The sequence below is a fragment of the Hyperoodon ampullatus genome (assembly GCF_949752795.1).
Source record: "Hyperoodon ampullatus genome assembly, chromosome: X".
NCBI classification, from domain to species: Eukaryota; Metazoa; Chordata; class Mammalia; order Artiodactyla; family Ziphiidae; genus Hyperoodon; species Hyperoodon ampullatus.
This window is the reverse complement of record NC_136913.1, coordinates 89193142-89337320: the sequence shown is the minus strand read 5'-3', so window position 1 is coordinate 89337320 and position 144179 is coordinate 89193142. Positions and strand designations below refer to the sequence as shown.

Genomic DNA, 144179 nt, shown 5'->3' with positions numbered 1-144179 from the left:
CGCCACAATCCTTGATGGAGCATGTCTTCCTGTCTGAACCTTGTTCTTATGCCTGGGGTGGCAAAGGGGCTCAGCCAGGTGACTGTGTCATGTTCACTGTCCCTGGTGCCTTAGGGTTCCCAGCTCCCCAGGATCTACTGTGTTACAGTGGCTCTGTAGGGCCTGACACTCTGCCTCAGCACCCACTTATCACCCTTTCCTGAGCCTTTCCCACAGCCCTCATAGGGCTTTTTTCTAGGTCCCCAAGGGGGCTTTTTAAAAAATCTATCCAACCCCACCTATTTCTGTGATTCCGCTTCCAATGGTTCTGCTGGCTGCCCTTGGCAAATGTTCTCCAGAGTCCAGCTGGGTCCCCAGCAGTACCCAGGGATTCCTCAAGAGGGCACTGCCAGTCTTCTTGGTGTCAGCCTGCTGCCTGCACTGGGTGCCTGTGGGAACAATACAGGATTGTATGAAACTAGTAAACAGTTTGCTTAATGTAATTCTGATGGTACCTCAGAGAATCTGGGCCCCCTTGATCATAGCTTGCTTTGGTTGTGCAGCTTTCTTGCAAATAACTCCAAATCGTTTGGATATTACCCCCCTCTCTGCTGTGTGATCCCATATTACCAGATTCTTGAAGGCCACTGGGCAAGTGGGTTCTCTTTGCTCCATTATATAGACTGAACTCTGAAATTCAGGGAATTCCAGTGAATTTCTACCAGGAAAGTAAATAAGGGCTCAAGTGCCCAATCTGGCAGGCCACGTCTCCATGTCCTCAAAAAAGACTGTAAAGGGAAACAGAGAAGGCACAGTACCTGAGGTCACCTGCTAACACTGGGGCTGCGGAGCTGAGGCTTTGCTTCTCCTCCCCAAGATAATGTCCTCTCAGATCAAATTTAAGAAGGCAAGTGGCTTATTCTTACAGCTTTTCTAGCCCTGGCACAGAGGGCTGGCTGGCAGACAATATATTATTTCCTAGGCACTTGAGCTAGAACTTTCCACACCCAATTTCATGCCGATTGGTGGCTTTGCCTTTCTGGCCAAGAGAACTGAGGGCTGAGGGCCAGAGATGTCACATACTTTGAGCTGGCATGGGGTGGGAGGAAGATTCAGAGAGCAGTGCAAGGATGAATGGGGTGAGTTGGATGTGTATTTGTGATGAGGAGATGCCCATGGCTTAGGGATAGAGTGAAGGGTAGTCTGGAAGCCAGAATAATCAGATGAATAAGCTCAGGAAAGGCGTGTCTGGGGAGCACCAAATACCTACTAGCAACGTGGAGAAATAAGTTGTCCACATAATCCACCTTCACCAAAATGAAAACTCGGCCAGCCTTGGCACAGTGGTCCCTGCGGAGGGGCCGTATGCTTGATACAATCTCTGAGCACAGCAGAAATAATACTACTATCCTTGGCTGTCAAATACTCACCTAACTTCTGAGGACCAATGTTATTTGTTCTAGTTTGCTGATGGGGTACAGAGGCAGCTCTCCCAATGCCACCCAGCAGGCAGGGGACGGAGCCACCTCTAGAGAATGCACCTCTCCAGACTCTCATTGCTTAGAAATTGCTTGGAAGATTGTTCTGCTCTGAAAGAATGTTTGCACAGAGAGCCTCTGGCCTGAACAAGAACAGCCGGGGGAGCATGGACAGGTTTCAGGCTGCTGTGGCCCAAGTCTCCAGCCCTTTGTACTTCTCAGGCTAAGCAGGGTGTCCACGTTCAACTCCAGGCAGGGCAAGTTACGTGCAATTTGTAGATCAGTGGGACTCAAAATCAGTCACTGGAGATTAGATAATACTAAGGACTTTCTTATATTTGTTAGGTGTAATAATAGCATGGTAATTATGTTTTCAAAAAGGATCTTTTATCAGTTAGAGTTGCATAGAGAAATATTTAGAGGTGAAATGTCATGATGCCTGAGGGTTGACTGTGGGACTTGAGCATCCGCAGATTTTGGTATCTGCACCAGTCCTGGAACCAATCCTCTGCGGATACCAAGGGACAATTGTAATTATATGCAATGCCTTGGTTTTTCTATTGAAAATCTCATTCGAAAAATGCTTCAGGCAGATTGAGGGACAGCAGCCTGTGGGTCCCTTGAGTCCGCTCCACTGATGCTAGTGGATCACGAGAGAGAAGTCCTCACTGTGGCAGATAGGCCAGCCCCCATGCCACCCACACCCTTCTTTGCCTGCGTTTCCGAGACACTGACCTCCAGCCGCAGGAGAGTACTCCCAGGAACCCCTCCTGAGGCACAGCTGGATGGGGAAGAGGGGTTGCTCTTGTCCTGCTCCCCGTGGGAGGAGAAGACATGAGCCCTTGAATGCAAGAAAGGTCCTCAGCACAAGAGGCCGGTTCCTCCACCTTCCAGGGAAACAAGGCCCCTCCTCGCCCCTCTGCTGACCCCACGAACAGTGAGGGCTACGTCTGCCACTGAAGGGACCCGCTCAGGCAGCTGCTCAAGCCTCCCTTTCAAAGCTGCTGCCCAGGACTGCCTTTTTAGTGATATGATTCTGCTCCCTCCATCATCACCATCAAAGTTTGCTGTCCCTTCAGAGAAGCCAGGCCAAGCCCTTCAGCCCTGGCTGCTTGCCTGATTCAAAGGAGTCGCTCTGGGCTGTGGACAATACCTCAACGCAAAGCCACGCTCCTATGGAGTGGATTGTCTACCCTCGAGGCTGGGGTGCCTTCCTTGGGAAACTGTGCCGGCATCCAGGATGGAGAAGAAGGGGAGTCTCAGTTCTCCCTGCTGAGAGCTGCATACTCCACGTAAGCACAAATCATGGGGCCAGAGCTTAGCGCAAATGCCCCACAGGGCTGAGGATTGCTTTCCCCCCTCCTCCTCCCACACCCTGGGCTGAGCCCAGGAGGAATCCTGGGTGGTTGCTCTCCTCACCAGCATGGGCTCCTCTTGCCACTGAATAGGATGCGGCAGGCACTGGGCCTTGGGGGAGCTCCCACCCTCCAACCATTCCCCGCCTAGGAACTCAATTGCTGTGGAATTGTCTGTGACAGCCAAGGGGGCACAAGGGGCGCAGGGAAGGGTTGATGCACTCCTCCATCCTGGCCTGCCCCTTCCTAGGCTGTAGACACCCTGGCCCTTGGAGGGAACTGGGTTCTTTTTTTAAGCACAATTAGTCCCAAACCATAAAGTCTAAGAGGCAATTCCCCTGGAGGACCCTCCAAAGAGGGTTTTACATGCTTCTTGGGTTATCCTTGAAAATCCTTCAAATTTTCTAAAGCACTGCAATTATTTCCACAAGCTGAATCCAGCAGTTCTTGGAAGGGTTTCAAAGGATAGAGTGTCAGCAGCTTCCCTTAGCCTCTGCTCCCTCCCCGCAGCAGAAACCTTCAGGAAGGAAAGCAAATCCTCACTGGTATGTTCTCTCTACCCTGGCTGTACTGTTGCTGCCCAGCCACAGAAGCTCTATTCAATTCTCAGCCCATGAGACACCCTCCAAGGAGCTGGCCTTAGAGAGAGCCACTGAGCCTAAGCTACAAGCCTAAAAAGCCAGTAGGGTTCTTCATTCTGGGGCAAGAGCTCCCCAACTGTCCTCAGATTTCCTCAAAAAGGGGACATGGAGGTGGCTGGGGAATGCTGTGGTGGGGCTGGCTGTCCCAGTTAAAGCTGAGTTTAGAGAGAGTGGCTAGTCCTGGGTTTCCTGGAAGTAGCCATCCTCTCTCTGTTGATAAATCAAGAAGGAAGCTGATAGAATTGCAGCATGAAGGATTTTTAGCAAGATATCAAGTGGGACTTCCAGATGATCAGAGCTCTCTGTGAGCAGCGGAGCACAGTGACTAATAACATAGACTCTGAAGTCAGACACACCTGGGCTTGAATATCAGCTCTACCAAATACCAGCTCTGTGACTTGGGGCAATTCAACCTCTGTGGGTCTCCATTTTTTCATTCCAAATAATGAACAATAATAATAGTGACCACGTGGAGTTATTGAGAAGATTACACAAGATAATGAACATAGTAAGCACAGTGCCTATGCTATGGTATAATAATAATAACAATAATAATAATAATAATAACTAGGGGAGGTGACAGAGTATCTCTGAAAATGTTTAATGAGCATTTAACAGACAGAGGCTGAACTTGAATGATCTCTAGAACCAACGCCTTTCAGATCCAGGATTCCTAGACTTCCCCAGAACCCCTTCATCTTTTAAATGGACCTGAGGAACTATGCTGAGGAGTATTGAGACTATTTGAGACTCACCCAGCAGTTCAGCCACGTGCTCCTCTAGGTATGGTCCTCACTAGGATGACCAACTGTCTTGGTTTGCCAAGAACCAAGAAGTTTCCTGAGATGTGGGAATTTCCATGCTAAACCTAGGTAAATGCCAGGCAAACTGGGACAAGTTGGTCAGCCTACACCAGCACTCGCACCCAAGCAGGGCCATAAGCACAGTCCTTGAAGCAGTTCCCTCAAGGGCTGTGCAAAAGAGCCTGTGTCAGTTTCCCCATGCTGAAGGCACTGAAGAGTAAATTCTAAAAGCCCCCCATTCTTTTACTCTCTGAAATATCATGTCCAGGCAAGTAAGCTTGCCAGATAAAATACTCGACACCCAATTAAATTAGAATTTCAGATAAACCACAAAAAAATTGTTTAGGATAAGTATGTTCCCAATTACTGTCTGGGATATACTTATACTAAAAAATGTGTTTATTGTTTATCTGAAAGTCAGATTTAACTGGGTGCCCTGTATTTATATTTGCTAAATCTGGCAACCCTACAAGCCAGGGCAATCTTCCATGGCAAGCCAAGCTGGTTTCTGGGGAGGGAGCCGGGGGGTTGCTAGGGAAACCTCAAAAAAGAAATCACGGTTCCCTATGGACACACCTTCTACTCTGCATTTTGGCCCCCAGTTCCTTCATCTTGTGAGCCTTACCAGCCCCCCGAACCACGCCTGACTCTAGGGAAGATCGTTTGGGGCAAGGCAAGATGTGATGGGCCCTGAGGCGGGCCCCACAATGCAGTGGTTAGGGGTTCGGGCTTTGTAACAAGCCAGATTGGGTTTGCATCATACCTCAGCTTAGGACACAGCACAACAGTAATAATAGCAGTTCTTGTTAATAATTAGGGCCTGACCTTTCTCCTGTTGATCTTCTCTCTTCTCTTCTTATTCTGTATCCAGCACTTGGCCAGGTTTTGAGGAGAATACAGAGTAATGGGAGGATTTCTGGACACAGCCCTTGCCTGAGGGGATTTACAGGCTCATCTGGAAAACATATTAGAGATATTAGCCAAATGGAGACTCAGACACAACTAACATTGAGCATCTACCTATACTTGGCCTGCCCTATGTGCGCATGTAAACAGAGGGTTTAGCCTGTCCTTTCAAAGTCAGATAAAATTGGCTCTAGCCCCTATGCCACGCCTTGCCAGGGAGGTCCAGTGTCTTCCCCAAGATTTCTGAGAATTCTAAGGGAGCTCAGAATCCCATGACCAAATTTGGTTCTGAATTTGGGCTCCTAATGAACTTCTGATTCACATCCAGTTCATCTTCCATGGCCACTCCCTGCTTTCTATTTTTTGTCACACCAGATTGAGAATGCTGCTTTTCTTCCTGGATTTCTGTAAAAACCACTCACATAAAGGATTTGTGCAAGTAACAGAATTTAGCGACGTTTGGGTGGATGGAGGGGCATATGCTATAGCAACACAAACAATTAAAAGTTGATGACTAGACATTCCTGTATTTAAAAGTCCTTGGCTACATTGCTACTTGGAATTTCTCTGCAAACTCCATCCTCCTGCCATGCATCCACTCTTGCTCCTTTCTCCCTTCTCTCATTTCCTCTTTTTTCTTCTCTCCCACCCCAAGTTCATGTTTATTTCTTATGAAAAGCAATTTAGCTACTTATGTGTTATCTTCCAGTCCTTTCCATCAGAGCTCCTCCTTCCCCGAAACTGGCATATCTGAGTATTTTCCTTAAAAAGGACTGTACCCTTCTTAGGAGAAAACTTTATGTCAACTAATTTATCACCCTACCCCTCTTGCACAAACGTAATCCCTGTTAATCCCACAGCATATGAGGTAGGGTTGTTATACCCATTTTACACATGAGCAAACTGAGGCATCTGAAGCCCACAGCTGGCACTGGAAGAGCTAGGATTCAAATGCAGTTCTAAGTCTGGTGTTCTTCCCATTACCCAAGGATGTTGCTAAATTGTGTACTACAGACAATTAGAGAATATGTCAGGGATGGGGGTTAGAGAAATTACTCTCATGTGGAGGGTTCTCTGACTGAGGGGAAATGCCCACTGCAGCCTATAAGCCTTTCCCTCAGACCAGCTCCAGAGTCAGCAAAGCAGCACTCCTTGTCTACAGCAAAATCACAGGCATGCAGATTCACTAGGCCACTGGATCCCTGAGTTGTTTAGCCTAGGAATAGCTTCAGACATGACCTAGCTATCATACCTTTGTGGGGGGTTTTTGTTTTGGTTTGGTTTTCTGGCCGCAGCCATGCGGCCTGCAGGACCCCAGCTCCCCAACCAGGGATCGAACCCCTGGCCCCAGCAGTGGAAGCGTGGAGTCCCAAACACTGGACCGTCAGGGAATTCCCCACATTTTTGGTTTTTTTTCAAACAAATTTTACTACCAGGTCTTACAGCAGCCCAAAGAAGTGGATACTGTCACAATGTCCAATTTACAGACAAGAAAACTGAGTATCAGAGAACTCACATAACTTGCCCAAGGTCACACAGCTAGTAAATGGTGGAAGGCAAAGGTGGAGCCCTCTGGCTTCATGTGTTGTCAATGCCCTCCAGCAAAAGGTCACCAGGAATACACCTGGCTTTGTTCGAGTTGGGTTTATTGCCCGTTGCAGCAAAGGGAGACACCCCAACACCCCACTGTCCCCCAAGGTGTGCATTTTCCCTAGAGGCAAAGAGCAATAAGCCCAACTTGTTCAACCCCAGGTGTGCTCCTGGTGGTCTTTGGCTGGAGGACACTGACAGAAACAGGGGTTCACCAACACTCAGCTGAAGCCCTCACTGCCTTGGACCCAGATGCTCCACTTAGTAATAGTGCCTGCATCTGAGACTCCTGTCTGCCTGTTTGAGGTGCCAGCCTGCCCATATCTGGGAGATAAGTTCGCACTGAATTGCAGTCTGATAGTTTTGGGTTTATCTTGCTTTACTAAGAATGAGATCCCTTGGGGTATTTTTGGTTATCTGTTCGGATTTGTATTGTTCCCTGGTAAAATTGTTTTCTAGCCTTCTAACACATGCTCCTATAGTCTCTCTGCTTGTCTAAGTGTCTTTAATGTTGTTTGTTTATAAGAGGAACAATCTATAGGGAGAGGACAGTATAGATTCAATAAACTTGTCCTTGAGCTGGCCCCAGGGACTGAGGAGTTCAGGTCTTCTCAGACCATTGTCCTTCTGACAAACTTTATCTCAGTTTATCATTTCAAAGCCTTATAGAGATTCCTCAATCTTGTCTTTGTGTCCCTGAGACCTGCTTCCTTTAGTTTCATCTACCCAGAATCAGGGGCTTTCGTCTGACCCCTCATTGGTGGTGATTGGCCTTTGGCCAAATTCTGGATGCACAAAGTTCACCACCACCATCTTTACAGATGGTTGAGTTCTCATGGGGTTTTCTCAGTCTAAAAATGCACCGCTTGCAGGCTAAACACCTCTTCCTTCATGTTTTCCCCCCATAATGCTAATTTGTGCACTTAGCCCCCTAACTGGCACAATTTCACCAGGGACGATTTAAAATTGCAGTGGTCCCTTTGGGGAGCTTTGGACATAAACCGGAGAGGTACTTTAGAGCAAAAAGTAAAAGAAACCCTCTGGAGGAGATTGTCTTCTTTGTCTAAAAGAGAGATCAGTTTGTTTAACGTAGGAAATATCACCTCCTTGGTTTCCATATTTGGAAGATTAAAAAATGCTGGCTTTTTAATTATACAGCTTGATAAACTTATCAAGGGCCCATGTTATGTCAAAACCAGCTATACGTACTCTCTTTTTTGTGTGTATACCTCAAAATCTGTATTTCTACGTGTGAACTTTCATCCTTTTCCTTGCAGAGGAAACATAACTAGCCCTTTACAGTTGATCATTATACATTTGACCCTCTCATAATTTTTTCTGTTCCACTGTCTTTTTCCTGTCTTGTGAAACTTTAAATATTAATTTTATCACAAAACAATTTAGTTGTCTTGCATACACTCTAGGAATATTTAGTCCAAATAAACTCAAATTTGTCTAAAAGAAAATTTTAATTTATTAAACCGTCTTACTTTCTGTGTGCACTGAAAAGCATAATAGCCTTGTTGCTATAGCTATAAGAAAATAAGAAGAGGCTTTAGGGACTTCCCTGGTGGCACAGTGGTTAAGAATCTGCCTACCAATGCAGGGGAGACAGGTTCGAACCCTGATCCGGGAAGATCCCATATGCTGCGGAGCAACTAAGCCCATGCACCACAACTACTGAGCCCACGCGCCGCAACTACTGAAGTCTGGGTGCCTAAAGTCCATGCTCCGCAACAAGAGAATCCACCAAAATTAGAAGCCCGCACACTGCAACAAAGCCCCCGCTTGCTGCAGCTAAAGCCCGTGTGCAGCAAAGAAGGCCCAATGCAGCCAAAAAATAAATTAATTTAAAAAAAAAAGAAAAAAAAATTAATTGCTTTAAAAAAAGAAGAAGGTTTAAGGTGAGAGAGTGGCATGGACATATATATACACTACCAAGTGTAAAACTGATAGCTAGTGGGATGCATCCGCATAGCACATGGAGATCAGCTCGGTGCTTTGTGACTACCTAGAGGAGTGGGATAGGGAGGGTGGGAGGGAGGGAGAAGCAAGAGGGAAGAGATATGGGGACATGTGCGTATGTATAACTGATTCACTTTGTTATAAAGCAGAAACTGACACACCACTGTGTGTTAAGCAATTATACTCTAATAAAGATGTTAAAAAAAAAAAAGAAGAGGGTTTAGTTTCAAGATAAAAGAAGAATTTTGATATGATTTGATATCTTTAGCACACTATCTTGGTTTATGCAAAACCAGGTTTAAATGTCTCATAATTCAAACTTCTTAAATTTTCTACATTGGTTTTATAAGTTAAACAAGTTAGTATTGTTTCCATAACTTGTTTAAATTAAAATTATATGTATAAAATTGTATTCAACTAAACAGAATAAAAAAAATCTTCTCAAAACTTTGTTTGTGAAATTCTTAAAATGCTGTATATTGAAAGAATTCAGTGTGTTAGCTAAGTTGTAATTTCCAGATACTTAGCTAATTTTAAAACCTTAGACCCAAGTTCATTGTAAATAATCTTTGGCTGTCTGGACAGTTCCAAAAAGAAAAAAAAAAGATACAGATATAGTTATATTCTTATTTTTAATGGCAATCAACTAACAAAATATACAAAAGTTTTGGATGATATTTTGTACATTTTTTTGCCTTCTAAAACTGTTAAAATATGAAATAATTGTTCATGGAGCCAAACATAGCTAAACAACTTTTTATTTTATGTTCTGTAGTTTTCTCTCATGTTTCAGGAAAGAAAAGTTCACTACTTTGATTAAACATAAGAAAATATAAATGGTTAGTTATACTTGGTACAGTAATTACAGAGAAATAGATGTATAAAAGATAATGGATATTATTTTGCTTTTTAAAGAAGCTGTAATACATACAGATGGCCAACAAACACTTGAAAAGATGCTCAACATCACTAATTATTAGAGAAATGCAAATCAAAACTACAATGAGGTATCACCTCACACTGGTCAGAATGGCCATCACCAAAAAATCTACAAACAATAAATGCTGAAGAGGGTGTGCAGAAAAGGGAAACCTCTTGCACTGTTCGTGGGAATGTAAATTGATACAGCCACTATGGAGAACAGTATGGAAATTCCATTAAAAACTCAAAATAGAACTACCATATGACACAGTAATCTCACTACTGGGCATATACCCAGAGAAAACCATAACTCAAAAAGACACATGAGGGCCTTACCTGGTGGCGCAGTGGTTAAGAATCCACCTGCCAATGCAGGGGACACGGGTTCAAGCCCTGGTCCAGGAAGACCCCACATGCCGCAGAGCAACTAAGCCTGTGCACCACAACTACTGAGCCGCGCTCTAGATCCCCCATGCCACAACACGCCTACAGAGCCCGTGTGCTGCAACTACTGCCACACGCCTAGAGCCCGTGCTCTGCAACAAGAGAAGCCACAGCAATAAGAAGCCCACGCACCACAACAAAGAGTAGCCCCCGCTCGCTGCAACTAGAGAAAGCCTGCGGGTAGCCGTGAAGACCCAACGCACCAAAAATTAATTAATTAATTAATTAAATTTTTAAAAAAGACACATGCACCCCAGTGTTCATTGCAGCATTATTTACAATAGCCAGGACATGGAAGCAACCTAAATGTCCACCGACAGAGGAATCGATAAAGAAGATGTGGTACATATATACAATGGAATATTACTCAGCCATAAAAAGAAACAAAATTGGGTCATTTGTAGAGATGTGGATGGACCTAGAGACTGTCATACAGAGTGAAGTCAGAAAGAGAAAAACAAATATCGTATACTAAACCATACATGTGGAATCTGAAAAATTAGTATAGACCATCTTATCTACAAAGCAGAAATAGAGACAGAGACATAGAGAACAAAAGTATGGATACCAAGGTTGAAGGGAGTGGGGTGGGATGAATTAGGAGACTGGGATTGACATATATACACTATTGATACTATGTATAAAATAGATAGCTAATGAGAACCTACTGTATAGCACAGGAAACTCTACTCAGTGCTCTGTGATCACCTAAATGAGAAGGAAATCCAAAATAGAGAGGATATATGTGCACATATGGCTAATTCACTTTGCTGTACAGTATAAATTAACACAGTATTGTAAAGCAACTATACTTCAATAAAAATTTAAAAGATAAAGAAGCATTCATAGTTATTTTAAATGATATGTTTTATTTAACATACTAAGTTAATTATATTTAAAGCAATAGTTAAAAGCTTGAGATTATTACATATTTTCATATTTATATATCTGTATATGCATAAGTGCAAATATATAAAGGTGTATTAATAAATTCTTTATTACAAATTGTTGCATGAATAATGTACCAAAGGAGTAAAATTAGAATTTGGGTCTTTCTTTTTTTTGTAGAATGACTAAGTTTTTCTGTGCCCAAATTAGTAGAGGTTCCTTTTTGTCCCCAACTTATTGTTAACTCTCTGAGCTCTGTGACATAGTATTAAATCATTTGTTAAAGATTCCTTATTTTTTTAAAAAAGTTAATTGTCTAATAGATGTTGTTGTTTATCACTGGGTAATTTTACCATGCTAACTATAAATATTTTTGGCTTTAGATATTTATGACTTATACCTAGTCCCTTCTAACAACTGTTCTTAATTTTGCCTACCCAAATGCAGAATGATAAAACTATTAAAATGTCTTTTACGTCTAAACAACCTTTGGGTTTCCTAAAATGAGCATTAAGTAACAAAAAGATTTGCCCATTCATCCTATAAAAGAAAGGATAATAAGAATAATTAGGTTTGTCTAATTTTCTCCAACTTTTGTCAAACTATCATGAGAACTTTGTCTCCCAAACTTAGTATTATAAATAACCTGAAAAATTAAAAGTAGAGTTTATCTTCCAGATATGTAAAATATGCAAATGTAGATATCTTTCCATGTTGAACAACTTTCAAGTTAAAATAAACATACTAATATTTAAGCACAAAGACTGATACAATATCTGTCTGTCAAAAGATTTTTCTGGGATTCTAGATTGACAAACCCATTTTCCCTTTTTGTTCATAAAGTTTCTGGATAGGCACTAGGGGTATGTAATAGCTTAATTCCACGGGAATGGTCAGAGGTATATTGCTTAGTTTGGTCTTTCATTAGATCCAGTAGCTGAGGCATAGAACCTTGTCGAAGAGCTATAACAGCAATAGCAAAACATGTCAAAATTTCAATTAGCTTAGTTTAGCTCTTCACTAAACTCAGTGGTTCCCCATGCTGTGCAAACTCTCTCATTGAGAAAAAAGGCATAACCTCCTAGGAAATACTGCTTTCCCTGTCACACTCTCTGTGGCTGTGACACTTGAAACCCAGTCAGCCTCCTGCATTTACTTGAAGAAGGTAAAACCTACAATTGCTTCCTTCTGTCAGGAAATTCTCTATATCCTATAAACACCTTCAGAGACGCTTCAGCCTGCTTTGCAAGAACTGCTCAATCCGACTCAAAAAAAAAACTATATTAACTTAGAAGGATACAAAATGGGCTCACTGCTATTGTCACAAATGTTACTTTTGCTCCCAATACAGTCTGTGCCCCATTAGGGTACTACTTCATATGTGGACATCAGAAATCACACTAACTCATCTTGTATATTCAGGATAATTTTTAGAGATTTAAAATTACCACTCCCCCAGAGGATCATGTTTCTCTAGAAATAATTTTTAAATTACCCCCAGATTACCCAATCACCTCCAAAATGAGGCATATGCAAGCTACTTTGGAGAACTCCCAGAAGGGATAACTGATTGCCTCTTCATGTATACTATTAGAGCTGTTATTCCCACATTAGAAATAATAGAATTGGCAAAGATGATCCAAAACTTGTCTCTGACCCTAGAAAAAACCTTAAATAATATAAGCTTGACTCTGAAAGCCCAACAACCTAGTCAAAATTCAGTAGCCAGGGCTGTTATAAATAATCACATTACCCTTGATCTCTCTCTTGACTAGTCAAGGGGAATTTTACACTATAGCAAATACTTCTTGCTATGCCAATACACTACGAGATAAGTAAAAGAGCTGGGAGAATAAAAGCCACTTGTTTCCTAGACTAATCATCATTGTGTTTCTGATAATTGTTAGTATTACAGTTGGCTGATGTAGCCTGGAGAGAGTTAGAAATGCTACTGTACAACCATTGTCACATTGGAGGACTCAACAACTCATCCTGAAGCAGAGTAGACTAACACTAGTCCTGCTACAGACTACATTCTCCAGACAACCTCCTGATCAGCAAAATCTTGGCAAAAGTGAAAACCTGGCTGTTATTGATTAATGTTCAGCAACCCAACTTCGTCTGCCCTTGGCTATAAGGGAGGCACTAAGAAAAAAAACAAACAGCCCCTCACAGCTAAGACCCAGCCTGGTACTATCAGCTGGGCCCTGCTGTTCTGCTAAACAATCTCACAGAACGTCAAAATCAGACAAGGCCACTCTGTGACCATGATGAATCAAAATCAAGAAAGACCACTGTGGGGGCCGAAATAGCTCAGCAGGAGAGCATGAGATTGAAAAGGCCACTGTGTAATCAGATCTGAACAGAGACAAAATATGAACATTATGTAAATCATAGCAATGACCAAACTCTACCTCCCCCCCACCCAATTCTGGCTAATACGAGTGACTGCTGCTTCTTTAATTACATCTTTATCTTGCTCTAATCTTCCCTCTTTTTAGATAAGATTTATTGAGATATTCAATTATAGAATTACTCTTGATTCCTGACAGCATCCAATCCAGAGCAAATCCCCACTTCTTTAAACCCTCTCTAAAATCACTGAAGTCCAAATCCTGAAGCATCACATGATTCCTCATGGTGTGCATTCTCTTTTCGCTGCAATAACACATACATTATCACACTTTTATCCCACAGGAAGAAATTACTATCATCACCATTTTGCAGGTAATGAAACTAAGACTCTGAGAATTTAAATAACTTTCTCAGGACTACCCAGCTTGTAAGCAGAGAAACCCACACAAGAACCCACAACTTGTTTTTTGCAGTATGTCAAGCTGCTTTTAAAATATATATGTATATGTATAGCTGATTCACTTTGTTATAAAGCAGAAACTAACACACCACTGTAAAGCAATTATACTCCAATAAAGATGTTAAAAAATTAAAAAAAATAATAAATTCCTTGAACGGAGATTCTATTAGGTTCTTGGCAATTCCTCTAAAGAAAATTCCATTTTCCAACAAGCTACATCTTACTTTTAGTTGACATATTGGTATATCAACCCTCCCTGGCTATTCTCAGCCACTTTGAATGCTCTCATTAACTTGCACACAGTAGTTGCTCACTAAATTGTGTGTGTGTATGTGTGTGTGCATTGTGGTTAGATGGGTTGTGATGTATTTTAATGTGTCCTGTGATTTTTCCTGGGGCCTGCACCTGGTTACTTGAATCACCCATCCATTTCTACACAGAACAAAACCAGATAAACTTCTTTCTTCAGGTCCCTTCCAGGCTCGGGGTCTGAAGAGCTTGCAGGCTGACCCAGCCAGCCTGGTGAGGCTTCTAACTCAGCACGGGGTTGTGAGCGCATGTGAAGGGAGGAGCCAGAGCTGCCACTGTGGGGCTTCTGACAATTTCGTGCTGACAGTGGCAACGGCAAGGGCATCAGTCTCCCAGCAGGGATGAAGTGAATTCTTCCTGCTTTCAGCCTCCTGCCCACCTCGTGCCGGGTGCAGGGGGTGGAAGAGAGGTTTCAGAAGGGATGTAAGATATGGCTTCTGCTCTGGGGAGCTTACCTTAGCCTCCCCCAGCGAGAATACCTCCTGCTTCCTCTTCTCCCCCTCCCATCCAGTGCCATGTGTTGAGATGCTAAAGGAAGCACTCTTGCAGGGAGATGCAGAGGCGCTGGCTGTTGTGGGCATGAGGCACAGCCCTGAGAGCCCTCAGATGGAGAAGTGTGCATGTTCATTGACCTAAGCATGTCTGCTTTCTGATAATTACCAGTCAAGAAAATCCCAAGGGATGGTGAGGAGGGAGGAGAGGAAGGAGGCAAGGAACAAAGTTCTAGCCATTTTTATGCATCAGGGGTTTAGGGACAGTGATCTGAAATGTGTGTTACGGGAGCAGGGGAGTTTGCCTGGAGGCTGCATCTGCTTAAAGGTACTTTATTTGGATTATATTTTCATTGGGGGTGGCATGGTGGGCAGGTGGCAGCTTACCGCAGCATCAGTAGACCTGAAGCTGCTCCAAGTCATCCCTGCTTTCAGGTGTGATGAAAGGAGCTCCTTCCCTGGGCCAGCAGGCAAGAGAAGAGGCCAGAGAGATGGGATCAAGGAGGAGGGTCTGGAGTCTTGAGAAAAGGTGAGCAGGGGGCAAAGTGTTTCAGAGGCAGTGGCTCCTTCCTGAGAATCAGGACTGTGGCTGTTTATGAACTGCCCAAGGCCACTGTTCATGGCTGGTCTTTATTAGATAATCAGAGAATTTTTTCCCATATCCACTCACAGATTTAAGAGGGGGATAGAATCATTGGAGTGATCCATGGCATTCTTGAGATTGGATCCTCTGAACTTTGACCTGGAAGGTTAGAGTGGGGGCTGACTTGGTCCATCTGGACAACCATCGGCTTGTTTATCCTACAGCCACCAGAGCCACCAGCCCAGTTTCTGCTCCTCCTCTTAGAAAGCCCCAGCTCCCACAAAAACACAATGGCTCTTTCCCAGTCCCCAGCAGCCCAGCTGACACAGGCTGGCATTTTAAAAAAGAACCTCCCTTCACCCCTGCTCCAAATAGGAGATAATGAATAGGAAAGAAAGTATCAATAACACCAAATGGAAATATCCTCAAAGCACTGACACTGCTCATTGGAGTCGCTCACTGGAAGGAGAGTGGAGTTTCCCAAAGCACGTTTCAGAGAATGCCAGTTCCACTCAATGCTGAAAGGTGGCTCTGAGGAGGAATCTGCTTGTGAAAGGCTGGGTTACCCAAACTTAAAAATAAAAAATGTTTCTACTTTGAGACTTCTCAGAACGTCCAATATACTAATGTGCATTATGGCCTCTAAAAGATGGAGGAAATAGAGTTTGCCACTGGATGCCATTTATCAAATGCTTACTGTGTGCTAGGCTCTGAGCTAAGTGATTCACATGTATTAATCCTCCTGTAACCCTCATCACATAAGATAGATGCTACTGTTCTCGTCATTCTAGAGGTAAAGTAACTGAGCCACAGAGAGTTTAAGTAACTTCATCCAAGGTCACAAGCTATAATTAGCAGATTTGATACTTTGGGGAATTGCACTATAGCATATCAGATCTGTGTGGCAAAGACTGTACAGATGCTCGCCAAACCCATTTCCTCTTCTTAAAGGCCCCCCACCAAATTACATCACCCAGGCTCCCTTGCAATGGGGTGGTCAGTACTTACCTTTGGAATATGAGCAGAAGTGATGTGTGTCCCCTCCAGGCTGAGACAGGTAAGAATGGGTGTGACTCCTCCACCTTCTCGCTTTTCCCTCACCTCTCGGCAGAATGCAGAGGGCCCAGTAAAGGACTCCAGGGACATGAAGGTGGCCAAGCCACACTACGAAATGAGCATGGGTCACTGGATGTCTCTGTAGATCAGAGCCTCCCAGCCCAGCCCACACCCACTCCTTCCAAGCAGCATTGACTGTGACATGGATAAAAAATAATTGTTGATTGCATTAAACCACTGAGATTTGGGGGTTGTTTGCTACAATATTTATCCTATCCTATCTGGACTAATACAATCAAGAAATTCTTTTTCCCTAGAGTGTTTCCTGGGACAAAGATTCTGAGGAGTTGACACTGAGGAGCATCTGTGTAGTATAATGAGCACCAGCTTCAAAGCCAGACAGAACTAGATTCAAATCTCAGTTCTGTACAAGCTATGCCACTCTGGGCAAGTCACTTAACTCTTCTGAGCTTCTGTTGCCTAATTTAAAACTGGACATAATAATGCCAAACTCAAAGAGTCATTGTGCAGATTAAGTGAGATCATGAACAGAAAAGTGTCTGACACACAGTAGGTGCTTGTTGAAAGGTAGCTATTATCATTTCAGGAAAGCCCTGGCACTCTGTCTGACACATAATAATAAGGACCTAAGAGGGAGAGGACTGGGGTTGGCTGCATGAACACAGCCTGAAGGGGGCTAGTGTGCCACAGCTAGCCGGTAAGGAGTCCGGGAAAAGAGTCTGGAACTGCCAAAGAGGCAAGAGACCATTGTTTCAGGGTGTGCGAGGAGGGGGGATTCACAGCACCACCTAAACAAGCTCCAGAGACGGGCATGAGCAGTGACTATCAGCACGGACACCAGAGACAGGCATGAGACACTAAGGCTGCTGCTGCCACCACCAAGAAGCCTGTGTGCAAGCACAGGTCACTCTCCACACCTACCCTCCCGGAGCCTGTGCAGCCCTCCACTGCCAGGGTCCCGTGATCCAGGGACAACTTCCCCAGGAGAACACACATCGTGCCTCAGGCTGTTGCAACATCACGTCGGCCTCTGCTGCCACAGGCTCGCCCCGCACTCCATACCCCTCTCTCCCCCTGGCCAGAGTGAGCCAGAGCCCCCTAATCGGCTGCTACTTTAACCCCGTCCTGTCTGGACGGGGAACAGATGCCCTCAGGTGACCTAAAAGCAGAGGCGGGGCCAACTCCAAAGCTGAACCCCGGGAGCTGTGCAAACAAAGAAGAGAAAGGGAAATCTCTCCATGTAGGCACAGGAGCAGCGGATTAAATGTCCACAATTAAACTGATGTACCCTGCATCTGTGGAATACACGGACAGACAATGAATCATCCCAAAACTGAGGTAGTGGACTTTGGGAGCAATTGTAGACTTGGGGTTTGCTTTCTCTATCTAATTTATTTCTGGTTTTATGTTTATCTTAGTTTAGTACTTAGAGCTTATTATCACTGGTAGATTTGTTTATTGATTTGGTTGCTCTCTTCCTTTTTTAAAATATATATATATATATATATATATATATACTTTTCCCTTTTCTCCTTTTGTGAGTGTGTATGTGTATGCTTCTTTGTCTGATTTTGTCTGTATACCTTTGTTTTACCATTTGTCTTAGGGTTCTGTCTGTCCACTTATTTTTGTTTTTTTTGTTTTTAGTATAGTTTTTAGTGCTTGTTAACATTGGTGGATTTGTTTTTTGGTTTGGTTGCTCTCTTCTTTCCTTCTTTCTTTTATTTTATTACTCTTTTATTTTTAACAATATTTGTTTTATTTTTATTTTAATAACTTTATTTTTCTTTCTTTCTTTCTTAATTTTTCTCCCTTTTCTTCTCAGCCGTGTGGTTGACAGCATCTTGGTGCTCTGTCTGGGTGTCAGGCCTGAGCCTCTGAGGTGGGAGAGCTGAGTTCAGGATATCGGTCCACCAGAGACCATCCGGCCCCACATAATATCAAACAGCAAAATCTTTCTCAGAGATCTCCATCTCAATGCTAAGACCCAGCTCCACTCAACAACCAGCAAGCTACAGTGCTGGACAAACTATTCCAAACAACTAACAAGACAGGAACACAACCACACCCATTAGCAGAGAGGCTGCCTAAAATCATAACAAGTTCACAGACACCCCAACACACACCATCGGATATGGTCCTGCCCACCAGAAAGACAAGGTACAACCTCATCCACCAGAACACAGGCAGCAGTCCCCTCCACCAGGAAGCCTACAAAACCCACTGAACCAAACTTACCCACTGGGGGCAGAGACCAAAAACAAGGGGAACTACGAACCTGAAGGCTGCAAAAAGGAGACCACAAACACAGTAACTTAAGCAAAATGAAAAGACAGAGACATACACAGAAGATGAAGGAGCAAGGTAAAAACCCACCAAACCAAACAAATGAAGAGGAAATAGGCAGTTTACCTGATAAAGAAGTCAGAGTAATGATAGTAAAAAAGATCCAAAATCTTGGAAATAGAATGGAGAAAATGCAAGAAATGTTTCACAAGGACCTAGAAGAACTAAAGTGTAAACAAACAATGATGAACAACACAATAAATAAAATTAAAAATTCTCTAGAAGGAATCCACAACAGAATAACTGAGGCAGAAGAATGGATAAGTGACCTGGAAGATAAAATAGTGGAAATAACTACCACAGGGTAGAATAAAGAAAAAAGAATGAAAACAATTGAGAACAGTCTCAGAGACCTCTGGGACAATGTGAAACTCACCAACATTCAAATTATAGGGGTCCCAGAAGAAGAAGAGAAAAAAAAAGTGACTGAGAAAATATTTGAAGATTAGAGTTGAAAACTTCCCTAATATGGGAAATGAAATAGTCAATCAAGTCCAGGAAGCACAGAGTCCCATACAGGAAAAATTCAAGGAGAAACACACCAACACACATAATAATTAAACTATCAAAATAAAATACAAACAAAAAATATTAAAAAGCAGCAAGGGAAAAGCAACAAATAACATAAAAGGGAATCCTCATAAGGTTAACAGCTGATCTTTCAGCAGGAACTCTGCAAGCCACAAGGGAGTGGCAAGACATATTTAAAGTGATGAAGGAGAAAAACCTACAACCAAGATTACTCCACCCAGCAAGGATCTCATTCAGATTCAACTGAGAAATTAAAATCTTTACAGACAAGCAAAAGCTAAGAGAATTCACCACCACCAAACCAGCTTTACAACAAATGCTAAAGGAACTTCTCTAGGCAGGAAACACAAGAGAAGGAAAAGACCTACAATAACAAACCCCAAACAATTAAGAAAATGGTAATAGAAACACACATATCGATAACTACCTTAAATGTAACTGGATTAAATGCTCCAACCAAAAGACACAGACTGGATAAATGGATAAAAAAACAAGACCCGTATATATACTGTCTAGAAGAGACCCACTTCAGACCTAGGGACACATACAGACTGAAAGTGAGGGGATGGAAAGAGATATCCCATTCAAATGGAAGTCAAAAGAAAGCTGGAGTAGCAATTCTCATATCAGACAAAATAGACTTTAAAGCAAAGACTATTACAAGAGACAAAGAAGGACACTACATAATGATCAAGGGATCAAACCAAGAAGAAGATATAACAATTGTAAATATTTATGCACCCAAAATAGGAGGACCTCAATATATAAGGCAAATACTAACAGCCATAAAATGGGAAATCAACAGTAACACAGTCATAGTAGGGGACATTAACACCCCACTTTCACCAATGGACAGATCATCCAAAATGAAAATAAAGAAGGAAACACATGCTTTAAATGACACATTAAACAAGAAGGACTTCATTGATATTTATAGGACATTCCATCTAAAAACAACTGAATACACTTTCTGCTCAAGTGCTCATGGAACATTCTCCAAGATAGATCATATCTTGGGTCACAAATCAAGCCCTGGTAAATTTAAGAAAATTGAAATCATATAAAGTATCTTTTCCAACCACAACACTATGAGACTAGATATCATTAACAGGATAAAAACTGTACAAAATACAAACACATGGAGGTGAAACCGTACACTACTAAATAACCAAGAGATCACTGAAGAAATCAAAGAGGAAGTTAAAAAAATACCTAGAAACAAATGACAATGAAAACAAGATGACCCAAAACCTATAGGATGCAGCAAAAGCAGTTCTAAGAGGGAAGTTTATAGCAATACAATCAATCCTAAGTCAAGAAACAAGAAACATCTCGAATAAACAACCTAACCTTACACCTAAAGCAATTAGAGAAAGAAGAACCAAAAAAAAAAAAAAAAACAAAGTTAGCAGAAGAAAAGAAATCATGAAGATCCAATCAGAAATAAATGAAAGAGAAATGAAGGAAACAATAGCAAAGATCAATAAAACGAGAAGCTGGTTCTCTCAGAAGATAAGAAAAAAATGATAAAACATTAGCTCGACTCATCAAGAAATAAAGGGAGAAGACTCAAATCAATACAATTAGAAATGAAAAAGGAGAAGTAACAACATACACTGCAGAAATATAAAAGATCATGAGAGATTACTACAAGCAACTCTATGCCAATAAAATGGACAACCTGGAAGAAATGGACAAATTCTTAGAAAAGCATAATCTTCCAAGACTGAACAAGGAAGAAATAGAAAATATAAACAGACCAAACATAGGCACTGAAATTGAAATTGTGAGTAAAAATCTTCCAACAAACAAAAGCCCAGGACCAGATGGCTTCACAGGAGAATTCTATCAAACACTTAGAGAAGAGCAAACGCCTATCCTTCTCAAACTCTTCCAAAATATACCAGAGGGAGGAAGACCCCCAAACTCATTCTACGAGGCCACCATCACCCTGATACCAAAACCAGACAAAGATGTCACAAAAAAAGAAAACTACAGGCCAATATCACTGATGAACATAGAAGCAAAAATCCTCAACAAAATACTAGCAAGCAGAATCCAACAGCACATTAAAAGATCATACACCATAATCAATTGGGGCTTATCCCAGGAATGTAAGGATTCTTCAATATACACAAATCAATCAATGTGATAAACCATATTAATGAATTGAAGGGGAAAAACCATATGATCATCTCAATAGATGGAGAAAAAGCTTTCGACAAAATTCAACACCCATTTATGATAAAACCCTCCAGAAAGTAGGCATAGAGGGAATTTACCTCAACATAATAAAGGCCATATATGACAAACCCACAGCCAACATCATTCTCAATGGTGAAAAACTGAAAGCATTTCCACCAAGATCAGGAACAAGACAAGGCTGTCCACTCTCACCACTATTATTCAACATAGTTTTGGAAGTTTTACCCACAGCAATCAGAGAAGAAAAAAGAAATAAAAGGAATCCTAATCAGAAAAGAAGTAAAGCTGTCACTGTTTGCAGATGACATGATACTATACATAGAGAATCCTAAAGATGCTACCAGAAAACTACTAGAGCTAATCAATGAATTTGGTAAAGTAGCAAGATACAAAATTAATGCACAGAAATCTCTTGCATTCCTATACACTAATGATGAAAAATCTGAAAGAGAAATTAAGGAAACACTCCCATTTACCATTGCAACAAAAAGAGTAAAATACCTAGGAATACTCCTACCACAGGAGACAAAAGACCTGTATGCAGAAAACTATAAGACCCTGATGAAGGAAATTACAGATGTTACAAACAGATAGAGAGATATACCATGTTCTTGAATTGGAAGAATCAACATTGTAAAAATGACTCTACTACCCAAAGCAATCTACAGATTCAGTGCAATCCCTATCAAACTACCCATGACATTTTTCACAGAACTAGAACAAATAATTTCACAATTTGTATGGAAACACAAAAAAACCCCAAGTAGCCAAAGCAATCTTGAGAAAGAAAAACGGAGCTGGAGGAATCAGGCTCCCAGACTTCAGACTACACTACAAAGCTACAGTAATCAAGACAGTATGGTACTGGCACTAAAACAGAAATATAGATCAATGGAACAGGATAGAAAGCCCAGAGGTAAACCCATGCACATATGGTCACCTTATTTTTGATAAAGGAGGCAAGAATATACATTGGAGAAAAGGCAGCCTCTTCAGTAAGTGGTGCTGGGAAAACTGGAGAGCTACATGGAAAATTATGAAATTTGAACACTTCCTAACACCATACACAAAAATAAACTCAAAATGGATTAAAGACCTAAATGTAAGGCCAGACACTCTAAAACTCTTAGAGGAAAACATAGGCAGAATACTCTACGACATAAATCACAGCAAAATCCTTTTTAAACTACCTCCTAGAGAAAAGGGAATAAAAACAAAAACAAACAAATGGGACCTAATGAAACTTAAAAGCTTTTGCACAGCAAAGGAAAACATAAACAAGACCAAAAGACAACCCTCAGAATGGGAGAAAATATTTGCAAATGAAGCAACTGACAAAGGATTAATCTCCAAAATTTACAAGCAGCTCATGCAGCTCATTATCAAAAAAACAAACAACCCAATCCAAAAATGGGCAGAAGACCTAAATTGACATTTCTCCAAAGAAGATATAGATTGCCTACAAGGAGAGGAAAGGATGCTCAACCTCTCTAATCATTAGATAATTGCAAATCAAAACTACAATGAGGTATCACCTCACACCAGTCAGAATGGCCATCATCAAAACATCTACAAACAGTAAACGCTGGAGAAGGTGTGGAGAAAAGGGAACACTCTTGCACTGTTGGTGGGAATGTAAATTGATACACGCACTATGGAGAACAGTATGGAGGTTCCTTAAAAGACTAAAAATAGAACTACCTTATGACCCAGCAATCCCATTACTGGGCATATACCCTGAGAAAACCGTAATTCAAAAAGAGTCATGTACCACAATGTTCATTGCAGCTCTATTTACAATGGCCAGGACATGGAAGCAACCTAAGTATCCATCGACAGATGAATGGATAAAGAAGATGTGGCACATGTATACAATGGGATATTACTCAGCCATGAAAAGAAATGAAATTGAGTTATTTGTAGTGAGATGGATGGAGCTAGAGAGCGTCATACAGAGTGAAGTAAGTCAAAAAGAGAAAAACAAATACCGTATGCTAGCACATATATATGGAATCTAAAAAATAATAATAATAATAATGGTCCTGAAGAACCTAAGGGCAGAACAAGAATAAAGATGCAGACGTAGAGAATGGACTTGAGGACACGGAGAGGGGGAAGGGTAACCTGGGATGAAGAGAGAGAGTAGCATTGACATATATACACTACCAAACGTAAAATAGATAGCTAGTGGGAAGCAGCTGCATAGCACAGGGAGATCAGCTCAGTGCTTTGTGTCCACCTAGAAGGGTGGGATAGGGAGAGAGGGAGACGCAAGAAGGAGGAGATATGGGAACATATGTATATGTATAGCTGATTCACTTTGTTATAAAGCAGAAACTAACACACCATTGTAAAGCAATTATACTCCAATAAAGATGTTAAAGAAAAAAAGAAATACTCTATAATAAATATTCAGTTACTAAGAGAAAACAATAATAATAAGGACCTAATAAATAGTAGCTCCCTTCTCTTTAATTCCTTCCCACATCCCCATAGCCTAAGAGCTGGCTTGACTTGGCAAACACCTTGTTGGGATTTCTACCCTCCCAGTTCCCTCCTAACCCGTGTCTTCTTGGCAGCTCCTCCCTTTACCACACCTTCCGGAGCTGGTCCATGCCCCATTCTCATCCTATCCCGGACAAACCACCAAACGCCAAGTGAAATGACTCTCTACTGAAGGCCTGCGTCTTTACAAGTTTTTGTGGAGTGAATAGTGTCCCTCTTCCCAAATCAAGCCCTCAGCTCCAAGCTCCTCTGGCGTCCTCTGAGCTGACTCTGGTGGCTGGGATGTGCCAGGGCTATGCTGCCACCCTCCACTTCCAATGTCCAACCTAATGCTACCTTCAGTGTACTGGGACCAAACATGAATTCTTCAAGTGTCAGCCAACGTGGTGCCACTGAATCCTGCAAATGGGCAAGCCCAGGGAAGACCTGAATTTGCAACAGCTGCAGAGAGAAGACTAGGGGTGGTGAGGAGGGAGTGTCCACTTCACAGAGAATTCTGGCAGTGAGGGGATCCTTGACCTGTGGTGATATGTGACCACTCCAGGCAGTGATCCAGAAAATTGAATTCACACCCGCTCACCTCTTACTGGAGCAGACAGAACAAATGGTTCTTGCTTCCTGTCCAGATTCCGTACCCTCCTAATTCCCCCCAAAAAAGAGGGGAAAAATCCAGCTATTTTTAATTCTCTGCTTCTTCAAAGTTGGCCTGGATCTCTCAACTGTTTTTCCTCTTCCCTCTGTGCTGGCGTTTTCTTTGATTTGAGACTCTCTTATTCCCTTAGGCTGATCAGCCTCCTGAGATAACCTCTTTGGAGGGTTGTGTTAGTGGGTGTCCATGGGGACCGTGCTCTTGCTGGGGACATGGAGAGCCTTCCCTCAGCCCCTGCAAGCCGTGACCTCCTCCTGGGCTCCCTCTAGTGTTTCTTGTTGTTCTTGACTACGAGCCTCACGGGCACCTATGCCCACCCTCAATCTAGACCATCTGTCCTCTGTGTGAAGTAGACCAGTGGGCCTTAAGTCCGCAAGGAATGACAGTGTTGGAACTAACAAAGGCAGCACTTGCAGAAGGCTTCAAGCTGATTACACTGGGCTGAGGCTGAGCCAGGGATCCCTGGAGAGAAACCTTTAGAAGATTCCATGGCACCTCATCAGGGGAGGCATCTAATAGGAATCCCTGACAGCTCGGGAGTTGGAACCAAATCCTCCTGCCTATTCCCTAGACTAAAACAACAACAATAGCAATTGGATGGGGTTGGGGGGAACAACACTTTCCCAAAGGGCAGACATGCTCCAGCCTTAGGAGGGCACGGCTGGCTGAGGGATGGTCCGTGATCCACCTCATCCTGCCTTGACTGCAGGTGGAGAATAGGAAAGGGAAAATGATAATTACAACTAATAGAGTGAATGAAGCCAGTCCTAAAATACCCCGTTTGTATGATTCCATTTATATGACATGTCTAGAATAAGCAAATCTACAGAGACAAAATGTAGATTAGTGGATGCCGGGAGCTGGAGGGAAAGGAAATGGGGAGTTACTGCCAGTGGGTACAGGATTTCTTTTGGGGATGATGAAAATGTTCTGGAGTTAGTGGTGATGATTTTACAACTTGGTGAATATACTAAAAACCACTGAACTGTATACTTTAAAAGAGTAAATGTTATGATATGTGAATTATATCTCAATAAAGCCGTTAAATTTTAAAAAATAATTACAGCTAATAGTTACTGAGTGCTTTAGTATATATCCAGCCCTGTTCTAACCGCTTTACAGGCAATAATGTGTTGAATCTGTAAAGAAAAAGACCCTATAAGGAAGGTCTTATTATTGTCCTCATTTTAGGCGGAAGGCAACTGAGGCATAGAGAAGTTACACAGCTGGTAGGGTAAGAACTGAGGTTTGAACCTAGACAATCTGCCTTCCAATCCCATGCTCCTAACCAGTATGCATACTGCCTGGCTAGTGTGCTGCTGTGTGGATGAGCCCTCTCCCCTGCCCTTAGCCTCCTAAGTTACTCCCTCTCCTCTCAGACGGATTATCTATGCTTGAGGGCTTCATCTACTTCAGAGAAAATCCTAATGATTTTCCCTAGTAAGGCCCGGGGCCAGTGTGACCTTAGGGCACAGAGCAGGGAGCCCCTCGCAGTAATCTGAGAAGGGCCAGGAAAGGAAAAGAGGGAGAGTAGCTAAATTCCATGTCTGGAGAAGGAGGCAGCTAGTGAAGTAACTGGAAAGCTGGAAAGCCAGAGAGAATCCCCTCCCCTCCTCCTGTCCCCAAGCAATACAACTGCTCCCCCAGTCCCTCCCCCCACACACACACACACACTCACATACACAGACATCTGTGCTCAGTTATTCCAGCAGAAGGGCAGAGCAGGGCTGCCAGAGAAGAGATTGCTTGTTAGTGAGGGAGCTTGGCAAACATGCCCTCCAGCTCTGTTTTTGAAAGCAGCCTGAGTGTTGGGGGCTGGGTGACCTGCAGAACTCCTGAGGCTCAGAGAGCACCCCTAGTGAGGGCAGGTGCTGAGAAGACACTCAGCTGTTGTGTAGGACTGGTTTATTCAAGACTGTGGCTAGCCTCCTGGACTCCAAATCAAGTCCTAAGGTTCCATTCTGGAACCTTCCTAAGGCAGACTCAATAGGGTTATGCAGAGGAAGCCTCGTTCCCTGTTGACTCTGCTTATTCTGCAGGATCCCCTCCATCTTCCCAACCAGCGGGCTAGCTGAGGATGCTCTCAGGCCCCGTCAGCTCCTGAGACTTCGAGTCCTCTGTGTAAAAGTACAGTCCTGGCGCCTGGCCCTTCAGTTCCCCGACAATAAGCCTGAAGACATATAGCTAACCTTCCCACGATACTTCTCTCCCAACAGCAAACCACCCTGTGTCGTTAGAAGCCGTCCAGTTCACATCATCACACATCTCTGCAGTTGCCACCTACTCTTCTTACTTTTCTGCCTTCACAGGCACATGGTCTCAGATGTACTTACATGACTCAGTTTACTCATCTGTCAAATGAAGGCGATACTGCCCAGCAATTTCCTAGAAGTTTTGGGAATCTGGTGAGATACAGTTCCAAATGCTCTCGTAAAGTACACAAAAGGCTGCACGTGCTAGGAGATAACGTTCATCTCACCCACCAGCCTGTGAGCTTCTTATCTACCTGATTGTTCCTTTCCTAGTGCCCAGCAGAGTATTCTGCACATAGTAAATTACCCAATAAAAGGGTGCTTCACAAATTCAAGCTATGACTAGGAGTGTAGCATTTTAGGACTGCAAATGACAAGCCTCTGTTCCATGAGCTGTTTCCCAGACTAAGCCTGGGACCAAGACTTTCCCATATCCCCAACAGCAGCAACAGGTGACACCAAGTGAAGCCAATGTCACTCATTTTTCTTCAGAGAGGTCCAGTGGGAGTATGGTTGTGCTGGGCTATAAGGAGATTGGAGCAAGGCACAATCTTTCTGTCATTTCATGGCAAGGAGCAGGGGGAAGGCAACACCTGGGACCAGTGCTGTGGTGATAGACAGTGAAAAGGGGACATCAGCAGACATGGAGACTGGACTCTGGCTCTGTGTTCGTTTCAAACCATTTCAGACCCAGTCAATGTGAGCACAGTGAAGGAAGAAGACTGCATGGGACCATTTCACGTTAGCAGCAGGCAGATGGCTTAAGACTTGAGAGAGTAGAAATAATCACAGACCCACAGACCTGGAGGGGTGGGACCTTTGAAGCCACCTCCTTCATTTTACACTTGAAGCCCAGAAACCTGAAGTCATTCATCCAAGGTCACAGAACCAGAGAAGATCACAGCCATGACTGCAACCAGGCAGCTCGAATCACAGACCAGTGTTTGTTCTATTCCCCATCTTCCCACAAAGGGGAATAGTCCTTTATTCTTTCACATCCCTCAACCCATCTGATCTTCATGGCAATCCCAGGAGTCCGGAAGGACAAGGGCTGCCATTCCCATTTGGTACCAGAGGAAACTGAGGCCCAGAGAGGTTTTTGCATGAATAGCCACAAATATTGGTGACACGGCCTAGTACTCCTGACAAAGGCAGCTGAGTGATTAAGGACACTGCAGCTAGAGTCAGACCAACCTGGCTTTGAGTCTTAGCTCCACAGATTACTGTCCCTGAAACTCTGGGGTAGTTATCTATCCTTTTGGGGCTTCAGTTTTCTCAACTATAAACTGGGGAATGTTAATAGTACTAACCTCAGAGGCACAGGTAATTAATGCTCTATAACTCTTAGTAATTCTTCTTTTCTCTCTGTGCCATGCCCCCAGCCTCAGTGCCTCTCTCTTCAGAAGGAGTCTAGTGGGAGGAAGAGGAGGGGCAGTTGATAACAAAAGCCGAGAAAGTGAGCTTTGGAACACATGACGACAGTGCTTCCCTATCACCTGGCCCCAGCCCCTCCTTCCTCCCTCCTCCCACCAAGGACACTAGATAAAAGAATACTCTTTTATGAATGGATAAAGAAGATGTGGCACATATATACAATGGAATATTACTCAGCCATAAAAAGAAACGAAATTGAGTTATTTGTACTGAGGTGGATGGACCTAGAGTCTGTCATACAGAGTGAAGTAAGTCAGAAAGAGAAAAACAAATACCATATGCTAACAAATATATGTGGAATCTAAAAAAAAAAAAAAGGTCATGAAGAACCTAGGGGCAGGACAGGAATAAAGACTCAGACCTACTAGAGAATGGACTTGAGGACATGGGGAGGGGGAAGGGTAATCTGGGACAAAGTGAGAGAGTGGCATGGACATATATACACTACCAAACGTAAAATAGGTAGCTAATGGGAAGCAGCCGCATAGCACAGGGAGATCAGCTCAGTGCCTGGTGACCACCTAGAGGGGTGGGATAGGGAGGGTGGGAGGGAGGGAGACGCAAGAGGGAGGCGATATGGGTATATATGTATATGTATAGCTGATTCACTTTGTTATACAGCAGAATCTAACACACCATTGTAAAGCAATTATACTCCAATAAAGATGTTAAAAAAAAAAGAATACTCTGAGTGGACTGGCACTCCCCATGCCATTTGTGTTCCTGGGCAGGCAGCCTGCAAAATCTTTAAATGCAAATTAAAAAAAAATAAATCAGCAAATCCCAATTGCCTGACCTTGGAAGTAAGGAGACAGACAGGTAAACAACAGATGTAGAGGAATGAGCCAGGAGGACTGCGGGTCCCACAGCTTGGGGGTGGGGGAGGAGGTGAAGGTGAAGATAAAATGAAGGCAAGGAGATAAGTGGGTATAAATACAGATGCTCACCACATGTCTGAGCCTCTTTTCTCCTAGACAGACAGCCAAGCAGCTTTGTGGCCTTGTAGGACCAGGCCTCCATCTCCCTTAGCACCACCAAAACCAAGGTCATTGCCAAGTCCTGACACTGGCCCAGTGAGAATCCCAGGAAACAGGACCTTGGTTCAGAAGAGAAGAATGATAAACAATTGCTCTTTCCAGAAGCCCTTCCCCTTTATGCCCTCATGTATACTTGTGTGTTCCTTTCCCATCTATACCATTCGTCTGGTTCTTAGAACAATGGCCTGGTTCTGTCCTGGGCCCTCTACCAAGGAAGGTCATCCCTCAGCTACAAAATAGGTCAGAGCCAGACTGGAGACTTCAGGCTTTCCTGTCTGGTTGCTTCCACTGTCACGACTCGAGTCTCACAGATTGCTCTTCCTAAACCATACCCTTGGGAACGAGGATTTTCCCATTCCTTCTCTTACTTCTCTTCTTTGGCAGCAGGTCCCTGAAGGTTACTATAGCCATAACTGGCCCTGTTCAGGCTGAGCCAGGCTGGGCTAAACTGATAGGCCTCTAGCAGAAATTTAGCCTGAGACAAGTGAAAAGCAAGCTTTCCAAGTACCTCTCTGCTAGGGACCCTTCAGCTCAGCATGTGGGCTAAGTCTCTTCAACAATATCACTGCCTTTGGTTTTGTTTCCTGTGTCTCTATACAGGGAAGGCAGTATCCTCAAACCACCTGTCAGATTGTCTCAGCCCTCAGGTTCCTGAGCTATGGAGCCCATTTCTCAGAGCAGTCAGGGGGTCTCTGGACAGGTGTAGTGTTGGATCAGTCAGGAGAAGAGCTAAAGCTTCTCCCCACCCTTGAGCAAACAGGGAGGCTAGTCTCAGTGGATCCAAGACTGCCAAGCTGGCAATGCAGTTGATTGGGCTCCTTGGGTCAAGTTCTCAAAACAAAGATGGTGGGATTGTGGACATGAAGAGCAAAGGGAGCTCACATCCCAGTGAATAACATTCAGGATGTGGAGGCCTCTTGCTGGTTTCTAACCACATGTCCTCATTTCACTTTTGCTGTCCTCCAGCAGGGGCACCTCCTCCAGGTGGACCAACTGGCATCGATGGACAGATCCAAATGCCCAGGTGTTTGGCTTCTGGGTTCTTAGTACTCCCTACTCACAGCCACTTCTCTCTCAAAGAAGAAAAAAGAATCAGGAGAAAGGAAACTCACATTTACTGAGCAAGTATTGGTTGCCAGACACTGTCTTGGGTACTTTCCTATACCTTCTCCAATTTCTTTCTTTCTATTTTCTATTTTTTTTTTGGTGGGGAGGGTGGGGTTGTGCCTCAGATGCAAAGAATGGCATTGCTTGGAATTTTGTTAGAGCCACACTATCAGTTCATGCATGGCCCACTTTGTTTTATTTTATTTCTATTTTTTATTCATCGTACTTTTTATTGAAGTATAGTTGACTCACAATGTTGTGTTAGTTTCAGGTATACAGCAAAGTGATTCAGTATGTACATATATATATACATATATATATCAGTATATATGTATATATACATTTTTTTCAGATTCTTTTCCATTATAGGTTATTACAAGATATTGAATATAGTTCCCTGCGCTACATAATATATTGGTCCTTGTTTATTCATCTTACTTTATTTCTTTCCCTCTTTATCGCCTTTCCCAGTGCCATTTCTTTTCGTGATGGACACCCACTCTTTTTCTTTTGTTCTTATGTGTTTGATTCTTATGTGTATACCTTTTTTCTGCTTCTTTATTTCACACAGTATCACAATTATAGAGAACTAATTATGTTGATATCTATGGATCTAGTGTGATCATTTTGACTACTGAATAGTATTCCAAGATTTACATATTTGTTCCCCTGTTGATGAACATTTAGGTTGTTTCTAATTCTGCAATATTGCAATGGACATTTTCATACAAGCCACTTTGTGTACCTGTGAGAACAGGTCTTGTGGGATATACATCCAAAAGTAGAATTGCTCTGTCATAGGGTATGTACAATTTTTCTAAATATTTGCGAATTCCTCTACAAAATGGCTGTATCCTTTTACATAATTCCCTGTTTCCCTACATTGTTATTAACACTTGTTATTAGCTTACTCTTTTTAAATGTTTTGACAGTCTGATGGGTATAAAAGAATATCTTGTTGCTGTTTTAATTTGCCTTTTCCTAATGATAATGAGGTTGAACATTTCTTCAAATGATTATGATCCACTTATTGGAGCTTCCCCTTCTGTAAATTGCCTATTTGTACATTTGCTGTTTTCTCTATCAAATTTCCTGTCTCTTTCTTGCCCTACTTATTCTGGATATTAATCTGTTTTGCTCATATATATTACAAATATTTTCTCCAAATCTGTTACCTGTCTGTTCAATTTGCTCATTGTGTCCTCTGTAGAAAAGAAATCTTTACTCTTAATGGACTTTAATCAAATCCATCCACTTTTGCCTTTATGGTTTGTGCTCTCTACCCCTTAGGAAAACATTCCCACCACCTTGCTGCAAAGATATTCTCCTACATTTTCTACCAAGAGTTGTATAGTTGCCTTTTATGTTTAAGTCTTCAATATCTCTAAGAGTTTATTTTGTATATGGCATGAGAAAAGCATTTAATCTTATTTTTCTGTATAATAAGCCAATTTTCCCACTATTGCTACATTATGTCAGTTCTACATAGAATAGACCCTTCCTGTGGTCTTCAGTTTCGATCAGTAAGTCAAGATCCATTACCAAGGTCCTATTGTGTTCCAAAGCCCTGAAGAGGAAGTCTAGTGGAGCTTATGACACAGAACCTGCCTTTAGGAAATGTGCTATCTAGCTAGAAGAATAAAACATGGACACAAGGACCTGAGAATATGCACAAAGCAACACCTAGGTAAGGATAAAATAAGACCTTGGAAGCTGAGAATACAAGTTTAGAGGGTTAAAAAGGGAGCAGGTTCCCTATTCCCAGGCTAGGATGGATAAAAGTTTTGGACTAGGGGTACAGGGACAGCATTTGATGTCATCACTCTGAGGTACTCATCCAATCAGGCTAACTTTATGCAGTTGCCACAGGATGAAAGAGATAGGATCCACTAAGACTTCACCATTTGCCATGATCTGGACTTGCTGGTACACTCGGGGTTTCTTTCCCATGCCCTTTTCCCTTTGTATAGCTCCCAAGCCCCAGGGTACCAATTAAGAAGGAAGCAAAGTCATTTTTGACTGGAGTCCAAGCACCAGTCCACAAAATCCCCCTGAATCAGCTTTTCAGAGAAATGGACTGAATTGAAGGGAAACTACTTATAAAATAATAATAATAATAATACCCTCACAGCCTTTCTGGAGCCCACATTTTTTCCACAAATATGTTCTACCTTGGTCACCACTGGGAAGGGAGGCAGCCGACAGAGGGAGATTTTTATGGACTGAGTGCCTGGACTCCTGTCAAAGGACTTTGGGGTCAGGGAGACACCAGACAGGAGTTCCCAGACTGACAGGACTGAGCTGCCTCCATTTTTCCAGAGGCCTCCCTCTTTCCAGAGGACTCCCTCCACCCAAACTCCTGGCATCTAAATAGTTTGTCTATGCGTTTCTTATTCTGTGGCCAGAAAACTATGGAGGCTTCAGAGAGAGTCAGCGAACCCTCCTCCCCCAGCAGTCCCCCTCTGCCTCAGGACGCCACATCATGCCACAAAGGTGTAACCTCTTGCCTTCCAAACGTGGCCCTCCCAGGAGTCTGCACTGCAAAGCACACGCCAATTATGCTTAGCAGGGCAGCCTGTATTTAGTGTAGCCCGCATCAGGAGCTGATTTTGCTTCTAGTAATCTCCTTCTGCTTTAGTGCTTTGAGACTTTGGTGGGGTGGGCGTGAGAGGAACGGAGGGAAAGAGGGGTAGGGGAAGAAAAGCCAACAGAACTCATCAAAAGCAACAAACAATAAAGCGCAAGCTCCTAACTCCTTAATCCCCTCAGGGACTAGTCCTCACCATAGCAACCAGTAAGTCTCCAGGCCTCCTCAGTCCTCAGTCCAGTTGTTAGTGAAGAGTGGAGGCTGGCTGCTTCATTTGGGATGATTGCAATACTGGGCAAATTAAACTGGTCCTGAGGAGATGTGGAAGTTGAAGGAGCGGGGTGGGGGGGAGCGGCAGAGAGAGGAGAAGGAACACAGGTGAGGAATGGCAGGTTTCCATCAGGCAGCATCTCTCAGGAACTCTCTCGGGAAGGTGGAGAGGACCTCCAGTGCCAACTTGGATTAACCCTCAGAGGTCCTGGGTGAAGGCTGGCTCACCCCACTCTCTTCCCCCTTCCCCTCAGGCAAGCCTCTGCAGTCTGAGGGATCCTTCAGGGTGGGTGGATACCAGTCAGCTCTTTGTAGCCCAAAGTGATACGCTCCTTCTTTGGCCAAAAGCAGAAAGAGGAGCTAGGAAGTAAAAGTAGGGAGGGTTCCCACTTTTACCTCGCCCAGGAGGTAGCTGGTCATTTGTGAGAGTCTCTCCCCCAAGAGGAACAGGAGGCATGCTCCTCAGGAAAGATTCCCGGCAATTCAGCTCCTCTGACCAATAAATCTGCCTCCCCAGGCCTCCCAAAGGCACCATTGCTCTAGCCTTCTTTTGGTTCAGTCTGTCCACTAAAGGGCCCTGACCCCCATGGATAGACAGCCATCTGCCAAGAAGGGAGTCCTTCAAGTCTTATCAGCGTCTCTATACCTCACGCTGGCAACTGCCTTGGCAACTACCTTTCCTAAGAAACTGAGGCTGGAGCTGGGTATGGGGCTGGAATAGAGTCACTGACACACATGATGAGCTGGGCCTGGACTCGGAAATCAGACCCAAGGCTAGTCCCCAGGCAGCTCACTCTGGCCCTACCCCACAGCAATATGGATGAATTCTTAGTTCTTTTCCTAAATGCATGCTTTGACAAAGAAAGGGGAGGCAGTAAGTTGGGGAGGAAAGACTCAGGGAAGGCCCTTGGGTGTTTTGCTCATGTCCACAACTAATGAAGGGTTGCTTCCTCAATTTGTTCCTAGTGGGTTTGATTTCCCCTATCACAAATGGAACTGAATACTCTTTCCTCTTTAAAAATACTGCCTTGGGGCTTCCCTGGTAGCACAGTGGTTAAGAATCCACTTGCCAATGCCAAAGGGGACAGAGGTTCGAGCCCTGGTCCGGGAAGATCCCACATGCCGTGGAGCAACTAAGCCCGTGCGCCACAACTACTGAGCGTGCGTGCCACAACTACTGAAGCCCATGTGCCTAGAGCCTGTGCTCTGCAACGAGAAGCCACCGCAGTGAGAAGCCCGCACACCACAACAAAGAGTAGCCCCCGCTCGCCACAACTAGAGGAAAAAAAAAAAAAAAGCCCACACACAGCAACAAAGACCCAACGCAGCCAAAAATTAATTAATTAATTAATTAATTTTAAAAAACCCCACTACCTTCCTTCCTCTCTATGTGCCCCTGTGCCTGATACCATCTGCGCACTCTTTCCATTCCCTTAGTGAGGGGCAGAGTCCCAGACTGTGAAAATATAATCATCTTCCCTTTAGCCTCAACCTCCAAGACCTTAACACCTTAGACTTACTAATTTCTGAGTCAGGGTCGAGTCTTGCTTCCACTCACTTGCTCACTCACCATTTATTGAAAGTCACTAGACTAATGTCCATAAGGGCAGAGGTCATGTCTGATTTTGCTCATCAGTGTGTCTCCAGTGGCTGCTTGGCATGCAGTAGGTATTCAGTGAAGATTTTTTTGAATGAAACCTACTATGTGCATGATCTCAGAGTCTCTTGATCACTTAAGACAACAGCAGCATCTAAAGCTTCCCTTTATTGAACAACTACTATGAGCCAGATCCTGTGTTAAGTACTTCAGATGCACACTCTAATTTAAACCTTGTGACAACACTGAGGGGTAGAAACTATTATTTAATTCCACTCCATATATGAGAATAATGAGGCTCAAGGACATAATTAATTTTTTCTAACTCACATGGTTAGTAAGTGACAGAGCCTGGTACCAAACCCAGGCCCCTTGGACTCCAAAGCCTGCCTCCCTATACTGGGGTTAAGGAAGTGCCACTGAGATTAAAGTAACTATTTGGCTCCCCAAAATGCCAGTTAACTCTTCGTAGAGACAGTTACTCGGTCACACACTTTATTCCCAACACTGGCAAATCAGTTTGTTTGAAGGGGCCCAGGTGAGACAGTGTGGGTTGCTAAGTGTGCCTTTCTACTTGTCAATACCCCTTACCCAAGTACAAAGTTTTATAGTTTAAAAACTTATCCCTCTTATAGTCCTCACAGCAATCAGAAGAGTGAGTTCAATTAGTATTCCTCACTTTACAAATAAGGAACCTGAGGTTCAAAGGAGGTGATACAAATTGCCTAAGATCACAGAGCCAAGAAGTAGTCTAGCTGGGGCTAAAATCCACTGTTTTCTGACTCTAAAATCCCTGAGCATAAGCCACCGGGTCTCCTTGGCACGCAAAGCATTGGAAATCTTGCTTTCTGGCATGTGCCAATTCCCACTAAAAGACTGCTGCCTTCTCTTCAGACAAAGATGATCTAGGGCACCAGTGCTGTGTCCCAAATTGCCAACTGGGAAGAAGCTTGCCATCTCTCACACACTGTCAGAAGTAGAAATGCATCACCTGGCAGGAAAACCTTTGATGCCTTCTCCTCAAAGGTGCTGTCTAAGAATTAGCCTCCCTCCACCCCGCTTCCCCACAAACTAGGCAGGGACATGTGCTCATGTGCTTCCTGATGCAGTGCAAGCTGGCAAGGGCTTCTGCAAGGTTTGTTTGTTTTCCCCTGGCACCGAAATGAGGACCGGGAATGCATGTCTCTTCTTCGCTCCATCAGTCCTCTTTCCCCTCTGAGAACTCTTAATCACTTCTAAAGTCCAATGAATAAAGAAAACAGGCCACCACCCCTGTAGATTACAGCACTGCTCTCTGGAAGTAGGCATTGGTCATAAAGAGATCACTGCTGGATGGGGCAAAAGCCAACAGATTAGTGGGGATTTGCACCAGCCTAAGTAGGCTTAACTCCTAAGTGGCAAAGTGGCTTGGACAAGGATCCCCCAGAATTCAGTTAGTGACTTCTGTACAGCCTTCTTTCTCCTCCCCCTCCTCTCCTGTATGGCTGTCACCCCTCCCCCATCCCTCCCAGAATAAGATGCAGTCCTTTTCTGTCTCTCCCACTGTCAAGGGACTGAAAGAATAACATTTCCTGAGCTCCCTTCGCTGAATTATTCATCTTTGCTGCCTGAGCATGACAAAACTTCTCATTAAAAGCCCTGGGTGGGGGTGACCCAACGGGCCCCAGGCCACACAGCTAGCCAGAGAGAAAGCCAAGGGGAGGAAAAGAGGCAGTGGCCGGCGTGAGAGTTTCCCCCAAAGGGCCTGTGAGACAGAGTCCTTGAGACCCCGGGACTCGGGAGGGTGATGGGGCACAGGCAGGCTCTTCACTGTAGGGTGACCAGCGTGGTGGTCTGGGTGTCAGCCTTCTCAAAAGCTCTGGACAAACACAGAAGGCCTGACCCACCATGCTTCTCAGCCCTAGAATGTCCGAGTGCTGAGCAGTCAAAGAAATACTGTCACGGAATTGAAGAGAACTCAGTCTCTGCCGTTAGCACTCTGCTTGGCTGGGTAAAGTAGGACACGTTGTCCATCCCTATTGTACCTAGAGGGACAGAGCCATGTGGGGTAGAGCGCCGGAGTGGGGAGAGGAGACCTAATTTCTGGTTCCAGCTCTGCCATTAGCCAGCTGTGTGACCCTGGGCACACCGTTTGGCTTCTCTGTGCCTGAGTTTTCGCTTGTACAAGGGAGGCAATACAGACGGTGCGGCGATTCAGGGCGTGGGCTCTGGAACCAGGCTGCCCGGGTTCACATCTCATCTCTGTCTCTTCCGAGGTACATGACAGTAACAAACCTGCTTAGCCCGACAAAGCCTCAGTCTTCTCATCTGTAAAACAGGGACAACAATAGTGCCCACCTCAAAAGATTGCTGCAAACTGTACAGCAGTCAGCACACAGCCTTGAGAGACACTCAGTAGACGGTAGCTATGTGCATCTCATCAGAGGTCCCCGTTCTCCAGGGTTTGATCTGTTCAAGTCACTGGGGCCTGGCTTTTCATTCCAGAAGGAGCACGGCGTTCTGGTGATGAGAACATGTGGTTTGCAAGTTGCCTGGGCCAGCCCTTCAGAATATGCAGAATATGTCCCGATGGGTGCACACCCCGTGTGATGTCCTACAAATGCTCGTGTGGGCCTCCTCATTTTCGAGGCATCCTGGGGAACACTGCCATGGAGGCCAGTGCTCCCGGGCTTACAGGACATTTGCCCACAGCTCTGAATAGGCCAGAGCAAGGGCTGTGGGGGAGGAAACATAATTTCCCTCTATCCTTCTGGGTTCTTGGCTGAGACCACCCCCACCCTGTAATAAAAGACAGATTAACAGGAGAAAAACAGACACTTAGAAACCTATATACCTCCTGTATTTATGAGAGAGACCCAGGAAAATTGAGTCACACCCCGAAGTGGTCCAAACCACCAACTTAAATACCATCTCCAGCTAAAAGCAAAAGAAGATAATGCGGGGGTGGGGAAGAGCCACTTATGGGAGATTTTCGGGAAAAGCTCATTGAACAAGGTTAAGAGTGTTACGCATATTTAAGTTGTTGCCTTCTCCACTGATAAGAGTGTCTAGACATTTGGTCATCCTTCTCTCTGTTCCTGGTACAGAAAGAGAGACTCCCTTCCAAATGGTGATTTCCCTTACAAATGTAAATACCTCTGACAAAAGAGTAACCTCTACTAGGTTTTCAGAGCTTTTTCTGGTCTGCTCTTTTTCAGATATAATCAGCCTAAGATAATCCTTATGCCAAAGAGATGTATTTTGGGGTGGTAAATTCTGCCCCGCTCTGTGCCCACCCTGGGGGAGCCACAGCCAGGGAGGCCAGGGCCAGGGCAAGAGGGCAGCAAGTCCCAGGCCTCTCCTCCGCTGGCCTCCGGGTACCCAGCCAACCAGCCAGAAATGGGCTGCTTCCCTTGGCCTCTTACCCTGGACCTGGCTGCCTTGGCTTCTGTTTGCTTTCCATTTGGGGAGTGACCGAGGATTCTGCCAAGAGCCAGGAACCTTCAGAGAAGGACCCTGGGCCCTGTCCCGTTCAAGCCCATTAATGGTGTTGTAGGCAACCTCACCAACAGAGCAGCCAGGACTGACTCCAAAGAAGATTGCCACTCAGCACTGTTGTCCAAGCTGGGGCTGCCAGCAGTGCCTCCCCATCCACCCACCCACCCATCCACCCATCCACCCAACCATCCATCCATCCATCCATTGATGCATGCATTCATCTCCAAATATTTATCTGCCACGTATCCTGTGCCTGGCCCTGCACTAGGTGCTGTGGGAGCTCAGCAATGAGAACAACACAGGCCTGGACCTCAGGGAGCTTACAGTCTTGTGGGGGGTTACTTATGAGGAGCCACACACATGGATGTGAGATTACAAATCATGAGAAACACAAAGAAATAAATAGAGAGGTGTTGTGAACACGTGTTAGATGGAGTAGGAAGCCCGGAAAGAAGTCCAGGGGGGTGACGCTTAGGCCTGACCCCGAGGGAGAGAAGGCACCAGGCGGGCAATGAGTGAGGGGAGAGGGTGCAGGGGGGCCAGGTGTGTCCCTGCCCCGGGTCAAGGTGTTTCCTAGCATTCTGCCTTTGTGGGTCAGACTCTGTGGTCTGGACGCCTGTTGGCTTTCACTTGACAAACAAATTTTGACTGCTGCCGCCGAGGCTTTTCAACACCTAGCCCTCAGACCATGGGCATGAGAGTCCAAGAGAAAACTTGATAACAGATAGATCCCTGGGCTGCACAGCCCCCCAGAGACTTGGATTTAGCAGGTCAGGGCGGGCTCAAGAACTTGTATTTTTAACAAGGCCTTCAGGTGGTTCTAACACTGGAACTTGGAGAATCTCTTTACATACAATAGCATGGGGGAAATGGTTTGGTGGCAAAAACCGAACTATTAAGTTGTCTATGCTTATGAGCCTGGGTTAAATAGTGACTTTCTCTCAAGAGCCTTCTGTGGTCCCTGCATGTGATTGTTTACTGTCAGGCTCTGAAGAATGTGGGCTCCCTTCATCTTGGACTTCCTGAATGGGCTTTTTCTTAGGGTTACCACCTGTCCCGGTTTGTCTGGGACTCTCCTTGTTGTATAATTGAAAGTTCCATGTCCCAGGAAACCCCTCAGTGTCGGCAAACCAAGGCGATTGGCCACCTTATTTTCTTAGAGAAGAGCCCACCTAGATTTACCTTGGAAAGGAAGGAGTCACTAGGATAAGAGTTCCCTCCGCATCTTTCTGACCAAAGTGCTCCCTAACGTGCTAAACTTGCCTTCTCATCTATCTACAAAGAGCCACACAGAATGCTTCTCCCTCTATTCCCCAGCATACACCCTCTCTTCTTTTTCTTTCTGGACAAGTATCATTTCATAAAGAAGGCATGACAACAAGCCAGTAAGTCCCACAGCATATCCAGAGTGCTGGAGATGGAAACCAAAGATGCACAGAGGGCTAAGCCCTGTACTTAGAAACTAGAGCAGAAAGAAGCTATCAGCTGCCAGATTCACAGGGTAATAGAAAAAAAGACATATAGCATCACCATGGCAGCCAGCCTCCAAAGGCCCCCAGCACCTGCTCCTTTCTATACAAGATTTCCCCAAACAGGAATATTTCTTACTTCCTTGTTTTTCTTTTCAATAAAGATGTTAATTTTATGTCCCCTCATTTGTGCTTAATGTTCTAGTAGAAAGTTAGCTTCTCCTCAGCTCTCCAGCCCCTCCCTGTCTCTCCCAAACTTTTTCTTCCCCCTTCTCCCCAGCCTCCCTTTCCTTTCTGTCTATCTCCTCTGGTTTATTCTGTCTGTACTCACAACTTCCTGTCCCCCAAACCCCCAAGGAATATTTCTAACCATCTCTTCTCCCAGAGCTAAGCCCTCATCCAGGATATTTTCCAGCTGCAATTCTAACTGACCTAGCAAGCACTGGTCTTTGCTCTGGGTGAGGGATATATGGTACTCCCTCCAAAGCCCACATCCTCTGATCTGGCTCCCCCGGCTGAGGGGGTTCAGTGCAGCAAAACCACTTCAGCTCACAGAGCAGATGAAGGGAAAGAAGTACTCCAGGGCCGAGAAGAATAATAATAGCTTATCAAGTGCTGACTATGTGCCTGGCCCTAGGCTAGAGTCTATTATAACATTTAATCTTCATGGCAACCCTGAGGGCACAGGCCTAATTTATTATCTCATTTAGCACATGCAGAAACAGAAGCTTAGACTGGTTAAGTCACTTGTAGAGGGTCACACAGCTAGCAAGTGACAGAGCAAGGATTTAAACCTAGGCAGTCTAACGCCAAAACCTGTCCCTTCCACGATGACCTTCGGAAGAAGTTTGGGGGAGGAAGATTCTGTCCTGACTCACTCAGTGGGAATGGTCCCAGGTATACCCTTTAATCATCATTGTTTGGAGGGGGCTGGTCAATGAAAAAGTCCTGGATAACAAATATATGTCTTTCTGCTTAGATCCAAGGGACTAGTGTGGCAGAAAGGAAAGCAAGGGAGTTGAGGAGTCCTTTTTTCATTCATCCAACACACATTTAGCAAATATTTCCCGTGAGCTAGGCTCTATTCAGCCTATCCATAGGCATCTGTGTTGTTGTGGAAAGACTGTTGGGTGCTAGGAGCTCTGTTTATGAGGCTTGGCTCTCCACTTGTCATCTCTGAGCCTGTTTCTGGGAATAATGATACTTGTGAGTTAATGAAAATCATGGCTCTGGAAGTGCCTGACACGAGAGCGGTCAACTTTGTAGAGGCAGAATCACTTCTACATGGGAAAGTTCCAGTGAAACAAAGGAGGGTGGAGCTGAATCCTCCCACAGACAGGATGGGTCTGGGGGCGCTGGGACCCTCACCAACTCTCTTAGGAATGGGCGCTCTCAAAGCAAGGGTACCCAAGGCTGCCCACGGCATCACCTGCTTGCCCCTTGGAGCACACAGCTTCCTCTTTCCAGATCACTTACTTCTTGTGGTCAAAGAAGAGACCCAGGCCTCTGTGGAACACAGCATTTGGATCTGACACCAAACTTCTATGCTGACGAGGACTCTGGATGAAGACGCTGCTGAGCAACATTATTTTTATCATTATCGTTATTAGAGTGGGACCTTGTGTGCCCAGGCTTGCAAGGGAAGTTGGCCCTGCAGAACGAGGGTTAAGGAAATGCTTTAGGTAAGGGAGGGGAGCGGGATGCTAAGAAATTCTAAGGAAATTCACTCATTTCATTTCTCTCTCTTGCACTCTTTCCTTCTCTCATTTCTCATCTCAGCTTTGTTTTTGTTTTGTTTTGTTTTCTTTTTTTGGAGGAGAATGAGTTACTGAGTAAACGGTGGAGGAAGCAGCTTATGTGTGCATAACTTAGCGGACTTGTGGCTTAATTAAAAGGACTCCCTTGGCCCTGCTGCTGACCCTTTACAGCAAAGTAGCAACTCGGGAAGACATTTGCCTGGGCCTGTGCTCGGCCGGGAAGAGCTCACGGCTACCAGGTGCAGGGCAAAGTGTAGGTGTGCACATGTGTGCCTTGTGGAGAGGGCCAGGGGAAAAGTCACAGAGCACAAAGCAGAGGACTGGTTTCGGCTTCCGGTGGAAGGCAGGAATGTGATGGGGAGCAGGTCGTTCGGGAGCCAGAGTTTCTGAGATCTACTCCAAGCTCCACACCAAACAGCTGAATCACCTTCAGCCCATCATTTCACCCTTTCAGTACTTTTCTTGGGCCTTCAAAAAAGGAGATTGGACTTGATCTATAATATCCTATCCATTTCTAACATTCTATGACTTGGTGGCTTTGCATGAGATTTTGAGGGGAATTCTAGCGCTTCTTCATTTGCCCCATGCAAGACTCTGCTGTTGAATTTTAGTCTTTCCCCTCATTCCTCACCAAATAATATGTTTCAGGGTCCAAATGGAAGCCACAAGGCACTTCGAAACCACCTCTGAGGGCAAGTCAAGGCTGCCACCATCTCTGCTCATGACAGACTGAGCCAAGCTTCTGCACAAAGACATCAGAGGGAACCTGAGAGTCAACTGCACTTTCCTTCTTCAAGTACAGAGAAGGGTTGAAGAGGATTGATGACAGGGGGCAGGAAGCGGTGCAGCAGAGCAGAGAAGAATCAAGCCCTTTAGGAAGAAAAAAATATCTGCTGCGTTAATTTCAGCCATGATTCATCTGGTAGCTGAAAATATCCCCTTACTAGGGTGGAGACAACTTCACCACTAACCACAGCAAAGTCTGATTTGGAAGGAAGTATTGATTATGGACTATCTACTGTCCCTTAATGTTCTAAGGATCTAGTTTGTTCTGACTTGACTAGAGCAGCCAGTTGGGGAATAAGCCTGCCTGGCTTTGACTCCTGACTTCATGGCCAACTTTTTTGACCTCTGGGGGGAGAAAAAGCCTATTCCATGGCCAGGTTCTGTGGAATGTAGGCTGGAGAAAATGCAGTTTCTTCCTACAAAAACCTCCAGAGTGGCCTTTGATTCGTAGGAAAGCAGGATGCTGTCCTTTCTCCAATCTGCACTCACCTCCTGAGACCAGAGAGATCTGCATGGCAGAACCAAGACCCATGATGAATCAATCATTCTTTACTTCTTATTCTCCTTTTCTTCAAATGAAGAGGCCTACCCTGATCCTCCTTGGGCATCGGTAGACTTCAGTTCATCTCTGAAAAATGACACTCTGAACTCACAGGTAAGTAGAGGTCTGAGTAGATGCAGAGCAGTGGAGAGGCCAGAGTCTGAGTATAGAATTGGACATGAGACAGCAAAACATTTCCTGGACACTAACTGCAAAAAGAAGTCTAGTTTCATCTCTGCTTTAGCCTATCTTATTGGTTGGCTTGTGTTTCACCAACTTGTAAACATAATATCTTTATGCTTGGGAAATTGGAGGTTGAATGAGAATAGAGGTACAGAGAAGACAGAGATGTGAGACAGAGAAGACAGAAATAAACTGTGTTGTGGGTTTCATTTTCCCATCTGTAACATGGATCTAGGAAGAACCAATCATAGCAGATCAGATTGAAACAAGGAGTCAAAATACAGTGAAATGTATCTAATAATAATTATGAATCCCACCAACTTGGAACAAAGAATCTTCTCTGCCTCTGACAAGTTGGAAGCACTTGAATGCCAGAAATTTCTCTACCACAGTAACTAGAACTCCTTTCTAGTCTCCATGGAGATCAGAGAATCCTCTCAGAGTAAGGGGATGAGGCTGGCCCTTTGGTATCATTAGAGTCTATGGTGGACTCAGTTCTACCCCAGGATTCAATCAATGCAATTAACATGAGCTAAGGCTCCCTAGGCACTGGCCTTCTTAGCACTGATTAACAGCTTCTCCAGGACTTGGTCTGTGGTATGAGGAGTATCTCTTTAGTTTCACTTTATGTGTTAATCTTCTGACTTCTGCTGGTGGCTGCTTGATCTGGAATGGAATATGAGTCATCAAAAAAGAGCCACTTCAAATTCTCTCCCTCCAGTAGCTCAGGATGAGCTGAGCTCCCCTGCCCATGCTTCCAGTTTTCTCCTGGATGCTTCTCTGAAGAGTGAAAATATTTGTCCTTACTCAGTGAACCTTCTAAATGGTCCTCTTCTACTCCATTCTACAGTTTCATAGACCTGGTTCTGTACATGGAAAATAAGTTAGTCTCCTAAGTGTTTTTGCTTAAGGTGATGCAACTGAGTAGACTTCCCTGGCTCCATGCCACTGCTTGCCTGAAAATATCAAGACCTCAGCATCCTATTTGTCTATGCTGAAACTGCACCGTAATTGAGGCTGGTTGTACTGGGCTTGCAGTTGTGAAACAGCACCTGCCTTTGACTCAGCAGTGGGCACACCGCTGTGGAAAGTGAGGGGTTTATAGAACACGTGGGATGTAATACACGGTAAAAGGCAATGTGAAGGTTACAGAAAGAAACTGACAATGGGCAGGAAAGAGAAGTCAGAGTTCTCAAAGCAGCACTCTCTCTCGGTGTTGGACGATGATGTTGCTGACCGTGCAGGAGCGGGTGGCAGCAAAAGCTATTGTGTGTGACCTGCTGAGGTTTGTTGTCTGATTAGCAGCTCAGGAGTGCCTGTCACTGATTAGAATATGTTGCTTTGGGCCATATGCCCCATAACTTTCACAAAATGAGTTAACCCACCCTATACACAGAGAAGTGGTTCAACTTGGCACATTACCAAGGGATTCCAATTTTTCCTGTGTAAGTGACTGTGTCGAAAAGGGCTTCATTAGTGCAGTATATGTAGAAACCACAGCCACAAATCAAAGAACAAGATCCACCTGCGCTCAGGAAGAAAAGGACTACTCATCACACCCCAACTTCATCGCACCCCACAGTCACACTCTGAGATGATAATTGCTAGTGGCAGGGGCATCATCTTCACACTATCAAGAGGTGCTCTGTGTGTGTGTCTGCATGCACACACGTGTGTATATTCAGATGATGAACACTACAGGAGTGCAAGATTAAACTATCACATCTTTTCTAATGTTAAATTCTAGTCCCTCCCATATAAAAATTGCTGATCTAACTATAACTATATGATTGGTATCATTAATGCAAATTCAGCTTTCTGCATATTTCTATGTACAGTCACCAACTAAATTCTTCCTTACTTCGGGGTCCAATATGCTATTGCAACAGACATTGAATTTATTCATGGGGAAAAAAAAAGACTTGAGGACAGACAGAAAGACAGACTGAAAGAAAGACAGAAAGGAAAAACAAAGACAAAAGAGAGAGAGGAAGAGAGGCAGAGAGAGAGAGAGAGAGAGAATGAATCCTAAATAATTGGAGACCACTTAGAGAAGTACCACAGCAAGAGTGCTAAGAGTGCTGTTAATCCCCCTAACTATCCTACTGAGGAAGGAGCTTATAATCAGTCACAGACAAATCTGTATGCACCACCAGAGATACTCAAGGGACTCGGACATGTATATTCTGTTTAGGGTTGGATTATTGGAGGATAAGCTTCTTGGGGTTGTGTCTAGCAAGTGGTGACCTCTTGTGATGTGACTAGCAAACAGATTCTGGGATACATGGAAATGAAGTTCATTCCTGTCTGCTGAAAAGTCATCTCTCTTTTTTTTTTAATTGAAGTATAGCTGATTTACAATATTGTGTTAGTTTCAGGTATACAGCACAGTGATTCAGATATATGTATAGATATATACAGATATATATTCTTTTTCAGATTCTTTTCCCTTATAGGTTATTACAAAATATTGAGTATAGTTCCCTGTGCTATACAGTAGGTCCTTGTTGATTATCTATTTTATATATTGTAGTGTGTATATGTTAATTCCAACCTCCTAATTTATCTGTCCCCCAACCCCATTTCCCCTGCGGTAACCATAAATTTGTTTTCTATGTCTGTTTCTGTTTTGTAAATAAGTTCATTTGTATCTTTTTCATCTCTATTTTTTCTAGGCCATGTAATAAATGTCCAAATCAAATGCTTCAAGAGGTACTCAGGCCCTGGGGCACTGCTGATGACCCATGCAGAACCTTCTTTGGGAGACAATTACATCATTACTCCACTAGAATGTAAGCTACATAAGGGCGTGGACTTCGTCTGCTTTGTTCACTGTTGTATCTACAGCACCTAAAACATCTGGCATATGATGTGCAATCAATAAATATTTGTTAAGTGCATGCATGAATCAGTGGGAACACAGTGCATTCCACACGGTAAACATTTATTCATCTTTCCAAGTCCTGTTTCTTTTATGTTATGTAAGGGCTTCACAACTCACACATCATGGATGATCACAGTCCCCAAGTGAGCGAAATAAGATATTCATGAGCATGATCACCAGCAAAAACCAATTTACTTTTGAGGAGAAGCGTGACATGGTCCTATCATCCCCGAAAAAGAATGTTTCAGAGTTATGAAAACCAAGAGACAAGGAGAGTCAATGCAAACTCTGTGGAAACCTTAATGAAACTCTCCTGCATGCCTAGTGAATCACTCTCAAGTGGCTGGTGGGATAAGTAGTGATGCTGAGGGTCCAGCAGGAGAGAAATGGTGCCTATCTGGGTGCTAGTCAATATACCATCCCTGCCTGGAGCCCCATTTCTCTGTTGGCCCCTAGACACTGAACAGAGAGCCAGCAACAGAGGCAGGACCATTGTTCACTGTGCTATCCTCGTGCTGATAACTGGTTCATCTTTGAGGTCTGAGAGAAGCTCAGTCAACCTCTCCACAGGCGGCCCCAAATTCAGATACCCAAGGCTTGGTCTGCAAAACCCATGCCGGAAATATTCCGTAAAAGAAGGAAAGGTAATCTTGGAAACATGGGACTTAAATCAATTACTCTCCAAAAGTCTTAGGAGAGCACTGAACTTATCCAACGCATCTGCCATTTTGTTCTTTCTTCTTCCTTCCTCTAGCTGAATCGAGGACTGTGAAACTCCCACCACCACTATTACATCACACACACTGTGCATATCTCCTTGAGTCTGAAGGGCGTGAGGGCTTCCTGCCTCTGCCGGCAGCACTCCCTCAGCACCAGAAGTTGAGCCCCCACTTTCAAGTAAACTGTCACATCCTTGGAGGTTGAAAATGACCCTGAAAAGGAAAACTCACACACAGCAACAAGATGCAGCCTTGCTCCTTGGAGATCCAACCGAAACGCCCCTGTCCTTGTCAGCAGACATTTTAAAAGACGTCTGTATTTTATTTCACACATGCCCCCAACTTCTTACCCCAATGCTTCTGAAAAGTAGCTAATGCTTTGAGAGTTTCCTCAGCTTGGGAACACAGTCGACTTTTGAGGTAACCCCACAGACCACTTTATACTCAAATAAGTGGGATAAGTAGTATGGGGGAGTTGGGTCCAGGATGGGATGCCAAATGGCTCTCCAACTCTGCCCCCAAAATTAAGCCCTAGAAGTCACTGGATTCACCAGATAATACCTGATCCCGCACAGACATGCTTCTCCTCAGACTGAGGTTGCAGAAACCTGCTTGTCAGGAGGGCACAATTGTAATTTTCCTTGTATTGGGCTGAAATGTGACAGACTCTTTCCTGGAATGAAACATTTATGAAAATGATGTGCTTAATCCATTTCTAGCAGCTCAGTAGTTTTTTCATGATGAAATAATCTTTCATCCAGTAAAGCATTTTACTTATTGTAGCTTCTACGCAACCTCCTGCTGCAATCCAGCCACTTCTCGTGGCCAATGGGAAAGCCAATTTCAAAAGACGAAAAGGGGGGCTTCCCTGGTGGCGCAGTGGTTGAGAGTCCGCCTGTCGATGCAGGGGACACGGGTTCGTGCCCCGGTCTGGGAAGATCCCACATGCGGTGGAGCGGCTGGGCCGGGAGCCATGGCTGCTGAGCCTGCATGTCCGGAGCCTGCGCTCCGCAACGGGAGAGGCCACGACAGTGAGAGGCCCGCGTACCGCAAAAAAAAAAAAAAAAAAAAAAAAAAAAAGAGGAAAAGGGTGCAATACATTTTGGAGCATAGAGATTCCCATACACCATAGTTTGATAATAAGAAGAGAAAAAATTTGTGGGGCGAGTCTGGACACAAATTTGTGCCCCTCCCACACCAGAAAATGCTGAAGTCATCTTCAGAAAGTGTGGCTTCCTATTAGTAGAGGGAACTCTTGGATGGGCATCTTCCCTGCTTCTTGTCACCTCCTAGGAGCAGCTTATCCAGTTCTTTGCCTCCCTGGCCTCCCTCCTTCTCCCAAAGCCTTTCAGCACCCTTGGGAAGCCGTATCCCTTCAACATACCAGCCAGACCCTTGGTCATGGCTGCAGCCTTTCATAAGAAGGTATCTTTCCTCCCAGAAAACTGATCCCACTGTGTTCTCAGCACTCAGGGACCCCACGGGACACACAGGGGGCGAGACCTGAGACAATGGACCAGTCCCCAGGGGCCTGTGCCTTCCATTAGCCAAGAATCCCAGATGACTGAAGGTGACGCCTCAGGACCAAGGGGCAAGAGAATGAAAACTGCTTTCTCATTTCCCTTTATTACCATTACTTCATGCCGGCTCTCTCTCTCTGTGTCAGACTCATCATTCTCATTTGACAGAGAAAGATGCGGAGGCACTGGCTTGGGGAAGTATCTCTGGGTGCCCGGAATGCATCTTAACGTATGTTCACTAGTTGCCTGGAATGTGCCAAGCTCTGGGCTGGGCCCTCGGGATTGGGTGGCTCATGTGTCTCTACCCTCAGGAAGCTTGAGAGATCTGTAGTGGGGAGAGAGTCAAGTAAGCGGGTGGCTTTAACAGAGTGTGATGGTGCTGTGAAGGGGAAGGCGAAGGTCCTGTAGGAACACATTGGAGGGTCTCCTAACCCAGACCTGAGGGGTGACAGGGGCAGTTCAAGAAGTCTTCCTTGAGAGGGGGACAACAAAACTTAGTCCAGAAGGATAAGAGTGGAGGGAAGAGTACTCTGGCAGAGGGAACAACTCGTGAAACAACGTGGAAGCTGGAGAGACAGGGGTCTCGAGATGCATCAGCGGAGGAGCAGAGTGACCAGGTCATGCAGCGCCTTGAACTTCAGCTTGAAAGCAATAGGGAAGAGTTGAGGAAGGGGAAGTGACAAAATCAAGCTTGTCAGAGGGAGTGAATTAAATAGGATCAAGTGCTTCTGCTACCCGCGCCCCTTAGTGCCCTAGCCTGCAGCTCTGCCCTGAGAGGTGCTGTAAGGCTCGGTTCCTGCCCACGGAGTGGGGATTGTGATGCTTACAGAAAACACGGAGGGAGGGTAAGCAGGTGAAGGAGCTGCTAAAGATATTTTCAGGAAAATTAGTACTTTGTATTTTGTACTTACTGGCCATATAAGCATGATTTCAGGCTTGTAATGGTTCCAGTCCCAATTCCAAAAGCCCAGCTCCGCCATCAACATTTCAGTGCGTAATCTTTAAAATTACCTTCTTTCCCTTTCATTGGTGGTTTAAAAATTCCTCTTCTTTAATAATAACACAACCACAAGGGAGATGCAGCACAAGTTCTACCCATCATTGCCTCTAAGTGGGTCCCTTTGAAGAGCTTGCAATCCCCGCACACTCTTCCCTGGTGGGGCTGAGGGGCCGCAGTCAGCGCTGGAATTGACCCCTATAAAGTGGCACCGACCCCTCCCCTGAGTACACACTCAAGAACTCAGATGAGCTGTTGTGAGAGGTTCCACTGCAGAATAAATGAAAACATTTTGCTTCTCACAGTCGTAATTTAAAAAGAGAGTGTGAGAAAATGGAGATAATGGGAAGTTGAGAGAGAAAACGGGAATGGAGAGAAAGCGAGGGTGAAAGAAGAGGGGGAGACAGACACAGAAGATGAGACCCAGAAAAGAAACAGGAAGGGAGATTAGAGATGGAGAGAGTAAAGATGAAGGAAAGCTTCAGGGAGAGAGGGAAGAAGAAAGTAAGGAAAAAGAGGGAGGGAGGGAGGGAGGCTGAGGCACTCGCGGAAGTCCCAGAGCGGTTCAGGTGGTGCTTGAGCAAGTTTGGGGAAGGGTCGTCAGGAAAAGAGCTGCTCAAGCGCCTGGATGCTGTAAGCAAATGGGCAGAAGCAAGGGGATGGGGAGCAGCCCACCCTCCCTGCCTCTCTACTCCATCCTGGGCTTCGGGGCTGCCGGGTCATTGCTCTTGGCCCCCTTGACTTCTCTGAAGCTTGCAAAGCCTGCTGTGCGCCAGGCCTGCCCTGCCCCTGCCAGGGACACCTATTCCTCCTCACAGCCTAACCAGGCTGGGGAAAGGGGGTTTCAGAGAGCTAAAGAGAGCCCCCCATGCTCAGCAGAGATGAGCTAAGGGAGGTAAGCAGGCAGGAAAGAGGATGCACGACTACAAGGATGAAGATGGGTCATGCAGACAGACAGATGGACAGACTGATAGGCAGGCAGACATAGGAGAACTCCGAAGTTCCTCTGCCTTATCCATCCCTTGTGTCTCCACCCAGAGGGTTGAGGAAAAGCCACCCCTGCCCTCGGCCTCCTCCTCACCTCCTCTCAGCCCTGAAGCTGTCAGCTGGAGGAAACCCACTGGCTCCCCTAAATCCTCTCAGGTCTTTTTCTCCCTTACAAAAATCATTAAGCCTTTAGAGTTTGGCCACAGCTTGGCTCCAGGATAAAAGGGGAACTGCTGGGGAGGTTGGGGAATCAGGGCAGCCTGCACGCACTCCTCCAGCTGGACAGTTAGAAGCTAGACAGGACACCTCCGGCCCTCTCCAGGCTGCAGCGGCAGCCCAGGCTCCTCCCCAGCACACAGCACACAGGCTCGCCCGGAACCCCACTCCAGCTGCTGGCGACTGTGCCTTTAAATTGCTGCTTTCAGAGGGTGCATCTCAGGGGGAGGTGGGAGGGAGGGAAACATCTTCCTACAGTCTCCCTCTTCCCTCCCCTCCAAGACTCTCCAGGGTTTAGAGAGTGATTGCTGCCCAAAAAGAATCTCCTTCAGCACCCCAGCAGGCAGGCTGAGGCCCTCCGGAGCCCCAGGCGAGCCAGAGCAGGAGCAGGTTATCTGTGTCAGGATCACTTCCAGGGGAATAGTTCTGGCCCCTGACTGGTAAGGACTAAGGACGGGGCAGAGAAAAGAGAAGAGGAAAGAGCGCGCAACTCCTAGCCCAGCCCTCCTTGGGTTCCTTGCAAGTGGCCCAAGTAGGAAGAAGGCTCTGTACTTTCGGCGTTCCCGCCCGGATACCCACTCTCACCTCGGCAGCCAGGCTGAGAAAGGACTCCAGGGTCCCCTCAGAATGACAACTCTTGTTCCAGCAACCCTCTCCTTCCTTCTCTTCTGGACCCTGCAGGTTCTCCTCAGGTGAGCTGAGTGGGGGTGAGGAGGAGATGCATGCAAATACCGGCCGGGGGTAGCAGGGGCTCTGGCATAGTTTCCTTGAAGTTTACAGAAAGCCCACAGTCTGGAAGGCTCCAGGGGAGGACACACCCTCCCCCACTCAGATCCCAGGAGACTTTCATAAAGGAGGTCAAAGCCCCAGAGCAGGTGGGAAGGCTTCGGCATGGGTGAGACTTTCCTGGGCCAGGGTGGGGGCTGGGGAGTGAGCCCCGGAACAGAAGCCATCTGTCCTGCCATGCAACCCTGTCTCCCTACCAGCTTGGCCACACGTTCCTCAGATCCTTAAAAATGACACCAACATCTGCCAGCTGCTCACCCAAGAGATTTCAAGGAGCAAGGATTTTCCCAAAAGCACATCAGAATGATGTTGGCTGACCAAACCTTGGCCCTCTTCAGTCACCTTACCCTGCCCGGGGGGGGAACCTGTCTGCTCGCTGTCCCTGGAGGGGCACTAAGTGTCCATCATTTCCTGGGCTTGGGGGCAAGACATGCTTTGGGCTCCTTGTAAATGGCCTCCCACCCATTCTCACTTTCTCATTAGACCAGGAGCCATTCTAGGTGGATAGGGTGAGCTGAGGAGGAAAGATGGCTGTGCCTTGGGCTGAACTGGTCAGAAGAATGCCTCCCAAGGTGGAGGCAGGTGAGTGCCACTGCAATATCGTCCTCCTCCTCTTCGTTCAAAGAGCACGCCAAGATCTGCTTGCCTCTGAGGAGCCTCCTGCCTCACTGCTGGCAGACACATTAGGGGGCAATCAGGCAGGGATACAGTGGGGGGGGGGCAGTGACAAACTTCTTCAGAGTGAAAAGCAGCCCGAAGTGCAATGGCAGCTCAGCTGGAGTTGATAGGAGGATACAGGCAGAAGGGGGCACCCAGATGACGCTTGCAGGCCCTGCTGGAGGGGAAGTTGCCCCAAGGACCAAGCTTTGCTGGCAGCATTCCCACTTGAGTGATTGGAGCAAGGCAGGCCCTTAGGAAATCTTTTTTTTTTTTTTTTTTTTTTTTTCTTGCGGTACGCGGGCCTCTCACTGTTGTGGCCTCTCCCGTTGCGGAGCACAGGCCCCGGACGCGCAGGCTCAGCGGCCATGGCTCACGGGCCCAGCCGCTCCCCGGCATGTGGGATCTTGCCGGACCGGAGCATGAACCCGTGTCCCCTGCATCGGCAGGCGGACTTCAACCACTGTGCCACCAGGGAAGCTCGAGGCCCTTAGGAAATCTTGAGACCAAATCCTTCATTGTATTTATGGAAACTGAGGCCTAGAGAGGGCAAGTGACCTGGCCAAGGTCACTTAAGTACCCAGCAGCAGAATCAGCGTTCTCCCCTTACCCCACCCCAAGGCCTTCCATGAGAAAGATTTTCAGCTCTGGAACCTCCCTACTCCTGCCAGTGTTTGGAATGTTCCAGGAATGAAAGGGAGCAAGGAGAGACCGCACACGGTGACTCTGCTTTCAGGTCCGCAGACAAGGTAACCCTGGAAAAGCGGGGCTGCCACGGCGGTTGGGGCCCAAGACAGCTGAGCCCACAGCCAGTCCCAGGGTCCTGGGGCTGGAGCTAGCGGGAGAGGTGACATGAGAGTGAGGTTGAGGACAGTGCCAAGGGTCTGGCTGCTCCACCTGCAGGGCCATGTGGCCTCCCGGCAGGCAGGTGACAAGCAGCCAGCAGCAGCACCTGGCCAGTGTGGATGCCCCATGGTGAAGCCATGCACTTCTGCTTGCACCAGCACCACCACCCGCCTCCTTGGGTTTTCAGAGCCTGCTTAGGCCACCTGCTCTGGCCACGCCCACTCGGGGCCAAGGTGGCCTCTGTTCCCAGGGTAAGAGCTCTCTCCTGCTCATGGGATTCAAGGAAGCAAGACTCTAAGGGTCAGGGTGCGGCTGTCACCTTCCCCCTCTGGTTCCTTGGCAGCCCGCCCTGGGCTGCTTGTATCATGGTATTGCGGTAGATGGACTTAGTTTTGAAGTCAATAGCTCTGGGTTGGAATCTCGGCTTTACCATTTGGGAACTGTATGATCATGAACAAGTCACTCCATCTTGCACTCCTCAACTATAGCTGGAGGATAATAAGAGTGAGTATTGAGAGGATTGATGTGAGAACTATACTAGATAAAGTGTTTAGCATGGTGCCTCAGCTATTTGTACTATTCTATCAGTCACTGGCAGGTGCATAGATTTACTGGGAAAGAGGAGCTCGCTGGTTCAGAGGAGACTCAGACCCAGAAGGACAGCAGTCGCCCCACCTCCCAGCCCCAGCAGTGCAGCAGCAGTAGTGGCAGCAGGGGAGCTGGCTCTGGTGATGATGGCAGGATGGAGCAGAAGGCACAGGACCCAGCCAGGAGTCCAGCCTGAGCTCAGTGTGAGCCCCACCCCTGCCCTCAAGCCCTTGTTGAGCTCCTGGTCCCTGGTCTAGCTATTGGCTGCTAAGCAGACAAGCAGGCATATGGAAGGAACTTTGCTGCTCTTTGAAGGAAACTTGTCAGGGGAGAAGGGGGCTGGCCTCTAGGCTAGGCCAAAGCACACTGGCCCCATCCTCAAAATGAAGCTCTTAGGAAGAAAAGATGGGAGTTGACCTTCACAGCATGGCCACTTTACTGGGAGGCTTTCCCATGCTTCTAGAGCCCTGCTTTCCTGCCTCTTTTATTGCCAAGGTGAGATGACCTTCCTGCAGCTGCCACAACCCTGAACTGAGGTTCAGCTCAGAATATAGCTTCCTGCTGGAGCAAACACCAGAAGCTAAGCTGCCCTCTCCAGAAGCTGGGTCCTAGCCCCTGAGGGATCAGCATGAAGGCCAAGCAACTAAAACCATCTCTCAGGGGTGTAAACTGCCCTTGAGCCCTTCCCATCCTTGGCTAGGCCAGGTGTACAAAGCGTTGCCACAGCCGCATTATTTCTGTCACTCTTGTTTGAGCATGTTCAAGGCACCTTCAGAAAGAGAATACTGGATGAGGCCTCAGCCTTGGGTTCAAGTCCTGATCTTGGGCCCTGTGTCACTCACCAGCTGTGAGACTTTGGTCAAGTCACTTTTCTTTTGGACGGTCGATCTACCTATCTATCTATCTATCCATTTATTAGATTCCACATATGAGATCATATGGTATTTGTCTTTCTCTGTCTGACTTATTTCATTTAGCATAATACCCTCCAAGTCCATCCATGTTGCTGCAAATGGCATTATTTCATTCTTTTCTATAGCTGAGTAGTATTCCATTGTATATATACACCACATCTTCTTTATCTATTCATCCGTTGATGGACACTTGGGTAATTTCCATGTCTTGGCCATTGCAAATAATGCTGCTATGAAAATGGGGGGCGGTGCTGGTATTTCTTCAACATAGTGATCTTGTTTCCTTTGGATAAATACCCAGAAGTAGAATTGCTGGATCATAAGGTAGTTCAACTTTTAATATTTTGAGGGAACTCCATATTGTTTTCCACAGAGGCTGCACCAATTTACAGTCTCACAGATGACTCCTTTGGAAGCCTCAGTTTTCTCACCTATAAGATGGAAATAACAGTTTTCACCCCCATCACGCTGAGAATTTTGAGGGCAAAAATATCTAATATATGTGAAAGTAATCTTCTAGGACTAACTATTGAGCTGCTGTGTTGTTTTAGGGGTTTCTGTACTTCTCATTTTGCAAGTGGACACCTAGAAACCCATCTCCTAATCCTCCTGCCTGATGGAGAGACCAGCCAAAGTGGGGAGGGAACAAGGAAGGAGAGGGTCTGTGATAAAGGCAGAATACAACAGATCTCAGTTATTAATTCTTTATCTCTCCTGTCCAGGGTGGCCTTGGCAAAAGAAGAAGTCAAATCTGGGACCAAGGTGTCCCAGCCAATGTCCCCCTCTGATTTCCTGGACAAGCTTATGGGGCGAACATCTGGATATGATGCCAGGATTCGGCCCAATTTTAAAGGTAAGAATCATTTATCCTACAAAAAACCCTTCCCTCCCCACTTCTTTTGGGGACATACTGCCAAGCTAGCCTCCATTGCCTACCTCAGGACCAGGAGGCTGGAGGTACAGGGCTGGCTCTCACAGCTCAGAAGGAGCGTCCCCTCTCCGTCACCCATGGGCCTGTGTGCCAGGCACTGCCTTCTCCCAGTAGTACCCTGGCCTCAAGCTCAGGGAGGGGGTCTTGGAAATTTCTCCCAGATTCCTGGAATGCCCTGCCAATATGGCTGTGCTTTGCTACCCTTAGGCCCACCTGTGAACGTGACCTGCAACATCTTCATCAACAGTTTCAGCTCCATCACCGAGACTACCATGGTAAAGCATTGCCCTGCTCCCGCTTCCACTCTAGTGTGAATGGGTGAAGCCCACCTGATAGGAAGACTTTCCTCCCTCTGCCATCGTCCCCCTGTTTCAGGGTCATGGCTAAAGCCATGGGATGTCCAAAGTCGGTCACTGGGAGTTTATCTTTCCCCAGCCCAGGGTTTTAGTGGCTAAAGGCAGACTAGCCTAAGCAGCAGATGGTCCAGTTTGGAAGGTAGCTTGATGCATAGCATCAAGGCTTGGAAATCAGATAAACCTGCGTTCAAACCCTGACTCTACCATCTCTTAGGCAGGTTACTCAAATCTCTCTTTGTCTCAGTTTCCTCATCTGTGAAATGGGGATCATAACAGCACCCTCCTCTCAGGGTTGACATGAGATTTAAATGAGATAATGCATATGAAGAAAGCACTTAGCAGAGAGCCTGGCACATAGTAAGTGTTTAATAAATGTCTTTTCCCTTCCCTTCTTTGCCATATCAGCCCAAAGCAGGCTCCTTCTCCAGTGGAAAATGCCCACTGCCCCTGAGATGTGCTCCCAGCATTTCCTCCTCATGGCCCTCCTGCCCAGGTAGGCTTGCTAGGCCCCTGCAATAGCACTGCCTCTGATGGGCCCATCTCTGTTCAGGACTACCGGGTGAACATCTTCTTGCGGCAGCAGTGGAACGACCCACGCCTGGCCTACCGAGAATACCCTGATGACTCGCTGGACCTCGATCCCTCCATGCTGGACTCAATTTGGAAGCCAGACCTGTTCTTTGCCAATGAGAAAGGGGCCAATTTTCACGAGGTGACCACAGACAACAAGTTGCTGCGCATCTTCAAGAATGGAAATGTGCTCTACAGCATCAGGTGCAGCTGGCGTGCAGCCAGGAGAGCTCGGGGCAAGGGGTAGAGGCTGAGGGGTGGGCAGAGGGTTCCCTGTGCTGTGCTGAGCCCCAGTAAGCCGGCCTAACTTCTTTCTTACCGTCCCTGCCAGGCTGACTCTCATTTTATCCTGCCCAATGGACCTGAAGAACTTCCCCATGGATATCCAGACCTGCACGATGCAGCTGGAGAGCTGTAAGTGTCCCTAGAGAGTCACAGAGTGAGGCCTGAGATACCAGCTAGTTAACCCCATGCCATGATATTCCAGACAGGAGAAGGGCAGCCCAGAGTGGGGATGGACTTCCCCAAGCACACACAGTGAGCTCTTGGCACAGGTGAGACTAGAAGCCAGGGCTTGCTAACACTCAGCCCAGTGTGCTTTTCCATCCCCTCGCTATTGGCAGGTCTGGCTGCCTCACAGGGCCGGGGAATGGGAAGGGTCCAGCCTTACATACAAATGTGCTTATGCTGTATGTGGAGGGTCATTTGAGGGGTACCTCCTCTGTCCAGATATAATTTCCCTCTCACAGTGCCTGAAGTAATTCTACCTTTACTTCCCCCGAGTTAAGACACTCAAGATGCCTATAAAAATCCAGAGTTGACAGGGAAGGGGGGAGTCTTTGAACCTTGATTCTTTGTGAACACATATTTTTTTAAACTGAAGTATAGTTACAGTGTTGTGTTAATTTCAGGTGTACAGCAAAATAATTCAGATATATATATATATATATATATATATATATATATATATATATATGTTCTTTTTCAGATTCTTTTCCATTATAGGTTATTACAAGATATTGAATATAGTTCCCTATGCTATACAGTAGGTCCTTGTTGTTTATCTATTTTACACATAGTAGTATGTACAGATAGCTTTTGTAGAGAGGGGAGAGAGGACAGTTCTAGGCATAGGACAGTGCCCAGGATAGCAAGGTCAGCCAAGGGCTACCAAGGGCAGGGGGTGCCAGCCTGCAGAGCCTGCCCCAAGTGCAGAGAAGCTAAAGGATAGCAAGGCTGGACCATCGCCCATGTCCATTCCTTTGCCATCTCCTGGACAATTGAGACTGTGGGATCAGGAGATATCCATTTGATCCTCAAAGAAGAAGTCTTGTCAGGCTGTTTCCAACATATAATAACAGTAATAGATAGAATATGTCCTATGTGGTCAGCTTTTTAGAGTTCATAAACCACCTTCACATCCAGGTCCTCATTACCCCCTCTGAAAAGTAGGTGGAGCATTTTACAGAAGGGGAAGTGACTTGCCCAAAGTCACAAAGCTACTCTGGGCCAAGGCCCTACACTGGACATCTGTGAGCCTTGGTGTTTCTGTTCCCATTTCTACCCGACGTGTGAGTATAGTCATCTATGTGGCAAGAGCCTTCACGAACTGCTAGCTATCTGTGAGCAACTTGGCATTTTCAATGTTAGCTCTCAATTTGCCCCAGGTCAGGACTCTGGCTGGGAGTCTGTGGTATGCACATTGTCCCATGCATGACTGGCAAGGTATAAATAGCTCTTTCCTCCCTGGAGTGAGGTGGCAGAAGCCCCAGCTCTGAGGCTGGCTCAGCTCAAGACATGTGGTCGGTACACATGCTTACTCCCCTGGGTTTGAGATGGGGCAGGAGGTTCCCAGCTGGTTTCCTTGACATCTTTCCAAGCCTTTTGATGTGCTTTCTAGGTCTGCCAGAATAATTTCTCTTTGGGCCTTTCTAAAGCTTCAGAACTAGATAGGAGAGGAATCTTTCTGATTTACCCACTTAGGCTGGGCCCATGAGGCAACTGACCCTCTTCCGAATGGTTTTCCTTTCCAAGATGAGCATGAAACTTCTAAAACCTAGGCCTTATTCCTCATTTGTTCTTTCCTGCCAGTTCTAACCCTCTCCCTACCCCCGTCCAACCACCACACTCTGCAATCCTCTGCCATCTCTGTCACTTTCAGTTGGCTACACCATGAATGACCTCGTGTTTGAGTGGCTGGAAGATTCTCCTGCTGTCCAAGTGGCTGAGGGGTTGACTCTGCCCCAGTTTATCTTGCGGGATGAGAAGGATCTAGGCTATTGTACCAAGCGCTACAACACAGGTAAAAACCCAAGATCTTTACTGACTGTGGGCCACAAGAGGGCCTCCAGATGGGAGGGAAAGGGGCAAGGCAGCTAGCCTCTACTGAAGGTCCAATCTGTACCAGACGTGGTGCTAAGTGCTTTATATGTCTTATCTCATTATGGTAGGGGTGATCAGCCCCATTTCTCAGAAAGAGAAAACTGAGGTTCTAAGAAGTTGAATCAGTTGGCCAAGTCACACAGCTAGTAAATGGCTGATTTAGAATTCAAATCCAGATCTGTCTAATGCCAAAGCCCTTGTTCTTGTCCCTATCACATGCTGCAGAACAAATGGTCCTGTGCCAGTGAGTGGCAGGAGTGTTCCACCTGTCCTGGGGCCAACTTCACGTGGAAAGTGGGGAATCTACATCTGGGAGTAGCCAATGAGTTTACTGAACCAGGAGAGAACAGAATTCAGGTCACCAGCTGGCTTACCGTCCACACGTCCTACCACTGTCCCCACTGCTCAACTCTCATGAATTGGCTTGGTTTCCCAGGTGTGAAAAGCGTACCAGGAAATGGAGAGGAGCTGGTTTTCCAGCCTGAGCGTCTGCCCCCTGCAGCTCCCCTAATCGCTGCTGGCTCCTCATTTCCCCTGGCAATTTGGTTGTGAAGAGCTATGACCCTGAGATAGAGGCCACAAGCTGAAGAGGGGAGATCACACTCCAACGGTGTGCTGATATGCTTTGGGTGCAGCCCTATGAATTCGTGTGTGAATGTGGAGGTGCAGGTAGCTGGGGAGACGAATGAGCCATTGAATTTAGAAAATGCTGGCGTGAGTGGAAATTGGTATAACTTTTTAGGGAAAAGAACTGGCATTTTGTATATAGACTGGTGGGTTTCAAATTTTGGTGTGCATTATATTTCCCTGGGGAGCCTGTTAAAATATTGATTCCTGGGTTCTGCCTCTCAGAGATTCTGATTACATGCCCTTGGAGTGAAGCCCAGAAATCTGTGTTTGAACAAGCATCCTGAGGATTCTGATGCAGGTGGTCCAGGGGGCACACTAAGAAACTTTAGTCTGGAAGCTGAATTTGTTTCCCTACCTGTTGATCCAGGAATTCCACTGCCTGGAATTTATTATAAGGAAATATTCCAAAATATCATATTGACTTTAGACCCCAAGAGGGTTCCTGGGTCACTGTTTATACTAGCAAAAACTTGGAACTGCTCTAAATATCCACCAATAGGGTGGAAGTTAAGTAAATTACATAGCGCATCTGATTGGTGGGATATTATCCAGACGTTTAAAAAGAATGCTTGCAAGGTGCTTATATCAACATGGGAAACTTCAAGTGGAAAAGGCTAAGATTCAAAGTTGTATACACAGAATGATTCTATTGTGATGAAAGAAACAAACCAAAAGCAAGTGTTTAAAAACCCTGGAAGGGGCTTCCCTGGTGGCGCAGTGGTTGAGAGTCCGCCTGCCGATGCAGGGGACACGGGTTCGTGCCCCGGTCCAGGAAGATCCCACATGCCACGGAGTGGCTGGGCCCATGAGCCATGGCCGCTGAGCCTGCGTGTCCGGAGCCTGTGCTCCGCAGTGGGAGAGGCCACAACAGTGAGAGGCCCGCGTACCGCAAAAAAAAAAAAAAAAAAAAAAAAACAAAAACCTGGAAGGAAATAGCACTAAGCGTTTCTAAAGCAGTATGATACAACAGGTAAGAGCAAGAACTCTGGAGTCAGATAGAGCTGAGTTTGAATTCTGGCTGCACCATTTACTAGTTGGGTGCCCTTGAGCAACATAACTTAATCTCTTTGAGCCTCAGTATCCCTGTCTATAAAATGGGAAATAATAATTTGACCTGCCCCAAAGAGTTGCTATGGGATTTAAATGAGATAAACTATATAAGGGCACTTAGTAGGGGCTTGACAAATGTCAGCTTATGAATATTATTATTCTTTCTCTACTTCTCACTTTTGTTCTGTGCTAAACAAGTGTTCATTTTGTCATTGAAAACAGAACTGCTATCACCAAAAAAAAAAAAAAAAGGAAGGAAGGAAGGAAAGAAAGGAAAGAAAATATGGATACCTAGCCAAAACATGTCATGGCAAGAAGCCCAGGGTGGGTGGACTCAGGGAAGAGTAGGCGATCACAGCATCACACGACATGTCAAAGCCATAATCAGTCATTGATGAAATCACTAACCTTGAGGAATCAGAGAGTCCTGTTAAGAGCAAGCCTAGGCCAGAATAAAATAATAGTATACACATCCTCTGCTTTTTGCTTTGGTTATCCTAAGCGTCTGCTGCCAGAAGCTCTGAGCTAGTGTTTTCTTAGCCTTGGGGAGTGGAAACCAGGGTAAAATGAAGATGGCTGGCAGAGGAGGCGAGCATTGGTGCATGTGCCAGGGGCCAATGCACTTTTTGTGGGTGGAATAGAATGCTGCTGCCAGATGCTCTTTGGGAACCCGCTGCCTGCTGTCTAGAGCTGGTCTCTGTTAGACATTGTTTCCAGATGTTTGCTACCCTGCTCTTCTTACTTGCTTAAGACACAGGCAGTGTTTATCTCAGTGAATCGTTGCTGGAGAGCTTCAAGGGTCCCAGCATGCACAAGCTAGGCTTCTGAGATTTGAGTGGAGTCTAAGCTCATTTTGTTAGTCATGATAATAATACCAGCTAACTACTGTGCTCAACACCTCAAATACATTATCTCATTTAATTCCTCCAACTGCCCAATGATGGAGTTGATATTGTTGTTACTCTATTTTACAGGCAAGGAAACTGAAGCTTTAAAAGCTTAGGTGTTTTGCCTGAGGTCACACAGCTAGTGAGTGGAAGGTTCAGGATTCAAACCCATACGGTCTGGCTCTGGAGCCCTCCCACCCTTAATCCTCTTGCAGTGCTGTCACGGGGAAGGCCTTCTGCTGGCAACTAAAGTGCTGGGAGCAAGAGTTCAAGTCCCCAGTGGCTTCTCTGAGAGTTTCTTCAAAACATGCATCTGGTGCTCCCTGGGGCCATTTTGAAAGGCTCATTTATTGGCGCAGGTTAGGTGCCCACAGAAATAGAGCCGCCCTAGTCCTGCCTCTCAGGCTCAGCTATAGGCTGGGGACCTGGGGCCTGATACCTCACCTCTTTCCTTGCAGGGAAATTCACCTGCATCGAGGTAAAGTTTCACCTGGAACGACAGATGGGCTACTATCTGATTCAGATGTATATCCCCAGCCTACTCATCGTTATCCTGTCCTGGGTCTCCTTCTGGATCAACATGGATGCTGCCCCTGCCCGGGTGGGCCTAGGCATCACCACTGTGCTCACCATGACAACTCAGAGCTCTGGCTCCCGGGCCTCTTTGCCTAAGGTGAAGAGACATGCAAGGGAACTTGCTTGCCATAGAGCTCCCCATTTCCCATTCATCCCCTGTTCCCTCCTGCTGACTATTTTCCTTGGATTTAAGGTAGAGAAGAGCCATCGAGCAAGAGCAGGTGGCCTGCATTCTCTTCCCCCAGAACATACCGCTAATAACATCGCAAACAGTGTGGAGGCTGGGGTTGCAGATGCTTTCTGGCTGGGGAACGAGTAGAGACAGTGCTGACTTACTTTGACTTTCATCAGGAAATACTAGCATGTCCAAGATTAAAAGACCCTTAGCAAGTAGAAAGTCCCACTCCCTCATGGTACAGATGAGGGCATTACAGCCCAGAGAGATAGAATGACTTTCTCAAGGTCATGCTTCACAAGAAACAATCAAACAATCCGACATCTGTTTCTTGCTATGTCGGAAATCGGGTACTATTACAAAGAACTCTAGAGACAATGTCCCTTCTTTTGGAGTGAGAAAACTTTGAGGTAGCAAATAGCAATGAAAGTCAGTAGACTCTGATCACCTAGGGCCTGGTGATATTTTGATTACGCAGAGAGATTTGTGCTGATGGAACTGGGCCTAGGTTCTCCCTGCCTCATGTCTTCATGTGCGGAATTTAGAGGTCGTCACCTCAATGTCCTTACAGTCAGCAAGGCTCTGAGAAAATCAGGGAGCAAACTCATTCATTCATTCAATAAATATTTACTGAGCACGTACTATGTACCAGGCACTGTACTAGGCCATGGAGAAATAATGGGAAACCAAAACAACACAGCTTTTGCAGATCTTCCAGTGAATATATTCCCTCTTGCTCTGTATTGATGGAAACCAGGCCCTGTGATGGCCCATCTTCCAGTGTTTATTTTTAAGAAGATTTTTACTGGGGACTTAAACAGGGGCTAATCCAGACACCCAGAGTGAATTTACAAATTTGCTATATAGTGGGGAGGTGGGGCTGGGGGTAATAGTGGTTAAGAGTAAGAGAATAGAGTCAAGTAGATTTTGATTTAAGTCCCCACCTTGTCATTTACTAATGGTGATCTTAGGTAAATTCCTTAACGTCTCAGTCTCCTCACCTGTAACATGGAAATATTACCTCTTCCATAGGGTTATTGCAAGTAATAAATAAGATAATGTATTAACACAGAGAACAGTGTTTGGCACATAATAACCACTCAATAAATGTTAACTATTGTTATAATTATTAGGGGTCTAGGTGGAAAGAACTGGGTGGTAGACCTAGGCCTAAAGCAGCTGGTGGTGTTTCCAATTATTTTTGAGTCACCAGGAAACCTTTGAGGTGGTCCTAAGCCCTCTAGGGATAAATAGTGACAAAACTCAGATTAAGATCTAATGTCCTAGGGGAAGTTGTCAGAGATCACTTCCTATACAAGCATACTTCCTTTTATTGCACTTCGCTTTATTGCACTTCGCTTTACTGCACTTAGCAGATACTGTGTTTTTTAACGACTTGAAGGTTTGTGGCAGCCCTGCGTTGTCAGATGATGCTTAGCATTTTTTTAGCAAAAAGTATTTTTTAATTAAGGTATACACATTGTTTTTTAGACATAATGCTATTACACACTTACTAGAGACTACAGTGTAGTGTAAACATAATTTTTATATGCACTGGGAAACCAAAAGATTTGTGTGATTCGCTTTATTGCAATATCTGCTTTATTGCAGTGATCTGGAACCGAACCCACAATATCTCTGAGGTAGGCCTGTAAATGTATTTCCTAAATGGACAAGGATATTGAAGAGGCTCTGAGAGGCAGACTGGGATTAGGCAAGGGCTACAGGGCCAGGTGGGGCTGTGGTAGTGGCCTGTATGAAGGCCAGAGGCAAAAAAGTAGTTCAGACCTAAGAACCCTGCCCTTGTTTATTGCCACTGCCACACAAGAAGGATATTTTCCTCTAACTCAGGGAAATGCTACAATTTATGCTTTATTCTTGCTGAGAGAACTTCTTCCTCCAGTCCCCTCCTGTGAGCAAGCACAATCCATCTGCTCCCAGGAATCACTTTGTTTTCTCTTACGGAAAAAATGGACTTTGTTGGAGGATTATTTGATTTGGTTTGATTTGGGGTGCGGGTTGCAGTATTTGATGCCTTATCAGATTTTGACGACCTTTTCTTTTTATGTATATATATTTTTATTGAAGTATAGTTGATTTACAATGTTGTGTCAATCTCTGCTGTACAGCAAAGTGACTCAGTTATACACATAGAGACATTCTTTTTTCATATTCTTTTCCATTATGGTTTATCACAGGATATTGACTGTAGTTCCCTGTGCTATACAGTACGACCTTGTTTTTTATCCATTCTATATATACCAGTTTGCATCTGCTAATCCCAAACTCCCAGTCCTTCCCTTCCCCACCCCACCTCCCCTTTGGCAACCACAAGTCTGTTCTCTATGTTGGGGACCGTTTCTTGGCCTCATTGGCCAATAAGCAAAATATGTAGGCATGCACCCTGAACTAAACAGCTTCATTAGCCAGGCCCACAGAGCAAGGGACTAAGTCAGGGAACTTCCACTCACTCTTGAGTTTCTGCAACATTAGAATTTATGGGAGCCCCAAGGAAAAAGGTGGTGCCAGGTCAGGGGCTTCTGAAAGCCACAGCAATTCCACCTCCAGTACAACTCTAGTGTCCAGGATGAGAGTGGCAGAGGCTCGCATTGTAAGGGAACTCAGCTGGGATGGCCATTCTCCATGCTCCCGGAAGCCACTCCTTCTTTGCCTTTATGAGGGCTAGGGCTCTCAAAGGCACCCATGGCTGTCTCTTTGCCAGGTTCTTGATGTACACAACTGCAGGTGGCTCAGTGCGTAATGGAAGGGTTAAATGGAAGTTTCTACCAGACATTGACAGATTAGACCTAAAGTTGCAGTGGGCAGGAGGGACCCAATTCTTTCCAAATCTTGTAATCTAAATGGCTCACAGCTCTTGGGCAAGTAGTAACAAGGAGGGCCAAGAGAGCAAACAGAAGCCAGCAGAGACAAATACAAACTATCCATCTGTTCATTAATTCAAAAGATACTTACTATGTGCCAGGCACTCAGCTAGGCACAGTGAACACGATGGAAAGAGTCCCTGCCACTGAAGAGCTCACAGTCTAGTGAAGGAAATAGCCAGATATATTTGATGGATGCTAAGAAGGTGTAGGTAACCTGAGCACATACAGTAGCGGCAACCAACCTAAACTAGGATGATTAAGGAAGACTTCTCAGAGGATACGGTATCTGAAGTGAACGTTTAAGTAAAAATTATCAAGGTAAAGGAGAGATACAGAGAGAGATTATCTCCTTGGGAGACAACTGAAATTGATCATCATGGCAGGGTCATAGATTGCAAGGGGCGAGATGAGGCTGAAGTGGTAGGTAGTGGCTAGATGCCATGCTAAGGGGAGCATTGACTGTATCGGAAGGATAATGGAGAACCACTGAAGGGTTGTAAGCAGAGGAGTGATATGATCAGACTTACATTTTCAAAACAAAATCCTGGCTGCTGTTTGGAGAACAGATTGGAGGTGGCAAGCGTAGATGCAGGGAGACCATTTAGGAGACTGTTGCACTCCTTCAGATGAGCCAGGATAGCAAGTGGATGGATTCCACAGATATTTAAGGTGTATTGTTGACACATGTATTGTTAACAAGACTTTCTTCCTGCTGCTTAAGGTGTCCTTTTCTTTTGATGGTCCAAAGTCCTTCGTGGACCTCCCTTGTCATTACCTCATTATGGATTTTTGTATCACTTAACATCCCTGGGGGCACAGTGGGACTGGGAGATGGTGAATGAAACAGGATGACGTCTTAGTAGGTGGCAAAGTGGAAACACCAAGGGATGCTTAATCAGGGTTACCTAGCAACCCACCACTACCATCTCAGTGGAACTGCCTTAAAAGAAAAAGAGCAGGGTTTCTCAATCTTTTTTTTTTACACACACTCACTGTATTTTATTTTTACAAGAGATAAATAAACTGACACCAAGCATTGTAAATGGATGACCACAACAAAAGCAACAATGATTGCAATTACCAAACACGAAACACACTCATACTATGTCATAATATTGACATTCAGTCCAGGAATCCTCCACTGTAACAGCTCCTTTACTTTGCAGTGAAAATTGATTTGTATATTTTTTGCCTCTGAGTCCTTGTGGGATTTTCTTTTTATTCAAACAGAAAGTCACAAAAATTATAATCATCCTCATCAGTTCACTCAGTCCCATGTAATTAATTTTTTTTCATCTTCATCTTTTGTTAGCACTTTTATGAATTCATCAGTTTTCCATTAGAGTTCTGAAAATGCTTATTCATTCAGTTCAGCAGTATAGTCAGTTACCAAAAACCTGTACTTGTCAGAGTCTTTTCCATGAATTCCTTGAAGGTGAAACCCTTTTATAGGAACATTTTTGCAAAAGCATCAGAGTACACCCAGAACTGTCTGTAAATGACAAAAGACTTAAAAATGACCATGGTTAGAGATTTGATGAAAGTTCATAACAATGCAATTGACAAGGAAATTTAGTTATTTCTCAGATATACATTTTAAAGTAATAACTAGAATTATGACTTATAACATTATACCAGAACGTATAAAATTTTTAGAAATTTCATGTAATGTCTGAAATATTTATATTAACATATTTCCATACAAATAACCCAAAGAAAGTTTAGTATTAGTTGTTCTGTTTGTTTGTTTTTTATACTGCAGGTTCTTATTAGTCATCAATTTTATACACATCAGTGTATACATGTCAATTCCAATCGCCCAATTCAGCACGCCACCATCCCCACCCCACCGCGGTTTTCCCCCCTTGGTGTCCATACGTTTGTTCTCTACATCTGTGTCTCAACTTCTGCCCTGCAAACCAGTTCATCTGTACCATTTTTCTAGGTTCCACATACACGAGTTAATATACGATATTTGTTTTTCTCTTTCTGACTTAGTTCACTCTGTATGACAGTCTCTAGGTCCATCCATGTCTCAACAAATGACTCAATTTCATTCCTTTTTATGGCTGAGTAATATTCCATTGTATATATGTACGACAACCTCTTTATCCATTCATCTGTCGATGGGCATTTAGGCTGCTTCCATGACCTGGCTATTGTAAATAGTGCTGCAATGAACATTGGGGTGCATGTGTCTTTTTTGAATTATGGTATTCTCTGGGTATATGCCCAGTAGTGTGATTGCTGGATCATATGGTAATTCTATTTTTAGTTTTTTAAGGAACCTCCATACTGTTCTCCATAGCGGCTGTATCAATTTACATTCCCAGCAACAGGGCAAGAGGGCTCCCTTTTCTCCACACCCTCTCCAGCATTTGTTGTTTGTAGATTTTCTGATGATGCCCATTCTAACTGGTGTGAGGTGATACCTCATTGTAGTTTTGATTTGCATTTCTCTAATAATTAGTGATGGTCAGCAGCTTTTCATGTGCTTCCTGGCCATCTGTATGTCTTCTTTGGAGAAATGTTTATTTAGGTCTTCTGCCCATTTTTGGATTGGGTTATTTGTTTTTTTAATATAGAGCTGCATGAGTTGTTTATATATTTTGGAGATTAATCTTTTGTCCATTGATTCGTTTGCAAATATTTTCTCCCATTCTGAGGGTTGTCTTTTGGTCTTGTTTATGGTTTCCTTTGCTGTGCAAAAGCTTTGAAGTTTCATTAGGTCCCATTTGTTTATTCTTGTTTTTATTTCCATTACTCTAGGAGGTGGATCAAAAAAGATCTTGCTGTGATTTATGTCAAAGAATGTTCTTCCTATGTTTTCCTCTAAGAGTTTTACAGTGTCTGGTCTTACATTTAGGTCTTGAATCCATTTTGAGTTTATTTTTGTGTATGGTGTTAGGGAGTGTTCTAATTTCATTCATTACATGTAGCTGTCCAATTTTCCCAGCACCACTTATTGAAGAGACTGTCTTTTCTCCATTGTATATCTTTGCCTCTTTTGTCATAGATTAGTTGACCATATGTGCGTGGGTTTATCTCTGGGCTTTCTATCCTGTTCCATTGATCTATGTTTCTGTTTTTGTGCCTGTACCATATTGTCTTGATTACTGTAGCTTTGTAGTATAGTCTGAAGTCAGGGAGTATGATTCCTCCAGCTCCGTTTTTTTACCTCAAGACTGCTTTGGCTATTCGGGGTCTTTTGTGTCTCCATAAAAATTTTAAGATGATTTGTTCTTGTTCCATCAAAACTGCCATTGGTAATTTCATAAGGATTGCATTGAATCTGTAGATTGCTTTGGATAGTATAGTCATTTTCACAATATTGATTCTTCCAATTCAAGAACGTGGTATATCTCTCCATCTGTTGGTATCATCTTTAATTTCTTTCATCAGTGTCTTATAGTTTTCTGCATACAGCTCTTTTTTCTCCCTAGGTATGTTTATTCCTAGGTATTTTGTTCTTTTTGTTGCAGTGGTAAATGGGAGTTTTTCCATAATTTCTCTTTCAGATTTTTCATCATTAGTGTGTATGAATGCAGAGATTTCTGGGCATTAATTTTGTATCCTGCAACTTTACCAAATTCACTGATTAGCTCTAGTAGTTTTCTGGTGGCATCTTTAGGATTCTCTATGTATACTATCATGTCATCTGCAAACAGCGACAGTTTTACTCCTTCTTTTCCAATTTGTATTCCTTTTATTTCTTTTTCTTCTCTGATTGCTGTGGCTAGGACTACCAAAACTGTGTTGAATAAAAGTGGAGAGAGTGGACATCCTTGTCTCATTCCTAATCTTAGAGGAAATGCTTTCAGTTCTTCACCATTGAGAATGATGTTTGCTGTGGATTTGTCATATATGGCCTTTATTATGTTGAGGTAGGTTCCCTCTGTGCCCACTTTCTGGAGAGTTTTTATCATAAATGGGTGTTGAATTTTGTCAAAAGCTTTTTCTGCATCTATTGAGATGATCATATGGTTTTTATTCTTCAATTTGTTAATATGGTGTATCACATTGATTGATTTGCATATATTGAAGAATCCTTGCATCCCTGGGATAAATCCCACTTGATCATGGTGTATGATCCTTTTAATGTGTTGTTGGATTCTGTTTGCTAGTATTTTGTTGAGGATTTTTGCATCTATATTCATCAGTCATATTGGTTTGTAATTTTCTTTTTCTGTAGTATCTTTGTGTGGTTTTGGTATCAGGGTGATGGTGGCCTCATAGAATGAGTTTGGGAGTGTTCCTTCCTCTGCAATTTTTTGGAAGAGTTTGAGAAGGATGGGTGTTAGCTCTTCTCTAAATGTTTGATAGAATTCACCTGTGAAGCCATCTGGTCCTGGACTTTTGTTTGGTGGAAGATTTTTAATCACACTTTAAATTTCATTACTTGTGATTGGTCTGTTCATATTTTCTGTTTCTTACTGGTTCAGTCTTTGAGGGTTATACCTTTCTAAGAATTTGTCCATTTCTTCCAGGCTGTCCATTTTATTGGCATAGAGTTGCTTGTAGTAGTCTCTTAGGATGCTTTGTATTTCTGCGGTGTCTATTGTAACTTCTTTTTCATTCCTAATTTTATTGATTTGAGCCCTCTCCCTCTTTTTCTGGATGAGTCTGGCTAATGGTTTATCATTTTGTTTATCTTCTCAAAGAACCAGCTTTTAGTTTTATTGATCTTTGCTATTGTTTTCTTTGTTTCTATTTCATTTATTTCTGCTCTGATCTTTATGATTTCTTTCCTTCTGCTAAGTTTGGGTTTTGTTTGTTCTTCTTTCTCTAGTCCCTTTAGGTGTAAGGTTAGATTGTTTACTTGAGCTTTTTCTTGTTTCTTGAGGTAGGCTTGTATAGCTATAAACTTCCCTGTTAGAACTGCTTTTGCTGCATCCCATAGGTTTTGGATTGTTGTGTTTTCATTGTCATTTGTCTCTAGGTATTTTTTGATTTCCTCTTTGATTTCTTCAGTGATGTCTTGGTTGTTTAGTAACGTATTGTTTAGCCTCCATGTGTTTGTGTTTTTTACATTTTTTTCCCTGTAATTCATTTCTAATCTAATAGCGTTGTGGTCAGAAAAGATGCTTGATATGATTTCAATTTTCTTAAATTTACTGAGGCTTGATTTGTGACCCAAGATGTGATCTATCCTGGAGAATGTTCTGTGCACACCTGAGTACAAAGTGTAATCTGCTGTTTTTGGATGGAATGTCCTATAAATATCAATTAAATCTATCTGGTCTATTGTGTCATTTAAAGCCTGTGTTTCCTTATTAATTTTCATTTTGGATGATCTGTCCATTGGTGTAAGTGAGGTGTTAAAGTCCCCCACTATTATTGTGTTACTGTCAATTTCCTCTTTTATAGCTGTTAGCAGTTGCCTTATGTATTGAGGTGCTCCTATGTTGCGTGCATATATATTTGTAATTGTTGTATCTTCTTGGATTGATCCCTTGATCATTATGTAGTGTCCTTCCTTGTCTCTTGTAACATTCTTTATTTTAAAGTCTCTTTCATCTGATATGAGTATAGCTACTCCAGCTTTCTTTCGATTTCCATTTGCATGGAATATCTTTTTCCATCCCCTCACTTTTAGTCTGTATGTGTCCCTAGGTCTGAAGTGGGTCTCTTGTAGACAGCATATATATGGTTCTTGTTTTTGTATCCATTCAGCAAACCTGTGTCTTTTGGTTGGAGCATTTATTCCATTCACGTTTAAGGTAATTATCGATATGTATGTTCCTATGACCATTTTCTTAATTGTTTTGGGTTTGTTTTTGTAGATCATTTTCTTCTCTTGTGCTTCCCACTTAGAGAAGTTCCTTTAGCATTTGCTGTACAGCTGGTTTGGTGGTGCTGAATTCTCTTAGCTTTTGCTTGTCTGTAAAGCTTTTGATTTCTCCATCGAATCTGAATGAGATCCTTGCTGGGTAGAGTAATCTTGGTTGTAAGTTCTTCCCTTTCATCACTTTACGTATATCATGCCACTCCCTTCTGGCTTGTAGAATTTCTGCTGAGAAATCATCTGTTAACCTTATGGGAGTTCCCTTGTATGTTATTTTTCATTTTTCCCTTGCTGCTTTCAATAATTTTTCTTTGTCTTTAATTTTTGCCAATTTAATTACTGTGTGTTTTGGCATGTTTCTCCTTGGGTTTATCCTGTATGGGACTGGTCGCGTTTCCTGGCTATTTTCTTTCCCATGTTAGGGAAGTTTTCGACTGTAATCTCTTCAAATATTTTCTCTGGCCCTTTCTCTCTCTCTTCTCCTTCTGGGACCCTTATAATGCGAATGTTGTTGCGTTTAATGTTGTCCCAGAGGTCTCTTAGGCTGTCTTCATTTCTTTTCATTCTTTTTTCTTTATTCTGTTCTGCAGCAGTGAATTCCACCATTCTGTCTTCCAGGTCACTTATCCGATCTTCTGCCTCAGTTATTCTGCTATTGATTCCTTCTAGTGTGGTTTTCATTTCAGTTATTGTATTGTTCATCTCTGTTCTTTAATTCTTCTAAGTCTTTGTTAAACATTTCTTGCATCTTCTTGATCTTTGCCTCCATTCTTTTTCCGAGGTCCTGGATCTTCTTCACTATCATTATTCTGAATTCTTTTTCTGGAAAGTTGCCTATCTCCACTTCATTTAGTTGTTTTTCTGGAGTTTTATCTTGTTCCTTCATCTGGTACATAGCCCTCTGCCTTTTCATCTTGTCTATCTTTCTGTGAATGTGGTTTTTGTTCCACAGGCTGCAGGATTGTAGTTCTTGCTTCTGCTTTCTGCCCTCTGGTGGATGAGACTGTCTAAGAGGCTTGTGTAAGTTTCCTGATGGGAGGGACTGGTGGTGGGTAGAGCTGACTGTTGCTCTGGTGGGCAGAGCTCAATAAAACTTTAATCTGCTTGACTGTTGATGGGTGGGGCTGGGTTCCCTCCCTGTTGGTTGTTTTGCCCGAGGCCACCCAACACTGGAGCCTACCTGGGCTCTTTGGTGGGGCTAATTACAGACTCTGGGAGGGCTCACGCCAAGTAGTACTCCCCAGAACCTCTGCTGCCAGTGTCCTTGTCCCCACAGTGAGGCAAAGCCCCCTCCCACGCCTCTGCAGGAAACCCTCCAACACTAGCAGGTAGGTCTGGTTCAGTCTCCCCTGGGGTCACTGCTCCTTCCCCTGGGTCCCAATGCGCACATTACTTTGTCTGTGCCCTCCAAGAGTGGAGTCTCTGTTTCCCCCAGTCCCATAAAAGTCCTGCAATCAATTCCCACTAGGCTTCAAAGTCTGATTCTCTAGGAATTCCTCCTCCCGTTGCCGGACTCCCAGGTTGGGAAGCTGGATGTGGGGCTCAGAACCTTCACTCCAGTGGGTGGACTTCTGTGGTATAAGTGTTCTCCAGTCTATGAGTCACCCACCCACCAGTTATGGGATTTGATTTTACTGTGATTGTGCCCCTCCTACCCTCTCACTGTGGCTTCTCCTTTGTCTTTGGATGTGGGGTATCATTTTTGGTGAGTTCCAGTGTCTTCCTAGGGCTTCTCAATCTTAGCACTATCACCATTTTGGGTGAGATAATTTTTCTTTGATGTGTGGGTTGGGGGGGGGGTTTCTGTGCACTGTAGGATATTTAGCAGCTTCCCTGGCCTCTACCCACTAGATGCCAGTTGCCAGCACCACCCCAAAATTGTGCAACCAAAAATGTCTCCAAACATTTTGAAAGGCCCCTGGTGGGGTGGGGGTGGGGGGAGTCAGCCCTAGTTAAGAACCACTGAGGTGGAAGATTTCTCTAGTGAGACCTGCTCCTTACCTGGAGTCTGCAGCAAGCTCACTGTCCAACATAGCAGAGGCTGATGAAAAAAGTTGCCTGTCATTAATCCTACTCCTGCTGTCGAGCCCCATAAGGTGAGCTCAGCTGCTCAAAACAATGTAGGGAGGTGATCTGATTGAGGAAGTGAAAGGACTTCATAAACCTGAGCTCTGGCCTCTCTTCTGGTCCCACCCAGCCACAACCCTGCTTCAGGAGAAGTGAGCATTCTCTCTTCACAAGAGAAATGGGAGAGAAAAGTACAGTCATCCCTCAGTACCAGTAGGGGATTGCTTCCAGGACCCCCTGCAGATACCAAAATCAGCAGATGCTCAAGTCCCTTACATTTGGCCCTTCGTATCCTCAGACACAGAACCCATGAATACAGAGGGCTGACTGTACTTAAAGGCTACCAAGGCAGGTAGTAGAGGAGAGCACTAAGGAATGGATAGGCGGAAGGCAGCAGTGCCTTGAAATGAGAGAAGCATCCATAGCAGGGCGTGGATTGTACACTCCATTGGGATCCCTGCCCTGTTTTGCTCTTCATTGTAGGACATGAGGTCCTCACTCACCACTCAGTTCAAATCCCCACCAGGGTCTCTCACAAAGAACAGCAGGAAAAAATCACAAGGTCAAAGAAGAATAGGGTTGGAGGAAGGAAAGAAAGGACCTCCTAGTCTGATATTGAGACTACAGCCTAGGTAAAGGGCAGCACCACTGAATTGAAAGCCCAGGATCCCCAAGCCCTACTGCTATCTTCTCACTGGGTAATCTTGGCTAAGACTTTTCTCCTCTAGGCCTCCAATGTCCTCATGTGTCTCACATGGGAATAACACACCCCACCCAATTACCACCACAGCTGTGATGACCCTAGGAGAGAACAGAAGGCAAACAAAAACAGCATTCATGTTCATTGCTTTTTATTGAAAGAAAAGAATCAGAAGACAAGAATGAAAAGAATAATAAGTAGAAGCAGAAGTACGCAAAGAAGAAAGAAAGAAAGGAAAAGAAGTATAGGGAGGAAAGGCAGATGGAAGTGGAGGGTGGAGAAGGCAGAGAGGTGAAGGATGATGGGTAGCCCGATCTCTTTGACATGGGCCTTCAGACAATGGGATATATCATGGGAATCTTCTTTAAAAACCAGAAGAAATTCAGGATAAAACTGAAGAACAGCAGGCAGTTGATATGGGTTGGCAATTCACTGGACAGACCATGGAAGGACTCCTGGAAAGCTGACTGCTCCATTGGTGGATGTTGCAGGTGTCCTACGTGAAGGCAATCGACATATGGATGTCTGTGTGCCTCCTCTTCGTGTTCGCTGCCCTGCTGGAGTACGCTGCTGTCAATTTTGTCTCCCGTCAGCATAAGGAATTCATGCGACTTCGAAGAAGGCAGAGGCTCCAACGCATGGTGAGTATAACTAGGGAGGGGCCCACTTCCTTTCTCCTTTGGACTTCTTCCTCCCTACTACTCCTCCCACAAACCAAGACTCGACCTAGGCTGCAAGGACTAGACAGGCAATCAGGATCCTGGATTCTAGTCCCAAGCTGGTCACAAATAAGCTAAGTACTTTAACAAACTCTTTGATTCCATTTCTTTTTCTGTCCAATGGGACATTAATTCCTGTACGGCAGTCTAGCAGACTGATTAAGAGCATGGGCATAGTAAGCACTGAAAAAATGTGAGCCAATATTAGAACCTTGTCAGGTTAGTTAACATGAGATTGCTTTGAGAATAAGTAGTGGTTGCTCCTGATTCTCCTCCCACCCAGGAGGAAGGTACCCCAAGTTGTCATATACTGTTTGGTGGTTAAGAATTCAGATCAGGCATTGTTGCCTTTCTAGGGGAGCATTGTAAAAGGGTCCCCATAACTAAACTGGAATTGAAAAACCACCACTTGCCTCTTCTGGCTGTTGGATTTCTTCACCTTGATCTTCACTGGGCGCATCAGAGTTGTTGGGCATGAGCTGTTGTTCTCCCTCGCTCTTGTTTGTTAACCCCATTTCTTCTACAGTAGAGTGATCACCTGGGGAAATAGAGTAGGGATCTTGTCATCATGACAACAGAGACAGTTCTTCCTCCCCACCATTACCCAGGCCATAGGTGCTAGGTACGTTGCCATGACAACAGAGGTGCCTGGGCCACTCTCACAGAAGCCAGTGCCCAGTTATGAGCAAAGCTAAAAGCCTTTGCTGAGCTACATACTGGTCACTTAATCATCTCACTTAATCATCAGACACACAGAGCTCTGGCCTGTCTTGAGCTCTGACTCCTTGTTTTCTGCCTTATCTGGAGGCTCCTAAGCCAAGCGGCAGGCACATATGACCTCTTGCGGGAGAAGAAACAATGTTCTAGCTAAGCCCACTGGCTCTAGCCTGTCGGGGCCACTCTAGCCCTAAGGTTCTTCTCTCTTCTTAACATCCCACCTCCCACTTCAGCTGCTCCTGGAGTACCCTTACCATATGTCTGCAATAAAATTATCCTCCGGGATTTCATGTTCCTTGCTAAGGTCCCTTTCTGCTGAGGGCAGAGCTCCTGCCTCATCTAGTGGTTTGTCGGAATTTATCAATTCTTGTCTGGCTTCAGTCCTTGAGTTGTGTCCTGGGAAACCCGCCCTCTAGTGGATTGATCCATAACTACATCTCCTTGAGTAGGACTGATTCTTCAAGAGACCTAAAAAAAGCCTTCGTAGCCGATGCTGAGACTTAGAAAAAAGATATGGACTTGGCAGAAGGGCAAGAAAAGTAGATGCACCCTTTTCTAAGCTAACTGTCCCCACCTCCTTTTTAGCTGTGTCAAGCCTGCCTGCAGGTACCAAAATCTTATCTTTATAGGGGTTTTGATCTTGATGCCTTCTCAATGCCTACCTTGGGAAAGAAGAGCAGGCTGCCAACCAGTCCCAGAGTCCTTTTGCCAGATAGATTGCCTGTGTGTGTGTCCCAGCAACAGAAGACTGCTGCAGTTACTGTAGAGCTACTCCAGGTTGACACTAGTCCCGCCCCCTTCCCTGCATCTCTCCAACCTCCAACTGCCCACGGCCTATCCCCTCCTGGTCATGTACAGGGTGATCCTGATCTCATAATGAAGTCTGTCATAACCAGTGCTCAATAATTGCAAAGTTATAACATCAGCCTGGGCCCTGCTTAGGCACCTGGATCCTGCCTCAAAGTGGACTGGGCTTATGATTAATATAAATAAAACCTGAAAACCAAAACTTGTGCCATTAGTCCTGTCCCTTTTTGAGATTCCTAAAGCCACTGTCATCCCAGAAGAAATGTAGCAGAATCCTAGAGGTCACTGAGCAGGCTGAAAAAGTTGATGCAGGGTTAATCCATTTCTAGAACCTCTCTCTGGGCCCTGCTGTTCCAGCTAGAGGAGCAGTTTTTAGTCTTGAGAGGAGCCCTCTTAAGGGAAAGAGAGAATCCATATGATTTTCAGGGATCCCTTAGTCAAGAGCAAGTTAGGAGTATTCTAGAAGCCAGCCAGCTATTCACCCAGCTCCAGACTTCATTCTGTTCTTCTCAAATCTCTCCTCAACTACGCATCTCCACAGCATGGTGATCTCCTTCCATGTCACAGTCTAAAAATATTGGCTTGGCCAAAAAGTTCGTTCGGGCTTTTGGGCAACCCAATAGCTCAATTTTTTTCCCCAGACAATTCCATTTTGTCTTCCCAGCTAGTCTAGAAACCCCACAGGGAAGAGTCTGTCTCTCCTTTTTTATAATCTCAACAGGCCCTGGCACCAGGTTCTGGACACAGCAGCCACAGAATCTACTCCACCAACCTTTGCAGGCTGATTGGTAAGGGCTCTCTTTCAAGATGGAGAGAGAAAAAGCCTTACCATTATCAACAGAATAACTTGAGAAATGGAAGAAATTTCAAAATACTGCCAAATCCTCTCAGGCGCTTGATCCCAGAACCCTGCTTGCCTCTTTCCATCCCCCAGGACCCTCCCCCATTCTCCAATTTCCTCTCTCACTTCAATATATATCACTCAATATCTATCCCTCCTTCCCATCTCCACACCTCATCTCCCACACTGTGCATTCCCACCCCAGCTTGGTTTTGGAATATCTTTCCTCTCTAGCTCCCCAGTCCTCCTCCCCTATAGATATCTGCCACAGAAATGTTCTATTTCAACAGCCATGGAAGCCACAAAGTGGAGTTTAAGCCTCCATTGTCCCTCCCAAACACACACACACACACACACACACACACACCCCTCAGAGTTTGGCCTAAATAGGTAATACCCAAATCCAGGATCCCCACCCTTGAGTTTTAGGCCACTCATGTTTGCTCCCCCAACTACAAGTGGTGCAATGTGTAAAAATTAAAAAGAGCCAAGGGTGACATTCTATTAGCCATATTTTCTCTCCTGTGTGAAATAGCTTTTTCCAGCCTTGGAATATTTCCCAATAATTCCCTTTAGATTTACTGTGATTGGAGAAAAGGGGAAATAATTAGATCTATAGAAACAGAAAGAGCAGTTGGATTCAACTTTCTCTTTCAGAGATTTTTGCAAACAAATATATTCCATGATTGTATCTTCTGGCTGGAGAGCTGAGAGGATCAGGATGAGCAGCAGGGAACAGGGAGTCTGAGGGACTCTGAACTGGAAAGCAAAAGGAAAAATCATTTTATTTACCCCCTCATTTTTCACTTATGTGGGAGATATTTTGTTTGCCTCTGGTTCTTCATCTATAAAATGGGTCTAGCACAACCTCTCTGGTAGCAACAGTGTGAAAATGAATTACAGAACACAGATGAGGTGAGCCAAGGCCTGTGGTGACAGGTTATGTAAAGAACTTTGAGGAGAGAACTGAGGCTGCCTCACCACAACAACTCAGGGTCAAAGCACCATCACAGGAGTGAATTGCCTCTGGCCTACACGTGTACAACTCTCTCCACAGAGACTGGCAAAATCGGGGATTGAATAGCAAGGCTCTCTGGTGGGCAAACTTAGAGAGACCCTTCCCTATGCCAAAGTGCCACTCTTTCTAAAGGCCGAAGGGCATCACACCCTGTGCAGTGGTGGGGCAAGGAGTAATTGCTTTTTCTGCCAAGTACTCTGTAGCTAAGATTCTCTTCTGAGTAGACTCTTCAGTCTGAGATCCTGAGAGGAGGCTGGCTTCATGAGAACAAAGCCATTCCCTGTCCTGTACTCTGAGGCATGTGGTTCATCAGTCCATTCATTCATTCAACTAATGTCTACTGGGCGCCTATTGGATGCCAGCTCTGTGCTAGGCACTGGGGACACAGCGGTGAGCAAGACCGATGCCTTTTCCCACGTCTGTACTATGAGCCCACAGGAAGCAGAGAAAGAGGTGGGATCTGTTGATAAATCTCTGACCTAAGCTTGTCTGCCTCTGATGCCCAGTGACAGGCTAGGCCTTCTAGTGCTGTCATAATCAAGGCTCACTGGGACCCACCACACCAACATCTCATCGATTAAACCACTTTTCAGTGGGTTACTATAGCTACAGAGATCTCATTATAAACACCCTATGATGTCCTTCTAACTGCATAGCATGTGTAAAATCTACTTTTATCTACATTTTATGTATATCTGTCACATCCATTCAACATACATGTGCCTTATTCTGTTTTAGTACTGAAAGCCCCTAGTCTCAGGAAGCCCTCAGCCCTGGACACACTGAGAAGATAGTTGGCACCATCCCACAAGGGGACATTTCACTTCAGGTTATTTCTTACATAGCTGAAGCTTTTACTCCTGTAAACATCAGTACTTTACAAAATTATAGCCATCTTTGAATGAAGTATTTCTAGGATTTGGTATATACTTACCTGTCCTCTGTCTAATTTCCAGGCTGTGAACCACCACTTCTGATGGCGGTATGTCCTTTAGAAGTAGCCAACACTGGGCAGGTTTGGGTTATATAGAAACCAAGAGTAAATAGGCTCTGAGTGGGGCCCTGAAAGACTCTTATATGAGTAAAGTTCTCTCTGTTGATCACTCAGGGGCTTTGGTTCTTTCTCTCTCTCTCTCTCTCTCTCTCTCTCTCTCTCTCTCTCTCTTTCTCTCACTCTCTCTCTCTCTCCTTTTCCCTCCTTCTCCCTCTCCATCTCTCTCTAGATCTCTATCTATCTTTGTGGCCTTACCTTCTGGCTCTCAGCTGTGTTATAGCTACTTAAGATTGTCAGCTGTCATTTATTAGACAAACTTTGTGTAGTCTGCTACATTGCTTAATGCTTATATAAAAATTTACCTCTTCAGTGTTCATGTGTTCATCAGAATGCATATATTGTACATGAATGGAATGTGTATTGGGTAATAAATGTTACCCTAGAAGCACACGTATCTGCAAGAGCATGATCAGCTTTACAATAATTCAGATAGCCCACTAGGTTATCTGAAACTTTTGGAATTTTCAGCTTTAAGTCAAGATAAACATTTTTTTAAGATACTATGTACAAGCAGAATTAATTTTGCAGCTTTTGGAAGTCATTAAAGTCAAGTTCCCAAGTCTAAATATCTCAGCTGTGCTTTCTAAAGGTTTCATTGTTCTGTTTATTCTGTTTATTACCAGTCAGAGATAACTTGACATTGAGATGTCCCTCTCGCGGTGAGGTGGCACTTCACTGGGTTTTAGATGGCTCTAAATGATGTTATGCATTTTAAAAAGGCCGCTCGGGGCTTATCTGCAAATGGAATCATAACATATACCATCCATACCACGTATAGCTGCTTAACATACATCTATCTCATGAGTAGTTTTGTGGCCATAAAAAAACATGCAGTGGGCCTGTGTACCCAGCCACCCTGTCTGCATAGCACCACCTGAGATATTTGTGTGGCCTGGTCTCTATTCCTCTGCCTTAGAGCTGTAACCTCAAATTCTGCCTTTTCTTCCATGTAATTCCAGGAGGAAGATATCACCCGAGAAAGTCGCCTTTATTTCCGTGGCTATGGCCTGGGCCACTGCCTGCAGGCAAGGGATGGAGGTCCAACGGAAGGTTCTGGCATTTATAGCCCCCAACCTCCAGCCCCTCTTCTAAGGGAAGGAGAAAACATGCGGAAACTCTACGTGGACCAGGCCAAGAGGATTGACACCATCTCCCGGGCTGTCTTCCCTTTCACTTTCCTCATCTTCAACATCTTCTACTGGGTTGTCTATAAAGTGCTACGGTCAGAAGATATCCACCAGGCACTGTGAATAGGAGCTAAAGAGTCCAGCTGTTGGCTTCCTGCTTCCTCCTGGGTGGGCTTCCCCATGCATTAGATTCCATCAAGGGCTTGAACAGTTCCTTCCTGATCTCCCACTCAGAACTTCAACAGCCAATCCCAAAGCTATGTGGGTCTACAATGCAGGGTGCCAATGGTGGCTTTACTTAGAAAGATGGCTTACCTACCCTAATTCAGATTTTCTCCATACTATCCCATTTCTCATGAGAGTAAGGTTTGGCCATGTTCTTGGGGCCAGGATGACCTTCTTCCCTGACTGGAGCTTCTATGTTTTTCAGGTCTCTGGTGGAGACTATTCAGACCATTGCTACTAGATTCTGGCATTTGTCATCTTAATCTGCACCAATCTTTGCCCTGCCACCTCCCACCCAGAGCCTGACCTTTACTGTGCCCTCTGTACCTTCTACCACAGGCTCAAATAGGGAGTCTTTCCCATCCACAAGTGCTGCCCTGTGTGACCTAGTCAGGTTTTCTTGACTGTGGGAGGAAGGCAAGGGGATAGATTCCCCATCTCTCAGCAAGGTTAGAACAGTCATCAGCTGCACTGGGGTAGGGCATTGCTATATGACCCAACAGAGAGGTCTTCAAGTTTCCTTGGAAGCTCAACACTGTCAGAATGAGGTCAGAAATCTTGGATTCTCAGAGAGGTCACCCTTCCAGATCTACCTGAATTTCCTGGTCTCAGAAATATTTGTTTTATTCCCTAAGTAACTAACATGGCAGCAGGGTGTGTTTGACTGCTACAGAGTGTAAAAAGAGAAAAATGCTTAGTCTTCAAGAAAGTTACTCAGCGATGCTAGAAACCTTTTAAGAAAAGTGATATCCAAAGCAGTAGGACCTAGGAGGAGTACAATACAGAAACTATCCTCAGGGAGTCTTCTGTCAGCTGTGCTTTTATTTGTTTCTTCTTTTTCTCCAAAGTCTCTTTATTTCCCTGGACCCCTCATTTCCAATTTGCTCCTTTTAGTGAGCAAATAATAGTGCCATGTAACCTTGTCTGGGATAAAGTGGGCTTCAAGGTTCCTAAAGGAGGGAGGAACTAGGTGTATAGAGGACCCCTATCCTGGACAAATATTGACTTGGCCAATCTCAGGATGGAGTTGTAGAAGTTAGAAAAACATAAGTTGGAGTTATTTCTTAATCCTTCTCTTGCTTCCTTTCTCCTTTTACAGTGAGGAGGGGAAGCAGTCAGTTGAAGCTACCAGAAATGTCAGAATAGAGGGGGTGTGAAGGGCTCATATCAGACCTGACATACCACAGGGACATGGGGAAGCATGGGCCTGGTACTCTGAGTCCTTTGAAATGACCCACTGTGCAGAACTGAAAAAGGGAAGATTAAAGTGCTGAGCTAAACAACTGGAAGACAGACGTGATCAAATGATCTCTAACATCTTGACTTTTTCTCTGGACCTACAATAATTTACTATGTGAGTCTAATCTCTCTCTCTCGCTCTCTCTCTCTCTCTCCTTTTCTCTCTCTCATCTTCCTCCTTTCCCCTCCTTCCTTTACTCCCTTTCTCAAAACGGTGTTCAAAATGGAAAGTCAATAAATCCAATGACCAAAGCAAATCCTATAGTCAAACCAAGAGCTCAGCTTCTTTCCCCCTTTTTTCCTGTTGAGCTTGGCTGCTCTTTCCTATTCACTGAGATACTCTTCTTGTCTCTTGGCTTTGAGGAGAGCATTCTGGGCTGATCAGGGTAGCTGGACCAAAAATTAACCTTATTGAAAATATTAATTATGACTCTGGTGGCCAAGGAGATTCAAAACTAAAGGACTGGCTAAAGAAAGGAGATTAAATTGAGAGGCCAGAGAATCCCTGTTTTCCCATTTCTGCCCAGGTAGTGCCAATCAATGAAAGGCCACAAGCAATACCCCTTTGAAAGGAGCAAAGAGTATCTCTTTGATACTCTCTGTGGTGGGGCTGGGGTGTCAGGCTGCTGCAGCCCGAAGGCGGGGGTAGCGGGGGGGGTGGACTATGGAGATGAGCTTATTGCACAGAGCTCTACTTGTTATAGATCTTGTCCAGATGGGCCAACTGCACAAATCTGCCCTGTTGGAAGTCTCAAGAACAATGCTCTGGAGACAGCTACAGCACTGAGCAATAGAGCCTGCCCAACTGGGACTCAGCTCAGGGCATCAGCTGGTGCTGGGAGCCAAAGAAGCCAAAGTACCAGCCAACATAATAGCCCAAAGGAGTTCACAAAGCTACTCAGAAGCAATGCCAGGTGGAAGGTACTCTCCCTCCCCATCGGAGCTGGCAAGTGGAGAAGGGAGACACAGGGTGTCAGAATTTGGTGCAAATAGCTTCCATTTTCCTCACCCTTCCCACACAAGTTTGTTGGGGGGGGGGATGCGGGTCTCACTAGAAGTGTCTGACACCTAGCAATCCATTCCAATCATGGAATTCTTGAACTTGGACCCTTCTTACAGTGAGTTGGCAGAAGGCAATATAAGAGACTCATTTGGAGGTCATTTCCATCTACCATCATTCTGATAGTACTCACCGCTAGAGATTCACACTGCTTTCTCCCTGGATCATGTATGAAATGATTTTAAGTTTTAAAACAGCATATTTTCTAAAGGGGAAAAAATTCCTACATAAATAAAGTGTTTTGGTGTTTTCATTAATTCTTAATATTTAATGTCAATTAAATATTTTATACATATGTTTTTCCAGAGAAAGGGCTTTATTTCTTCAGTTGTTGTTGAGGCTATCAGTGCCTTCATCTTCTCTTCAGTTTGCTCTGCTCTTTGGAGAGCCAGTGGTCTGTCTTCTTTTTTCCTCTCAATCCACTAGCAGGGCCACTTGCTCTCCCAAATTTCACAGTCATACTTTTTTAATTTTCTATGTTGAAGAAAGGTAGTGAATAAAATGTATCCCTTTTACTTTCTCCCATAAGCCTCTTTCCCCACCTGTCACCAAAGAATCGACACTCTTCTAGCTGAAATGTTGACTGTTAACATTATTTTTCCTTTTCACTGAGCCATGCAAATATCCCAACTTAGTCCAGAACATATCACCTCCTAGGAACATTTGTATGTGTCCCCACTTGCCTCTCTCCATTCTCAGTTTACTATTATCAATGTTGTCATTATTATTAACATCTTGTCATTTTGGGCTGTCAAAATCTTAAATTCAAATTCACTATGTTGGGATTAAAGATCTTCCTAGGCTGCTTTGCTGGTGAAAAACAAATCAGCCAAACATGGGAACCACCAGGTTAGGAACCCAGCTAGTATTATCCCTTGCTCAATGGAAGAAATGTAGAACAAGCTCTTTGAGGGCAGGGAATGCATCTTACACAACTTTCTAACCCACACAGATCCTGGTACATAGCAATGCTCAGTATGTATATGTAGAATGAAAGCATGACTTTTCATATGACCTATTATATACCACATTTCTATTCATTTGCTTTCCATTAACCTGTTGACCACAGAAAAATAGACTTGGAAGAGAACTTATAAAATCAAATAAAATTTACACACACCTGTGCATGCACACACACATAACCAAGCTGGTCCTTGGGTATAACAGAACCGAAGTTCAGAAGACATCAAAACCTGGTAAATTGCATTACTGAATAAAGAATGATAACAATCTGAATAAACATTAATAATATTCTAAATAGGAAGACCAGTATCAAGCTATATTTCAAAGCCAATCACCAAATGAAAACTCTGGTAGTGACAAGAGAGAAGAGAGTCCAGGAGCAAGGATTCTGGCAGTACAACCATCTGCCTCTCTCTGCTCCATATGCTGTCCCACCAGAGAGCCAGTCATCCCTGAAGGGATAGCAATTAGGCTGTTCTTTCTCACCTCACATTCCTTGCTTCATTATACTTCACATCTAGGATAGCGTTTATTTACAGTCTACAAACTTGGACTGGTGGCATCAGAACAACTTGTTATCAAATCTTAGGCCAGGAGGAGGAAGGACATCTGAGCCAGGGGCTTTCTTGCTCACAGAGCATTCTCTTCATGGAAGAACAAAGTACTACTGCTGTCATAAAGCCACCTGAAAAAGTTACATGAGAACTCAGCTATTGCTGCCCCACCTGAGTAGCTCTGTTTTTCACAGTCTCTCCTTTCACCATGATGCTTTCTACAAATGCCCTGGCTGCATTATACCGTGTACATTACCAAGGAAGTACATGCTCTTGCTCTCAACTCCCTGGAATAAGGGCAAGTTTTACTATTACTTAAGTTCAGGGAACATTTTGCCTTACAGAGCTGGATCTAGAAAAATGTGCACGTATTGTCTATTTTAATAGCTACCATTCATGACAGTGTAGTGATTAAGAGCGTGGCTTTGGTACCAGACAGAGCCTGGGCTTACATTACAACTCACTAGATATGGGTTCTTGGACAAATGGCTTCATCTCCTTCAGCATCAGTTTCCTCCTCTAAGGGGTCATTTGAAGGCTCTGAAAGATCCAGCACACAACAACTATGTGGCCTTGAATAAATCATTGAACGTTTCTCTGATTCAATTTTCACATCTGTTCAATGAAGGCGATAACAGTACCTACCTCATAGGGTTGTTGTGGGAATTATATGTGTTAATGTAGATAAAGTGCTTAACTCAGTGCCTGGCATGTAGTAACTGCTCAACGAAAATTAGCTATTATATGACCAGACCAATCATTGTAGTCTGTCAGACTTTTAGCACATGGACCTGGTTGGAACTTCAGATTGCCATTTTGTGTGTCTCATCTTGCTGAGTCCACACTCACAAAAAAGGTCAAGTGAAAATCACCTCTCTTTTATATTTTCAGTCTCTCTGCTGTAACTGGGTTCTTCCTGCTGGCATATAACATGCTTATAAACTATGTAACCATGGCAAGTGGCTGAATCTCTCTGAACCTCAGCTTTTTCAGAGAGAGAGAAGGAGAAGAAGAAGAAGGAGGAGGAGGAGGAAGAGGAGAAGGAAGAGGAGAAGGAGGAGAGGGGGAGAGGGAGGAACAAAAGGGGAGGAGAGGGGAGAGAGGGAAAGTCTCTCCCATTCAAAATAAAAAATAAAAGTAAAAACTACCCTCTATTTGACCCTGAAGTTCTCTCTAGCTATTGATTTATTGCCCTCCTTCCATTCATCATCACGTTTCTTAAAGGGATGTCCTTATTAGACATTTACACACCTCACAGCTACCATTTATTCCTTAACACACTGCAGTCTATCCTCTGCCTTCTTCCCCCTCATTCCATCTCATGTTCCTCACACTGCCTTCCTATTTGCTGTGTATTAGGTCAATATTTTTCTGTCCTAACCTTTCATAACTTCCTGTAACATCTGTCAGAGCTGTCACACCTTCTTTGAAATTTTCTTCTCCCTTGGATTTAATTCTCCAGTTTCCTCTCTCAGCCCTCTGGTCATTGCTTCTTGCTGTTCTCATACTCCAGTATTTCATCTTTGGCTGTTTGCACGCCTACTGCTTGGCTGTTCTCAACTATTTCCATGGCTGTGATAACCTGTATGCTGATGATTCTCAAATTTCTGCCTTCAGTTCCGAATCTCCACAGCTCTAGTCCTATTTTCCAATTCTCTGTTGAACATTCCGACCTGGGTGCCCACAAGGACCTCAAACTCAACATGTCAAGAGCCAAGCAGCTCACAATCTCCTTCAAACTTCCTCCTCCATTCATCCCAATCTTCGTGAGTGGCACTTCCACCTACCCAGTCACCTAAGCCAGAAACCTGGGAGTCAGCCTTGACAACTCCTTCTTCTACGACCCTCAGATTAAATCAATCACCAAGTCCTGTTGAGTCTACCTTTCAAGTATTTCTGAAATCTGTCCCTCCTTTTCTATCCTCCCGGATCTCATTTTGGCTCAGCTTTTGATCACAGTATGATTTCCTATCCTCCACACTAGTGCCAATTTGACCTTTCTAAAACAGAAATCTTTGGGAAACTCTTCCTTGCTTTTCATCCTTCAATAGCTCCCTATTATCTTCAGGAAAGAGGCCACATTCCTTAAACTGACCTCCAAGAGATTTTCTGCTCTGGCCCCGGCCAGTGCCTCCACCCTCTTCTCTCGTCACTCCCTCACCCACCTAAATGCAAGCTGCATTTGACCAAGCTGATCCACCCACAGATCCCTGAACCCAATGACTCATCCTGTCTAATGCTCTGTGCCTTTGCACATGCTGTTCCCTAGTCTCTAAATGCCCTCCTCTGACCTCTTCCACCTGAGGTACCCCTACTCATCCATCAAGACTCTAACCAGATACCACATTTTCACTCCAACTCTGGTGACAACCCCAACATCCAGACAGATTTGGGTTATCCAATAATGCCTTGTACATAGCTCTATATTTGTACTTGAGAGATTATATAGAGTTTCTTTTTTTCTGTTTCCCTCACACACAAATATGAGTTTTAAGTAAAGAATTATAATGTATTTATCTTTCAGTTCCTCATACCAAGCTCACAGCATGAAATGAATTAGTTTTTGCTAGCTAATTTTTTAAGTAGTGAGCACTTAATTTTTTTTTTTTTTGCGATACGCGGGCCTCTCACTGTTGTGGCCTCTCCCGTTGCGGAGCACAGGCTCCGGCTGCGCAGGCTCAGCGGCCATGGCTCACTGGCCTAGCCGCTCCACGGCATGTGGGATCTTCCCGGACCGGGCACGAACCCGTGTCCCCTGCATCGGCGGGCAGACTCTCAACCACTGCGCCACCAGGGAAGCCCTTAAATTTTTTAAATTAAAAACATTAAAAAATTTTTTCAACCACTCAATTGCAGCATTAGTTCTCACCAACTATACTTACTTTGGAAGGGTTGTGTCATGAGGGACTATACTATCAAGGTAAAAAGCATCCTTGTAATCTTTTTCTTTTCAAAGCACGTAAGTGGCATGCCATCCTCAGAGCAAACCTTTTAGGTAAAATAACTGTATTCATGCAAGAGATGAGGAAACGATACCAAGTGACTTACCCAAGTCTCTCAATGAGATAGTGACAGAGCCAAAACTCTATTTCTCAGTTTTCCTATTTCTCAGTTTAATGTCTTATTTACTGGGCCAGAAATTTTTAAAGTCAGCTTCAAGGAGTCCTAGGTAACCACCTCCTCTCCTCCCCTCACATACACACTATTTGCACATTCAGTCAGAGTAACTCTACTTTCAGCTGATATACCTACTTCACCATAATACTTCATTTGGGGTAGGAGTGGCGGGGGAAGAGAGAGTTTACTGCTGCTTTTATAATTTGGGGGAAAAAAACTGCATTATCTAAATACAAATTTCAGAGGTAATCCATTTAACAGGTCAATGGGTGTTACAACTGTATTATTTGGATACTAGTATAGAAAGACCTTGTGTTTTAAAAATAAGCCAAAATGAAGGGCAGTCATGACAAAGGAATCTAACATTTGGGCATCTTTCTGACTCTAAGCTCCTCCTCAAATTATCAACTTACAGAAGTCCTGAATTCTTATCAGTCTCTCTCCCCTTAAACTTACTAACAATACCTTGTTGACTGATCCGTCTTATCAGTCCTCAATTTAACACTAATCGTTAACTACTTCAGGCAGTGAGAATCATTGTTATAAAGACAGCCTTGACTATCAGGAGGGCAAGAATGCTTGGGAACTTTGGTCACAGCAGCACATTTGCTATCTTGACTGCATTTACCACTATTCCCACACAGAGAAACAAACAATTGGCTCTTTTAGAAAACTAATCTCTCATGGGATTTCCCATAAGACAACTGGGTCAATGGATCACAATGTCTTAGAATTCTAGATGCTGGCACAATAGAGCTGGAAGGGCCTTCCCAGATCATTTTGTCTTGTCTGCTCATCAGACAACATGGGGACACTGAGGGCCTGATAGGATAAAGTCCAGGCCCTAAGTGTAACTCCTTTTTTTTTTTTTCAAATTAGTTGAAGCTGTTAAGGGAAAGGATGGAATAGAAAGTGAGGGACCAAAGTGTGTCATAATTAGCTCCAGAGACTCATTTCTGAGACTGCTGTGACAAGTTGACTACAGCAGATTCAAGGCCAAATGGAATCTGTAGCTGAGGAAACTGTCCCTGTGATACCATTCAGTACCCAACCTCTGCCATGTTAATCTATTTGCTGATACCCACATTAGATGTCCAAAGTCCCCATAGAAAGAGGATAGCACAAATCTTTCCAACACTTAGGATGGTACAGGTGTAAAATGGTGATGCCAAGCTCCAAATTCTACAAACTCAGGGTATCCTCGTCCAGGGCTCTTTTGTGAATTTATTTGTGAAGGCCTTAGTCTTACACTTCTTTTACCCTCTCCCTAATGGAAACATACCTATTATCGCCCATTTGATTAGCCTAAGCTTCAAGCTGTCCTTTAATGAAGGAAATAATGTGACTCTTCACTAATACATCATTATCCTTCTTTGAAAAGTACTCCATTGATTTTGGAGTTAACCTTTCCTGTCCCATCTCTTAGAATTTCAAATTTCAGGTGTATGAACCCTATTCACATAAGGCCACCTAACAGAGTAGAGTAATGAGTCATGGAAATTAATCTCATTCATGTCTATCTGCTACTTATATATTCCTCTCTCTCTGATATCCTGGTGGTGGATTCATTTTCAGGGTAAACGATTCAAGGGAGAGAGAAAGGGTAAAAACTAATGAATATATCTTCAAGACTTCACTGGCACTATGTTTGATGGTATCCCTCAACCAAGAGATAACCAGTTAGGACTGTATCTACAAAACAGTATCCACTGCTTCCCTTTACTCTCCCTTGGGGTGGGGTCAGGGGCAGGAGTGCACTGCCTCTCTGACATTCCCATTTGTTATGTTCCTAACCACCTGGGAACCAAATCTAAGATGAAAAGGAACCATTCCCTGGCACTAACCTCTACCCCAGGGTGAAGGTGGGTGCTTTATGATGATCTTTGGAAGGTTTCTTGGAGCCACAATTTTTTTTTGCTGTACGCGGGCCTCTCACTGTCGTGGCCTCTCCCGTTGCGGAGCACAGGATCCGGACTCGCAGGCCCAGCGTCCATGGCTCACGGGCCCAGCCGCCCCACGGCATGTGGGATCCTCCCGGACCGGGGCATGAACCCGTGTCCCCCGCATCGGCAGGCGAACTCTCAAGCACTGCACCACCAGGGAAGCCCGGAGCCACATTTTTGTTTCAGCTCACTTCAGGGGGCAGGCCAGCTCCTCAATTTTTATTGGGAAATCTAATTGCTTTTCCTGTGATTCCTTGAGCTCCTTCACTCTGTTTCACTCAAGGGGTGTACACTGGAGGTGCATTTGCCTTATTAGGTACAACCTCATAAGGTTAAAGAATGGCTACTGCCTGACTGCTCTTCCAGACATTCTTCACCCTGTTACTTAGCCTCCTCCTGGAAGGGTGAAAACCTAGTGTGGATTGGCATCCATTCTTTGTGTCTCACTGAGTCCCCAGTTTCGCAGAGGACGAACGCCTGAGATTCAGCTCCTCTGCAGGCTCTTAGTGCCCTAAAAAATCTCCCAAATTGAGCCCAGGTAAGGCAAAGTTCTTCACTCAGCAATTTGAAGGTATCAACTGAGTGATCAGTATGAGAGGTTCACTCAACTGTGAACCCCACTGAGGTAGGAATAAGGCCTTCTTCATCTGTAGCTAAGAGCACAGTGTTTGAAACAACCGAGATGGGCAATAAATCCCAGCCCAATGAACAATTGCACCTGTGAAAGTAAGTGCATTTGGCCCTACTGCTAAATTTCTCTGGTTGGAAGGACCAATGAGTAAGTTTTCTTGTGTTTTTGGAGGAGGGAGTGGTGTAGGGGAGCAGGTAAGGAGGGAATATGAGTCCACAAGATAATTGGGAGGATAGGGTTCAGGGTAAGCTGAGGTTGGAGTTCTCTGGGTATTGTTAGTTTGAACTGGCTTTTTATTTGTTTTGTTTTCTTCAAAAGTCAGTGTTGGACTTCCCTGGTGGTCCAGTGTTAAGACTCCATGCTCCCAACGCAGGGGGCACAGGTTCAATCCCTGGTTGGGGAACTAAGACCCTGCATGCTGCATGGCACGGCCTTAAAAAAAAAAGTCAGTGTTGTCTAATGATTTCTTCATCCCATAATCAAAAGCACTGAAAGTTTTTTTAAACTTTGCCCATAGATGTGAGAACAATCTCTTCAGCTGGCTTTCATCTATGAATATTGCCTCATCCCCCTTGGATTCATTCATAAATTTTTGTGGAGCACGCACCACAATATGCCAGGCACTGTACTAACTACAAGGGCAACACAGTGAAGAAGAAACATAGCCCCTGCCCTCAGAGGGCTTATATTCTGGTGGAGGAGACAAACTGTAGTAAGTTAGTGGAGAATAGTAAAAGGGAAAAAGTATTATGAAAATATATAAGAGGGAGAATTGACCTGATTATGGTAGAAGCTGGGGGAAGAGGTGTCATGGAATGCTTCCCTGAGACAGGGACATTTAAGATATGACCTGAGGGGAAAGTGAGAGGGACGGAAGCAGGAAGGACATAAAAGGAGGGAAAAGAGAACAAAGGGAGTTTTTAAAAGGAAAAAAAATGACACAGATTTGCATTTTGCCAAGAACATTCTGAGTCACAGTGTGGTAAACAAATTGTAAGGAGACAAAAGTAGGACATTAAGATGGTGATGGAAAAAGGGGACTGTAGTAGGTCCAAGGGGAACATAAAGCAAGGGCACTTCACCTGGTCCTGGAGGTCAAAGAAGGCCTCTGTGAAGAAGTGACATTTCACGTGAGACTTGAAGGCTGGGTTAGGCGTGGTGAGGAGCTGGAGGGGGTGAGGAGTTGAAGAGAATCTCCATCACAGTAATCTGCTTTAGCCAAAGCAGTCCTCCTTTCTGCTAATGCTTTGGTCTCAACCTGGAATGCCAAGTGCCTTTTCTTTCTAGTCAAATCATGTCTATCTTTCTAGGCCCTCTCAAATCCCACCTTTTCTGATCACACCCAAATATGGCTTCTCTTGCTTCTAAACTCCTATTCCATGTTTGTCACTTAGCGTTTAAAGATACACTATTTAGTGTTGTTATTTAACTTTACACATAACCACAAACTCTGTAAGCTCCTTAAACTTATGAACTGTCTTCGATTACTCTGGCATCACCCAGGGTACCTACCTCAGTGATGAGCACATAAGGTACTCACTGAATGAATGAATGAATGAATGAGGCACTAGAGCCCCTGCAGGCCTCCTTTAGTAATTCACTATTATCTGTGAAGCTGACAAGGAAAAGGTTTTCTTTCCCGACAAGATTTCTGCTACTTGCATCCAAAGACCTAAGATTCGAAATCAACAGCTCCTTCCCACTGGTCACTGCTTCTCACCCCACTTCCAATCCTGCCCCCTCTCCCACCACCATCTTCTATTGTTTCTTCTGTCTTCTGGTTGTCAGCCAGGATGAGAAAATGGTCTAGCTGTCCTCAGAGACTTACACCAGCCTGGACTGCTCTGCAGTGCCATGAAGGGCCAGGACTTTTGTTTACAGCTGGGACCATGGTGAGGCGGTGAGCACAGCTGACAGCCCCACGCTGGAGCAAACATCAATCTTCTTCTGTCCTCACAGCCAAGTTTCACAGACCAGCTCTATTGAAAACTGGCTGCACCCGCCTGGGTCTCACTGATATCCCACCCACAACTCTGGCCTGGGAGCTGCTGGGTGAATCTTGGCTTTGTACCTTTTAGGCACTGCCCTTGCTCTCTTCTCTGGCCCCAGCCTCTAATCATGCTACCTCAACTTTAGGGCTTTGAAAGAACTTGTCCTCCTAGGTCCCCACACTCCAAACAGTGCCCCATCTCTCCAACCACATCTTCTGACTCCCACCAGTGTACCAACACCCTCGTTTGCTCAGTCGAAGTAAAACCACAACAACCAACAAAGAACCAAACCACCCAGTTTTCAAAGTGTACTTTTATTGAGCCTGCCTTCCCATGCTGAGCAGACAAGGTTCCAGGCCCTTGGACGCTCGCGTGCGTATGTAATCTTTGCCTTCAGACGGCTTTCCCAGTTGTTTTAAAACCTGCAAATCAGATGGGGCCTGGAGCCTTCAAAGACTAGCCTTTGAGACCCAAGTGAGGACCTCTTTGCCACATACTCTGCTCCCTGGTCTCCTCCTTCCCTAGCATCTTTGCCCTCTCCAGCACTCACCTGGGGTGAGAACGAAGCCCCTTCTCTTGCCCCCAGGTTCTCTTTGCCTGTGTTTCTCTGCCTACTGGCTAACAGTTTTCACCAATTAGCTGAGGCCTGTTTCCTGGTTTTCACCCTCTCCCCACTCCCAAAGGCCCGAGGGAGATGATTCACTTCTCTCACTTCCAGTAGCTCATTATAGCAACACTTCCTCAGGGATCCGGTAGAGAGGGACTGCAGACTGGAGGAGTCTCCCCTTCTAGGAGACCTTCTCAGGATTTCCAGCACAGAGGCTTTTTCAATCTAAAATACCCCCCCCCCCATATTTTTACATGGTACCTTCCTACTAAATGTTATCACCCAAGCCCTTGGTTAATAGAAGAGAATCCCATGTGTGTTCTCCTTCCCAGGACTGATGAAGCACTTTTAATTTTACTTTTTTTTGTCTTTTTAAACTGTTTTATTATGGAAACCTTCAAAAAACACACAAAAGTAGGAAGACTAGTATAATGAACCCCCATGTGCCCATCATTAAACTTCGACAATTTAAAGACACAGCACTTTAAGTGCTACTGGTTTGTCCTCTTTAAAACGACAGCTGAAATTTTCAAAAGGCATAGCTTTTATCATTCCCAGTAAAATGGGGACTGTGAGTGCAGGTTATAAGCACGAACATAGTTATCTCTGAAAAAGGGCTCAAGGCATCCTCTCGGAGGCAATGCTCAGATTGTAGGAGTCAGTATACACTGGGGGAAATCAATTCTCATCTCTGTTGGTTGATGTGTACTACGGATGAGTTGACATGATGATTCCAAGTGAGGTGTGTGGTTCACAAAGCCACACATTTTGGTGAATTGCATGCTAAACTACTGACTCAGGAAGGGGAAACCAAGGGATTGTGTGCAAGTCTGGCATCCCAAGGCCACTCAAGGACTACATTGATTAGATTCAGGTTCTCAGTCATTTGAAGTAATCTCTTTCTGCCACATGGATGGGTCAGTTGGAGCAGGGCAGGGGTTGATTACAGAAGAGGAGAGGAGCTAGAAGAGAACAGATACCCCTAAAAGGATAAAACTTTCCCATGACTAGTTCCATTGTTGGCCCTGTCTGTCATGGGATAGCAAATTAGACTGATCCAGACTAATTTGCTGAACTGGTTTTATGAAATCCCTATAGAACAAGGCAGGTACAAATAGATAGAAAAAAACATCGTTATTAAAGAAATACCATTTTGCTTAGCCTTGAAATATTAGGTTTTTTAAAAACTTTTAAATTAACTGAGCATTCTTTTAAAAATCATCCAATAAACTAGTCAGAACCAAATGAAAAAATATCAAATTAACCTTAGAATGGAGCAATTTCATCTACTACCTAGAAGCCATGGGAAGACACTGGTGTCCCTCTCCACCCTCCAGAAGACACTGACCACTACCTTCCAGACCTAACCATGAGGTAAGACAAGCAAGGCCAGCAGATACTGTTGGGCAGGGCAGGCTGTACCCTGCACAAGGGTACCCAACTGAGAGGGAACAAGTGGAGGCTGAAATTCATTCTTCAACTGCCCTGGTGGAGCTCCAATATCCCTGAGAAAGAAAACATTTTTCTCATTGTTCCACTAGAGTGGACACTTCTCTGCAATTTGTCTGCCCCCAGGTGGCACATGTTTCTAATTAGCACAAAGGCATCATATGAGCAAATGGTGGCCTTGAAAATTAACTTAGAGATCTTAGAGCCATCAGGTGTTCTGTGAAGGCTGTGACCATAAATAGCCTGTTTGGCCTTGGGCCTTGAAACCAAACATTGACCAAAGCTATATTTCCCTTCCAGTTGACACAGATTGTGAAGACACTGATTCAGCTGTAAAATCAAAGGGAAGAAGAGTAACTCACATTTTCTGAGGATCTAATAAGAGTCAGGAATCTGCTGAAGCTTCATCCCACTAGTAAGTGGAAGGGGCAGGAGAGTATTCACCTTTGAGAGGGTTCCATCGCATAATGGGAAAAAACATGGGCTCTGAAGTCACAGAGAAGTCTGAATCTTTGGTCTGCTGTTTACTAGTTGGCAACTTGAGTAAATATTTAACTTCTCCGGGCTTCAGTGAGGAGTCACTAAGACAATTGATGTAAAGGGCTGAGCATAGTGTTGCCTGGCACATAGGAGGCATTCAGTTCCTATGTCTTTTTCTGCTACTACCCTGACTCCAAATTTAATTCACATTATTCACACCCGTGGCCTTAGAACCTCACTCAGTAGAGCATAAGGACAGGTCTACCAGACAGAATATTGGAGGGAGAGTCAGGAGACGTGAGTCCCAATGCCAGATATATCCCCTGTTATATAGTATATTGGGTAAGTTACTCCCCTCTCTGGACCCCATCAATAAAACAGGAGAATATACCTAGCTCTGATGCTGAAAGGCAAGAGCAGAGGAAATTACTTTTCTTGGGTACCTGCCATGAAATATACACTAAGCTAGGCCCTTTTACATACCTTATATACACTAAATCAGCGCTGTCCCATAAAACTTTCTGACGGTGGGAATGTTCTATATTTGTTGATATCTAATTTGGTACTAACACTAGCCATAAATAGCTACTGAGCCCTTGAAATGCGGTTAGCGCAACTGAGGAACTAAATTTTTAATTTTACTTAAATTTAACTAAATCAAATTTAAATACCTGTATGTCTAGTGGTTACTGTATTGGATACTGCAGCTCTAAGATTATGAAGCAGGAATATTTGTTCCCATTTACTATATGTTGAAACTGAGGCTCAGAAAAATTAAAGAACTTGCTGAAAGTCACATAAAATAATAAATAACTAAATCAGATTCAAAACAAGAAGTAGAAAGTTTAGCAGGGTAGTACTGTCAGATACACCAGGAATTACCTAGGCTCTACTACTTAAAAGTTACATAACCAAAGAGAAATAATTATAGTCTCTAGAACTCAGTTTCATCATCTATAAAATAAGGATAATTGTCACCTAATTTATAGGCTTATTGTTGAGATTAATGGGTTAGAGCTGTATAGAGTGTCGCTTTCAACAACTGTCTTTCCTCACCATCCTTTTTCCTCCCCCACACATAGAAGAGGTTTAGACATAAACTAAAAAAGATAACTGTAGGGTAGAGAGCACTTGGGATATATAAAAGCAAGAAAGGAAACACTTATGAGCTTTCATGTGATACTTTATTATAGAATGGATATGAGGGAATGTATGAAATCATCAAAATACTTCCATTTATTTGGTTTGCTTCCCTGCCCTCTTCTTGATGCTCTAGTCAACGTTAGCCAAGGCAGGGAACAAGGTGTCGGTGATGCATTTTGAGGCCCAGAAAGACAAGCTACTGTGGCTGAACAACATAGTACTGTCAAAGGCTTGGGCTCGAAGGACAGGTAAAGTTCAATTCTGGTTCCCAAACTTTTGTATGCACTGAGAAAATAATAGGCACCTCTTCACAATAGTTTTTAATCTATAAAACGGGACAGATAACACGCAGGGTGTCTCAATAAAACATATACAGCATTTATTATTTTGCTTTATATTCTGTAGTACCCTCTAGTGGAGTGTACAAAAATAAGCATTGTATTTCTGCCCTCCAAAGCAGTGCTTTTAACTTCAGTGTACATTGGGATCACCAGAACAGTTTGTTATAACAGATAGCCAAACCCTACCTACTCCTAGAATTTCTGATTAATTAGGTTGGAGGTGAGAATCTAAATTTCTGACAACTTCCCAAAAGGTGATAATGATGTTATTGGCGTGTCTGGGAAACACTTTGAGAACTTATGCTCTAAATCCTGCCCTTTCCGGGTGTGTGCTTGTGTGTGTGTGTTCATGAGCACACATGTGCATGCATGCACACATGTGTAAGATCTATAACTGAAAGAGGTATAACTTTTGTTGTTTGACATTCATTTATTAGTATGCATCTAATAAGGATTTTGTGAAGAATAAAAGAATATCCATGTGAATGATATGACACAGCATCTAAAATATAGAAAGCATGAAAAAAACTGAGGATCACAGAACATTAATCCCAGGTTCTCAGAACTAGTAAGTGTGGAATGGGGTTTAAAATTAGGCCTCTGACTCCAAAAACATAATAGTTTTACAGGACCACTACAGAAAACAGGGTGAAAACACACATATCTAATCGAAATTTCAAAAGTAAAAAGATCAGTTTTCAATACCAGGGTCCAAGTCCAATAAAGAGAAACGTCTTTACTGACAAAACAGCCATCTATATTTTCCTTTTGTGGGGGGCGGCATCTGAAGAGAAGATCTTAACGCCACAGAAAGGGTTAGAATTTCATCAGCATGAGTGCCTGGGGTCATTTATCATTTCTGACCCCCCCCACCCGCAAAAGGCAAGTAGGAAAGAAGAGAGAGATGGGGGGATGATTCTTTTAAGGAGGAAAGAAAGAAAGAAATGAGGTAAAACATTTGAATCAAGGGCCATAGTCCCCTGCCTTGTAGGGCTAGTAACAGAAGTTAATTTGATTTTTCCCTAGCAATGAAAGATATATATGATCTCTCTATAGATTGGAGAGTTCAACAAATCAGAAAAGGGGGGATCCCATAATTCCAGGGACCAAACAGCCAATCCTTTGCTGGAATTTGGCGGCATCTAGTGGCAAACTCAAAAGGTATAAACCTCACCCAGAGAACTTTCTGGAAAATTAAGAGTGCGTACTTGCCTGAAGAGCACTCTGCCTGGAGATCAGGACAAAAAGGTAGGAGAACCTCAGCCCCCACAGAAATGCGGAGTCCCTGGTGGAGGGGAAGTCTGTCGTATATAGATATTCTCAGCAGAAAATTGTTTGTGCCAGGAGAATTGGAAGCAACTTGGAGAGGGGAGGACGGAGGGAGCGGGGGGTTGGGGGGGGAAGGCTATTAGGGAACAGCAAAGAAGCTGCTTCTTGGAATTGCTAATATGAGAATGGGAGGGTTTCGCTCTTCACCGCTGGAGGGCTACGGTTTAGAACAGGATTTTGACGTGGAGAAAGACGTGGGAAGAAAGTGTATTTTTAGGGTCTAAAATTAAATCGATAGGGGACACCAAAATATTTCTAGCTAAGACCCTTTATCTCACTTACGGTCGCCTTGCCTTAATTACTTAATTTTCCTTTTCCTGAGAATAATTTTCAAACATACACAAAAGTAGAAAATGATCCGTAGAGCGCGCGCACCTACGCGCGCACACACGCACATGCACCCGCTTCGGGACACACACCGGCCCCAACGCTAGGGGCGCACGCCTGCGCACACCAGCTCCCTCCAGCGCCACGAGGCCTGGCGTTCACGCACACGCCAACACCAAGGCCACGTGGGCTCGCCTGCACGCAGACGCCCTGACACCGCGCGCCCGCAGCGCCTCCCCGCACCCCAACTCGCACACACATCAAAACCCCAACTCTACCTTATTTTTTTTTCCTCCAAGAGTTGTGCAACAGGTTCGGGGGCGTGGCCCCAGATTTGACCTAGCGCTTCCCCACTCGCGGGAACCTTAGCTCATTTCCGCCCATCCTGTTTCCGCAGGCCACGTATACACTTCCTTTCCCAGTGGAAAAAAAAAACCCATAATGCCTCCCTGCAGGGAAAAAAAAAAAACAAAAAAAAAAAACCTCTGGTCTGGGGAACTCTGGGTCGTGAAAGTAGGCCACGTGAACACCCTGCCCTATAGACTTATGACCCAACTCCTGTCGCGCTTTTGGAGGGCGGGCTAAGAACCTAAGAGGGCGAACATCATTGGCCAGAGCCCGCACTAAAGGAGGAAGGTTATTGGTTTGCTTCAAGCCTTAACCGTGAAGAAGCAGGCTGCTAGCACCCGCCTTTACTGCGGCGAAGTGTCACTGTTGACGTGGTAGGCTTCGTCCAATCATTTGGTTATAGAACATTCTAAAACTTAGAATGTTCTATTGTGACTGGCTGGAGGACATAAACCCGCCTCCAGGGTGACGTGTCTGCCTATGGATATCAGTTGCCAGAGAAACCTGGCTTTACTATGGCGGTTGGAGGGTCGGCAGTGATCACACGTCGGCTGCTGGAAAGAGCTGGATTCTCGTTTCAGGTTTCGGGGTGGGGGTGGGGAGAAAGGGTTGACGATTTCCTCTTATCGTCGCGTATATAGGCAAGATTAACTAATGGCTTTACAATCTGGCAGAGCTAGATTCAAATTCCTACTTGCCAACGCCCAGCTTGGGCTGGCTGCTGTTCTTTCTGCGTCTCGGTTTCCATGTTTGTAAAGTGGTGATAATAATAGTATCTACCTCAGAGACGTGTGCCTCCGAGGCGTGTGCTGTATATTAGTGCGTGTAATATACGAAAGCGAGGTAATGTAGTACGTATAATTACTTAATACGAAACCTGGCTCCGGAAGATATTAGCTATTATTGTGGAGAGAAAAACCCGGGTAATAGAATGAGAAAAAACATAAAATTATGTAAAGTCGTTCATTACAGTGCTTTTCCTGCTCATCACCCCCTTCCCTAGAAGAAATTCGAGATATAAGAGAGACGTATCAGTCTTTACCGATGAAATAATTTATTTGGGAATTACCTCAAAATAGTGGGGATTGGAATTTTCCATATTGAAAAGTTTAAAAAAAAAGCGGCGTGGGGGTGGGGAGAGATGGAGAATGAGAGCGAGCTGGAGGTGAACCGCATGCGAGGAGTAGGCCTTGTTTGGATCCTGATTCGGACACACCAACTATAAAAAAAAATGTTTAACACGCATCGGGAAATTTTGAAGACGGATTCGATATTCGATGTTTTTTAAGGAATTAATGACGATGCTTTAGACGTTGTAATGGTATTGTGGTTATGTTTTCAAATTGTCTTTAGCTTGTAGAGATAATATACGAAAATATGGATTAAATAATAAAATGTCTCGGATTGGCTTCAAAATACGTTGATATCTAGGATTTGCTTCAAAATAAGCTCAGCGGTAGGGGGAAGTGGGGAGGGGTATAGATGAAACAAAATTGGCCTTAAGTTAATCGTTTAAGCTGAGTGATGGCCATATGGGATTCCTTATATTATTCTGTCTACCTTGGTATATGTTTGAAATTTTCCATAATAAAATACAGAAAGTCAGCTCTTCAGTGAGCTTGAAAAAAACGGAGTGGGGGGGGGAGCAGTGGGTGGGGTTATAGATAAAACAAGATGGCCTTCAGTTGGTAATTGTTGAAGCTGGATTATACATTCGCATAGGTTTATAGTATTATTCCCCCTACGTTTTTATCCATTTGAAATTATCCTTGATAAAAAGTACTTTAAAAAAACAAAAACAAATTACTTTATCAAAAATCAAGGTAAACGTACAATAAGGTAAATTTGAAAATGTAACCACAAGAAAGGAAAAAAACACTTGTACATTATTTATCAGCTTTGGTGTCCTTTGTGTGTGATAAAACGCATTGATGGAAAAGAAAACGTTCGTCTCATATCTTTTTATTTTATGTCCTTTCCTGTCCCCTTGCTTGACCTTCTAGGCTACCATCAGAGAAACTAAGTTTGCTGAATAGTGAGGATCAGAAGATCTGATCCTGATTGCAGAACATCCCTGATTACAGAATCTTGGGTAAGTGACTCCCTTCTCCTGGCCTCAGTTTGCAAACAAGATAATTCCACATAACCTTCCTAACTGTCCAGGAATATTTTGAGGATTAATAAGCGCCTGTCTAGGAAAGCACTCTTCATTCTAAGAAAGGAAGGATGGAACTAAGTCTATTTGTGCTTCCAGTATAGAAAGTGCCTAAACAACAGAGGGCTGTATAGTTTTACATTCCTTGATAAAAGATACTGTAATTGATCCCCTATAGTTAGCTCCATACATCCTTTTTTTTTTTTTTTAATTTGTGGCATCCCATATGCAACATAATTTAGTGGTTAAGAGCAAATACTGACTTCCTGAATATAAATCCTGGCTCTGCCACTTACTGTGTGATCCTGGGCAAGATACTTACTAGCTTTGTCTCCAAATTTCCTCATATGTAAAATAAAGATAATAACAGTTCCTACTTCATCGGATTGTTGAGGGAATTACATGTAAAATTACAGGACATTGTTTGGCACATATAAGTGTTTGATTTAATAATATGACTCTTAGTCCTTCTGCTTCATCCTGTTTTACACACACATGCACATGTGCACACACATGTTAATAAAAGCAGTGGATACCTTTTTGGAGTTGTAAAACATAATACTAATAATACTGTTGGTTTCTCTCCTGATTTTCCAGAAGCAGCAGTTACTACTAGAACTGAATTCTGAAATTATAACTTCTGACTTACCCTAACAATCTAGAAAGATATTGAGTATGTTGATCATATTTATTTATAAGGGAATTTCCAGGAGCTATAATTTTAACTAGCAAATCATAACCATATTCAGTCTGCTAACAGCTTTTATATCATTCCTCTTTTGTCTCAGACTCAAAAAATATCTGTTAAACATAAAGGAAGTGTTCCAAGATCCAGAATTTATGTAAATGTAACTGACATGGTGTATATGCATTTAAAGGTTTATTCCAACTGTTGGAGATATTGTTCACACTCACTTGTGACACATTCATACACAAAAATGTCAGCATTTGGAATCTGTATTCCTGAATGGCCCATCACTTGCATGAGGAGATGAAGGAAGGTTTTTCAGTCTCTTGACAGCTTTATTTTCCCATGGAGTCACGATATTTTCCTTTTTACTTTTTTTTCTTCTGAAAGCTAGGTTGCAGAGAAGGGCACTTCCCTGGTGGGAAAGATGCAACAGATGGGTAGGCACAGAACCCCTTTACGGGAGGCCATTTGGACAATGATTAAAGGTGAAAGGGAGGGAGGTGTACTCTTAGGCCAGTAGCAGCTTAGAGAAGACAAGGGTCAAGGTAGCCTGAAATGGAGAAAGCCTCAAGGAGGAAAAGGACCTTGACCAGGGCCTCTGAGGATGGGCAGAACCTAGAAGGGGGGAAGGAAACCAGTTCAAATGGAATGCCTACAAAGTATACGACATACAATGATAATTAACTGAAAAGTCTAGCTGTGTGTTAGAACCATGGATAAGAATACATCAGAAAATCATTATGAATTTTAAATTTGTGTATTTTAATATAAATCTTTAGTCACATAATTGATCATGTGAATCAGTCTCCTTGTAATGTAAAAAGCTAAAATATTACAGAGTAGGCCCAGGTTTCCTTTTCTCATACCTCCAATTCTCTTACTCTCCCCAGAGTTAACCACTATTATCAGTTCTATTTCCTTTGAGATCTCTAATTATGTACCTGTTTAAAAAATGTATATGGATACATATAAAATATTGTTTTGTGTTTTCTTTTACATAAATATGGTGTCACATTATAGGTATTGTTTTGCAACTTGCTATTTTTATTCAACAAATTGTCTTGGATGTCTTCACGTCCATTCATAGAGTTCTGATTCCATTCACAGTGGCATTCCTTTAACTAGCATTATAGTCCATGTAATGGATAAACTACATTTTGTTTTGCCAAATCACTATTGATAGTCCTCTAGGTTGACTCCAGTATTTTGCTGTTTCAAATTATACTGCATCACACATCCTTGGAACCCATTTACAAGTGTTATCCCAGGGCAATATTTATATCTTTAAACTATGATGATAAAACCAGTGTTGATACTGGTGTGAGAACAGACATCACTGTGACAGGACAGATGACCTAGAAACAGTGATACCTTTAAAAATTGAATAATCAAAAATCATTGGGAAGAGAGTACCTTAAAAGACCCATAGAACTCTAGGAATTTAGAATGTTATAAATCAGCAATTCAAATCAGTGGGGAAAGGATAGGCTCTAATAATTAATACTAGGAAAAATTAGCTGCATATTTGGAAGAAACTATAAAAATACTGAGAAATAATATAGGAAGTCATCTAGAATATTGATTTGGGAGCATTTTCTCCCAGCATGACATGCCAAAGTTCACAAAGGAAAAGGTTGTTGACACATCTGTGTTTCATATACACAGAGAGACCCACTTAGAAGAAAAATGACAGTTCGGAAAAAATACTTCCAACATACCAAAAAACCTTAGTATTTAATTATTAGAAGTCAATAAAAGAGGCAAAACAACCTAGTAGAAAGGAGGACAAAATATTTACATAAGAAAAAGATACATATGAATGTCTGAAGATATGCTCAATATCACACAAACGCAAATAAAAACATCTTACTACATACTAGATTGGACCCCCAATTTTTTTTCCCAAAAAGATGTTTATCCAGTGTTGCTGAAGGTGTGGGTGAATGAACTTTAACGTTTTTGCTGGGAGTACAAATTAAAACAGCTCTTTACAAATTAATTTGCCTCTATGTCATCAAAGTTGTAAATAAGCAGATCCTTTGCGCAGTTCCACTGCTGAGAATGTCCTGAATACTTACCTAACATGCTAATATGTCTGTACACTGATGTCTGTTACAGCATTTCTATAGTAATGAAGTATTGGAAACAACCTAAATGTTCATTTATATGGGGCTAGTTAAATTACATTATGTGGAGATTATAGAATGATGGCCGATATTAAAAAGAATGAGCTAGGTATGTGTGGATATCGATGGCCATGATAAAGTGAGAAAAGGTGGGGAGCAATATGTATCTCATTTGTCAAGACAAATCAAGTAAATGCATGATACATATTCACAATATGAACAGACATTTAGTTTTAAAGGTAGGTTTTTGTGTGAATGTGTACATAAAAAGATTTGAAAGCATACACACTCATTCTGGGATTGAGGTGGAGAGGGGAGGTGGTAAGGGGAGAATGCCCACATCTTTATATATTCTGGTATTTATAATTACGTAAAGGAACTATTACTCAAATACTACCACAAAATTAATTACTCGGGCGGGAGGAATATAGATTTTCAGTTCACAATTTAAATAATTTCTGGGTGGATTAAGGAATTAAAATATAAACAAATCCATTAAAATGTCATCTTAATCTTTTAAGCTTAATGGAAGGAAAAACCACACATCTCATCATACAAATCTTAATCTTATCAGACACTAAACTAGGGGAAATATTTGCCCAATATGACAATTGATAAACAACTGTAAATGTTAAACTCATTAAGAACAAACTCAAAATGAATGGGCAGAGGACAAGTAAAATATAACTGGCCAGGAAACACAATTTTTAAATGTCAAAACCACTAGTAAAAAATACAAGCTGAGTAGATACACCCATTTTCCTTATAAGATTTACAGTGCTGGATAGCCGGTGCCGACCAGAGTTGTGAGGTTGAAAATTGGTACAACTTGTGGGGAAAGTAATTTGGCAACATATTACCTCTTAACCTACTAAATCTGCATCTGGGAATCTTAATAATGAGGGCAAAAGATATTTTACTTACAGGATAGATTGAGGGGGAGGGTCACTTTCCAGAAAGGGGGTGGTTAAGTAAATTAAAGTATGCCCATTTGGTGGATCTCCTACAGCTCTCAAGATGTATGCATATTATAACCTTACTAACATGGGGAAATGATCCGTTGTAACAGCAAGTTTTTTTAAGTGAAAATCTGATTTAATACCAGGATGAGGTTACCTCCGAGTATTTACACAGAAATTGAAGATAGAAAACTAAGGCAAACATACGGATGTGTTTTCTCAATATCTTGGCATACCCTAGAGCTGACCTGTAGGGAACAAGTGGAAAAATATTTGGTGACTGTCGTCCCTAATTTGTGCTTCCATTTTCCCCATGTGTTGAATCACCTTCTCACTGATTCACTAATGTATACCATACCCACCAGGGACCTAAGTGCTACTGCAAAAAGCACAAGATACATATTACACAAGGCCTATGGCAAATGGAGGTTAACGATGTGGTTCCATAAGCAAAACTAACATGTGAAACATTTAAATACTAAGCTGTGGAGTACTAGCGGCTTCATATGATACTGGCGATGGGAGTGAAAGGTGGGCTAGAGGAAATGGGACTTTCGTGATATTTAGATGAGGGAGATGAAGGGAGGAAGCATGATTGGAGTTAAGAGTGGGTATACAAAGCCAGTAAACGATGTTAATAAAGTCAAAAACTGGCAGATTTGAAGTTTAAAACAGCTCAAAGCAATATATAGTGCTAACGTTTTTAATGAATATGCACAGCACGTCTGCCAGCAAGCCATGGAGTAATGTAAGCTTCTAGGAAGGGAGGTACAAACTATAATGACCCTAATGAAACTCCATAAATTTGTATTACAAGTAGGAGCCAGACATCAAAAGGATGGGTCTTCCCTCCGTTTGATATTTGGCTTCCTACTCCAGGTAGTAATAGTTGCTTGATCTGTAGGATACTCAGATGAAAATAAAGGTACCGAGACAATTCTCAGGCTGCTTCCCTGGCTTTATTCAGTCTGGGCAAAAATCTTGACTCGTGTGGGTATTTTTCTGTACCATGTCAGGTATTTCATTCAACTTGGGACTTTATATGAAAAATAGAATTTGTAGAGAAAGATGAAACTCATCCACTTAATGAGAGCCAGGTAGAATTCCTTGTTGTAATTTTCTTGTGCATAAATATATGTAATCAATGCCAAGGACATACAGTAGGTTCAGGGATCATTCTCAAGTTCCTCACTAAGGAATTGCTGATGACCAGTGTGGCTTCCAAAAGAGTTCCTATGCAGCCTGGCTCTACTTCTGTGTGTTTTACAGTCTGGCTGGCACTGGGTCATCCTGCTTTCTTTAGTTGCTATTTTAACTATACCCCTGTTTTGTGGAAGGTCTGCCCATTATTAGCCCCCAGGTAGGTTTTCTGGATTTCACCTATATAAGTTAATTCTCTGATATCCTCACATACTGTGTCCCCTCTGTCCCAGTCACAATAAATTTTTTTTAGAAACACTTTGTAAGCTTGGTAGCTTACAATATAATGCCATGAAACACCGGCCACTCTCTGATCCTTCACAGGATGTGTCTATATATCCCTCTCAGCCAGAAAGTTTCTGATTCCCACATGGTCAGTGTCTATATTCACAGATCTTGATGCTCTCTGAGGAGCACCTTTGTTCTGATTTCTGCTGAGAGCTTTGTGTTCTGTCAGAGGATATCATTTGCTTAGTGATAGAACCCAGGCCTCTCTTGCCAATAACTGGCTTCCCTGATTCACAGCTCTAGTTTTCTGGCATTTCTCACCTCATTTCCTCTTCAGGGATTCCCTGACACCTGCCCACATAATCTTAGGGGCTAGCAATTGGCAAAAGGGCTTTTTTTCTGTGGGTTAAAATTGTTACCAGAGAAACCTGGTTTAAGGCTTGCCCACCATCATATCTCGTTCTTTTCCCGAGGTTACCCTGGCTTTAATGGTGTGGTGTTTATTCATCTAGTTACTTTCCTGTGTATTTTTTTTAATATTTATTTGTTTATTTGGCTGCACTGGGTCTTAGTCGCAGCGTGCGGCATCTTTTTAGTTGCGACATGCAGGCTCTTAGTTGTGGCATGTGGGATCTAGTTCACTGACCAGGGATCGAACCCAGGCCCCCTGCATTGGAAGCACGGAGTCTTAACCAGTGGACCACCAGGGAATTCCCAACTTTCCTATGTATTTTTATACACATCAGTTTAAAACATAGAAATTGGACCTCACTGTTCATAAAAACTGTCAAAAATATTGTTATTTCTCCACTTGTGCTATCTGTGGGATCCTCTTGTACACATTATTATGCAACTTGCTTATTTACCTAATAGTGTATAATTGAACATCTTTCCATGTCAGTACATGGATCTCTGTTTAATTCATTTGAATGTTCTTCCATGGTGTGCATACATAATAATTTCTATTACCATTTCCCTGTTGAAGAATATTTGTTTCCAGTTCTTCAGTATTACAAACACCACTGCAGTGAACATCCTTGTATCCATGTTCACATATGCAGATATTCCTGCAAGGTACCGTGCTAGCTTTTCAGCCACATCGTATTTATGAAATTCTTAACAAGAACCTGTGAAGGCTAGGGGTAATTTGCTACATTCCACAGATGAAAAAACAGGCTAAGAGAGCTTACGTATCTTGCCCAGAGCCTCACAACCCATAAATGGCAGAGCCTTATTGAAGTAGAAGTATGTCTAACAGCAGAACTCATGTATTTTCCTTGATATCACAATTGTAAACCACATGTTTTTAAATTAGATTTTTTCCCAGTATTTCAGAAAAGTTTATCTTCATTGCTGATGTCTGCTTTCCTTTCTAGGTTGTGTCTCCCACCTCATCTCTCCAGACATCCCAGAAGATCTGTAAGATTCCGTCTGGGAAAACACTAGGAGTTTTTGGAAGGGAAAGAAGGAAGAGGATTACGTAAGTCAAAGGACTTGTTTAATCTGTCATACCATAAGAATCACAACACTTTTTTCATCTTTATCTCACGAACCCTCGCTGCTGCATTTTACAGTGTAGATTATCTCTTTTCCTTCTTGAAACTCTCAACTACTTTGGCTTCCAAAATAACATTCTTCTAATTCTCATATGGCTTCTCTGACCTTTTTGTTTTATTTGTTCTCTCTCTCTCTCTCTCCTCACCCCTTAAATACCATTGTTTCTTAGGTTTTTGCAGAATTCTGTACTTGGTTCAGTTTTTCTTCTACTACCAGCTATATGATGATTACTCTCAAATCTCCATTCCTGGTTTTGACCTCTCACCTAAGCTTTAAAGTCATTTGTTTAACTTCATACCTCATACTTACTACATCTAGTACTGAACTTTCCTCTCTAATCCATTTCCTCCTCCTCTAGATGCAGTCTCATTTGGTGATAATACTATGACCTAATCACCCATTCTCAAAACCCTGGGAGTCATCACTGACTTTATCCCTCACCAATTTATTATCTCCTCCAACAAGCTATTGCTGAAAGTGGTGTTCAGTAGCATTTCTTGTTTGCTCCGAAAATATTCTGTGCCTATAATTATCACTTTACTAACCTTGTTGTTTTATAATTGTCACTTTAGATATTCGAATCCCTAGTGCCTAGCATAGTACATGTCCAGAAGCAGATAAGCAGTAATGTATGATGACTAACTGAATGGATGAATTACCCTATTTCCTATTATTTTATTGCTGATTCCAAACTAACCATTAAAAATTAGTGCTTTTATTAATTCATTAATTACTCAGGCTTAAAACTGTGGAGGCACCTTTGACTCGTCCCTCTCCTTCATTTACCAAGTTCTATATTCAGTTTCTCTTGACTCTGTCATCAGCTTAGTTCAGGCCTACTGGACTTACAGAAAAACCTTTGCTGTTACTCATTTTGCCTCTAGCCACCTAAGTTAATCTTTCTCATTTCTTTCATCTTGTCATTTTCCTGTTCAGAAGTCTTGAGTTTCAGTTCCACTGCCTTTTGTAGTTTAATTCATTCTTTCGCTAAAATTATATTCCTGTCTTTTGAGTGGCATTGAAAAGCTAATTTATGGGCAGGTCTGATGAGTGATTGGGTGGGCTGAGAGTAGTGGGTGGGTGGTAGTGAGGATCAAAGAGAGAGAAGAGGTAGTAAAGTCACTTACAGTTAATTGGTTGGCCCTGAAATAGAATTTGAAATCCAAATTCCAAGATAGTAGCGTGTGTTGTGCTTTGATAGGTTTTTAGGAAGCACGGTGTGTTAAAGGTCACCATAGAAAACAACCAAGTAAAATACTTTATATATTACAGTGGTTGGAATAAAAACAGGGTTGAATGAGTTCCAGAAAGCAGGGTTCTCAAACTCGTGGACAACAATCTGCAGACGAAGACAACTTCAAAAAACCAACTAGAAGCAACATGCAGAGAAGTAAGATGAGAGGGGCCTCCTCGGGAAAGAAGACAGCTGGTCCCCAGCAGAAGAATCTGGAAGCAGCACTCCCAGGCAGATGGGGGGGTCGCTCTGCAGAGAACCCCCCTTCAGGGTCCGTGAGGAAGACAAGAAAGAACAAACAGAAGACCCCTGGGAACGGAGATGGTGGCAGCACCAGCGAAGCACCTCAGCCACCTCGGAAGAAAAGGGCCCGGGCAGACCCCACCGTTGAAAGTGAGGAGGCATTTAAGAATAGAATGGAAGTTAAAGTGAAGATTCCAGAAGAATTAAAACCATGGCTTGTTGAGGACTGGGACTTAGTTACCAGGCAGAAGCAGCTGTTTCAACTCCCTGCTAAGAAAAATGTAGATGCCATTCTGGAAGAGTATGCTAATTGCAAGAAATCGCAGGGAAATGTTGATAATAAGGAGTATGCAGTTAATGAAGTTGTGGCAGGAATCAAAGAGTATTTCAATGTGATGTTGGGCACTCAGCTGCTCTACAAATTTGAGAGGCCCCAGTATGCCGAAATCCTCTTGGCTCACCCTGATGCGCCGATGTCCCAGGTTTATGGGGCGCCACACCTACTGAGATTATTTGTAAGAATTGGAGCGATGTTGGCATACACGCCTCTTGATGAGAAGAGCCTTGCATTATTGTTGGGCTATTTGCATGATTTCCTAAAATATCTGGCAAAGAATGCTGCGTCTCTCTTTACTGCCAGTGATTATAAAGTGGCTTCCGCTGAGTACCACCGCAAAGCCCTGTGAGGGTCTACTGACCACTCACTGTTATGTCTGGTATCTGTAAACACTCTTTTTGTTCTTAGTCTTTTTCTTGTATAATTGATGTTCTTTCAAATTGTTAATGTATAACAGGGCTTATGTTTCATTTTGTTTTCTGTTTTGTTCTAAACAGAAAATAAAAGGAGTGCAAGCTCCTTTTCTCATTTCAAAGTTGCTACCAGTGTACGCAGTAATTAGACAAAGAAGAAACATTCAGTAGAACATTTTATTGCCTAGTTGACAACATTGCTTGAATGCTGGTGGTTCTATCCCTTTGACACTACACAGTTTTCTAATATGTGTTAATGCTACGTGAAAAAAATGCCCTGATTCCTAGTGCCAAAGGTTCAACTTAATGTATATACCCGAAAACCCATGCATTTGTGCTCTTTTTTTTATGGTGCTTGAAGTAAAACAGCCCATCCTCTGCAAGTCCATCTATGTTGTTCCTTAGGCATTCTATCTTTGCTCAAATTGTTGAAGGATGGTGGTTTGTTTCATGGTTTTTGTATTTGAGTCTAATGCACGTTCTAACATGATAGAGGCAATGCATTATTGTGTAGCCACGGTTTTCTGGAGAAGTTGATATTTTAGGAATTGTATTTCAGATCTTAAATAAAATTTGTTTCTAAATTTCAAAGCAAGAAATTTGCAGTATGCCTTTAATGTTACTGAGGCTGAGAAGTCGGCAGGCTCAGGAAAGATCTAGGTGGTATTAAAGGAGAGAGTTCTGACCCCTAGTGAAAGAATTCCTTTTATTGGGTGGGGCAACAAGGTGTGTACCCTGCCCGGGGCCAGTCTCCCTTTTCTCCCCTCTGTGTGGCTTCTCAGGGTGGGATTGCTTCGTAATGCTGCTTGTAAGAGCCACTTTTGCTCCCATGCTCCTTGCCTCTGTGAGTTGGGCTGGTATAATAGGATATTTAATGGGTACTATAACAGCCCCTTATACTTATGCAGACCTTTGCTCTTTCCCACCGGGGGAAGCATGGGCAGCCACCTTCAGTATTGTATCAGAAATACTTGTAGATTTGGGGCCAAGGATGGCAGCTTTCCCAGCTCCAGCATTTATGCCATGTTCCCTATGCTTTTATAATCCCTTGGACATAAGATTGAGAATCCTAGAGTAGGGTATCTGTGGAGAAGAGGGATGGTGTTGGACGCCTATGATTATAAATCCATCTTACATGAAAATTCCCTAGTCAAACCAAGTTTTGCTTCATGACAGTGTTTTTTTACTTCTTTAGTGAAAAAATATTCCATGGTTACTGCAGAAATTTTGGAAAATACACTAAGAACAAATATGAGAATAAGTATCACATATAATGCCACTGGATCCGTCAGGGTCCCAGCAGGAAATAAATGAGACCCAAAATGGATGATTTGAGTTTAATAGAGATTTTTTTCCCCAAGTTGTCAGCAGAGGAGTCACCCACAGACTGGGTGACTTAAACAACAAAAAAGTATTTTCTCATAGTTTTGGAGGCCAGAAGTCTTAAGATCAGGGTGTTGGCAGGGTTGGTTTCTTCTGAGGCCTCTCTCCTTGACTTGTAGATGGCTGCCTTCTCCCTGTGACTTCACATGGTCTTTTCCTCTGTACCTACCTGTGTCCTCCTAATCTTTTCTTATAAGACCAGTCATATTGGATTAGGGCCCACCCTAATGATCTCATTTTAACTTAGCTACCTCTATAAAGACTCTATCTCCAGATACAGTCACATTCTGAGGTACTGGGGGGAAGGGGGTAGGACTTTAACATGAATTTGGAGGTGACTTAATTCAGCCTGTAACAGGGTGTTATTACATCTAGACAGGGAAGAGTAGGAGGGGAGAGAACAGGGTGAGGGAGGGAGCGGGAGGAGGGAGTGTGGGAGACTGTGGAGTAGGAGCTGGGGAGGAGTGGGAGCAGGGGTGAGAGAAGGAGCAGGGTGAGGGGAGAAAATAGGAGCAGTGGGAGGGGGGAGGGGAGGGGGAATTACTAGAATGGTAGACAGCTGTGTGGAAAGGGCCACCTGAAAGCAGCCGGAATCTTGAGGATGCAGTTAGCGCACAGAAACCTCAAAGAAGGCAGAATCCAGGAAGAGGGGCTGGGGTGGTGTACCTGACCTCACTCTTCCCTGCTTTTTATCTCCTGCTGGGTATTTCCCTTTGGCCATATTGGAAACCAAAGGGCAAAGAAGACCTATGATATATTTATATTGGCAAGCTTGGGGGACACAGCGGGGAGGAAAAGTAGATTGGTGGGGGTAGAGCAAATGAGATTTCTAGCACGCACATACCTGAAATAACCATTGTTCACACTTTGCCATATATTCTTAGAATTATTATGTCCTCTTTGGGACCTAGGGCCTTGGCCAACTAGCGGGATTCTTAACAAGGCCATTTATCCATTGAACTGGAGGCCTAGTAAACAAATGGATGTTAGCTCACATGCTTGAACATGTTAGAAATATCACATTTTAAAACATCACATTTCTAAAAATCACATTGCCTCTAAATGAACATAAATATGACCCTGAGATCCAACCATAGCATGTTGGTGGGACAGCCACTTCAGTTATTATTGAGGATCCCCCATCTTTATCACTTGTACAAACAATCTATGGTCGCATCAAAGCCTGAAGACGTCCCCACTGACATCAGATGTCTGTCCACACTGGTTAGGAATGAGGTGCTCCTTTACTGAATTGGCCCGGTATCTTCAGATCCCTTGTCCCTGCTGCTTCCGTCAACCCTCTGGGTAGGGGGATCTTTAGTAAGACTAGGTGCCCAGCTTCTCTGAGCCCACCACAGAGTCTTCCTTGGGGCCTAATATGGAAAAACATGTCTCTGCTACTGGAAGGACCCATAAACCCTGACCTCTTTTCTCTTGCTGCCTTCAAATGCCCTCCATTCCCATCTAGGGAAACCATGCTTGATTTTGTCAAGGCATATAGTCCTTTTCAAAATATAAAAGCCACTGGCTTCAAGCAGCTTTCACCTCGAGCTCTGCTATAAACCTCCCTGTCATGGATCTCTGGAAAATGGGAGGAGAGAAAAAATATAAGAACACAATACACATGTTAATATCTCAATGACTAATAATTCAGTATTTTCCAGGTAGGTTCGTAGGTAGTTTCTTTTTATTTTAGCTGATTTCTTCTTGTGTCATTTTTTAAAAGCAACACCTTAGGAGTATTCAGGAGAGGCCTAAAGTGCTTTATTAGGACCTAAACCAGGCTATCCTACTGATTAAAAAAAAGAAGGAAGGCAATTATAATAAGTATATCCAAATTATTACCCAAATCTCTGTTGATTTAGCAAGTTTCTCCATTCTTAAACTACACAGGTGATGTAGTTTCATCTAGCCATCTAAATGACTAAAGGCTTCCCTTCTGAAACTGAAGGGTGGTTTTGAGAATATATTTACCGCATCAGATTCAGCACCTAGCTCACATGGTGGTTCCATAATAAATGCTATTATAATTGTTATTTATTATTTTCAGCAATATCATTAACAAGAAAAATAAGTCATTTTCCATTCAGGAGAATGTTTGTGGATTTCACAACGGAAGCAAGTTGTGAAATAACTCTCATGACACCCATAAAACACCTAGAAAGTAAAGAAGGTAGCCATTATATATAAGCCTTATCTTGCCTAAGAAAATTTTCTGGTACAGAATAAACGTTCAAAAATGATAATTCTCTCTCCTCTTTCACTTCCCAAAAGAAAAGGGTGAATAATATATTTCTGAGATCCGTGGTTCTCAACCTGAGGTCCCCAGACTCTTAAGGGTTTTTAAAGATACCATTAAGAATTGAAGAGCTCTTTTCTCTTCGGGTCTTTCCTCTTCTTCTTTTTCGTAATTCATTATGAAGTAACACCTAGCTGAGCTTTTACTAGAATCAAAGGAGATAATATATTTTAAAATACATCATGAATTGTGAACTATAATAATAATAATCGTTAACAGTTTGCTTGCTTATAGAAATACCAGTTATCAGAAGCTGTATATATATATATATATATATATATATATATATATATATATATATATATATATATAGAAAGACCTTTCAAAATGTAGAAGTCTAAACAAGGAGGAGCATAGAAGTTGGAGATAGTTTAGATTTTGTTTAAAAGTATAAAGTTAGAATTCCCCGGCAGTCCAGTAGTTGGGACTCTGCACTTTCGCTGCCAAGGGCCTGGGTTCCATCCCTGGTCGGGGATAAAAGATCCTGCAAGTCGCGCAGCACAGCCAAAATAAATAAAAATTTTAAAAGTTAGATAATCAATTTAGAAAAATCTTAGGGAAGCACTAAAAGATTAAAAATACAGGGGCTTGGGCTTCCCTGGTGGCGCAGTGGTTGAGAGTCCGCCTGCTGATGCAGGGGACACGGGTTCGTGCCCCAGTCTGGGAGGATCCCACATGCCGCGGAGCGGCTGGGCCTGTGAGCCATGGCCGCTGGGCCTGCACGTCCGAAGCCTGTGCTCCGCAACGGGAGAGGCCACAGCGGTGAGAGGCCCGCGTACCAGAGGGGCTTTCCTAGTGATGCAGTGGTTAAGAATCTGCCTGCCAGTGCAGGGGACACGGGTTCAAGCCCTGGTCCGGGGAAGATCCCACATGCCACGGAGCAGCTAAGCCCGTGTGCCACAACTACTGAGCCTGCACTCTAGAGCCCATGAGCCACAACTACTGAAGCCCGTGCACCTACAGCCCGTGCTGTGCAACAGGAGAAGCCACCACAATGAGAAGCTCACGCACCGCAAGGAAGAGTAGCCCCAGCTCGCTGCAGCTAGAGAAAGCCCACACGCAGTGACAAAGACCCAACGCAGCCAAAAATAAATAAATTACATAAATAAATTAAAAAAAATAGAATGTGTAAATACCAAAATTCCAAAGAAAACTCCATTGGTCCAGCAGAAGGCAGGAAAGGAGAGGAGGGGAAGGATGCCAAGAACAAACATAAACAGTAAACACAAAGTAGGAAGGTAGAAATAAATGTAGCTACAGTATGCCAATAATCAAAAAAAGATACACGGATTAAACTCAACAGGAATAAAACCTTAGATTGGATTTATTTTCCAGGCACAGAATCCAGTTCCACGCTTTTTCTCAGAGATACTCTTAAACTTATCCAGAAAAATTCAAAATAAAAAGATGGAAAAATATATACCAGGCAAATACTAGTCAAAAGAAAGCTAGTGTAGCAAAAGTTTTTCCCAGGCCCCATGGCTTTGTAGCTCACTCCAAAGAGCTCTACAGTCACTTTAAATCACAAATTGAGCCTCATTTCAGTGATTAGAACCCCTAGTCCCAAATAATAAAGGAGACTTTGAACTCGATTCAGAGTTAAACCTCTCCTCCCTTAGCTAGCACCAACTTCTGGTGGGACTCCCACTTTGTGGGGAAGGGATGTGCTGGGTTTCTTCTCTTTCCCTATCCTCCCCATTCTCTAGCCCATCAGATTTCTTATGCTGGAGTCAGATCCCATTTCACTGTGCCTCCAAACTCCAGGAGCTACATATCAAGCTTCAAGGGGTCCAGTTAAAGCCTTGGGGTGAAGGGCAAAGCACCGGGACTCTTCGCCCTTGGAAGCCCACTCCAAAGAAATCCTCAAAAAAATTCTTTCTCCATATATTCTCTCTTAAACCTTTTAATCCTTTTAAGTTTTAGAGCTGCTTGTTTATTTCCTTTGAAAACCTGGCTTTAGAATTTCATATCTATTATATCTTGGTTGCTTATGAGAAAACTCAAATTTAACATGCTGTCATGCAAATTTAAACCAATAAATCCCCCAGTCCTGGAAGGTCACCATCTAAAGTTTAAAAATTGTAAAAGGTAGGGTATGGGCTTTGGAGTATAACAAAACCTAGGTTAGAATATAAACTCTATAATTTACTAGATTAAGGGCCTTGGAAAATACACCTAACCTCTCGGAGTTGTTTCTTCTTCATGTAAGGGAAATACTGCTACCTACCTCACAGGACTGTTTATGGGGATTAAAGAGAGAATCAACCCAAAACACCAAACACTGCATCTGGCCCTTAGTGAGCACTCATGAAAATGTTAGTTCCCTTCCCACCTGCCTCTTCCCTTCCTTGAAAAATATGCCTGTGACACACTCTACCATAAAGAGTATTTGGTAAATGTAACAACAAGAAGAGGAATCACAGGTATGGTCTTCAGTGCCATTTCTGTATTCCAGAATAAGTTGTCTGATGGATACAATATAGGAAAAGGGACAATATTATCATACCACTCTCACTCTGGGAGTTACCCACCCAATGGAGTTGAAGGTAGGAGTCACAATCATCATGCCATTTAACTGGTTCATGTGTTTTCCTAAACTTTAATTTTAGCTTCTAGGTTAAAAATCAATAAAGCATATGTACTTAGAGCTGTAGAACCTTAAGACTGAGAGTTCCAGACCCAAGCTCATCAATAGCTACAGGACCTGGTAAGATCCTTCCCCTCTTCTGCCTTCATCTATCAAAGATGGTAAAATAGCTGATATTATTTAATATGTGTGAGATACTAAGTGGTCTGTATAAAAATCATTCATATAAACCTCACAACAGTCCTAAGAGGAAGTAATGTGATTATCTCAGTTTTAGAAAAGGGGCACAGAGGCCAAGGACACACAGCTAAAAGTAATAGACCTGGGACTTAAACCCAGTTAGTCAGGCTCTTAACTACTATACTACCCTGCCTCTCTGAAAAACAGTATAGCTATCGAGAAATGTGAAACGTGAGCTTTCATCTGTGAAAGTACCCTGAGCCTATGTACCAGTTTAGGCCTTCCTAGAAGCAAATGCCAAGACAAGATTAGGCAACATTAGAGATTTATTGGGGGAGCACTTATGAAAAATAAAAGAGGAAGGACCTGGAAGACATGGGGAAAGCCTTCAGACTGTGATGCACATCTCACACCTGTGAAAGAAGAGAGGGAAGGAAGGCAGACTAGGCAGGAAGAGCCTCAGACTGTGGTGCAATAAGAAAGTCGGGGACTTCCCTGGTGGCGAAGTGGTTAAGAATCTGTCCGCCAATGCAGGGGACACGGGTTCGAGCCCTGATCCGGGAAGATCCCACATGCCGCAGAGCAACTAAGCCCATGTGCCACAACTACTGAGCCTGTGCTCTAGAGCCCATGAGCCACAACTGCTGAGCCCACATGCCACAACTACTGAAGCCCGTGAGCCTAGAGCCCGTGCTCTGCAACAAGAGAAGCCACCACAACAAGAGAAGCTACCACAATGAGAAGCCCACACGCCACAACAAATAGGCCCCGCTTGCTGCAACTAGAGAAAGACCCTGCGCAATAAATAAATAAATAAATTAATTAATTTTAAAAAAAAGAATGTCTGCACAAGGCCAGTGGGGAGGACAGGCAAAGATTAAGGGAATCCAAAGAGCAGAAACGGCCTGGCTCTGGCAGCCCAACTGTGCTCAGTTAGGGTATGCTAGCAATCTGGGTAAAATGTGGCCTTAGCGTGAATGTCAGGGGAGATCCAAAGGTTCTTTTGAGGAAATATCTGAGCTATGTGACTCCATGGCCACCACAGACCTGGTGACTTTTTCCTGGCAGTCATCCACATACCTTCTGGCACCTGAGTGTTTTGCAAGAACCCTGAACCTGATCCCTCTACCCTGCCTCACCAGAGGGGCTCCCACTCCCAGGCTCTGTCTCCCAAGGGCTTGGGCATCCTGATTAGCAGACAGCTCTCTCCAGGGTCCTGGACCCTCAACGCTTCCTGCTCTGGAGTTGGCCAGGCAAGTAGCTTCTTGGACACGGGATGGGGATATCAGCCTTCTGTGCGGGCAGGGAAGTGGTGAGGGGGCCGGAGAACCAGGCTCTGGATGCTGCTGACCCTCCACCATCAACGCCTCCAAAAGCATCTTCACACCAATCCACAGCCTGACTGCCTTGACCTCCAAGTCGTGGGCAAGGCCTGCAGTGCATAGGGGTGTTCACACAGGAGGTGCCACCCCTTTTCTCCTGAACTGTGAGACCACATGCCTTTGAAGCTCCCTTTACCTGGGGGCTCCCATGCCTCTGGGCCTGGGCTGACGCAGACATCAGAAGTGCCGCACCAGGCACACACAGACCTAAGGTCACCACAGAACCACCCAAACAGGCCAGGGCACATCTGAGGCCCTTCTGGGAATCTGAGCAACGTGAGTGGGAGAGGGATGGGTGAGGTCGTGTCTGAGGTCTGACCCCATTTCAGGGGCCTACTTCACTGGACTCTGACAGAAGGGCCAGCCCCTTCTGCTTCAGCCCCAAGTTACCTGGTCAGGCCCAGCCAGGTCAGACATCTGTTTGCTCAGAGATTGTCCCGACCAATGTTTCCACTTGGGAATCCTTGGGCTTTATCTCCTCCCCTATAAAAGGTTCCCCAAAAGAGACAGGGAAAAGGAAAGAGAGGCAAAGTGCTCTGACCTGCAATGGGACAGTCGTTGTCCTCCTGGTGTGTATGTCCAGGACAGCCTGGCCATCAACCTAGAAGAAGTCTGGTGCCTGCTGTAGACTGGAGAAGAGAAACCAAAGTCAGACCACCCTGGAGAGTGTGCCTTGGGGGAGCCTTTCCACATCCTGCCCCAGTATCATGCCTCAGAGCACCCAGGGGGCTAGATTTATCCTGTCCTATAGAACTGGCAAGTGAGTTGCTGGAACCGTCATCACTCCAGCCAGAATCCAACCCAATCAGCATCCATCAGGCTACCAGAACCTTAAAGAATGGTCTGAAGATTCCCCCAAAATAACACCACTGAGAAAACAAAAGCCAAGGGTACATTCATTCTTACTTTGCTCCATAGAAACTTAATTATACTTGTCACTTTTTCTTTACAATTTTCAATTTTTCGTTTTAGTGCTTTAGAAAGGCACTCCCCCTGGAATTTTTATGAATATTTTCTTTTAGTTTATTTTTCTCACTTTATAGTATATACTGCCTCTGCACACACAAAAAAACTATGCTTCCTAGTCCCATAGCACCCTCAGCCCCTTGCCATTAGGTGAGGCTACGTTACTAGTTTTGGCCAGTCAGCTGTGCAGAGAAGTGACTTATGTTACTTCTAGACTACAGTAACTTTAGAAGAATAAGAGATTTCTATGACACTCTCCCTTTGCCACAGTGACCAGCGATGTTCCAGGCTGTGGAGCCTCTGTCAGCTGGGGTCCCTGACAGATAGGAAGCAGAGCCCCCTCACCCCGACCTTCACCAACACTTGTTGGGCACTTATTGCGTGCTAAAACTAAACCTTTACTATGTTAAGCTGCTGAAGTTTGGGGGTTGTTACCCCAGCATAAGCTTAGCCTAACCTGACAAACAGCGATGGCTCTCAAAGTTTAGGATGCAATAGAATCACCTGTGAAACGTTAAAATACATATTTTGTGACAAAAATATATTGGGGGACAGACATGGATTAGTGATGATAGGAGAGAACTACTCAATTATCAGCTGATTTGACAAATCCTTTTGAATTTTATACTTTTTATTTTTTTTAACCTTATAATATTGTTACCCAGGTGCTTGGAAAAACAGAAGACACAAACAAAAAGGAAAAATTAAAAATCCAGAGCTCCAGATATTGCTAACCTTCTAGTGTGGCATGTTAGGAATTTTCTTTTGAAAAAAGTCCATGTTTTCCCTACAAGAGAGGAATGGAAAAAAGAATGCACAGCACTCTTTTCGCTCCGTCAACTCCCCTAATCACACACACACGCACACGCACACGCACACACGTGCGCGCTCGCGCGCGGCAGGGCAAGAGTATGGGGAATGCAGTCCTGTAAAGGATTCGCTTCCATGTCTGCCCGCCCCCGCCCCTGAGGGCTACAGGCACCAGCCACTCTCGCACCCATCTGCAGGGATCCGGGGTGCTTACCTCTCTCCATCTTTCCCTCGACCCGCCCACATCCTCCGCAATAGGATGCTTGCGCCCATGCAGGGTTCCCGCCCACCTCCCCAGCATTCCCCATTGCCCACCATTTACTGAATCAAAATGGATAGAAGGCGTGGATGTGGGGTGAAAACTGCAGTACGGGGTCCGCTTCCCACCCCACCCCCACACCCCTTTCCTTTCCAGCGGTTTGCAGCTCTTTCTCTGGGCCAGAGGCCAGCCTGCTTTCAATGCAATAGGGAGCTGGTACTCAAACATGACCGCCGCCCCCTTCCCAGATCCCTCCCCCAAGCCCACCATTTTTTTTTTTTTTTTTTTTTTGGCCCCAAAATGGACCGGAGCAGGGGCAGGAAAGGAGCATAGGCAATGCAGTCCTGGACCCGCAATGGTGTTCGCCCTCGCCTTCGGATAGCCTCTGCTCTTTCAAACCTGCTCAGATCCCCGGCAGGTGGTAGTCACTTCCTCTGGTCTAGTGTCCAGAAGAGCGCCCGCCTGCCTCCAAGGTAAGAGGGAGATGGTGCTCAGGCGGGGGAAAGAGGACTCAGACTACACAGTGACTGAAGTTCACGTCAGCCCTTTGTCCAGCGAGGCCCATGTTAACAGTGAGTTCAGGTCCCCAATTAACTCTCCCAACAGCACTGCAGCAGGAGCCGGGTTGTTCCTCCCCGCCCCACTTAACAATCTTTTCAGCCTTGGCCAGAAACTGGAAAAGTGTATCATCTCCTTGGAATTTCTATGCGCCTTTCTCAGATTATCAGAGAGGATCAGCCCCTGGCGGTTAGTCGACCCGTGTCTCCTTGCCCCCGCCCCGCCCTGCCCTGCTCCCTAGATTCTCCACCTCCCCTCCCCCAAGACCCGAAGGTCTACCATTTCCCTTGCAGTCCTGTCCAGGCACTGAAATGGGGTTCAGGAAATAAGGATCGGAGAGAGAGATTTTTACTAGTTCTTTTTAACATTTGTCAGTTCTGTGCCTTGTAGTTATTATTATCATTACCGTTATTACTATCAGCCTATGTCCTGTTTACCATTAGAAAATAGAAAAGAGCTATCTATTGTCATTTGGGAAGCAAGAGGTAGATTCAAGTGTGTGTGGGAATAAGCAAACAACCCAGCCACCTGTTTTCCCTGCTCAGTGTTAATACAAATATAGATCCTTTAGGCAGCTACGTTTTTGGAAGTTTGAAATGTACAGAGCAGCTGGAGGCTCCTCTTGGGAGGGGCTCCTGTGTGTGTGTTTGGGGGGCTGGTCCATGAAGTTAGCCTCTGAGGTCGCATAATTTCATAATACCAACTTGGAATTTCAGATTTTAAAAGCTGGTCACATGTCCTGGTCTTCAAGATTATTATTCATTTAACCTCCACAATTGCTCTGTTTCCTAGTTCTCTACCACATCCACATCCCTATTAACCCTTTCCAATTGCAACCAAAATTTCATACTACTTCTTACCATCTCAGGGACAGATCTAGGTTGTGAGGCCTGAAACTTAAGATTCAGGGGACCCTCTTTAAGAAAAAGGACATTAAAAATTTATGGGCAATGCAGGCAATTAGGTGCCAAAGTTAATATTTACTTATAATGAGAAATCACAAGAAATTATGAAATTTGAACAGCTGGCATATACAAAACATCCCAATTTCCATACAAACAATATTTTTATTAATTACTGCCTGGCACACCTCTATGATATTTTCCCTACAATTTTTTTTATTATAAACTCTTTGATCCTCTCTTCATGTCTGTGTAATATTTTTCCTAGAGAAAATGTAAAGATAATTCAATCTTTCCTTTGCATGGTTAATCAATTTATTATTATTATTGTTGTTGTTGATAAAAGTTTCAGCTTTACAACTCATTATTGGTGATGGGTGAATTTTTAGTATTATCAAATTTGAGTAAACTGCTGTCTAACTCTGTCAAGTTTCTTTCTTATATGGGCTTACGATTTAAGTTTTCTTGTGCAGATTCTTATCTTAAAGTCTTAATAATGACACTTACAAACCAGTTTGATGTCAGTGTCCTGAAGAGGAGCAGAATTTGCCACCCCGATATATGCCTCCTGGGCATAAAGATTATTTTAGGCTGATTATTTTTAAGAAACCCAGACCTAGTGAAACAGGAGGGAAGGGGGCAGGGCACAACCTTTAAAAGAATGACATAGACATGACATAAATGGTTAGAACTAAATAGGTCCAAGATGGCAGACGAGACTTCCACTAGACCTTGAGCCTCAGTATACGCTTATTTTAGCACATCAGCACGCTAAATGACACACCCACAGGCGCCATGACAATTCCAAGGCCAACCATAAATGTCAAAAAGTGGGCAGTGGCCCAACTCCTGGAAATCCCTACCCCTTCCCCAAAATAGCTGGAATACTCCTCCCACTCATTAGCCTATGAAATTACCAACCCCTATAAAAACTAACAACCCCATACTCTGGGGCCATTTTTGCCTCTGAGATGGCCCACACTCTGTCTGTGGAGTGTGTTTCTCTCTAAATAAATCCATTTCCTTTTTTTTTTTTTTTTTTTTGCAGTATGCGGGCCTCTCACTGTTGTAGCCTCTCCCGTTGACAGCGCACAGGCTCCGGACGCGTAGGCTCAGCGGCCATGCCTCACAGGCCCAGCCGCTCCGCGGCATGTGGGATCTTCCCGGACTGGGGCACGAACCCACGTCCCCTGCATTGGCAGGCAGACTCTCAACCACTGCGCCACCAGGGAGGCCCTAAATCCACTTCTTACTTATCACTTTGCCTCTCACTGAATTCTTTCTGTAATAAAACATCAAGAACCTGAGCTTCATTAAGTCCTGAGACCAGGTGTGTGATCTCAGTTAAAAGACCGTGGGTTCAAGTCCTAATCTGGGTTTTGGCTGGGTTCACGTTCCAATCTGGGGTTTAGCTGGGTTCAAGTCCCAGCACGTGGGTTCAAGTCCCAATCTGAGATGCATGGTTTCACTAGCAGAAGCTCAGAAAACTGGTAAATTACGCTTTTGTAAGAGAGATTTACATTTATAAGGGAAATCTCCATTTGTAGAGGTGTCTCCCTCTCAGTGCTCGGAAGAGAAGGATGACTAAATCTCTAGAAACTTATCAATGGAGAAGGCAACGACTCAAATTTGCATAACAACCTTACTCTTGTTTACTGTGCTTTTCCTGGTCACCTCCCATAACTGGCCACCCCCCCACCCCCCAGCAACATCTTTTGTCTTTAGAAGAAGATATTTAAAGTGGTGTCTTGGGCTATTTTGTGGAGTTACTCAGTTTTGCTGGGTCTCTCCTCTATACATTTTTAAAAAATATTTATTTATTTGGTTGCGCCCAGTCTTAGTTGCAGCACGCAGGATCTTCATTGCCCTGTGCAAGATCTTCGTTGCGGCATGTGGGATCTTTACTTGTGGCATGCGGGCTTTTAGTTGCAGCACGCGGGATCTAGATCCCTGACCAGGGATCAAACCCAGGCCCCTTGCATTGGGAGTGCAGAGTCTTAACCATTGCACCACAAGGGAAGTCCCTATACGTGTTATTAAATGTGTTTGTTTTTCTCTTATTAATCTGTTCTTTATTACAGGAGGGTCTCAGCCAAGAACCTAGAAGGGTAGAAGGAAAATTATTTGTCCTCCCCCACAGTCCTCATTGTAGTAGTGATTTTGAGTTTTAGGGTATCTTAGTCAATGTCAGTATTTCATGCCACATCACGAAGAAATTAATATGAACCTGTGTGGATGTGATTGGGCAAAACCATACATGTGGTCAGTGTAGCAAAAGACCAGGAGTGCATTTTTGATAAATCATATCATACGTACTTATAGGGCAGCAATGGGAGCCAAGACTAAAAAAAGTATCTTGGAATCAGGTAATGAAGTGGGAAATAGCATCAAATGCTGGCAAGTAGCTGGTGTTAAACCACCATGGTATTAATTTGAGCTGTAAAATTTGTTCATGGTTCCCTAAACATATGAAAGGCAACAGAGTGTAGCATTAGTTCATTAGCATTAGAATCAGACAACCCTAGTTTGAATCCTAGAGCTTCTACTCACTACACTGTGAAATCTTACTAGTAATTACTTAATCATACATGGAAGTGGCTGAGAAACACATGTATAAATTATCCAATTGAACCCAACTAAATGTAATTCCAAGTCAGCTTCCCCTTAGCTTGATCCCAGACATGCCCACCTCCATCTCACTGTTGCAGGAAGGAGGACGCCTTCCAGGGCCCAAGAGTGGGCTCTTATCTAACACTCGGAAAAGAATTGTCCGAGGAGACACACCTGCTGACACAGCAAGAGACTTTTATTGGGAAGGGGCACCCGGGTGGAGAGCAGGAGGGTAAGGAAACCCAGGAGGACTGCTCTGCCACATGGCTCGCAGTCTCGGGTTTTATGGTGATGGAATTAGTTTCCCGGTTGTCTCTGGCCAATCATTCTGACTCAGGATCCTTCCTGGTGGCGTTTGCTTCACTCAGCCAAGACGGATCCCAGTGAGAAGGATTCCGGGAGGAAATATGGACTGGCGTCTCCTGTCTCCTTTTGACCTTTCCCGAATTCTTCCAGTTGGTGGTGGCTTGTTAATTCCGTGTTCCTTGCCAGGACCTCCTGTTTAAGATAACTCATGCAAATGGTTACTGTGGTGCCTGGCCAGGGTGGGTGGTTTCAGTCAGTGGTTTCCCTAACAACTCCCCCCGAGAGACTTCATACCCAAGATACTTCTTGGGAATTGGGGCAGAGGTCTCTTTCTTCTGTAACTATTTCCTGCTGAGAATGGGCATAGTCCTGCCTAGTAGAGTAGAAGTCTCTCTCTACCTGATCTAAATCGAGGTATTCTGTGCCCAAAACCAGTATTCACCCTCATGGTAACAACAATTTAGCCTGAAACTGTTGAACCCTGTCGGAGATGAAACAGACAGGGGCCAAACAGGAGGTCTAAATGTATGGTCATCACTGGGCCCAGAAAAGGAAGGCAAAATCTGCAGGATGTGTGACTTTCTTCTGATTGGTTGGTGGCAAAGTAACAGGACATTGCTCCAGGAATCTTGCACTGAGATTGAAGTTACCATCCTCCACCTCGGTGGGGGCCTTAGTTCCTGCAGAAGAACTCAAAGGTATTGCTATGCATACTCCTTAGGAGGAGCCAGAAGCCTGCCCCAAGGCTGTACCACCACTTGACTCCCCTGTTTCTGTATCCCCTCCCTTCTCTGATTAGCAACTGTTTGAATCTGCCCTTTGGAATTCAGGGATGGTCAAGGAGGCTGAATGAAGTCTAAATACTACAAACAAGAAACAGGGGACACAGAAAGGATTTGTACTCCAGAGCCCCACAGAGTCCTGCTCAGTTTCAATTCAGGGAACTGGATGATGATGGCTCTGGCCACTTCCTGCTAAAATGGGGCATAGTCCTGCCTCAATTTGGAAAATAGGCACTGAATCAGAAATATTTCTGAGTTCTGAGTTCTGGATCTGAGTATTGTATGATTAAAATCTCACTCCCTTGGTCTGCCATTTTACTGTAACAGACCCAATTAGAAGTAGTTGGAGGGGGCTTCCCTGGTGGCCCAGTGGTTGAGAGTCTGCCTGCCGATGCAGGGGACACGGGTTCGTGCCCCGGTCCGGGAAGATCCCACATGCCACGGAGCGGCTGGGTCCGTGAGCCATGGCCGCTGAGCTTGCGCGTCCGGAGCCTGTGCTCCAGAATGGGAGAGGCCGCAACAGTGAGAGGCCCGTGTATCGCAAAAACAATAAAATAAAATAAAATAAAGAATAAGTAGTTGGAGGAGTGACAACTGGAATTTTTTTTTTTTTTTTTTTTTTTTTTTTTTTGCATTACGCGGGCCTCTCACTGTTGTGGCCTCTCCCGTTGCGGAGCACAGGCTCCGGACACGCAGGCTCAGCGGCCATGGCTCACGGAGCCAGCCGCTCCGCGGCATGTGGGATCTTCCCGGACCGGGGCACGAACCCGTGTCCCCTACATCGGCAGGCAGACTCTCAACCACTGGGCCACCAGGGAAGCCCAAAACCTCAAAGCCATTTAACAGGACTAGAATCTGAAATCCACACAGGTGCATTATAGTTTCCACTGAAAACAATTTTACTCTCTACAGACACCCCCATTTCTATCAGAGATAATCAACATAAGACTAATTTGTTTGCAAAATAAGTCTAGTAAGGGAAATCTTTGTAAGAGTGTCTCCCTCTTGGTACCAGGAAGAGGAGGATGACAAAATCTCTAGAAATTCATGGAGAAGGAGCAAACAAAGCTACATAACAACCACGCTCTTGTTTACTGTGCTTTGCCTGATAACAAAACCATGCCCTATAGGGTTAACAGAAGCTGGCGCCTTAACAGAAATCCTTGAGTGTGTCTTACAGAACAGCAGATAAGGGAACAGCTTGTTAAAAAAAACCCTCTGCTTGTAATCTGCCTGTACTGATTAAGGTTGCTTTAGATATTTTTTTCTCTCTTTTTTCCCTTCTTTAATTGCATACCCTCCAAGCTTAGGTAATATATCATAAGACTTCTTAACCACCCCTACAGATAAAGCCTCTGACGTATGGGTCACTATAGTAACGAGGCTTAAGTTGTTTTCCAGGAACTTGGAGTAGGTCCTGTCCAGTTCAAGCTGGCTAAAACTGGTTGGGACCACCAATCCTAAAACTAGGCCTGTGCCAGTATCTGACAAAGGACCTTTTAACATCAGAGGGCTGAAAACTCCACCCTTAGATCATGCTAAACACCTCCTTTTTTTTTTTTTTTTTGTCATGAGACATTCCACCAAGCTTTATTAAAGGAAAAGCATGGATGAACATCTCTCTCCAGGTACATTTTATTAGTGTTTGATACCCCTGATGCCGTGGTCAACTTTGCACTTTAACCCTTCCTTGACTCAGATTTTCTACTCAGTTCATCTATTTTCAGATTTTTGCATAAAAGAGAAACATTTCTACTACATACCATCCTCAGTAAGAAGGTAGAATTCGATATACACTGTTTTGCTTTACAAAATCTTTCAGAAACTCACTGACTTTCTAAGTTTTGGGATATTGCTTTAAAAGTACTTAGGCGTTTTGTTTTGGTCTTACTCATCACACTCATATAAAGCTATAGAATCATGCTTGTTAGTGTCATCTGATAATATGAAGATTGATGGAAGTCAGGAGGGAAGCTACCTGTCATTTTGTACAGGCTTAGATGGACCATGGCCTGTCCTATTCTGACATAAAACATTCCCAGAGGACTGTCTTTCAAGACCCAGAAGAAAAACGATTTAGTATTTATTATTACCCACGAAACTGGGAAAAGCCTTGAATTTTACTTCTTACTTACTTATTTATTTATTTATTTTTAACATCTTTATTGGAGTATAATTGCTTTACAATGGTGTGTTAGTTTCTGCTTTATAACAAAGTGAATCAGCTATACATATACATATATCCCCATAACTCCTCTGTCTTGCGTCTTCCTCCCACCCTCCCTATCCTGCTCCTCTAGGTGGTCACAAAGCACCAAGCTGATCTCCCTAGCACCTCCATTTTTTAACATACATCCCATGAAGAAGCACATAACTCAGATATGCCTGCACAGAACACAAATTACCTAACCTTTTCCCTACCTCCAATCACCTTTCCCCATGCCTAAGACCACCCTGCTTCTTTATCCCATAAATATCTCAAGCCCCTCAACATTGGGAAGGTAGATCTGAGACTTGTTCTCCTGTCTCCTCACATGGCTGCCTTGTGAATAATCTTGTCCTCTGCTATAAAACCTCAGCATCTCATCATTTGGCTTGCTGAACATCAGGCAAACGAACCCGGTTCAGTAACAGTAACCGCCCGAGACTGCCCCCACCCCCACCAACGTCTTTTGTCTTTAGCTGAAGATAGTATTTAAGGTGATGGCTTGGGCCATTTGGGGGAGCTACTAAGTTTTCCTGGGTATCTCCTATTTATACAGGAGGTATACATGGTATTAAACTTCTGCTTGTTTTTCTCCTGTTAATCTGTCTTTTATTAACAGCAGATCTCAGCCAAGGCCTTAGAAGTGTAGAGTGAATTATTTTTCTTCCCCTACACAGTTAATGCCTTGTTAATATAAACAATGTTTCTAACTGTGTCCTGTTACAAGAACGGATTCTTATTGAACCAATGCAAACAACTACATTGCCATGAAAACTACCCAGTAAAAAACAACAACAACAACAAAAAACTACCCAGTAAGTTTCCAAACTCTGGAGGGATCAGACAGGGAGAAAAAGTAACTGTTTCACCTTTGTTCATAAGGGTATACTTTACCAACTAGCTGTAAATCATAGACAGCTTAAGAGAAAATAAAAAGAGGTTTCCTTAACTTTGGCAAACAAAACATTAGAGAACCAAGATGTTTCAAAGTCATAAAAAATTATAATCATCCTCGTTAGTTGATTCAATCCCACGTAAATTAACTCTTGTTGATCTTGATCTTTTGTTAGCAGTCTTATGAATCCAGTTGTTTTTTTTTCACACACACACACACTGTATTTTATTTTTACAAGAGATAAATAAACTGACACCAAGCATTGTAAATGGATGACCACAACAAAAGCAACAATGATTGCAATTACCAAATACAAAACACACTCATACTAGGTCATAATAATGACAATGAATCCAGTTTTTCATTAGAGTTCTATAGATTCTTACCCAGTTCAGTGGTATGATGTGAAAGTTACCAGAAATCTGTACTTCTCGGAGTCCTTTTCATGAATCTCCTTGAAGTTGAAGCACTTTTGCAAAATCATCAGAATAAAACGGTAACTATCTATAAATGACAAGAGGCTTAAAAATGGCCATCGTTGGGCTTCCCTGGTGGCACAGTGGTTGAGAGTCCGCCTGCCGATGCAGAGGACACGGGTTCGTGCCCCGGTCCGGGAAGATCCCACATGCCGCGGAGCAGCTGGGCCCGTGAGCCATGGCCGCTGAGCCTGCGTGTCCGGAGCCTGTGCTCCGCGACGGGAGAGGCCACAACAGTGAGAGGCCCGCGTACCGGAAAAAAAAAAAAAAGTGGCCATCGTTAAAGATCTGATGAGAGTACATTATAATGCAATTGATAAGGAAATTCGGTTATTTCTCTCACACAATATTTTAAGATAATAACTAGCATTATGACTGATAACATTATACCCGGACATATCAGAAGTGTAGAATTTTCATGCAATTTCTGGAACACTTATATTAATAACGTATACAAATATAACCCAAAGACAGTTTAAAATATCAAATAAGCCTAATTAGTTTAATATCTCATTTTTTTTTAAAGGAGAGAGAACAAATCTTTTGAGATTTTCCAGGGCGCCTTTAGAAAATTCCAAAATTAGTTTGAGGTCAAAAAGACTTCATTTAGAATTTGATTTTGGGAAGTTAGTCAAAAATAAGAACGTGGACACTTGACTATAAAGGATCACAGATCATTATGAAGCTACTTAATTTCCATCTAACCAAAGTGAAAAAAGATTTTAAAGGAAATATTGAGAAGACTTGGTTTTAAGTAATCAAAGACCTGATGATAAATACAATATGAAGCATAGGTAACTACCTTGGTAAGACACAATATCTTCGCTTTCTAGGCAGATTATTTAAAAGGTAAAGAAAAATCTTTCACAATCTCTTATCATGAGCAGACTAATAGTCCATAAAACTTTTTCCTTGTACCAGAGAAAAAGAAAATTAAGTTTCAGTTTTACATAAGTACACTATTGATACTAAAGCTTATTTTTTTAAATGCTTATAATAAATTCATTCAATTTTAGCCAGCTTAACTACACAAGGTAAGATTATCTTCTTCACCAAGCAGTGTGGTTGATAGAATGAATACCCATATGAATGTCATTTCACGTGTACAAGGAAAAATAAAGGACTAAATAAAATATATGCTATATAAGATATAAATACAAATATACATATGAATACATAAAAGTATTTAAATGTATAATATATAAATATATAAAGTAATATACATATATACTATATAAAAAGTAAATTGATGAGTATGTAAAAGGAGATATATATACACACAATGTAAGTACATGCATGTTAATATTAATTATTTTCTCTGGGTAGAGAAATTATAAGTAATTCATATCTTCTTTTATACTTGTCTACATTTGCAGATATTTTCTAGTAGAAACATGTAACTTCCACAATCAGAGAAAAAGTGAAAATAGTATAAGATCACTCAGTTTAAACACACACACTTGCACAAACACACTTATCTTGACTTGGGACAGGGAAAAACCATCTAACTATAGGTTGCTTCTTGTGCCACCTCACCCCCAGGAAGAGGCTGATACTGTGTCAGTCCAGTGTGAGTCAGGATTGAGGTTTTCTCCCCTATCACCCAATAGTTTATCTCCTTCCCTCTCTCTTTAGCTGTTTTCTGCTCGCAGTCTGGCTAAGGCCACCAGATGGCGCGCTTACCTCTAGTTTCTAAATACTCTTCAAAACGTATTATCTTGGTAGAGGTCTAAAGAAAAAGTTCATTTTCTACACACAGACTATGATTTAGTGAATTCAGTAGAATCGCACTTCTGTTTGAAAAATATATATTTATAGGAAAGGACAGAAGGATATACAATTAGATTCTTGCTTACTATGCACCAGGTACCACCAACCAAAATCAGTATTTCCATGCCAATCTCTTTTCCGAATTCTAGACACATATCTAACTGACTACTGGACGGTTCCACCTGGAAAAAGATAATAGTGTGGAAGCTCACCCAAATGCACAAACCAACAAGGATACCATACTTAGCAAGTCTAAATCAATTATTCCCTAAGCCCCAGAAAGCTACAATCTAAATTGGAGGCAGTGTGGCACAGTGGGGAGAACATAGAACTTGATTCAGACAAATCTGGGTTAGAACACAGGGTCTACTTCTTATTTATCTGTATAATCTTCCTCATTTGTAAAAATAATTGAGTTTATATATCTGAATGGGAGAGGGAGGAGTCTCTGGGCATTTTGCAAGGACCCTGGACCCAATCCCTCTACCTTGCCTCACCAGAGGGTCTCCCACTCCCAGGCTCTGTCTCCCAAGGGCTTGGGCATCCTGCTTAGCAGACAGCTCTCTCCAGGGTCCTGGACCCTCAACGCTTCCTGCTCTGGAGTTGGCCAGGCAAGTAGCTTCTTGGACACGGGATGGGGATATCAGCCTTCTGTGCGGGCAGGGAAGTGGTGAGGGGGCCAGAGAACCAGGCTCTGGATGCTGCTGACCCTCCACCATCAACGCCTCCAAAAGCATCTTCACACCAATCCACAGCCTGACTGCCTTGACCTCCAAGTCGTGGGCTAGGCCTGCAGTGCATAGGGGTGTTCACACAGGAGGTGCCACCCCTTTTCTCCTGAACTGTGAGACCACATGCCTTTGAAGCTCCCTTTACCTGGGGGCTCCCATGCCTCTGGGCCTGGGCTGACGCAGACATCAGAAGCGCCGCACCAGGCACACACAGACCTAAAGTCACCACAGAACCACCCAAACAGGCCAGGGCACATCTGAGGCCCTTCTGGGAATCTGAGCAACGTGAGTGGGAGAGGGATGGGTGAGGTCGTGTCAGAGGTCTGACCCCATTTCAGGGGCCTACTTCACTGGACTCTGACAGAAGGGCCAGCCCCTTCTGCTTCAGCCCCAAGTTACCTGGTCAGGCCCAGCCAGGTCAGACGTCTGTTTGCTCAGAGATTGTCCCGACCAATGTTTCCACTTGGGAATCCTTGGGCTTTATCTCCTCCCCTATAAAAGGTTCCCCAAAAGAGACAGGGAAAAGGAAAGAGAGGCAAAGTGCTCTGACCTGCAATGGGACAGTCGTTGTCCTCCTGGTGTGTATGTCCAGGACAGCCTGGCCATCAACCTAGAAGAAGTCTGGTGCCTGCTGTAGACTGGAGAAGAGAAACCAAAGTCAGACCACCCTGGAGAGTGTGCCTTGGGGGAGCCTTTCCACATCCTGCCCCAGTGTCATGCCTCAGAGCACCCAAGGGGCTAGATTTATCCTGTCCTATAGAACTGGCAAGTGAGTTGCTGGAACCGTCATCACTCCAGCCAGAATCCAACCCAATCAGCATCCATCAGGCTACCAGAACCTTGAGGAATGGTCTGGAGACATGAAGATCCCCCCTAATGGCATCACACAGTGAAAAAATTAAAACAAAAGCAAAATTAAGGGCACAGGACTGGCTTACCATTTTGAGATCTGATTACCAAAGGAGAACGTTGAATTTATTTCTGATGTACCTTACTCATATTGTAAGGAAGTAATGCAAGGCACTACATAATGTCAACCATAGGAAATACATCTTGCTGTTTTGTCATCTCTCTTAGGTTTTTATTCTGTGTATGGTCTTGCTTTGTTGCAAAAAAAAATCTAAATTTTATGTAGTAAAGTTGATGAGGTTGTTTTTAATTCCTTATTTAAATATATGGCTGGACAAGCCTTTCACCTCTTTAATTCTGATATAATCATCTGTACTTTCTTCTATTTATGTCATAGTTTACGCTTACTAAAACCAGGAGTATATTTTATATAGATAGCAGTGTCTCTCCACCTTGTGTGCTCATATACAGAAAAGCAGATTTAGTGGGTCTGGGGTAGAGCCCAGGTCTCTGCTTACTTTATAGGAGAAACACTGATACCTGAAATATTTGAATAATTTTAACATTGAATTTGGGGAAAGAATCCCTCCCCCTAACGTGATCCCTTTGGAATTGCAATTCATGTTTTCTAGAGATGTGAACACACTGAAGCTAACATAGTCCATCAGACAGACTGGGTTCAGGACTGGGTCATAATTCAAAAATTATTAGCCACTATCTGTGTTTCTAGAATTAACATGATCAATAAAACAAAATCTTAGAAATCATAATATCTGATACAGACACATATATATGTATATGCATATATATAGTACTTTAATTACTTACAAATCTTAGATTTTTAAAAAGGAGTTTAACAGAAATCATAACACCTGATACAGACACACACACACACACACACACACACACACACACACATAACGCTTTAATGACTTTTGCATGTTTCTTGTTGATGTGGGGTGGGGCAGAAGGGAAATGTCCTAGTTTGAGCTTGCCTTATTTTTTTAATATTTGTTTATTTTGGCTGTGCCTGGTGTTAGTTGCCGTACGCGGGATCTTTAGTTGTGGCATGTGTGCGGGATCTAGTTCCCCAACCAGGGTTTGAACACAGGCCCCCTGCATTGGGAGCAAGGGGTCTTACCCAGCAGACCACCAGGGAAGTCCCTGAGCTTAGGTCTTAATTTCCTCTTTAACTTATACATATTGAGTAAGTCAGATGAATTGGTAAGGCAAGCCTGCCAAAAGCCCCTGGGAGAGAACTCACCCTAAGCAAGTGTTGGGCAATTAAAACCATAGTTATCCTTGGAGATTATTTGGGAGGGGGTTCCAATTTTGAGCACAAAGCATTGTGTCTGGCTCACATATTCATCTCCGAGCCCAGGTCCCAGTGAACTCATGTTTGTGCCCAATGGAGAAAAGGGAGGCTTTTGGGGAAAAAAATAAATAGGAAAGACTATTCTGCTAAGAATTCTTTAAGACATAGAGGTCTAAGCAGCACTGGGGTGGTATCCACCTGGACAGGTGTAATATTAAAGCTAGAGGAGGGGCATCCTTCATATATCTGTTAAGAGACACAGTTCAGCTTTGGCCCAGCAGGGACTCCAGAGCAATCAGTAAAGCTTTGCACCTGGAGGACTCTGGCACCTCAGCTGTGATGGGGGCCATGAAAGGAGCAGGACCCAGGAGAAGGGGCAGCTGTACCCAGCAGACATGGTGGTATCTAAGGGAAGAGAATAGCAGGACAGGAATGGAATGTGGCACTCACCTGGAATCGCACAGGATTTGTGAGTGCAAACGAGACCTCCTTTGGGTACTATCCCCAGTATCTGAAGGGAATCTATAGGGGATGGGGTCCAGCATGTGCAAGTAGGGGGAAAAAATACAACTCACATGACCTTTACCTCATTTGGTTCCTCAGCAGCCCTGTAAATTGTCCTATTCCTATTTAAATGGGAAAAGAATGACCCTTAAACAAATATGAGTACAGTACCTTGTTTACATTTCTGCCTAAGAGATTCAGAAATAAAACATGGGATTTAAGTTCTGTCAAGTATTTATTAAGTGCCACATGATCTTTATAAGCCGATTGACATTATTTTTAAATTGCTTTACAATTTTTCTATTATATTGGGTTTTTTTTTTGCAACACATGTAAAATGTGTTCATCTTGAAAAAATGAGAAATTCAGATGCAGCAAAAATGAAAAACAAACAAATCACCTGTTATCTTACCACAGATAACCACTGTTAAGCCTTTGAAGTATATACTTTCAGTTTTTTCTTTGCATATTAATATATAAATATACATTTTTTACAAAAAGGGGATACTACATATACTTTTTGAAAATTGCTTTTTTCACTTCACAATATATAATGTACATCTTTCCATGCAAATGGAGAAGACATAATGGAAAGAGGGGGACTTGCAGATGGGGGGGCAATTTTATGCCAGTTACAGGCAAAACACCTCAAATAAAGCCACGCAAAGTTAAGATTAGGAAGACGGGGTAAGGTACATGAGAAAAAGCAAACAAAGGTCAGGTGATAATACTCATACCAGGCAAAACAGAATTAAAGGCCGAACACATTAAATAGGATAAGGACGGTTCCGCCTTGCCTTCCAATGCATGATCATCAATTTGTTTCGTACTCGCTTCATCTCTTCCATCTCCTCTGCTACCTTTATCATCTCCTCATTGCTTAAATTTCTGCCGTGTATGTCCCCTCTAAATTGCGGGCGGGAGCGAGCCAGCCTTTCTTTAAAGCTTCCCTCTTCTAGCTTATGTTTGCCCACTCCGCAAGGAGGCTGCTCCATGGGAGGGCGCTCCTCAAAAAGGTCCTTCCTAGACAGGCGTTCCTGAGGAGGGCGCTCCTCGGACACGAGCATCTCAGGAAGGAGCTCAGGAAGCAGTTCCTCAGGAAAGAAGTCCTCCTCCGAGGATTGCTCCTCTGAAGACGGCTCCTCCGGAGACGACTTTTCGGGAGAGTGCTCCACAGGAGGCCGCTCCTCCTCCGCCTTGGGCGGGCTCTGTGGCTGCTCCTCGGGCTCTTGGCAGGCTTTTTCCATGTTCAGGATGGTCTTTTTTAAGCACGGTTATTCACAGGAGACAGGAAAGGCAAAGGCGAGTCAGAATACTCGCTGTCTGGACCAAAACCCCGCCCATGGGTTCCAATACCTGCCTCTTCCTGAGCCTGGGCCCGGGTACTCCAACCTACGCTGGCCGAGGGGCTCTTCGGCCCCCGGGACCCCGCCGCGTCTGGTCGTTTCCCCGCCCCCGCCCCCCCACAGCTTGTCACCCCCGCCTTCCGAAAGCCCACCATTTTCCCGGCAGGCCTTGCCACAGAGGCCTCTCCCGCTGGGGCCGGGGCGGGGCGGGCTGGCAGTGCCGCGGACCCGGCTCCCTCCGGCTCCCTCCAGCCCCCTCCCTCTCACCCCATCCCGGCCCTCTGCCCAACCCTACCCCGACCTGGACCTCTCCCGGCGGCTGGCTCCTAGGCATCCTCTCCTCCAGGTGCCCCGCTGTGACCTGCGGAGCTGCAGACAGACGACAAGACAGGGTAGGGGGCGGGGAGAGGGGATGAGGGAAGGACTGACTCACGTCCCTTTTACAGGCACCAGCTGCCTCCCCCCGTGTTCTCCTCCCCCCCGCCCCATCGCAAAGCTTCGTTCTCCCCCGACCCCCGCCAACCCCGCAATGCTCGCCATTTGTTTCCAGGCGGGAAGTGAAAGCGAAGGACTACTTAGAAGCTGTTTCTAAGTGTCCGTGTTTCCTTCCCGTTGGGGGGCCCACTCACCTCCCCACCCCACCCCCTAGACCACCATTTTCTGCACTGAAATATGGGCGCGGGGGCGGGGCGGGGCTGGGCACAGGGGAAGGCCTGAACTCTGTGCCATCCCAATCCCAAGGGTTACTGGGCAGCACCGACACTTACACCGATTTAAGAGGGCGGAGGGGACTTACTTCCTTCTGTTTTTCCCCTCGACCAAAGGGCAATAGGAAGATGGTGTCTGGACAGGGAAAAAGGACCAGGACGAGAGGGACTTGGGCAGACACAGGCTCTGGTCACGTGATGGCCGCGCGTCACCGCCAAGCTCAGATCCCCAGTTACCACTTTGACCGGCGGCGGTGCTGCCGCAACCAGCCGATATTTCCTGACCCCCTAACATACCAGACATCGTCGTCACTCACCTCTCTGTTTATATTTGCCTTTTCCTGGTTACTAGACGCGGTCAGCATCCAGTCTTGAGGGTTATTGCCTCTTCCTCTCTGCGTCTTCCCCTGATCACACCTCTCTCCCTCATTCTCCTGTCATCAGCTACCAAGGCCCATTATTTCCCCTACAGTTCAGATCCTGTACTGAAATTTGACTGTTTCTCCTTAATGAGTCACTATCATATGCCACCTCTTCCAGGTTTAATCCACATCCATAACTCCATCATGTCCGTTTAGGCTCTATCAACATGGTTTTCATCTCTTGTCACTTTCATGGGAGATAAACTTTCACGTTTACATGACTTAAGGATTTTTTTTGAGTCTCCAGACCTAAATCACAAGTAGAAGCTCCAGTCTAAATTGGTAATCATTCAGTTCTAGAGCTCTAGAAAGAGTAAAGTTTGTGAAGTATCAATACATAAATCTAAAAAGACTGAGTACTTTGATTTTCATAAATCAAAATACACATTTGTGCATCTATGTACAAATAGTTTGAAAACTTATTTATTATCTGAAATGGGAGCACTTTTGGTGGAGAGCATGGCATTATATATGTATGTATGTATTTATATTACATATGTACCATATATATACTATTGAGTAATTATTATTTATAATAGAATAAATAGATTTTGCTGGGGATCTAAATCTTTAACCAGCCACCTACTGGTGTTGCTGGTTGAGGAAATTTATATCAATTCATTAAATCTGCAAATATTTGGGTCCTGGGACTGCTATACCCAAAAAGATAGATTCAGCACAGAGGACATTCATATTAAACTATGTAATAATTCTTTGGAGCACACACAAATTAGCAGGATTAAAATCATGCTTGGGCTTCCCTGGTGGCGCAGTGGTTGAGAGGCCGCCTGCCAATGCAGGGGACACGGGTTCGTGCTCCGGTCCGTGAGGACCCCACATGCCGCGGAGCGGCTGGCCCCGTGAGCCATGGCCGCTAGGCCTGCGCGTCCGGAGCCTGTGCTCTGCAATGGGAGAGGCCGCAATAGTGAGAGGCCCGCGTACCGCAAAAAAAAAAAAAAAAAAAGAAAATCATGCTAACACAGTTGTTATTACAAGCATGTACTTTTGGATCTAATGGTGTTTTATGATCTTCAACTTCATGCCTGCATCTCACAGCCTGGACGCTACTTTATCATGCAGATGGCCTTTCTTCCAGAGAGCAGACTATACCTCTCCTTATAATTTACACTTTCAGGGTAGGTGACCATCAGATCTGTGAGGATCCTGGGCTGTCTAGTAAGTTTCCAAACAGAAATTCATACGTGGAATTTCCCATTTTAAGAGCTTTTTGTCACTTTTCTCCAACATCTAGTTTACTTTGTGTTGAGATAGCAGCAAGACAGATAGATATTAGTTCACCTTTATATATTTTCCATAACTGTTTTACCTTTCAATTTTTCAATGATATGTGTCTTTTAAACCAAGTTTCACTATACCTTCTTTATTCTTTTCACCAAGGGTTGGCTTCATCATTTGTATGGTTTCTTTCCAAGAGGAGCCCCATTTATTCATTCTTCATTTTTATCCTTTTTTTCCTCACATCCTGTGATGGAGGACTCACTACCTTAAGAGATACTCCAGTGAAATTTCAGACAGTTCTAATCATTCAGTGTTTTTTTTTCCCCCTTTGAGCTGAAATCTGCCTCCCTGTAGTTTATGCACATTGGTCCTGGTTCTGCCCTCTGGAGTGTTACAAAACAAGTGTAAAATAACAAAAGTGCCTTTTACCCTTGACAACCTGACGCTGCCAAAGTTAATGTTCTTGTTCTTTCCCCTGCCCATCTGTGAGATACACTGGGCAATATACTTGACCTTTCTGTGACTCTACTTCCCATCTGCAAAATTGGAGACAAAATAGTACCTACCTCATAGGATTGGTAAGAAGAATAAATGAGTCAGTATGTGTAAAGGACCTGGAGTACTGCTAGTAACAATAATAATAGTATGACAGTACTAATAATACTACTAATTATCATTCTTTTATTATTAACATTAATTGAGCCCATGTGCCAGGCATTGCACTAAGCACTATCCCATATACTATCTCATTTAATCCTTAAACAGTTATGTTCTCACCAAGACTTTTTTAGGTTTAACCTCCCCAGTTGTTTGAGCTCCTTCTGACGTGATATGTTTGTTCAAAGTCACTCACCATTCTACATGCTCCTGAATTTGTAAATGTCTGAAAATACTGGATATTCTTCCTGGGGTAGCATGGAGTGATCTTACCACACCCTTCATTCTAGAATAGCCACGATACATCTACAGATGCATCCTAAGATCGTAGTAGATTTTGTGGATGCCATATAACACAGTTGAATCCACTTTAAGTTGCAGTCAACTGAGATCCCCAAATCCCTGTTAATGCACTTCTGTAAATCAGTTTACTTTTAACCCAAGTGCAGAAGCTTGTATTTTTCTGGGTTAAATGTTGTCTGTTAGATTCACTCCCTCATTCTTTGTATTCAGATTCTGTCATTCAGTACATTAGCTACAAAATATTAATTTACAGCACACCATTAGTACTAAATTGGATGATAAATTCAGCAAGCTCAGGAAAGATCTAGAGGAGATCTTCAGCAAAGAGCTCTGACTCCAAATGAAACAATTCCTTTTCCCTTTGGGTGTGGCAGCCAGGAGTACACTCTGCCAGGCCAGCTCCCTCCTTTCCTTTCTCAGGGTGGAATTACCTTCTGCTGCTGCTGATAGAAGACATAGTTGCCTCTGAAAGCTCCCAAACCAGTATAAATTAACCCTTGATGAGCATTTGGTAAACATGGGGGTCTGACAAGGGAGGTATGAGGAACTAGAACCGGAAAGAAGGAATGAAGACAATACCTTCATATTGGCTCTAAGTCTGCCTGACAACAGCTGATTTGAGATTCCCTTTAGAGAAAGGGCTATCAACAGAGCATAAGGTGAAGGGGGTTCTGCCACGGTGACAACCATTTGGTACAAAGGGAATGTGGTCTGCTACTTGGCTGCATGTGGGGGGAGGGAGGGTGGTGACAATGAAATAATCCTTCCCATGGATTTGATTTGATACTGCTGATTTAGGGTTCTTTGAAGGTTTAAGTCTAAGGAACTCCATTTTAAAAGTGAGATACCTAAAACTCTGAGAGCTTACAAATTGTTCGCATGGAAACAGATTATAGTAAGTAGCAGACATGGGATCTAAACCCTGGCAATGTGGCATGAGAGACTGAAACTGTAACCACTTTGTAAAACTGCTGCAGGGCAGTGGGCTCCAGCCATGCTTACAAGCAGCCAGGGTGGGCAGCATAGGCCTTTTCAGGGAACAGGAGCTGAAGGTCCCAGAAGGCAGGCAGGGCAGCCATGCAGGCAAAGGGGGAAGGCAGTCAGCCATGGCAGCTGCTGCCATGACAACAGTCTTCAGGGGTGTGGCCTTTCTCTGGGGGATCTGAGGAAGCCCAGGGTGGGTTTCTGGTTCAGGGATTCCTGCTCCCTGGTGAGGCTGTACTTCTGTGGCAGATACAGAGTCCCCCTGCCCTCTGAGCACCTCTCCAGCACTGCCCCCAGACCCCATGGAGGGCTGGTTTCCCTTTGCAGGGCCCGTCTGTCTGGACTTGGAGTTGAGGAGTTCTGCCCTCTCCAGCCCGGAGGTTCCCCCTGCTGCTACTGCCTCTGCATTCTTTCCTAATGACACCCATGGCAGTACTTTGGTCTCATGACTTGCTGCCTGGGACTGCAGCAGGCTCTGTCTAGCCTGGGGCTCTCAGGCTCACCTCCCCCACCCCCGCCCTGGGGGAAATAGCCAAGTGGGAAATGCAATGACAAGAGCCCCTCTTTTCTGCTTCTGGCCTCATCCTAACTGAGCCTAGACAGACAGACAGACAGACAGACACACACACACACACAAATACACACACACACCCTGCATATGTCCAGAGAAACAAGCAAGGGACTCTGAAGAAAGGTGGGGTGGCAAGTCAGGCTTCTGGGAAACACTCAGGGACAGGGAAAGCTGGTCCAGACCTGGGCTGAAGGGAGGCAGTACCTGGCTCTGGGCTGGGCAGGACTCAGGCTGTCACTGGATGGAGGGCTCTGGAGGCTGGGAGCCTTCTACCCCTCTCCATGCCTCTCTTTGTGTCCTCCTCCTTCTCCCTAAAAGGTGGGGTCAGGGGCTGTGGTGAAAGAGGTCCCTTGCAGCTCTAGGATGCTCTGACTCCACACTGCCCACCGCGGTGAGGTGAGAAGGGGCTTCTCTTAGGAACACCATTTGGCCTGAGTGGGGGCCTCTCCAGACTGGCTGCTGCTGCCTTTCCCAGAATCCAGATGAACTCAGAGCACAGAACTCTTCCCTCCTGGGCCCCAGCATACTCACAGCCTTACTCACTCTTGGCCTCAGGGACTCTCAAAAGGGTCCAAAACAACTCTAGTCTGAAGTCTGGGTGACAGAGGTAGGGACAGAGGCAGGATAGGCTACATAATTTGCGGAGCCCAGTGTAAAATGACAATGCAAAGCCCTTTGTTCAAAAAGCAAGGGAAAAAGTGCTATTAAAGGTACTAACATATAAAGCTTTTCTTTTTTCTGTGGTCTCTCTTTTGACTTTTTTTTTTTTTTTAGCAGACTTCATTTTTTAGAACAGTTTTTGATTTACAAAGAAACTGAGAAGATACTATAGAGGATTCCCATATACTCCGTACCCAGGAGCATCTTATTAGTATGGTACATTTGTTGTAGTTAATGAACCAGTATTGACACATTGTCATTAACTAAAGTCTACTTTATTCAAATTTCCTTTTTCTTAGGTAATGCCCTTTTTCTACTCCTGGATCCTATCCAGAATACCACATATTTTTAGTTGTCATTTCCCCTTAGGCTCCTCTTGGCTGTGACAGTTTCCCAGACTTTTACTGATTTTGATGAGCTTTATGAGTACTAGGCAGGTATGTATAGAATGCCTGTCCACTGAGATTTGTCTGGTGTTTTTCTCTTTGTTAAACTGGGGTTATGGGTGCGGGGGAGGAAGATCACAGGATAAAGTGCCATTTCATCACATGATATCACAGCTGCATACTATCAATGTGATTTATGACCACTGATGTTGACCTTGACATGGTGCTTTCTATTTATTATTTAATGTTCTAAGTAAAGGACAGTTGAAAATTATAACTATTAACATAAATGATATAGTCCATCTTTATATTGTACAATGTCAGTTTTAAATGCAAATATAAGAGCATTTTACTCATATGCAGAAGCACCAAAGTTGCATAATTCATATTTTGTATATGTATTCACTTCTTACCAGAACAGTGGAATGCTGCACAAAACTGACTCAACTGTTTTTATTTTTTTTTATTTTTTACAACTTTCTTGGAGTACAATTGCTTCACAATGGTGTATTAGTTTCTGCTTTATAACAAAGTGAATCAGTTTATACACTTGTTCCCATATCCCCTCCCTCTTGCATCTCCCTCCCTCCCACCCTCCCCATCCCACCCCTCCAGGCGGTCACAAAGCACACATCTGATCTCCCTGTGCTATGCGGCTGCTTCCCACTAGCTATCTACTTTACGTTTGGTAGTGTATATATGTCCATGCCTCTCTCTCGCTTTGTCACAGCTTACACTTCCCCCTCCCCATATCCTCAAGTCCATTCTCAAGTAGGTCTGTGTCTTTATTCCTGTCTTACCCCCAGGTTCTTCATTTTTTTTTCTTAAATTCCATATATATGTGTTAGCATACGGTATTTGTCTTTCTCTTTCTGACTTACTTCACTCTGTATGACAGACTCTAGGTCTATCCACCTCAACTGTTTTTATTTTACTTCTTGGTACGTGCACACGTGCACATTCTCCACACATAGAATGGAACTGGAACTGTGGGTTGTTCTATCTTTTCTTCTTTGTCTTCATTTTCAACAGTAAGTGGCTGGCAAATTCAAGGAAGTAATACATGTCAATAAGGATATGATTGGGTTTCTTGGTCATTTGTGGTTCTTGGAATGTGACTATGTGTTGGAAGTAAGTTGTTTTTTTTTAATATTTATTTTTGGCTGCGTTGGGTCTCAGTTGTGGCACACGGGATCTTCGTTGCAGCACACGAGCTTCTCTCTAGTTGTGGCATGTGGGCTCAGTAGTTGTGGCGTGAAGGCTCCAGAGCATGTGGACTCTGTAGTTGTGGCACGTGGGTTCTCCACTTGTGGCCCACGTTCTCAGTAGTTGTGGTGCACAGTTGCCCTGTGGCATGTGGGGTCTTAGTTTCCCAACCAGGGATTGAATTCACGTCCCCTTCATTGGAAGGCAGATTCTCTCAACCACTGGACCACCAGGGAAGTCCCTGGAAGTAAGTTCTGAGTGGAACCGAAAAGGTGGCCTCTCCTGGCTATCAGCAATCATAGAAGTAAGGAGATTGCCTTTTCTTGCTTTGAGTCTTGCTAAGCACCCATTCATCAAGGGTCCACTTGAATTTGGTGCTCATGGGGCACGGGGAATGCGACATGCAAACCGGACAGCAAGAATGGCAGACACACATACTGTGTATCTTCACTCCCATCCTTTTGCCAATACTATGCTGTCTTGGTTACTACAGCTTTATAGGAAGACTCAAAGTCAGTTATTGTCAGTCCTCTGATATTCTTTTTTTTTAATCTTTATTGGAGTATAATTGCTTTACAATGGTGTGTTAGTTTCTGCTTTATAACAAAGTGAATCAGTTATACATATACATATGTTCCCATATCTCTTCTTTTTCAAGATTGTTTTGACTGCTACAGATATTGTGCATTCCCTTACAGATTTTAGGATCAGCCTGTAGATTTTCACACACAAATAAAAGCCAGCTGGGATCTTAATTGGAATTATACTGAGTATTCAGATCTGGGGAGAATTACCACTTTGACAGTATTGAGTCCTCTGATACATGAACATGGTATACTTTGTCATTTTTCAGGTCTTCCATGATTACTCACAGCAATATACTGTAGTTTTCAGTGTATAAGTCTTCAGGTATTTCCTAAAATTTATCCCTATTTACTTCACTCATTTTGATGCCGTTGCAAATGGCATTAAAATTTTTCATGTTCTAATTGTTTATTTCCAGTACATAAGATATATACTTGATTTTTGTTTTTTGTTTTTTTTTTGTTGTTGTTGTTTTTTAACATCTTTCTTGGAGTATAATTGCTTTACAATGGTGTGTTAGTTTCTGCTTTATAACAAAGTGAATCAGCTATACATACATAGCTGATTACATATATCCCCATATCTCTTCCCTCTTGCATCTCCCTCCCTCCCACCCTCCCTATCCCACCCCTCTAAGTGGTCACAAAGCACTGAGCTGATCTCCCTGTGCTATGCAGCTGCTTCCCACTAGCTATCTATTTTACATTTGGTAGTGTATGTATGTCCATGCCACTCTCTCACTTTGTCCCAGATTACCCTTCCCCCTCCCCATGTCCTCAAGTGCATTCTCTACGTTTGCATCTTTATTCCTGTCCTGCCCCTAGGTTCTTCAGAACCTTTTTTTTTTTTTAGATTCCATATATATGTGTTAGCATACGGTATTTGTTTTTCTCTTTCTGACTTACTTCACTCTGTATGACAGTCTCTAGGTCCATCCACCTCACTACAAATAACTCAATTTTGTTTCTTTTCATGGCTGAGTAATATTCCATTGTACATATGTGCCACATCTTCTTTATCCATTCATCTGTCGATGGACACTTAGGTTGCTTCCATGTCCTGGCTATTGTAAATAGAGCAGCAATGAACATTGTGGTACATGACTTTTTGACTTATGGTTTTCTCAGGGTATATGCCCAGTAGTGGCATTGCTGTGTTGTATGGTAGTTCTATTTTTACTTCTTTTTGTTTTTTTTTTTTGGTGGTGGTACGCGGGCCTCTCACTGCTGTGGCCTCTCCCGTTGCGGAGCACAGGCTCCGGACGTGCAGGCTCAGCGGCCGTGTCTCACGGGCCCAGCCGCTCTGCAGCATGTGGGATCCTCCCGGACCAGGACACGAACCTGTGTCCCCTGCATCAGCAGGCGGACTCCCAATCACTGCGCCACCAGGGAAGCCCCTATTTTTACTTTTTTAAGGAACCTCCATAATGTTCTCCATAGTGGCTGTATCATATACTTGATTTTTAAAAATAAATTTATTTATTTTATTTTTGGCTGCATTGTGTCTCCGCAGCTGCGCACGGGCTTTCTCTAGTTGTGGCGAGCAGGGGCTACTCTTCATTGCAGTGCACGGGTTTCTCACTGCGGTGGCCTCTCCTGTTGCGGAGCACGGGCTCCAGGCACGCGGGCCTCAGTAGTTGTGGCACATGGGCTCAGCATTTGTGGCTTGCAGGCTCCAGAGCGCAGGCCCAGCAGCTGTGGCGCAAGGGCTCAGCCGCTCCACAGCACGTGGGATCCCCCCAGACCAGGGCCTAAACCCGTGTCCCCGCACTGGCAGGCGGACTCCCAACCACTGCACCACTAGGGAAGACCCATATACTTGATTTTGGTATAGTGACATTTTATCCTGAGACCATGCTAAATTCACTTATTAGTTCTAATAACTTTGTATAGATTCTTAGGGCATTCTATGTACATACTTGTAATATTCCTGCAAATAAAGATGGTTTTACTTCTTTTCCCATCTGCACACTTTTTTTCCCCTTGCCTTACTCCGCTAATTAAGATTTCCAGTACATTGTTGGATAGCAGTGGTGAGAACAGGCATCCTTGAATTGTTCCTTTCATAGGAGGAAAGTGTTCAGTCTTTCACTATTAAGTATGATGTCAGCTGTAGTTTTTTCATAGATGCCTTATTTCAGGCTGAGGAACTTCCTTTCTATTCATAATTTCCTAAGAAATTTTATCATAATTGGGTATTGTCTTTTATCAAACGCCTTTTATGTATCTATTAAAATGGTTATAATTTTTCTCCTTTATCATGTTAGTATGATGAATTACATTGACTTTTTTTAAACATCTTTATTGGAGTATAATTTGCTTTACAATGGTGTGTTATTTTCTGCTTTATAACAAAGTGAATCAGTTATACATATACATATGTTCCCATATCTCTTCCCTCTTGCGTCTCCCTCCCTCCCACCCTCCCTATCCCACCCCTCTAGGTGGTCACAAAGCACCGAGCTGATCTCCCTGTGCTATGCGGCTGCTTCCCACTAGCTATCTATTACATTGACTTTTGAGTGCTCAACCAACTTTTCATTCCTAGGATAAACCTCACTTGGTCATGATATTTTATTATACTTCTTATATATAGATGGATTCAATTTCCCAAAATTTTTAAGAGAATTTTTGCTTTTATGTTCATGAGGTATATTGGTCTTAGATTTCTTATAATGTTTTTGTTTAGTATCAGAGTAATTCTGGCCTCATTATATAAGAGGAGACCTGTTCCTCTACTTTCTGAAAGAGTCTATTTAAAATTGGTATTATTTCATCCTTGAATGTTCTATAGAATTCACTAGTGAAGACATCTGGGCCTGGAGTTTTCCTGGAAGGTTTTTTTTTTTTTTTTGCGGTACGCGGTGGCCATGGCTCACGGGCCCAGCCGCTCTGCGGCATGCGGGATCCTCCCAGACCGGGGCACGAACCCGCGTCCCCTGCATCGGCAGCATCGGCAGGCGGACTCTCAACCACTGCGCCACCAGGGAAGCCCTGGAAGGTTTTTAATAACATTAATTTTCTTTTATAGATAACAGAAAGTGTCATGCTGGAGCTGGCTTGTACCAGCTAATGAGAGCTGACT

General features: G+C 43.9%; 3 protein-coding genes and 1 long non-coding RNA gene across 5 annotated transcripts; 3 read left to right on the top strand and 1 right to left on the bottom strand.

Annotated features, from left to right (window-relative positions):
- Positions 1 to 50889: 50889 nt before the first annotated feature.
- Positions 50890 to 81627, top strand: LOC307069274 (glycine receptor subunit alpha-4; the record flags this gene model as incomplete). Of its 2 annotated transcripts, none has more annotated exons than XM_079727521.1 (9): positions 50890 to 50993; positions 54815 to 54945; positions 55231 to 55298; positions 55930 to 56153; positions 56281 to 56363; positions 58111 to 58251; positions 61357 to 61571; positions 73578 to 73727; positions 79202 to 79492. In XM_079727521.1, the coding sequence occupies 9 exons, from the start codon at positions 50929 to 50931 to the stop codon at positions 79490 to 79492; spliced, it is 1368 nt and encodes a 455-aa protein (XP_079583647.1). The 2 variants fall into 2 exon arrangements, with proteins under 2 accessions (XP_079583647.1, XP_079583646.1); XM_079727520.1 differs by lacking the exon at positions 79202 to 79492 and adding an exon at positions 81538 to 81627 and having other exon boundaries at positions 50929 to 50993.
- Positions 81628 to 97890: 16263 nt separating this feature from the next.
- On the top strand, positions 97891 to 105955 carry LOC307069469. The gene is made up of 3 exons (XR_013811496.1): positions 97891 to 97959; positions 99120 to 99208; positions 105852 to 105955. It is a non-coding gene; the product is annotated as an uncharacterized lncRNA (long non-coding RNA).
- Positions 105956 to 107310: 1355 nt separating this feature from the next.
- On the top strand, positions 107311 to 108852 carry MORF4L2 (mortality factor 4 like 2). Its single transcript, XM_079727627.1, has one exon. The coding sequence runs from the start codon at positions 107329 to 107331 to the stop codon at positions 108193 to 108195; it is 867 nt and encodes a 288-aa protein (XP_079583753.1). The 5' UTR covers positions 107311 to 107328; the 3' UTR covers positions 108196 to 108852.
- A 23944-nt stretch (positions 108853 to 132796) lies between these two features.
- On the bottom strand, positions 132797 to 133709 carry TCEAL1 (transcription elongation factor A like 1; the record flags this gene model as incomplete). Its single annotated transcript, XM_079727758.1, has 2 exons — positions 132797 to 133288; positions 133671 to 133709. The coding sequence occupies 2 exons, from the start codon at positions 133707 to 133709 to the stop codon at positions 132797 to 132799; spliced, it is 531 nt and encodes a 176-aa protein (XP_079583884.1).
- Between the last annotated feature and the right edge of the window lie 10470 nt (positions 133710 to 144179).

Excerpts from the sequence above, each read along its gene's own strand:
- MORF4L2 (XM_079727627.1), top strand. The coding sequence starts at position 107,329 with ATGAGTTCCAGAAAGCAGGGTTCTCAAACTCGTGGACAACAATCTGCA.